Source organism: Carya illinoinensis, chromosome 11, assembly GCF_018687715.1.
Source record: "Carya illinoinensis cultivar Pawnee chromosome 11, C.illinoinensisPawnee_v1, whole genome shotgun sequence".
NCBI lineage: Eukaryota > Viridiplantae > Streptophyta > Magnoliopsida > Fagales > Juglandaceae > Carya > Carya illinoinensis.
Genome location: NC_056762.1, coordinates 32431747 through 32575925, shown reverse-complemented (window position 1 = coordinate 32575925; position 144179 = coordinate 32431747). Strand labels below are relative to the sequence as shown.

Sequence of the window (144179 nt, the reverse complement as noted above, 5' to 3'; positions counted from 1 at the left end):
TCCACCTCTCCAAGAGAGTCTTCAGGCTTTCACATTACAGAACGATTGTCCATCTTCATTATCACACTGTTCACCACTTCTCCTTTTCTTTCTTAAAACTAAATTAAATTGGATCATGAAGTGGGAATATGTCATCAAACCTCATCCTTCTCTCAAAAATATTATGTTCTTGGCCCGCCAAGTCTCTGTAAAATGGTGGGAAAAATATAATTATGATCATGTTGTAAAAATGTTCTCAAAAATTACCAAGGCTCCTGAGGTTCTTGTTCAGAGAAGCAGATTCCAAGCTCAATTAGCAACAATTACCAATAAAAAAAACTTGAAAAAATTAGCAGAAGCAATGTCACAAGTATCAGACAGTGATGAAGAAGAAGACCATCAAGTCAGATTATCTCCAGCACAGCAGACAACATCATCGCCACTACAGCAGGCCTCTCCATCCCAACAGGCCTCTCATTCTCATGACAACTCACCATATTATCCCTCACAGATGATGGATTCTCAAGATCCGTATGAATTGGAACTGGCAAATTATGACCCTCAGATTATGTAATTCTAAAAGATTATCGTCCTTTTCTTCCATTATCAGAACACTGTTTCAGATGCTCGTCACTGTTCAAGATGCCCGTCAGTCAAGAATCATCCAGCTATCTAGTTACTGTTTAGCCGCCCATGTTTAATAAATGTAGCCGCCTATTTACTGTGTATGAGTCACTGTACATGTCAGTAATATTATTGTAAGGTACTGTTTTGGAGTCTATAAATAGGCAGTTTGTAAGTGAGGAAAGGCATTCAGAAATTCTCATCTGAAGCCAATCCTAGTCCCTTTCTTTCGTCACTCTCAAAACTTCTCTCTTGTAAACTCCTTTCCATGTCTCCTGCCTTTGAAACTTTTGAGAATTAATCTCCTTGTAAGTATTATGTTTTCAATAAAGTTGAGTTTATCTTATTTTGATCTTTACTTTTATTCATGACATTTTGTATATAGTATACTATATATATAAAGTATATAGTATAGTATACTATATATAAAGTATATAATATAGTCTAATATTAACAATAGTATAGTTAATACTATAGTATTAACTATAAAATATATATAATATATAAATATTAATTTTCTAAATAATATATACGTCTTAATATAATTATATATATAATAGGTTAGTATTATATATATATTATAGTTACATATAGACTATAGTAGTATATGACTTTAATATACTACTATAGTCCATATATATATTGTTGGATATATATATACACTAATTGTAAACACAAATATAGTATATATTTGTAGGAACGTTACTATATTATTATACAAGTTGTATATATACTATATAATGTACTTTTTTTTTTTTTTGAAATAGACCTCAATTCATTACTGAATGAAGAAAAATACAGCTGTGACCAATAATGACGGATACCAAGTTCCGATTACAAGCCAACTACCCATCAGTTGTACGCTCCCCCGTACACAATTTTCATTGCGCCGGACTGTGTCTAAACCTTCTAAGCTCTCCAATGACGACGCCATGCTGAGATGAGAGACTCTGTCAAAACAGAAGTGTTCATCTCGACTCGTCTACGAGAAAAACAACACTAAATATCCTCACCCTCCCAAGGAGAAGAGGCACTACCCAACCTTCACCCTCAATAAGTAGGGGTGTTCAACCGGGTTTCGGACCGGGTATCCGGGTATACCCGGACCGGAATCCGGATTCAAAATCCGGACCGGGTTCCGGCCCAATCATATCCGGGTTATTACCCAGTCCGAAACCCGGATTAATCCGGATTTTTACAACCCGGAAATCCGGGTTCCGGATCAAAACCGGGTTTTTTTTTTAAATAAATACTGTAGCCTTTCTGTTACTATTTTTTTTTTTGTTGAAAATATGTTAAACAAAAATCCAATATTTATTGCAATTTTTTCAAGAAATATTGTTGAAATGCAAAATTGTTTTGTTATATAAAAGCTTATAATTTTTATATCGTTGTCCATGATGATAAAAATATAAACTAATTATATAATTAACACATACATATAAGCTATCACTAGAAACAACATTAACCTAAAAAGAAAAAAAAATCTTGATCATCTCTAGCACTACTCTCTCCAGTAAGACCAGATAACAGAAGGCTTGAATGCGCTTGCATTGTCGTTAAACGAAGTATTGGTTCAGCTTTAGAACTAATCATAGAATCAGCAGATGTTGCATTGCTGCATGCTGGTTGCATTGCATTAGCTAGTCCAACTGAGAAACCCTGGAGAAGAACATTTAGATTTGAAATGTATATCAAGTCAAATAGTCATGCCCATCATATAAAATTCATGCACCTTACAGTAAAATATCCAAAAATCATGCCTTTAAGCAAATAAATATAAGAATCCCTTCTTGAAGGAAAAAATATCGTCAATAAAAACTACCTTGTCAAGTTAAAAACTAAAACTGCATTGATCAAATAAAATTTTAATCAACAAGCAATACTTACTGGACATGGACAGACTTTGAGACACAACAGGCAAAGCACCAATAAGTATTACGCAGGAAGCCTACATTTCAACACCTTCAACACCTTCAAGATCTAAAGCCCAAAATAGGGTCTCGAGTCATCACAACCATGAAAAATGGGAAGGCATGGGCACCGCACAATTGATCTTGTAATAAAAAAGCGACTAGAAAAGACAATTTTATGAAACAAAAAGGAGAATTGGAACCTGCAGTTCATGATCTTAGTATTTACTACCACAGAATGAAAAACCACAAAATGAAAAATGCAAAGAGAGATCATTTACAAAATGAAAAATGTCAAGATAATTAAAAGTCAGTCCAATGTGTATTTTCTTTTAAAACACATTCATTTTGATGTTCATTTGTTAGTCAACATCGAGAATAATAAGGTCTGATCTCTGGGGATCTAAACTACTTAGCAGTACCCCATTTTCTATCTCTTTGTGGGTATGCCAGAGAAAGGGTGCTGAGAGAGATGAGATCAAAGACCCACAACTGATTGTAGACGCAAAGTTAAAACTCATTATTCTTAGCATCTCAGCTAGCAAAGCTTATGATTCTGTCTCCTATAGCCAACACACGCTTCATCATAGCCGTTGAGGGCGAAGTCAGACAAATAAAATGAGCAAACTTTTGCAAACTGCCTCAAAGCAACCATCATCATCCATTTAAAGGCCGAAAAATCCCATTTGACAAATCACTAGATCTACCAGATCTATCCAAGCACAAAGAGACCCAGTTCACCCATTTGAGTCTATATTCTATATTATTTACATGCGTACCATGATGCAGATAATAGGAGAAAAAGCCGAGTTCGTTAAAAAATTTGTATACAATTTTACTTCTCAAACATTCTAACATCCTCTTAAAAAAAAAAAACTCAAAATCACCAAAGACAGAACAAAAAAATAGAGAAAAAAAAAATACCCACGGATGAAAAAAAAAATTGTTAGATCTCACCGATAGCCACCGGCATCCACTGATTTGGGACCCTCTGCAAATCTGGAAAAAGAAAAAAAAACAAAACAAAAAGAAGAACATGGTCATAGATGTTTCTAGAAACAAAAAGAAGTAGAAGATGATGGAGCAAAAATCTAACCTTGGGTTGTAGAAGTCGACGACAGAGCAAACGAGTAGAAGATGATGGCCGCGAGTAACAGATCTTCGATCAGCAGAGGACGAGTGTCAGTTCTGTCGTCTATAAAATAAACTTTGCAAACAGAGAGAAAGAGAGGGAGAGGAGGGACGTCTTGGGGAGAAATCTCGAGAGGGGGGGTGGGGAGCGGCTACTCGAGAAGCAGAAACTAGAAAGCAGTAGAAACCCTACCGACGCACCGGTAACTTTTCATTTTATAAACCCGGGTACCGGGTTTTAAATCCGGGTTCCGGGTTTATAATCCGGTACCCGATCCGGATTCATCCGGTTTTCTAATATACGGGTTCCGGACCGGATTTGACCCGGTCCGATAACCGGAACCGCAAATCCGGTTATCCGGATTCCGGACCGGGCCGGATAAAATCCGGCCCGTATGAACAGCCCTATCAATAAGAGGAGAAGACTCACAACCCTCCTCCTCAAAGAGGAGAGGTAATTACCTATTTCAAAATATTATTAAAAATCAAATTAAAACTCCCATAACAGATTAATAAAAAAACAAAATAAAAACACTCTCTCAGCGCCGTACGCTCACTGCCTTTTGCCTGCACCACTTCCTGCAGATTTCTCAGTCTGCACTACGCACAGGTAGCCTGCACCACACCCGGGTAGCCTGCACCATGCATGTCCTGCACAAGAGTTTCTCACAGCAAAATAGCCAAACCAACCACTTTCTGCATCCCGTCCCCATCGCCAGCCCATCAAGATATACCGATCAAGGTCACAAGGGCTTCTCACCGTCGCCGGCTTCATCCCCGTAACCATAACCAGCCCACCAGCCCGTACACCACCTCGGCTAGGTGAAAACAGAATCAGAAACAAAAATGGAAACCAGCACAGAATTTATTCCAGAAATAAACCAAAACCGACTACAACGAAAAACAAATTCCGGCCATCATCCTAAGGACTGCCCACCGTGAGTTACACCCGGACACCACCCCAAAATCCCCTTTAAACCTCCATGCAGCTCGGTCATGCAACCCGAAAAAACAATCTCTGATTTCCATGGTTAAACCAGAGATCCTATACCCCGCGGGAAACACCCCAACCAACATGCAAAAATTCATCCCCAGGAGCAAAACACCCGAATCTACTCACACAGACATCCAAAGAGAGATCTCCAAGAAACAGAAAGAAAACAAACCGAAAGCAGAAAAGAAGAAAAAACAAACAAACAACCGATTGACTGCGTGAAACCATCCGCCGTGAGCTGCGCCATAGATCCACCACGGAGAAGCGTTGTCCCCTTCATGCATAAACGACATGCGTCCTCAAAAAATCCTCTGTTTTCCATGGAAAACAGAGTTCTATACCCCGTGGACAAGCACCCCATCCCGCGTATAAATCCATCTCCATGAGTGAGCTCTGTGACCAGCCCACACCTTACACCTCAGAATTGTCCCCTCAGAAGACCAAAAACAAACCGGTCAAGAACACCTGCCTTTCGGAGCCGAAGACCTTCACCTCCACCATGGAATGTATCTCCACCCAGCCGGATGATTTGTTGAGGAAAGAGGACTCGGCAGCAAACGGCTTCCCTGAAACGGCTTTTATTCTCCACACAGCCATACAGCTTTTATTCTCAAAGGAAAAACAAAAATCGATGGAGGAGGGAGGGAGGAGCCGAAGCTCCACCTCCCTCAAACGGCTTCCCTGAACTTTTTTTTTTTAGAGAGAATGGAGAGTTTCTCTCACTAGGGTTCCTAAAAAAACAGGTCCCTAATTTCATCTATCTTTAATTTCATACTATATAATGTACTAGTAGCATATTATATCTATAATATATACTATATATTATAGATACTATATTATATAGTTATTATATATAGATTTATATACTATATAATACTTATACTATACTATCTAATAACTTTGTTACTTTAATATAGTTTTTAGATATAGTATAATATCTACTATAATACTAGTATAATATACAATTAGTACTATATAGTATATTACATATATACTTATTATAACTATAATATAAAATATAGTTATTATATTATATAGCTGTAATATAATAATATATTTTATATTATTAGTTAATATAATATTAACTAATATTATAATTTAATATTTAAATTATTTATATATTATACTAACTTCAGTTATGTAAAAATAAAATAATCAAATTTACGTTCGAACCTTCTTTAATAACGTTCGGATGTAATAATAAATTCGGAGGGAATTTTCCCGTTTAAACCAAAAATTAACAGTAAGTTCGAACGTTAAATATAACGTTCGAACGTTAACAAGTTAAGTTCGAACGTATTGTATAAATGGTAGGCGGGATAATTATAAGTTCGAACGTTACAAAGTGAACGTTCAGTGGGTAAATTAACGTTCGGACGTTCATTAATGAACGTCCGAACGTTAATTCTATAAGAAGCAGAATATAAAAGTTTCACGCATGGGAAAGCAGATTCATTTCTGCTTTCTGCCATGCGTGAATTTGGAGAGAGAGAGAGAGAGTTTTAGAGAGAGGGAGAGAACGAGAGAGTGTATGTTTGTTAGTGTGAGAGAGATTAAACGTGTGAGAGAGAGTTTGCAAATGAATTATAAGCATTAAGGTAATTTATTTTTTTTCTTTATTTTGTTTGTAATTTACATAATATTTGTCAATGTTTTTTTTTTATATATATTTAACTAACTAATATTGTGTATTTTTTGAAGGATCATTTGTTGTAAATTGTTGAGAATTTTTAATTTTTGAAGAGGAATTTATTTTGAGTACAAGGTATATACTAAACTCTATTTAGTTATATTTTTATTGTGGATTTAATTTGTGATATGGATTGTATTGTTTGGATGAATTAAAAAGAAAAATTGAAGACTTTTTATATGTTTATTCTTAATGTGATAATGTTTTAGTATATTGTATGGTGTTGAATAATAATTATTTGTGACTATAGTGTATGTTTTAGTTGTAGTTTTAGTAATATGTTGTAATTAAAGAATATATATAACAATTTCGAAATAAATAAATAGTGTGATTATTTGTTGTGCATGGTAGATATTAATGTTTTAGGTGTATTGTATGGTGTTGAATAATAATTATTTTTGAATTTTTGTGTATGTTTTAGTGTATGTTTTAGTAATATGTTGTAATTAAAGAATATATAACAATTTCGAAATAAATAAATAGTGTGATTATTTGTTGTGCATAGTAGATATTATTTACTAATTAGAGGACTATATGCAATATATATAGTATATTTGAATAGTTACCATAATTATAAGTTATAATATTATTTACAACTACTATCTATATAATTAGTTAAATAACTAATATAATAAATATTTTATATTACTAAGTGTCAATTATAAGGCATAATTATATAGTAAGAATTAAAATTCGTATTAGTAAAATTATCAATAACATATAAGTATCTATGTTATATATATAACAATTATTAAAAATTATAATTATAAAATAATAATTCCTAAAAATCTAATAGCTCAATAATAACAAATATTTTATCTAATAATATATTGTATAGAGTTATTAGTATCAATCCCTAATAATAATTTCTAAGTAATTATAAATAGTATTAAAGAAGGAATAATAAGAAATAGATAAGTAATTAATATAATAATTACTTATTATTATAATAATAATTATAACATTTTTGGCAATAATAGTAATAATTATATAATAACTGATAACAATTAAGTGTTATCAATATATAGTATAACTAATAATTATAATGTAATTTACTATATATTATATTAAATAGGAAATAAATAAGTCTCTTATATGTTATTTTATGCTATATAATAACATATAAAATTTCTAAGTATTATCAAGAATTTATAATAGTAATTATAAACTAATATATAGTAGTGTTATATATTATATAGCTGATAATAAGTATAATCTGTTATTAGGAATTATATAAGTCTAATAATAATTTCTAAGTCTTATCAATCATTAATAATATAAATGTTATTAGTACGTAATGTTAATTCAAACAATGTGTACTAATTTATTTGTAGACTTTTTTGTTAGATATTGTATAACATTGCATAAATAACGTTAGACCCGTTTGGGAATTAGTGTACATTTAGGTGTACATTAATTCCTGAATTGTCCAGTGTGGACAGTTTGAGATTATATTATCTGTATTGCACATAAACGTTATTCCTACTTTGAACGTTTAGTATGAAGTTTCGATGTCTTCCTCATTTGTTCTTCGGGTATACTGTTCTTAGGGTCATAATCCCTATATGTGAATATGTATACTTGGAGAACTATGGGGGAGTGCTGCCGAAATTTCTACTAACGTTCAAAATAGTGACGGGACTTGTGCAATATGGAGAATATAATCTCGAATGGGATAGGACCAACTACCTTGAGAAAGAGTACTTTGAACATGATGTATCATGACATGCATGTGTATTTAACTCTTATACGTGTTACTAAAAAATTAGATGTTTTTAGAAATGGATAAAAGTTGGATGTGTCTATGCGATAGACTTGGAAAAGATTACATACCCTATGCGCGTGGAGTAAGGGCCTTCATTGATTTTGTAAAGGCCTCTGTTGATAGTCGTGGTTACATTAAGTGTCCATGTCGACGTTGTAAAAATTTGTGTGCGATAGGATTGGATGAAGCTGAAAGTCATATATTTGTGAACGGTATGAATTTGGGGTATACTCGATGGGTACTGCATGGTGAGCCGTATGCAGAATCAGTGGATGACTTATTCAGTCAGCGGGAAAATTTGCGGCACGTGGATGATGATTATGAGCGAGATGAGATGGAGGAGATGTTGAGTGACATTAGAGTTGGGATGTTTATGGATGAGGTTGACGACAATGGCTCAAGTGAGTGACAAAATGATTCAGATAATTTTCTAGAAATGTGCGAAGATGCAAAGCGCGAGCTTTATCCAGGCTGTACAAAACATTTTAAAATGTCATTTATTGTGCGGTTGCTTCACATAAAGTCATTGTGTAGAATGTCAACCAAAGCAATTAACATGGTATTAGACTTATTTAACGAAGTGCTTCCCGAAGGATCTGCATTGCCGAAGAACTTTTATGAAACGAAACAGTTGAGAAAGGGATTAGGGTTTGAGTATAAGTCCATACATGCGTGCAAGAATGATTGTGTTTTATTTTGGAATGAGAACGAGGAGAAACAAGCATGTCCTGTATGCGGAGAGTCGAGGTGGAAGGATAAGAAAAGCGTGCCGGTTAAAGTATTGCGATATTTCCCATTGAAACCTCGGTTGCAAAGATTATACATGTGTAAGAAAATGCTCACGATATGAAGTGGCATAAAGAGAAAAGAGTTCAAAATGATGGATTTATGAGGCACCCTGCTGACTCACTTGCGTGGCAATCTTTCGATAATCAGTATCCAGAGTTTGGGATAGAAGTAAGGAACGTGCGCCTTGGACTCACAACTGATGGATTCAACCCTTTTGGAAATATGAGTACAAGTTATAGCACTTGGCCTGTAGTGTTGATTCCGTACAATCTTCCACCATGGAGGTGCATGAAGGCGCTCAACTTTTTGTTAACTTTGCTTATCCCCAGCCCGAGATCACCTGGGAATAACATTGACGTATATTTGCAGCCGTTGATTGAAGAGTTGAAAGAGTTATAGGAAGCAGGCGTCAGAACTTATGATGCATCCACATCAACAACTTTTCAGATGCATGCTGCGGTAATGTGGACGATAAATGACTTTCCAGTATATGGGAATCTTTCCGGCTGGAGTACTAAAGGAAAGTTAGCGTGTCCGATGTGTAATAAAGAAACTACTAGTGAGTGGTTAAAATATTCTCAAAAGTTTTGTTTCATGGGTCATCGACGTTATCTACCAACAAATCATGCATGGAAAACAGAATCCGCTAAGTTTGATGGACGAGTAGAAGATAGAATTGAGCCAAATGAATTGTCTGGGGAAGAGATCCTGGAACAATTGGTACATGTGGCAGCGAACAATTTTGGCAAAGGTCGGGGAAAGAACAAGAGAAAACGAGGCGTAGCAAAATTGAATTGGACAAAGCGTAGTATTTTTTTTTGAGTTGCCGTATTGGTCGTCTTGCATGTTGCGACAGAGTTTGGATGTAATGCATATTGAGAAGAATATTTGTGATAATATACTCGGTACATTGATGAGCATCAATAAAAAGACGAAAGATACGATTAAGACAAGGAAAGATCTTGAGAGAATGGGAATTAAACATAATTTGCATTTACGAGTGGAAGGTGAGAGGGTGGTCATGCCGCATGCATGTTTTACAATGACAAGGGAGGAGAGGATGGACTTCTGCAAATGGTTACAAGGTGTGAAGTTGCCAGATGGTTATGCTTCAAATATCAGTAGATGCGTAAGCCATGATGACTGGAAAATTGGTGGATTGAAAAGTCATGACTGTCACGTATTTTTGCAGAAGTTATTACCGGTGGGAATTCGTGGGAAGCTAACATCTGCTGTACGTGTTGCCATAATTGAACTGTGTATGTTTTTTAAGGATTTGTGTGCTCGGGTAGTGAATCGAGATATGCTACAGAAACTAGAAGAAGACATTGCTACTATACTATGTAAATTTGAGCAAATCTTTCCACCGTCATTTTTTGATGTCATGGTCCATTTAGCAATACATTTACCCCGGGAGATCATGTTGGGTGGACTGGTACAGTTCCGTTAGATGTATCCAGTTGAAAGATATTTAGGTCGACTGAAGCGCACTGTTGGGAATAAAGCCAGAGCTGAGGGTTCAATAGCAGAGGCCTATATACACGATGAATGGTTAACATTTTGCTCTTTATATCTTCGTGGTGTAATGCTGATCTTGCTGCTCTGCCTCCTTGTGAGCTATCAGTGTTTTCTCAGAATGTACGACCTTTGAGTGCACAAAAGGGTTACGATTTACTTGATACAGAGTTGGGTAAAGTTCGGTGGTACGTGCTAAATAATTGTCAGGAGATTGATCACTATCTCAGGTATGTCGTTGTACAAGGTTTAAATAATTCTAAAGATAATGAGGAATTTCTTTAACTATTGTTATGTAAAATAATATGATAAATTATACTATACAATGAGCACATGGACAAACTTAAGATGGAAGGCGTCGAGGATATAGTGGCAAGACACGAGTCAGAATTTTCTGGATGGTTTGAACAACGTGTATGAACTAAACTCTATAATATATGTTACATGATGAAAGTTTTAACTCTTACTAATATTTAATAAATGACATTATTTAAATTGTTAGATATTGGAACAACGTGCTCGTGATCCCAGATCAGTCTCTTTTGAATTGTATGCATTGGCCCGTGATCCATCAAACAGAGCACTTCGATACACTGCATGCACAGTTCAAGGTTATAGATTTCATACTCTGGACCGTGAACGTAATAGAAAAACTCAAAACTGTGGTGTCTTGGTCGAGGGGAGTCATGGAACAGATGATATTGATTATTATGGTGTCATTCATGATATTATCAGATTGAAATATCTGGGTGGGTCTATAACATATATCTTTAAATGTGATTGGTGGGATCTAGGCGGTGGTCGGGATTCGATATATAGGGATAATCATTTTACGAGTGTCAATATTGCATCTAAATAGTACGAAGATGATCCATTCGTACTGGCTTGTTAAGCTACTCAAATCTATTACTTGATTGATCCAATGAAAAGTGCTGATGAAGATAGTGGAGAGAAAACTTGGTAAGTTGTACAAAAATTTGTCCCTCTAAATATATATGAAGTAGGAACGAGTGCAGATTACGATAATAGTAGAGATAAAGATGACACTCCAAATGTAGAGGCCTACCAGGAAGATGGAGGAGGGGGTATTAACTTATTTGTTGACCTCGGTGCACTCGAGTTGCTCCCCTTATGTAGAGATGACGTCCCACTCATCCATCTCGACCCGTCTTCATTAAATTATCATTCAATTGAAGAAAGTGAGAAAAGTACAGAAGAAGAGTCAAAAGAAGAAGACGAACAAGAATCCAAGGGGGAAGTGGATAAGGATGACGAAGAAGAGCTTGATGATGATGACGAAGATGTTATACAGAGAGATTCTGAAACAAACATGGAAAATACATCCGAAGATGAAGACTAAAAGTACTAAAAAGTTTATTCATATACAGCCATTATAGAATTTTATAATAAATATAAATTTATTCTAATAATATTTTTTTGTTATATATAATCATTTCCAAGTATGCCGCCAAAAAGACAAAGGAGAAATGTGCCTCCTCCACGGAGTCCAAGTCCTGAACCCATTGAGGATTCCCCACCTGAGGAGTCCGTTCCTGAAGATGAAGTTAACATTACAGAGAAAGATGCAGAATCGACACCTACCGGTAAGGAATGTTTACGTTAATACTATATATAATCAAGAGGTTTGTTTCAATAAATAATATATATAACCTTCAAAATTATACTATCATCTATTAGTTGATGCATCTGCTCGTCGCGGTCGTGGCTATACACGCGGCATCTCACTTGAGAAAAATCGAAGGCATGGTAAACTGAAAATCACAATTCCTGATAATTCCACTGGAGGAGTGAATGATAGTGCAGCAGCGCTTTCCTCCTATATTGGCACAGTAGTTCAAGCTTACGCTCCATTTTATGTGCGCTCCTAGAGAGATGTGCCAAATGAGATTAAGGAACACATTCGGAGTCATGTGCTGGTGAGTTTACTTATTATATCATTTTTTTCACCTACATTAGTCTATCATATTTTTAACGTAATTAATTTATAATTAGGATGAATTTGACCTCAACTTTGGTCGTAGCGAGGATTTGAGAACTGTGAATGAGTTAATGGCTACACTATTCCGACATCACAAGGAACGATGTCACGACTATTTCAAGAAATTTGAGACGTTTGAAGAGACTGCACAGTGCCCTTTCCAGCAGATGAAATTAGATGACTGGATAAAGTGTTGTGATCTTTTTGCCTCTCCAAAATATCAGGTATTCTAAATTTATTTTCTATAATTATTTACATTTGTGATATGGGAGTTTGGGGAGGGGATCGAACCCCAGACCTCACTTTTGAAGGTGGGGCTTCATGCCATCAAGCTGTTGGCCTTTGGCTAATTATTTACATTTATATTTGTTGTTTATATTATATGTATGTACATATATTACAATTAACGGTGGGAATTATTTTTGTAGCACTTAAGTTCTACAAATGCAAATAATAGATCTACTCTGACTATTCACCATCGTGCTGGTTCAAGATCATTCCATCGTCTTGCTGAAAAGATGGTAATTAATAAACGCAATAATTCATATTTTTTCTTATTATTCTTTTATAGAAGTACTAACACTGTCTTTTTCAAATTGCTAATGTCGTTTTCTTATAAATGTGATGATCCTGAAAACTTTTCCCTCATTCATGTCTATGCTACTGCTCATACTAATGAGCATAGTGAGTGAATGGATCCTGCAGCTGCAATTAATTATGTAAGCGGTGTTCCTTTTGTTAAATAAATTATGTAACATGTGATTAAATTATTTTTTATTTGTATTTCTTTTAATATGTTACTTATTGTGTGTTTTGATCTTTCAAACTGCAGGGAAAAATGATGGAGATGCAGTCAGCTTCTGAGGAATCCTCTCCTAGTGACTTGGACATTTTTTCACAGGTGCTTGGGCCCAACTCTAGTATGGCAAGAGGTTTGGGACGATCTTTCAAGCATTCCGGTTCATCTTCCTCAACCTCATCGACATCACAAATTAATAATCTTACCAAAGATTTAGATGCTGCACGACGCGAGAATGAGTATATGAGGTCTAGACAGCAAGAGTTGGAGTCCTTCTTAGAGCGAACAGTCTTATTTAGAGACACGTTTGCAGGACCAACAAAGAGACCAGGAGGAAAGAATCCGTAGTGAGGTCCAAGAGCAAGTGCAGCGGGAGATGATGCTGCAAATGGAGCGTGTTATGTCATTGCAACAAAATCGTGCCGGGCGAGGAAAGAAAAAGAAATGAATTTTATTTGTGTATTACGTTTTTAACATCTAATTTGAAAACAGTTTCAAACAATGTTGGTTGTGAAATATGTACTGTAATATGAAACGATTGGTTTGTTTATTAAGTGGATGAGTTTAGCATTTCTAATATGTACATTTGAATATAAATAAATTACGTTTCAATAATATTACACATTCGAAAATACGTTCAAACGTAACCATACGAAATAGTAACAAAACGTTCGAACGTTTAAACCCAGGTTAAAAATACGTTCGAATGTCAAACAAGTATAACGTTTTAAACATCCGAACGTACACTTTACGTTCGAATTCTACTCTCTTAACATTAGAATTAACGTCCGAACGTTATGATACAAACGTTCAGACATTATTTCATTTTCGTTGGATTCGAGATTCGAACATAACGTTCACATGTACAAACGTTCGAACGTTTACATTACACGTCTGAATTATAATCAACAAACATTACCTTTTCTCGTTCGGATGTCAACTCATCTTTTTTACGTTCGAACGTAATATTTTACGTTCGAACGTAATATTTTACTTTCGAACGTAATTTTCTGTGACAGATTCTAATCGTCACAGAAAATGATACGTTCGAACGTTATTTCAAACGGCACTTCTCCAACCGTCACTAAAAATATTTTTAGTAACGCTTGTACAGTAAACTGTCGCCAAATGTAATCCGTGAAGCACATTACGTGACAGTGATGGTGACGGTCAGAACCCGTCACCAAATATATTTCATGACGTTTTTTCCATTTCTTGTGACAGTTTCATCTGTCACTAAAACCTATTTTTGTTGTAGTGACACTTATCAAGCATTTGTGTTTTTACCACTTTCTCCCATAAATCTTTAAAGAAGAAAGATCAAATTGGGACGACGGTGCGGGCCGTCTAAGATCGCATGTTGAACTAATGATGATAGATGATTTTAGGAAAAATGTTAGATACAACCTTAGAATACCAAAGTTGTTAAACCTTACGCATTCTATTTGCATTTTATAATTACGAATTATAAAGAATGTCACGCTTTTACACCGCTGTGAAAAAACTTAGACTTTTACACTTTTAATAATAAGCAATGTTAACATAAATAAAGACTAATTCATATATAAATAGCCAATAGGAGTACTATAACATGTAAATTATGATACTTTAAGATGCAATATATAATAGTCTAAAGTGCAATTATACTCAAACAAATAAATAAAGAAAAGAAAAGAAAAAAAAAAACTAATGGAATAAAGTATACTAGGATTCTTTTGAGGTGCTTTGGAAGTAGTCCGAATGCTTTACATATGATACGTAAAAGGATAGAAAAAATTAATAGAATATTTCCAAAACAGAAATAAAAAAGAGATTGATATTGGTGGAGACGCTGAGTTTATGTTGTATGGTATGTTTAATTGCACATAATTGGGTGGGTGGTGGAATTATAATTTATTGAGTGAAATGCAAGCGTCAGGAGGGCATGAGCCTCAAAGTCAGTGTGATTTGGTTTAGTCGACGCAAAATCAAAGGGCAGAGTGGTCATGGCCATCGTCATGGATTCAACAACTCTAGCTGGAGGGACCATCCCAACCGAAAGGCCCTGGAACGTATAAGAAGACCCATAATACATTAAAAACCAATAAGCCCAGACTATGAGCTCAAAAGTCATAAAGAGATAATCAAGAGGAATTCGAAAAGAGATATACAAAGTGCCACCTTTAACGGAATGATAAAAACAGCAAGAAGTGATAGGATTATTCAAAATCCTAAGTCTTGATCTGTTCCGGTAAATCTTGGACGAGATATGTACAACAAATGAGCCTATATATACAGGTAATCTTTGAGATCTCGGATACAATCACCTCTTAACTGATTTTAGCATCAGAGTGTTTGTAGGAGGAACCCCCCTCGAGTTTCATCAACGAAGATTAGCTGAGCATTCGAAGATTGGACGTGAGACATGTCCCAACATTTGGCGCCGTCTGTGGGATTTGTGTGATTCAACGTGGTTCTCACATACCAATTGTAACATGCTCTGTAGCAAGCCGAACGATGGACACCGAACCGTCGTTTATGGAAGCACGACTAGCAGTAGTAGAGGAGAAATTGAAACAAGCTCTTGAGGCCATGGGAATCTTACAAAAGGAGAACAATGACTTAAGATGGAAGAACGCCAATTCTCATAATGACGATATGCCTGCTCACAGCGAGCAAGGTGAGCAAGAAGCACATTGCAAGATTGAAAATGATGCTGAATGAGAAGAGAAAAAAAGGATGTATGGTGAGTTAAAGGAGTTAGCGGGAAAATATGAAGAGATGGCGAAGAAGATGGGTGGTTCTTCCTCAGTGGAAAGTCTACTACACCAAACAGATCTGTCATACAGCGCACATATTATGGCTATGCCGCTCCTGCCAAAATTCAAAGTTCCCCAAATAGATATGTACGATGGGTCCAAGGACCCGATAGATCATCTGGAAAACTTTAAAGCTCATATCAGCTCCACGGTTTCCAAAGAGAGATTGCGTGCCGAGCTTTTCCTCTGACCCTGAAAGGAAACGCTAGGGGTTGGTTTGGGACCCTCAAACCGAAGTCAATAGACAGCTTTAAAGAGCTGGCAAAGCAGTTCTTGACCCAGTTCATGCCTAGCAGAAGATGACGGCGCCCAGACGCCTACCTGTTAACAGTTAAGCAAAAAGAGGATGAGAATTTAAAGGCCTACTTGGCCCGTTTCAACAAAAAGCGCTTAACAACGAATGACTAAGATGAGAAGATCACTCTGGCCGCCGTATTAGATGGGATATAGCCGCTCAGTCCTTTCATGGGAGAGTTGGCCCTGAGAACTCCTTCCACCCTCAAGGAGTTCATGGACAGGGCAGATGATTTTGTCAATGCAAAAGATACTCTGCAAGCTTTGGTAGACCTTGTCAAAGAAGATACTCAGATTGAGCAGAGAAACAGGCAGGTTGATAAGAAGGGTAATCCAAGTAGGCGAGAAAGAGAGAGGGAAGGATGGTCAAATCGCAACCTCAGATTGGTGCACAATAATCTGAGCGTACAGGAAGGAGAGAGAGAAAAGGAAAGCCGCCACCCCATCAAAACAAGCAGTTGGTATTGCAAATACCATCAGATGAGCTTGCACTGGACGACCATGAGAAAGAGAGTCGCTGAGTTAGCAGGAATTGGTGAATTGGAGCAAATGGTCGCAGAGCGGTTAAAGCCTAAAAGGCATCAGGAGACTAGGCAAGAAGCAAGGCGGAGTTTCAGTCCAGAAAGAAGGCGCCATGTTAATAACCGCCAGGACAGGAGGGCGAGGTCGCCCCCAAAAGGAGAAATAAAGACCATAGCAGGAGGTTTTGTTGGGGCTGTTATTTCTACATCCAGCCGAAAGGTGTATGCATGGAAGGTAAGATATGAAGAGGTGTTCATGGCGGATCGAGCACACAAACAACCAAAGCTTAGCAGTGAGCGAATGGTGAAATCCTTTGAAGAGGCGGGCAGGAAAGGAATTATATATCTGCATGACGATGCGCTAGTGATAACCCTCGTAATAGCCAATTATATAACTAGGCGGGTACTAGTAGACAATGGGAGCTCGGCGGATATACTGTTCTAGGAAGCGTTTGTCAAAATGGGGATTGATGTTAGTAAACTGAGGCTCTCCCCTACGCCATTAAAGGGTTTCTCAAGGGATACTATCTAGCTCGTAGGGGCAATCACGCTCCCAATAACTGCAGGCACGGGGGGCACGGACAGCAACCACGATGACCAATTTTTTTGTAGTGAAAGCTCCTTCCTCTTACAATGCCATATTGGGAAGACCAACACTCAATCATTTGAGGGCGCTAACATCCACCTACCATCTCAAGATGAAGTTCCTAACAGATGGCAGTGTGGGAGAGGCGAGAGGTGAGCAGGTCCTGGCTCGAGAATGTTATGTGCAGGAATCAAAGAAAGTCAAGAAGAAAGCCTGCACGGTGGCAGGACAAGATGGGGCCTTGCCGCCCCTGCCACCACCTGTAGCGGTAACTTATGAGAGAGATATAAAAGTCAGGGATGATTGGGTTCAGCAACATGCAGAAGTCAACGAACCTCTGGAACTCGTGGCATTATACATTAATCGCCCTGGGACCACTACCCGTATCGAGACGCAAGTCCCACCAATAGATAGAGAAGCCCTAATCCAACTGTTGATCGAACACAGGGATGTCTTCGTATGGAGCCATGAAGAGATGCCCGGTATAGACAACAAAATTATTGAGCATTGTTTAGGTGTAGACCTGACGCACAAAGTAGTGCGACAGAAGAGGAGATCATTCAGCGCAGAAAAGTACGCCGCCATTAATGAAGAAGTTGAAAGGTTGCTGGTGACCGACTTCATCAGAGAGGCCCACTACCCGGAGTGGTTATCCAACGTTGTCATGGTGAAAAAGATGAATGAGAAGTGGAGAATGTGTGTAGACTTTACAAATTTAAACAAAACTTGCCCGAAAGATAGCTTCCCCTTACCGCGCATCGACGTCATCGTAGATGCTACAGCGGGGCATCATGTGTTGAGCTTTATGGATGCATACTCGGGTTACAACCAAATACGGATGAATGCAACGGATAAAGAAAAAACATCTTTCATCACTGACCGAGAGCTATATTGCTACCAGGTCATGCCCTTTGGACTGAAGAATGCAGGGGCAACCTACTAGAGGCTAGTGAATCGGATGTTCAAGAAATAGATTGGGAAATCCATGGAAGTATACGTGGATGACCTACTGGTAAAGAGCAAAGTGCCCGCCCAACACCTTGTGGATTTGCAAACGGCGTTTGGAGTCTTACACCGTTACAAAATGAGGCTGAACCCATCGAAATGTGCTTTCGAGATCCAGTCTGAGAAATTCTTGGGTTTCCTCATGTCTGAAAGAGGGATTGAAGCTTCTCCAGATAAGATAGAGGCCATTATCAATATGAAATCACCAAAGAATCTCAACAAGATTCAACGACTGGCGGGGAGGGTGGCCGCCCTGGGAAGGTTCATAGCCCGATCAACCGATAAGTGCCTCTCCTTTTTCCAAGTACTGCGGAAGGTGCATCATTGGAATGAATAGTGCGACGAAGCATTCAAAATGTTAAAGCAGTATCTGGCCAATCCGCCCCTTTTAAAGCGACCAGAGAAGGGAGACATACTCTATGCTTATCTAGCAGTCTCCCCGCACTCTGTATCCGACATCCTCATAAAGGAAGAAGGAGTCGTACAACATCCGGTATGCTATGTGAGTCGAGCACTCAGAGGAGCAAAAACAAGGTATCCTCGAATTGAGTTATTTGCATTTGCCTTGGTAGTGGCAGCTAGAAAACTCCGTCCTTATTTTCAAGCCCACACAGTAAGGGTACTGACAGAGGTTCCATTGGCGAAAGTTTTGAGGAAGCCGGATTGCACAGGGAGGCTGATAGGTTAGTCAATCGAGCTAAGTGAGTTCGATGTAGAGTATGAGCCGAGAAAAGAAATTAAAGGGCAAGAGATGGCAAATTTTATGGCAGAGTTTTTAGACTTTCCCCAGGAGGAGGCAGTAGCACCATCAGCAAAGCTGTGGATATTGTTTATAGACGGGTCATCTTGTCTGATAGGAGGAGGCCTGGGAATACATTTGCTGCACCCTGACGGCCAAGAGCAGTATTACATGGTCACGCTGGCGTTCAAAGTAACAAACAATGAAACTGAGTATGAAAAGCTGATATCAGGGTTGTCAGTGGCCACCCAAATTGGGGCAACTGAAGTAGACACCAGGTCAAATTCACAAGTGGTAGTAAATCAGGTTTTAGGCCTGTACGCTACTAAGGGCAAAAAGTTAAAGAAATATCTGGCACGAGTTTGGGAAATACGCAATCTCTTCTCATACTTCACTATAACTCAGATACCAAGAGAGGACAATGAGGTCACAGACAGATTGGCACGAGCGGCATCAAGAGGGAAGGAAGTACCCCTACCATGGCTAGTCGAGAGAAGGGTCATCGAGGTCCCAGCTGTGGGCGTCGAGGAAGGAGTTCTAGGGTCAAGCACCCCAGATTGGGCGAACAGTGTAGTGAAGTACTTGGACGAAGGAAAATTGCCGGAAGCAAGAGAAGAGGTGAGAAAGATAAAGAAAAGGGCAGCAATATTCCTACTCATCATGGAATCCTTTATAAAAGAGGCTTCTCTGTTCCTTTACTATGATGCATCTCCGCACAAAAAGCACAGTATATCCTAGTTGAGATACACGAAGGGATATGTGAAAATCACAGTGGGGGAAGAACCTTGGCTAAGAAAGCGGTCCGGGCAGGGTATTACTGGTCTAATACTCGAAGGGATGCATGGGAGTTCGCCAAGAGGTGTGCAAAATGCCAGACTTACACACCCATACCACATGCCCCTCCAGAGGGGTTAATATCAGTAACAACACCATGGCCTTTCGCCTAATGGGGGATCGATCTGGTAGGACCCTTCCCGCCAGGAAAAGGTGGTGTTAAATTCATGATAGTCACCGTCGACTATTTTACAAAATGGGCAGAAGTAGAGCTATTCGCAACGATCATAGGCAAAGCCGTGAGAAAATTCTTGTGGAAGAATGTCGTCTGTAGGTTCGAGATTCCTCAGAGTATTATAATTGACAATGGGTGCCAGTTCGACTCAGATGACTACAGAGAATGGTGTGTGTAGCTAAGGATCAAGGCAAAGTACTCCTCCCCACGCCACCCCCCAGCAAATGGTCAAGTTTAGGCAACAAACAAGAAGCTACTCTCAATCCTCAAGAAAAAGCTAACAGAGAAGAAAGGAGATTGGGCAGACAAGCTGCCAAGGGTACTCTGGACGTACAGAACTACAGCAAAAACTCCGACAGGGGAATCCTCGTATACGCTGGCGTACGGATGCAAAGCGGTTACACCAGTGGAAGCAGGGCTGCCAACCTACAGAACGAACCATTTCTCGGGTCCCTAGAATGACAAAAAGATAGAACAATACCTCGACTTACTCGAGGAAGAAAGAGAGATAGCCGAGGTCGGATGTTGCAAAAAAAAAAAAAAGGAAAGCTGTGCAGTACTTCAACAAAAGAGTAAGGCCCAGGACCTTTAAAGTGGGCGACCTAATTTTGAAGAAAACCAGGGTGAGCACCCAAGTTGAGAGAAAAATGGGGCCCCGATGGGAAGGTCCTTATCTAGTAATAGCCAACAACCGGCCTGGATTGTACCGATTGAAAGACAGCAAGGGCAAGGAACTACCGCACCCATGGAACGCAGAGCACTTGAAGAAATTTTATCAATAATTTTCGTAATATTTGTTGATTTAAGCATTCATTCTCTTTATTTTTGTTCAATGTTTGTGACATCACTATTTATGAATATAATTCGTTTTGTTCATTGATAATTCTGTATAGAGAAAAAATTTCCCAGGGGTGAATATAAATTCCATGAAAAAAATGCGAGAAAGGTCAGAGACCACTCAACCCTAAACATCAAAGACAAGCCTTAGCAGCTTGTGATGCCATAAAAAAAGGGCGCGTAGGTCCTCAGACCACGCTTGACCCTAAACACTAAACACAAATCTTAGTAGCTTGTGGTGCCATGAAAAAAGGACGCTTAGGTCTTTAGATCATGCTGACCCTAAACACCAAAAACAAGTCTTATTAGCTTGTGATGCCATGAAAAAATGGCGCATAGGTCCTCAGACCATGCCAAACCTAAACACCAAAGACAAGTCTTAGCAGCTTGTGGTGCCATAAAAAAAGGGTGCGTAGGTCCTCAGACCACGTCGACCCTAAACACCAAAGACAAGCCTCAGTAGCTTGTGGTGCCATAAAAAAAGGTGCATAGGTCCTCAGACCACACCAACCCTAAACACCAAAGAAAAGCCTTAGCAGCTTGTGGTGCCATGAAAAAATGGCGCATAGGTCCTCAGACCACTCTGACCCTAAACAGCAAAGACAAGTCTTAGTAGATTGTAGTGCCATGAAAAAAGGGTGCATAGGTCTTCAGACCAAGCCGACCCTAAACATCAAAGACAAACATTAGCAGCTTGTGGTGCCATGAAAAATGACGCGTAGGTCCTCAGACCATGCTGACCCTAAACACCAAAGACAAGTCTTAGCAGCTTGTGGTGCCATGAAAAAGACAAGAATTAAAAGAACACAGTAGCCGAAACATTCAACAGAACAAAATCAAAGTCCATTGTTGCAAATGTACAAAATATAGAAATACCAAAGAAAAAAAATCATCCACAGTCAAACACACAAAGGGAAAAATTAGTCATGGGGCATCCTCAGGCGGGAAGGCTCGGGGCACGTTTGCAAAAGCATCAGGCATCTCTTTCCACCCAAACTCATCAACCGTGCGGCGGGAAATTTCCTCGGGATAGAACAACTCCCGGTCGAGAATCCTAAGGTAGGTGGCAAGATCATTCATGAGACGGTTCCTCAGCCTAAAAATGTAGCGGCCATACCCGTAAGCGAAAGCATCGTCCCTTGTAGCAGGGACGTGGGCCAACTGGGCGCAAAGCCGTACGACCTCCTCCTGAGCAGTAGTCAGCTCCCCCACCTTCTCAGATAGACTCTGCTGGCAGACTCCACGGGTCAAGTTTGCCTCCTGAAGACTCTCCTCAGAGTACCTGTACCTGTCTTGAGAACGGGCTAGGTCTCCACGAAGAAAGGACAGTGCTTCATCACGGGCAGCAAGCTCTAAGTTCAAACGAGAGCTCTCAGCCTTGAAGTTCTCCTAAGCCTCTGAAAGTTGCAACCTGGCTAAGTCCCTCTCAGAGTAAAGAATTGACAAGGCGAAGTCATCTTTAGCCTTAGCCTCGTTTGCAAGGCAGACAGCTTCGCGCAGTGTAAGGAGTTCGACCTCACGTATCTCAAGATCACCTTGCAAAGAATGTGAGTAACCCTTGGATTGCTTTAATAGGATCTTTAACTCCTCCCTAGCCTTGGCCAAAGCTGCCAATTCAGTTATGTTGGCCCACCATCTCTCAAAGGCACGTTTGGCTATGTAGCACAACTGGCGACACTCCTTAACCTCCTTCTTAAGACGAGAGCGGTCAGCAACTATCCATGCAGCCAAGTCATTGATCCCCTGCGAGAAGATAAACAAGCAACCAACATGAAGAGAGGCGAAGATATGAAAGAAGTATATGCAAAAGGGGACAAAAGGCATAATAACTCAGAGAGCCAATTTTTCAAATGGTTAGCCATCTGGGCAGTGGCCTCAGCCTGAGAGTTGATTACTATTGAGGAATCACCACCACTAGCATCCCCCCTCACGATCTCGCTAGGGTCTGGGAGGGGTGTCTCCTCAGGTCTTACAGACGAAGCCATCATCCTCCCTGATAAATCAACCAAATGCAAAAGGGGTAGAGGAGGTGGTGGTTGAGCCAAGTCAGCGTCACGAAAGCGGGCATCTTCCTTCTAGAAATTCACCCACTCCTCCTTAAGGAAGGAATCAGTATCCCCGCCAAAAGAGAAGGTATGGAGAGAAGGAAGAGAGAGTCCAGGCCCCCTACCGATTGGCAAAGGGGTTTTTTCCCCTGAGATGGTATCTGGTAAGCTTTCTGAAGAAGTTTGGCGTGAACCAACCTCGTCGTCTGTTTCAGTCGGGCATGGTGGGAGATCCCTTGTGGCACCTTTGGCCCCATCCAAAGGTAAGGTGCCCGATGTCTCCATGTGACCACCTGTGGGCAAAACATTGGCTGCCTCAGCATGGGCAGTGGTAGAAGAAAGGGGCGAGCAAGCTCCTGCCGGAGTGACTGAGTCAAGATTAAGGGCAGCAACCACTCTTGTGCCTAGCTCGAACTAACTCGCCCGCCCCTCCAGCACAAGAAACTCAAAAGTAGGCGTAGGTGTCGTGGCAGGCTCTTGTGTCCTAGGCACAAACTGGAGGGAGGCAGCCAGGTCAGCTATACTCTCCACATCCCTCTGGCTACGAGAATATGGCGGCGACGGGGATGGCAAAGGCAAGGAAGGCTTAGTGGTATTGGGCGGAATAGAACCCTAGCTGTGGCTTTCCCCTGATGATACGAAGAGGACCTCCAGTTGGGGCAACGGAGTCTAAGTGACGACCAGCTGTGAAGACTCCTGAGAAGGAGTGTCCTCCTACGGCACCAAGCCCTGAATGCCCCCTAAGGGCGCCAGGATCTCCTGTGGAAGAGAAGAGGGCGGAGAGGGATCTCTAGAGCGAGCTTTCTTTTGGAGACCATCAGATTCATTCTTTTTCTTGCTCCTCTTCTCCCTCTTCTCTCATTTTTCTCTCCCTCGTTTTTCTTCTTGCTTCTTTTTTCCCTCTTTTCAACGGCCTCCTCCTTCTCCCCCTCTTCCGAGCATATCTTCCTCTTGGAAGGCTCATACCTCGCAGTGTTCTCAGTAGGCTTCGCCATGGGAGGAGGAATGGTGTCTGAAATCATAAAGTCACACCCTTGAAAAGAAGATCGGTTGGGAGACTTCAAGAACCGATCAATATGGGTAGAGGTCAGCAAGTTGTTAGTCCGAAGCGCATTTGGATTAGCTTTGGCCCAAGAATGAACTGTCTCGATTCGAGCCAGTTCATGACGTGACAGAGGTGCCATTTTAAGCCACATTTTCTTTTCGTCGGGAAGAGGGCGCCAAATTGATTTAACTAGGAAATCATGAAAAACTTCTTCCTTGCTAGGGTATTCCCAACCTTGACCGGAGATATAAAAGAACTTGGAGGTCCACGCCTTGGCATTGGAGTGGCGAGTCTCAAACCGAGCCAATGTTTGCCCATCGTCTTTCTTACGGAAGCTGAGAATGTTGCCTTTGGAAGCTTCCCTCAAGTTATAGAATGTCAAAAATTCCCGAGCAGTCAAATCAGGATAAGGGTCACCAAGAGGTTCCAAAACCATACGGAATACAATGTAGGCACAGAGGTACGCCCTCAGTGCGAAAGGGTGTAATTGAGCAGAAGTAAGGTTGAGAAGATCCAAAAGGTCACGGAGAGGGCGGCAGAAGGGGAGCCTCAACCCATTTTGTAGAAGAGAAATAGTAATAGCCACTTTAGTAGCAAAGCCCTCGTCATCACAAACTCCGTATTCAGGAACACTTAAGATGACAGTTTTAGAAATACGAAAGTCTTCCCAAATCTTAGAGAAATGTTTCTCTCGAATGCCTAAACGCCATCGATGTCCAGCAAAGATTGTGCCTTCAAGGACCTCAAAGGGATTTTCAGAAACCTCGCCTTCACTGTAGGGAGCCATTGAAATCGGTGGGAAGAAAATAGCAAGGAAGAGCAAGATAAGCGAAAAACAAAGATAGGAATGAAAGGGCGGAGAGCGTAACAGAGGTAGGAACGAAAGACAATGGAAAAGTGAAACTTTGAATGGTAGTGAAATGTGAAGCGTCAAATGGATAGAAAAGGTAACTCAGCACTAAAGAAGAAGGCTAACCGGTGCAAGAAAATTGTCTATCTTCTCTGCCACATAGCAGGAAATGATATCAAATCTGTGATTCTTTAAAGTAAAATCTTTCTGGGGGAAAATGAAGTAGCATGAGGTGGCAAGAAAAACCGCGGGCCTGAAGACGCCAAAAAGCCATGGGTGATTTGGGCCCACGTCCGTGTCAACTTATTTTCCAAGCACCCAAGCCCATGCAATCATACCCAGCACTTTCACAACAACAAGATTGATAAAAAATAAATTCCTTCAGCCAAAAGGTGAATAGAATTGACGGGATAACTGGAGGGACCATCCCAACTGAAGAGCCTTGAAACGTATAAGAAGGCCCATAATACATTAAAAACCAAGAAGCCCAAAGTATGGGCCCAAAAGTCATAAAGGGATAGTCAAAAGGAATTCGAAAAGAGATATACATGGTGCCACCTTTAACGACATGATAAAAACAGCTAGAAGTGATAGGATTATTCAAAATCCTAAGTTTTGATCTGTTTCGATAAATCCTAGACGAGATATGTACAGCAAACGATCCTATATATACAGTGTTAATTGGAGGGGCGCCCACATGGGGTAGACCCCTCCTTTACTACTACCTAACGCATGGCTTTAAGCCATGCATTATTTGCTTATAACCCATGGCTTAAAGCCATGCGTTTCTGCAAAATAAATGGCAGTTTAAGGCTGGGCCTTAAAGGCCAGCCGTGTAGGGGGCTATATATAGCCCCCCTCTTTTGATTCTTGGGAATCATCAGAAAAAATAAAAAAGCTCTCTCTCTTAAGATAGTATTTAGGCTGTGAATTGTTAAAGCGTTACTCTAGTAATACGCTTTACCACTAAGTGAAAACTTTTATCGATCTGGAGAAACTTGTGAAACAACTTTATAAGCTAAGCTTGAGGTATTCTCCACTGTGCATTCTTACATTGGTACCAGAGCATTTATAATTGCTTCCAGTTTCTTTTTGGCATATGCATATAAACTGTGTTTTTTTTTTCGCGCACATGTGGTGCTGCAGTGTTTTCTTAAAAAAAAAAAATTGGCTGAAGCGCTATGCAGCAGTGCTGCGCTCACCACCCACACACGGTGGTGCAGCGAGCACCACCTCTGCTCTCGGTGGTGCAGCGTGCACCACCCATACGTGGGAGGTGCAATGCGCACCAGCAGGTGCCCACGGTGCTCCATGCACCATGGAGGCACCTGTAGCACCGCCTCGGTGCTGCGTGCACCAGAGTAGTGCCGGCTCGGTGCTGCGGCAGCACCCAGCTTCCTCTGGAAGCAGTTTCCGACGATTGGCGGCCCAGGTGAGGTCCATAAACGGCAACTAAAAAATTTTTTTCTCGAGTTACTATTCACGTGAACAGTAACTTGCGGGAGGAAGAAGATGACTTGAGTCATCTACTGATGGGCCGGGTTGGGCTTGGGCCCTTTAGCCCACTATGTTTTTGGGTTTAAGAAAAAAGAAAAAAAAATGGGCTGGGCTTTTAAGCCCAGTGTTTTTTTCTGGAAGTTTTTTTTTATTAAAAATCGAAAAAAAAATACGTGAACAATAACTTGCGGGAGGAAGAAGATGACTTGAGTCATCTACTGATGGGCCGGGTTGGGCTTGGGCCCTTCGGCCCACTATGTTTTTGGGTTTAAGAAAAAAGAAAAAAAATGGGCTGGGCTTTTAAGCCCAGTGTTTTTTTCTGGAAGTTTTTTTTTATTAAAAATCGAAAAAAAAATAAAGTGGCACAAATGGGTTTTGAACCCAAGACCTACCACTAAACTAAGGAGAGGGTGCACCACTGGGCTGCGAATATTCTTTGGTTTAGGTGGGGATTTTAAATGTTTTTATAATTTTTTTTTTTGGTTAAATAATAATAAATTTTATAATAATAAAAAAAAAGTTGGCATGATTTAATATATGCTTAAATGTATTGTTATATTACATATGGTCTTTTATTTAATGTTATAGATTAAATGTGACTAGGCCTAGATGACTACTTAAGATAGTGGGAGTATGGTTGAGATTTATGATGATAAATTCTCCCATATTTGTTTTTTTTTTTTTAATTTGTGCGGGAATTGAGTTAGAAATCTAATAATTGGATATTGTGGCGCAAGAGATGATTCTGAAGTCTAGCGATTTTTCGATCTTGCGACATGTCTAAATTATTCTATTTCTAAATTGAAAGGACGCGGCAGATTTCTTAGGTATGTGAGTAATATCCCTTCTTTGCGTATTGTAGTGAAATGGCATCCAAGAATATTGTTGCCGACTTAAACAAATAAGAGAAATTAGATGGGGAAAACTATGACATATTATCTTTGCATATTGGACTTGCTCATCCAATATGTCTTAGATGAGCAAGAGGTCTTGGAGGCCTTATCTCACACCCTTACTATGCCCGAGGAAGGGAACTCGGAACAACACAAGGTAGATCAACAAGCCTATACCCAATAGGCTAAGAAAAATCGGTGTGTGCGCATAATTATGCTAAGCAGCATGCACAATGATCTAATGTGTGAGTTCGAGGTCTATGACACTGCCCAAAGCATGTGGGAGGCTTTGAAGTTGAAGTTTGGTGGAACTTCAGCCACTAGGTTGCGTGGATTAACCATGAGGTTCGACTCCTATAAGATGCGCTCTGACCACACGATGAAGCAGCATCTTAAGGCTATGTCAACTATGATCTGCGAACTTAGGTCAGCAGGAAACAACCTGACAGATGAACAGCAAGTACAGGCAGCGATAAGATCACTACTGAATTCTTGGGAGAAGATGAGCCAAAACTTAACGCATAACGAGAATATCAAAGACTTTGATGATGTCTCGCGTCATTTGGAATTGGAGGGTGGGCGCCTAGAGACTACTAAGCCCAATCATACAGCCTATGTGGCTAATGTTGGTTCGCGCAAGGCATCAAGGCCTAAGCGCTAGGGCTGAGCACCGATGCAACCGGAGTCGGTATCTGGGTCCTCCAACTCCAACTCCGACTTTGTCGGAGGCCGAGTCCGACCTCCGACTCCGGCTCCGGCTCCGAAGGCTATATGCTCCGCTCCGGCTCCGACTCCGACTTGTCGGAGCGGAGTCAGTGAGACCGTGGGAGGGCAGTGGGCACCGTGCGATGACCCAGATCTGCGACGGCGTGGGACTCGGGGCGACGGCTGGAGGAGTTGATTGGAGAGAAGAAACTGAAATAGTTTTCAGTGAAACGTGGACTGGGTCTTCTCCTTTTAGTGGTGGTCTCGCAAGTCCAAAGCTTTGGAGGGGGAAGTCGGTGCTCTACTTTAATTGGTACCACCAGCAATGGCACAATGGAGTGCAGTGACCCTATCCCTAAAGAAAGGGAAGAAACTGGAACTATAGCACAAGCACCAGATAACTGGTACATACAACCCAACCCAGAATCAAAATGCTACAGCTTTAGTCCAAAAAATCAAACCCCACATTTTCTGGAAGCATCAAAACCAAAACTTTATTCCTTTAACCAAAAAAAAAAAAAAAAGCAAACAGCATACCTTTGACTACTTAGTATGTACTGGATATAAATGAAGGAAGAGAATTGTGGGTTTGTTTGTTAAAGGAGCTGAAAATCGAGAAGTCCTCGATTGGTAACTTGAGATGGGAGGAAAGACGAGGGGGTCGCTCTTTTTATTTGCTTCAGGAAGGGTACGGGCACAAGAAGGAGGGAGGAAAGTGCGACTTTTCTTCTTCGCTCTTTCATTGCTTTCACTTTTAGTCAAAGTCCAAGCATTCAAAAGAGTGTTTAGTATTTCTTGGAAATGACACCCAAATGAAATTCAGATGCAAGTGAAATTCACAAAACCTCCTTCAAAGTGAATCTGACCGCGTAGAGGGGTTGTCGATGACGCGTGGTTGACACTCCTGACACGAATTCCTAGATGCACGCTCCAATATATATTCATATATAAATAGAATCATAGATATGATATAAAAAAAAATACAAAAAACAAAAATGTTATTGAATTCACGTCCTGTTAAACGAGTGAGGAAAACGAAACAATTTGGTTGGGACAGTGTCTGTTACTCACTCTGAGCGAGAGTAGAAGAGCAGACGTAGATAGTGAAGTGGGGTGGCCCTATAGTTATAGTATACTATTAACTATACTATTATATATAATATAACTATATATATTATAGTATATAAGTATAATATACTATATATATTATTGTATATAAGTATAACTATATATATATATTATATAAGTATAGTTAATTAGTAAGTTAATATATAACTATATACATTATAGTATATAAGTATAACTATATATATATTATATAAGTATAGTTAATTAGTAAGTTAATATGTAACTATAAATATATATTATAGTATATAAGTATAACTATATATATTATATAAGTATAGTTAATTAGTAAGTTAATATATAACTATATATATTATATTATATAAGTATAACTATATATATTATATATACTATATAAGTTACTATATATACTATATATTATATATTAACTTATAGTAAACTAGTAAAGTAAATTGTAAAATATAAAACAAGCTATAGTAACTTATATAGTAACTATATAGTCTATATTAACTTATATTAAATTAGTAATATAAAATATAAAATAAGCTATAGTAACTTATATAATAACTTATATAGTAACTTATAGTAAATTAGTAATGTAAATTAATTAAATAAGGTATAGTAACTTATATAGTAACTATATTATTATATAGTAACTTATAGTAAATTAGTAATGTCAATTAACTATATAAGGTATAGTAACTTATATAGTAACTATATTATTATATAGTAACTTATAGTAAATTAGTAATGTCAATTAACTATATAAGGTATAGTTATATAAAACATATAAATACATATGATTAATACATAAAAAATACATATTATAGTAACTATATACTATATAAGCCCTTAATATATATATAGTATATATGTAACTATATATTATATATTGACTTATAGTAAACTAGTAATGTTAAATATAAAATAAGCTATAGTAACTTATATAGTAACTTATATAGTAACTTATAGTAAATTAGTAATGTAAATTAACTATATAAGGTATAGTAATTTATAGTAACTTATAGTAAATTAGTAATGTAAATTAAGGCACTAGGTATGGTAACTTATATAGTAACTATATTAACTTATAATAACTTATAGTAAATTAGTAATGTAAACTAACTATATAAGGTATAGTAATTAGTAACTTATAGTGTAACTAATAACTATATTAACTTATAGTAACTTATAGTAAATTAGTAATGTAAATTAACTTATACTAACTATATTAACTTATATTATTCATTATAATGTTTATACATTATTATTTATTAGATGTTAATATATTGATAACACATATTTTTATAAAATATGCACAATATCGGAGTCGGAGTCGGTGTGTCGGAGTCGGATGGGAGCGGAGTCGGAGTCGGGACACCTCCACCTCCGACTCCGACTCTGACTCCGACTTCCAGGGAAAAAAAAACTCCGACTCCGACTCCGATTCGTCGGAATCGGAGTGGAGTCGGAGCGGAGCCGGAGCGGAGACGGAGCCGGAGTCGGATTTTCAGATTTCTGCTCAGCCCTACTAAGCGCAAGAAGTCCAAGAATGGAGTGGCTGCTGGACATATTAAAAAAGTGTCAGAAACTTCTCAGCGCACCAAGAGGGGCAAGCGCGGGAAAAACAAGTCAAAATTAGAGTGCTTCAACTGCGGAAAGATTGGCCACTTCGCTCGTAACTGCACTGACCCGAAGAAGGTACACTCTGACTTTTCTCGCATTGTTTTTGTAACTAGCCATGTGATGGTTGCTGACTCCTATCCTTTATGGACTGTTGATTCAGGAGCGACCGAGCACATAGCGCGAGATAGAGTCGAATTTGTGGAGTATCGCCGGATTCCAACTGGGAGCCGTGATATCAAGGTGGGGAATAGAGCTAGCGTGGACGTACTGGGACTTGGTACCTACAAGTTGGACTTGTAGGGTGGCCGCACTCTTTTCCTCCACAATGTGCTATACGCTCCCGAGATCCGATAAAACTTACTTTCAGTTGTTACTCTATTAAAACTTGATTTTCGGATTATTTTTTAAAACAATTATGTTTCCTTTCATTTGGACCATGTGTTTTATGACAATGCTTTTCTTCAAGACGGTTTTATGATATTGGATTTGGTTTATTCTAATATAAATGAATCTATTGCTTTTCTTTCTTCATCTATTGATAATTTGGATTCATACACATGGCATGCTAGGCTTGGCCATATAGGGCAAGATAGAATGACTCGATTAGCTAGAGAAGGCCTGATAGGCAATCTCGCTAAGGTCATCTTGCCCACATGTGAACATTTTCTAAAGGGAAAAGCTAAGAGAAAACCGTTTGGAAAAGCCACTAGGGCATCTTTTCCACTGCAATTAGTCCACTCAGACATCTGTGGTCCAATGAGTGTGAGGGCAAGACACGAAGGTGTCTACTTCATCACTTTTATAGATGATTTTTCATGTTATGGTCATGTCTACTTAATCTCCCATAAGTTTGAAGCATTGGAATGTTTTAGGCGATTTCTAAGAATGGTTGAGAATCAGTTAGATAAGAGTTTAAAAACTCTAAGAACTGACCGAGGACGAGAATATCTCTCTGAGCAATTTAAAAGGCTTTGTGATGAAAAAGGAATCAAAAGACAGTTAACGATGCCGAGTACGCCACAGCAAAATGGTGTGACAGAAAGGAGAAATCGAACACTGCTTGAGATGGTTAGGTCAATGATGGCGCAAGCAAACCTACCAATTTCTTTTTGGGGGGATGCACTTTTGACTGTTGCCTACATTCTTAACCGAGTGCCCTCCAAATCAGTAACTGCCACCCCATATGAACTATAGACCGGCGAGAAACCCAATTTGAGTAACTTGCGGCCATGGGGTTCAACGGGTTTTGTTCATGATCTTTCTCATAAGTATGGGAAATTAGGCCCTAGAGGGAAGAAGTGTATCTTTATAAGGTACTTAGAACACTCTAAAGGGTACGTGTTAATAGGTGAACAAACTAATGGGAGTGTAACTGAGATTGAATCACGAGATGTGGACTTCATTGAAAATGAATTTCCAAGTAGAGGTGAGGTTGATAGGAGTTTAGAACTTCATGAGATTGTGGAACAAGAGGAAAGTGCCCCAAAGAATTTAGTTGAGAATGAGGAAGAAATTCTTCAAGCTCCTACAAATGATAAAAGGGACTTAAATCCGAGTGGGAGCACACCGCTTGTCAATCAACCACAACAACCTCAGCAGCGTAGAAGTACACGTGAAAGTATTCATCGTCGTCGTTTTGAGATTGAAGGGGAAACTTTTATGATAGCTCTGCATGATGATGATGAGCCTAGGACAATTCATGAGGCTCTCTCATCTTCTACTAAAGATGAGTGGATGAAAGCTCTTAATGATGAAATTGAGTCTATGAAGACTAACCAAGTCTGGGATCTCGTTGATCTACCGACAGGGCGTAAGACTATTGGAACAAATGGGTTCTTAAAGTCAAACGCAAGTCAGATGGATCGATAGATAAGTACAAAACTCGCTTAATGGTGAAAGGATATACCCAACAGGGAGGGTATAGACTATGAGGAAACTTTTTCACCAGTGGTGAGGTTTGCTTCAATTCTCCTGATTCTAACTATAGTAGCAAATATGGATTTGGAACTCTACCAAATGGATGTTAAGACAGCATTTCTCAATGGAGAATTAGATGAGGAGATCTATATGGATCAACCAACGGGTTTTGTGGTCAAAGGTCAAGAGCGCAAAGTGTGCAAGCTCAAACGATCAATATATGGCCTCAAACAATCATCTAGGCAATGGTATCTCAGATTCCATCGAGCCATTCTTTCGAATGGGTTTACGATGATCACAGAAGACCATTGTGTCTATGTCAAAAGGTCCAAGAAGAGTTTCATTATGTTGTCATTATATGTTGACGACATACTACTAGCTGGAAATGATAAAGGGTTGATAGTAGCCACAAAAGAGTGGTTATCCTTCAATTTTGAGATGAAGGATATGGGTGAAACAAAATACATTCTGGGAGTTAAGATCTACAAAGATCGCTCAAAGAGACTTTTGTGTTTGTCCCAATAGACTTACATAAAGAAAGTCCTCGAGCGTTTCCTAATGAATGAATGTAAACCCATTGACACCCCTGTTACAAAAAGCGAGAACTTATCTAAAGAGTTGTGTCCTAAGACTCAAATAGAAAAGGAAAAGATGGCCCGTGTCCCTTATGCTAACGCTGTGGGTAGTCTGATGTACGCAATGATGTGTACTCGGCCTGACATATGCTATGCAGTTGGCTTAGTGAGTAGATTCCAATCTAACCCTGGACTGGCTCACTGGAAAGCAGTCAAGAAGATTATGCGATATCTCAAGGGAACTGCAGACTATGTGATGTGCTATTAAGGTTCAGATTTGCAGCTAAAAGGTTATAGCAATGCCAACTGGGGCAGTGACCTAGATGAGCGTAAATCAGCCATTGGGTATGCCTTTCTGCTCAACAATGGCGCCATTACATAGAGCAGCAAGAAACAACCCTGTATAGCTTTATCCACCATGGAGGCAGAATACATAGCTTGTTCTGCAGCGATTCAAGAAGCTGTTTGGTTACGGAGATTCCTCAAGCATTTAGACATTGGCACGGATTCTTCAGATCCGGTGACAATATTATGCGATAGCACTGTTGCTCTCGCATATGCTAAGGAATCTAAGTATCATGGAAGAACCAAACACATAGATATCAGATATCACTACATCAGAGACATGGTAGCGCAAAAGGAAGTGGTTTTGAAACACCTCTCTACAAGTCGCATGGTTGCTGATCCCTTAACGAAGCCCATAGCAAGAGATGTCTTTGAGGCTCATGTTAGGAATCTAGGACTGCGTAGACTGTAAATGTATTTTGTGTTTCAAATGACATTTAGATGTAACCTTTCCTTTGAGATATTAATACAATATGATTCAGTTATTGTCTTTATCGTATTGTCTTTCTAATTGATACACAAGATATATCAACAGGCTAAGATCGGCTCACTCACACCAGCGATCGCCTCTAGCGCTTGAGAAGCGAGTAGAGATGAGACATTGTGTTCTTACATACTTGTCCAAATGGATAAGTTAGTAGACACAAAGATATGTCATTTTAGTGGGAGCTAAGATCAAGTCCAATGAGAGGACTATGCATGGGTTACCCCACAACTTATGTAACCTGTGGTTAGCCAGATGTGAGATCCTCTTTGACACCTTGGAAGCGAGCAAATAGAGGAACTCGGGTTAGACGCTTAAGGAGCAGCTAGACTAAGATCTGTACGGTGTTGATATAGACATATGCTTTTTAAAAAAAGAGAAATCCACCGTAGCATGTGTTTCATACTACATGTGCTTATTCGACCAAATGAGTAAGTGAGTAAATGGTTCCCCTCTTTCTCACTGTGTGAGTCTCATTTTTTTTTTTAAGTGTCCTTTACTTTTGACTATGTCACAAGATGGAGGTTATAAAGTCTGCTACTTTGGCATGTTGTCTATGGCCATGATTAATACGGTCTAAAGAGGCATTGCTGGGAAAGCGGTTTAACCAAAATTGAATGATATGAGTGCAAAGGGAAGATTCTTCGATATCGCATCTTCGATAGTGTTTGCTGACATCAAACTATGACGCTACATACTGGTAGCAACTAAGGTTGTAAACATATTGAAATGATTTAGATATAGTCAAGCATTGTTCTGAGTTTTCTGAAACTCAATAGGGTTTCAAAAATGCTTGAACTGATGCAATCGAATGAGTCTAGGACATAACCAAACACTTTAGGGATGTTACTATGCTAGTCTTCTCTGGGAGAGATTTAGTGTATGTACTCTCACCTTTCTATAAGATATGCTTGGTGGTCGCACGGCCTGTTTACTTGCATGAATAAGATTGAGAACATTAGAGAAATGCTGACCTGGGGTCATGCCCACTGTGTGCGAGTGGGAGATGTTAATTGGAGGGGCGCCCACGTGGGGCAAACCCCTCCTTTACTACTGCCTAATGCATGGCTTTAAGCCATGCGTTATTTGCTTATAACGCATGGCTTAAAGCCATGCGTTTCTACAAAATAAATGGCAGTTTAAGGCTGGCCTTTAAGGCCAGCCGTGTAAGGGGCTATATATAGCCCCCCTCTTTTGATTCTTGGGAATCATCAGAAAAAGTAAAAAAGCTCTCTCTCTTAAGATAGTATTTAGGCTGTGGATTGTTAAAGCGTTACTCTAGTAGTATGCTTTACCACTAAGTGAAAACTTTTATCAATCTGGAGAAACTTGTGGAGTAACTTTATAAGCTGAGCTTGAGGTACTTTCCACTGTGCATTCTTATATACAGGTAATCTTTGAGATCTCAGATACAAACACCTCTTAACTGACTTTAGCATCGGAGTGTTTGTAAGAGGAACCTCCCTTGAATTTCATCAACAAAGATCGGCTGATTAGTAAAAGATTGAAAGTGAAACACGTCTCCAACACTAGCCTTATGTGTAAAGTAGCCTTTGCTTGCTTAAGTGATGGGATGTGCATTGACTTTTTCTGAATAATATGAATTGGAGTGACTCTTGGGCCTTGGCCTCCTTTTTTCTTATATATATATACGGCCATGCATTTATGCATTAGCTCTGGAATTGAACTGCCGCTTCTAATCCTCCTTTTGTGTACCTCTCTCTCTCTCTCTCTCTCTCTCTCTCTCTCTCTCTCTCTCTCTCTCTCTCCCTTGTCTGCATATATTCCTTTCCTCTTCTTCTTTTGCATGCTGAATTGATCGAGTTTCTTTCAGGTTTTCTTTTCATCTCCCCTGGCATATATATATATATATATATATATATTCAGCTATAACTTTGCGGGTGAATTTGGGTGAATTTGAGTTTGAAGCTGGATCCCTCAGTTTTCAGCATCCTTCCTTGAACATACCTCCATAAAAACCTTTCCAGCATGTAAAGTCTGCCTTCCCTACTCAATCACAGAATATAATATATATTCATCCAAAAAACCGAAAAAACAAGTGTTTTTTTTTCTGCATGTTTGAAGAATTAAAGTTATCTTTCTTTTAGTGATATATAGTTCTGTATATCCTGACTCGCTTCAGTCGGCCTATTCCTTAGCAGTAAATTTATAGAAGAAAAATCTAGTTGCAAGCACAATTATATATTAATTTAATGTGATTGATCAAAAAATAGATTTTATTAAAAATAGTACTAATTTAAATTTTAAATATGAAAGAATTAGTATTAGTACGCAGGTTATTACACGACTTTACTTGTATATAACAAAATTCATTCCCAAAAGCCTCAAAAACATATAATTTTCTTCCCACTCATCCCAAAAAACCCAGAAAAAGAAAGAAGAAAAATCAAAAGTGTTACCCAGTACTTTCATCGAGTTCATAATGCTGCCGTAGTCAAATATCTTAGCTGTCTTCTTTTGGGTTACCTATCCTGGCCAAGATTATAATTCTAGTGTAGCGACAATTTTATAAAAATCACCGAATCATGTAATTTACATCTATCTCGCTTTCCCAGTATCCAATCACCCAAAAAAAAAAAGATCTTCTTTGTTTATTATTCATTAAGGTTACAGAAATTAAGAAATGCCGGAACCAGAGGCAGGTACGCCACCGGAGTCAGCTCCGGCTACGCCAGGGACACCGGGTGGCCCGCTGTTCACATCTCTGCGAGTGGACTCACTGTCGTATGATCGGAAGTCAATGCCGCGATGCAAGTGCTTGCCCGTGAATGCTCCAACGTGGGGTCAGCCTCACTCGTGCTTCACCGACTTCCGTTTATTGCTCAGTACACATTTTTTTAAAATAAACCTCTATTTGTATTCATATCATTGATAACTCGTATGATTGCTCAGTACACGTTACAAGAAAAATAGGATTATTTTTTTGTTGCCTATTTTAGTAGTTTCTCTTGCTGATCCAATATACATATATATATATATATAAATCTATTTATAAATTTTATTTTTTATGTACTGCTGATAGGAAACCTTTCAACATAAGTTATTCTAAAAAATATTGGCATTTTGACTCTTTTTTAATCTCTATATATATTTAAATTAAAAATTATTCTCCATTTTCTTAATTCAACGACTCATAGTCTCATACAGTCATACTATAAGATATTGATGATGACATTAGTAATAATAACAGCATATATAATACTAATAAATCACCTGTTCGATCGTGTCCTTATCGTTATTGTCTAATTTTTCTTCATCTCTCGGCCTCGGGGAAACCTCCATAAATTATATATATATAAAAATGCAAAACATAAAGATCTTAGGGAAAACGCATTACTGTACCATCGGACTGATAGAGAAGATCACTTTTATTTGTTCCTATCTTCCAAAATAGAATATCAAATAATTAGTCAAATTTGAGGAAGAGTGTTAGAGATATTTCCTATCTATATTATATTAGAGATATTTTTCTCTTTTTCAAGTGAACCCTATCTCATTACAACCAAATATATATATATATGAGGAATGATTTATGATAAAAATAATTATTAAGAATTGGAATGAACTCATTTAAATAATTATTTTTATCGACATTTTAATAATGAATAATTGGTCGACTATTCCTTAGCAGTAAATTTACAAAAGCCTCAAAAGCATGTAATTTTCTTCCCACTCATCCCAAAAAACCCAGAAAAAGGGAAAAAAAAATCAATAGTGTTATCCAGTTTCATCGAGTTCATAATGCTGCTGTAGTCAAATATCTTAGCTGTAATCTTTTGGGTTACCTATCCTGGCCAAGATTATAATTCTCGTGTAGCAACAATTTTATAAAAATCACCAAATCATGTAATTTACATCTATCTCGTTTTCCCAGTATCCAATCAGCCAAAAAAATAAAGATCTTCTTTGTTTATTATTCATTAAGGTAACAGAAATTAAGAAATGCCAGAACCAGAGGCAGGTATGCCACCAGAGTCAACTCCGGCTACGCCAGTGACACCGGGTGGCCCGCTGTTCACATCTCTGCGAGTGGACTCGCTGTCGTATGATCGGAAGTCAATGCCGCGATGCAAGTGCTTGCCCGTGAATGCTCCAACGTGGGGTCAGCCTCACACGTGCTTCACCGACTTCCCTGCACCTGGTATCTCTCTCACTCGCAAGGTAACTCCGATCCTCAGATCGGAACCCTCTCTCTCTCAGTTTATCTCTCTCTCTCTCTCTCTCTCTCTCTCTCTCTCTCTCTCTCTCTCTCTCTCTCTCTCTCTCTCAGTTTATTGCTCAGTACACACTTTTTTTTTTTTTAAATAAACCTCTGTTTGTATTCATATCATTGATAACTCGTATGATTGCTCAGTACACGTTACACGTACACATCACTCGGATAAATATATCTATATGTATATATATAGGCAAGATTAATCAATCTTCTTCGAGTTTAGATAGATGGAACAATGGCTGTCCTCCATTTTTTTTTTTTTTGAAATGATGGCTGTCCTCCATTTGTTCACACAACGTTGGTGTTCTTACGGATGATTCGGCTATTTCATGGCTCTTAATTAATATATAGATAAGCATGTACGTAGTCGTGGTATGGTTGATTAAGAAAATAAGAAGTTTTTTTTTCCTTCTTATTTTCTTATTCAAGAGAAATATAAAATAAGTTGAGTTTCTTCTAATTAAATTAAGCATATATATACTTACTAATTTTGTGTAAAGAAAAATAGTATTTTTTATTTTTTGTTGCCAATTTTAGTAGTTTCTCTTGCTGATCACAAGATGGTCAATATATATATATATATATAAATCTATTTATAAATTTTATTTTTTATGTACTGCTGATAGGAAACCTTTCAACATAAGTTATTCTAAAAAATATTGGCATTTTGACTCTTTTTTAATCTATATATATATATTTAAATTAAAAATTATTCTCCATTTTCTTAATTCAACGACTCATAGTCTCATACAGTCATACTATAAGGTATTGATGATGACATTAGTAATAATAACAGCATATATAATACTAATAAATCACCTGTTCGATCGTGTCCTTATCGTTATTGTCTAATTTTTCTTCATCTCTCGGCCTCGGGGAAACCTCCATAAATTATATATATATATATATAAAAAAATGCAAAACATAAAGATCTTAGGGAAAACGTGTTATTGTACCATCGGACTGATAGAGAAGATAACTTTTATTTGTTCCTATCTTCCAAAATCTATAGAATATGAAATAATTAGTCAAATTTGAGGAAGAGTGTTAGAGATATTTCCTATCTATATTATATTAGAGATATTTTTCTCTTTTTCAAGTGAACCCTATCTCATTACAACCAAATATATATTTATATATATATATATATATATGTATATATGAGGAATGATTTATGATAAAAATAATTATTAAGAATTGGAATGAACTCATTTAAATAATTATTTTTATCGACATTTTAATAAAGAATAATTGAGCCTTGTCTACATGCAGATATATATATATATATATTATAACTTGTCGATCTATATAATAATATGAGAAGAATTTAAGGGAATTATACCGAAATAATTAAGGGCGTTTGTTTATTTTAGCAGATCCTCCCTTAGATTAATTTATGTTTAGGTCGTTTTCTTGATTGATAGATGTCTTATTAATTCCTCTTGATCGATACATCGATGTCATTAGGTCACGTCTACGCACAGACTTCTTAAGATTGGTGACCTTTTTCCTCTATTAATGGAATTATAATTATTTTTTGAGAAATTGTTAGTAAATTTGGGAGAAAAAAATCTCCTCCATCCTAGATATTTTTTTTTTTTAAAATTAGAAATTAATAATATTCAAAATATTGTTCTATTTGATTATAGTTTTCATAATAATATACTAGAAGTGGTAGACGAGTTACATAAATTAAGGATATGTTTGTTAATATTCAAAATTCTTATCTTTTTAGTATAATTTTTTTAAATTTTCATATAAAATATAATAAATAATTCATCTTTTTCAAATCTTAATTTAACTTTTTTAAATCTTAAAATAATATTAATACTAAAAAATAATATTTTAAAATTTTATTTCAAATTTAAAATTTTCATATCTATTTCTAAACTTGTCCTAAATATTTGTGTATTAAATAGAGTTATTTTTTTATTTTTTTATGTATTTTTCGTGGATTTGCAGCTTGGAGCAGAGTTCGTGGGGACTTTCATCCTGATATTTGTAGCGACGGCAGGACCCATTGTAAACCAGAAGTACAATGGAGTGGAGACACTGATCGGGAATGCAGCTTGTGCAGGGCTGGCAGTGATGGTCGTGATTCTGTCGACGGGACACATCTCCGGTGCACATCTCAACCCATCTGTCACCATTGCTTTCGCAGCACTGCGCCACTTCCCCTGGGCTCAAGTCCCAGCCTATATTGCGGCACAGGTTTCAGCTTCTATTTGTGCTTCCTTCGCTCTCAAGGGTGCTTTCCATCCCTTCCTGTCCGGCGGAGTCACGGTTCCTTCCGTAAGCACCGGCCAGGCTTTCGCCATCGAGCTCATTATCACTTTCATTCTCCTGTTCGTTGTCACCGCCGTTGCCACTGACACCCAAGCGGTACGTATCACGAAGAAGGAAAACCAATCCAATTCACATGTATTCAGATCATCATCTCTTGTTTTTCTCATTTTGATGTTGCTTACAGGTGGGAGAGTTGGCGGGCATTGCTGTTGGAGCTACTGTTATGATGAACAGTCTCGTGGCCGGGTGAGTATATTCTTTTTTTTTTTCTTTTTCTTTTCTTTCCATTAATGAAGGGTAGCAGATTTGTTTTTGTATCGTTTGAGGTCAAAAGTTTAGAGCACGAAAAGTAAGTTTGATTTATTGAGTTCAACATCAAATAATTGAAACAAGAAAATAAGGAAAATAAATCGTAGAGAAACCATTATATCGAGAAAAGACGGGGTCACAAAGTAGGGGTCACCCACTATAATTGGGAGGAATGCACTTAGGCAGGTTGACATCCACATCATAACTAAGATCATAGAAAGAGTCTGGAAGTTTTGTTCTTACCTCAAACATTGAAAGGGAAAACAAAAAGGATTCCAAAGGAGGATTTCATAATAATCTTTAGGTTTTAACGGGGCTGCAGGCCATCAACCGGAGCTTCAATGAATCCGGTACGCACTCTGGGTCCGGCAGTTGCAGCAGGAAATTACAAGGCACTGTGGTTATACCTGGTGGCGCCCACACTTGGGGCCCTTCTTGGTGCAGGTACATACACGTTAGTCAAGCTCCGAGACGAGGAGACTGATCCGCCGCGCCAGGTCAGGAGCTTCCGTCGCTAGGCATGCAGCACTCGAACCTAGCTATATATGCTTGCCTTTCACGCCGATCCTGATGCCGCTGTTGTTGCAATTTCCTACACTACTTTTTGGCAGTGTTTGGACTTTCAAGTACCATGATGTGATAGTTTGAAAGTAATATAATAATAAGAAGAAGAAGGATAGAGGTGTCGTGGGCACCTGAGGATGTGACCGAAAGTCTTCTCTCTACAGTTGAATTGAATAAAAAGGACATAATTTCCTTCGTCTGGTGCTTGTCATCTTTCGGGGGACTCTCTCCTTGGATGGACCGCTGTGTTAGGTTGGATTTGCCTGTCTTTGGTTTTTTGGTCTCCTTCGCAAGAAGACCCGACTTGTAAAAATTATGCGTGTTGCGTGCCTTTGGTTTTGTTTCCTTCGTGAAAATACTCTGCGTTTGTTGCTTATTTGGTGCCGAAATAATGTGTATTAGTAGGAGTGATTTGTTCATATAATACTATACTCCTTTGTTGTTTTGTTTGTGTATTTTATGATCAGTAATCAGTCAGTAAATAACTAGCTTTTTAAACCCAGTCTTTCGAAAGCTGCCAAACCCGAAAAGGGTAGACATCAAGACGTGATCTCTTTCCCGTAATGCCGTTTATCTTCTTATTTTCCATTCAAATGTAGAGGATCAAGTCTAATGATGCTAAATTGGTAGATCCTATATTGACAGTGCTGAACCATTTTGAGAAAATGTTAAGATTGTGTGAAATTGGGTAATTTTGCACACGCATTGGCCAAAATACTGACACTTGTGCAATATTATCTCAATTCGTGCAATCTTCACATTTTCTTGTTATATTTTTGTTAATCTGTCTTTTCAAGATAATAAGTACAATGAGAAATCTGCCAACTCAACATTATCGGACACAAATCCTCCTGCATCAATTTTTCCAAAATAGAAAAACTTACCCTAGAGTTCACATCAGCATCAACAAAGCGTGGACTAAGGTGTTTAGTCTCAATTCTTAGTTTCGTTTAATTAACTAGTCACCATAATAATTATTTTTCTGTGTTGCATCATATTTCTTCTCCGGAGTATCTTTTTCTTTATTTTTTCCTCCCTTTGCCTCCTAATCTACATGTTCCTATGTTCAGGTGGACTGTATTATTGTAATTCCTCAACAAACAAAGCATGAGACTACCACTAATTTGATTGAATATCAAAACTTATTTCAACGTGTCCATCATTATTTTCCAAAATACAATGTTCTTGCTTATCTTCAACATCAACAAGCCCTGTCTTGTATTCACGAGGAATGGTACTCCTCGTCAATTTTCATCCTTAATTAGCAAAAGACCTGTTGAGTTTGACATCTAACTACTCTAGTTTCTCTATTATTTACCCACATACATTATAGAGCAATGTTACATACAGTCACTTTTGCGTACTCCATGCGCACTCCACTGATATGATTGGCTGGATTATTTTTTTTTTAATATTCAACCAATCATATCACTGGAGTGCACAAAAGAGTGCACAAAAAGGACTGCACATAGAATTTTTGTACATTATATATCTATCTACTATAATAAGAGACTATCCAACAATAATAAACATTAATTTTCACATCCGTGTTAAACAGTACTGCTACAGTAATAAACAGTATTTTTTTTCCTTCTTCGCATCCTTGATGAAAAGCATTGATATTATTTTTTCTCTTAGGAAAATGATTATAAGCACTATTTTGTCTTCGAATTATTGGCATTAATTGTTTTGCTTTTCGTATATATATTAAATCAATAAATATTAATGAGTAACACTATAAAGGTAAGCATGTGCAAAATATCATTCAACACTACAAGTGAACGTTCCGGTGTTTCAACCCACACATCAACAAAATATGGTACATAAGAAATCATGCTCAATTTTAGTTATAATTAGTTAAATATTTTGTAATGTAAATGTAAAATTTTATTAATCCATTTAACCCATGTAATTTTATTAATCCATCTAACTCACCATCCAATTTTTTAACAAAAGTTAAATGTTTTACAATATTAAATTGCATAAAATAAAGAGTGAAATTAATGCTTAGGGGTGTAACTGGTCTAGTCCAGTTTTGGACAAAATCTAAGACCAAATTGGTAACACTGGTTTTGCATTTTCTAAAACCGATTACGCACCAGTTATCCCTTTAAATCGGTACTTCCAGTTTTACTAGTTTCGATCCAGTTTTTTTGTTTTAATATATTAAATATACTAGTTTTCTGGGGACGGGGGGATGTGATTTTTTGTTTGCTTGCATATGTACATAGGTTCCCAATGAAAATGGCTTATTCCCACCACCACTGGTGAACAGAAATGAAGGCAAGGGAAGCTCCCCATCTTCATTCACTTAGTTTCAACTTTCATCATTGAAGCTTTCTCAAAAAGGACTTCCAGTAGGTATTGTCTCTAAGTGCTCGAATAATGAAACATCCATTTCTCACTTCTTGCTAGTTACTATATATACAGTTTTTGAGCTAGACTTTCTTTGCCATAAAGAGTACTCTTGTTAGTTTACATTGGGTTAATCGAGTTCTGCAACTTACAAACTGGTGTGCAAACACGCCACTTGTTACTAATAATTCTTTTCTTGAATTATTGGAGGCACGCTTGAAAGACAAAAACAAAGAGAAAAAAAAAGGGGGGGATTAAAATCCTTTTTTTTTTTTTTTAATTCTTCTAAAACGACTGATTCGTTTTTGTCAAAGCATTCAATCAAAATAAATTTTTTTTCCTTGAAAAAAAGGGGGAGGCAGAGGTGATTAGCGTAGCAACCTTTCTTAGGCATGACTATAGGAGCCCCTCCCCGTTACGAAATATTCGGTTTGAGCTATAGCTATTGTCACAAGGGTGAACCTGTCACTAGAGCATCCTTAAAGAATCTAGTTAGTCCAAAACCTATCCATGGTCCAAAGGTTAGGCTTTATTACCATAAGTGATTTCAATTTATATCTTGACTCGAACTCATGACCTTAAAGTTATGAAATATTAACTTGTATCAATTCGGCTACACCTTGGTATTCAATCCAGGTATTCAATCCAAAAACTTAAAAGTACGTGTACATATATTATGAAACACACACAAATAGCTTAATATCATGCACGTACCGAAGCCTGTAGGAAATACAATTGGCAGTGAAGCATTCTCTGATGATGATGATGATGATGCTGCATTAGGCATTAGATAATTAATTAATTTGCATTAGATAATTAATTAATTTGCATTAGATAATTAATTAATTAAGTACAGAATGTTATATAAAGAACCATGCCATTAAGTGAGTGGCAGAGGAATCTTCAAACAACATAGAACTTAATTATGCACTTTAAAGTGGCATTAACTCCATTCAAATTATGTTAATTATACGTACGTCCCTTATTAACCACACTCATTATTTAATATTATTTTATTAACGTTTATGATTAATGCTTTTGCATCTGTCCCAAACCCATTTATGGTATTACTTTTTTAATTTACAGGACTACCCCAAAATTCCCAAGAAAATAGATTTTCAGACTCTTTTGTTTGATTATTTTTGCAATGGAAAAAACAAAATATGGGTCTATTCAACCTCCAATACTTTAAGCCTTATAAGTTCGTCCATGTTTGCAACGTTATGTGGGAGATGTTAATTTAATATACAGTGGACAGATTGTATGCTAATTAAAGTGATGGCTAGAAACTAGAGCTATTACCGCAACTGATGGGAGTCACTCATCGTCACGTCCAGCCTCCAGCTCTACGCCTTGTTTTAGTTTTTAAAAATTTGAGAGCCAACTAAGAGGTGGGGGCCTCCTGATCAAAATGCTCATCACTCTTACGATTTTTAGCTGTCCCAAAGTATTCTTAATTAGGATAAAAGTAGTATTAAAGTGCTATCTTTGAACGCACTGATCATCAACCATGTTCTTTATAAACACATACATTCACACTGTTCTTGATCTAATTCCTTTTATGTTTTATGTTTTTGGGTCTTTTTTTGCCGGCCAGGTGATCAGATGGAAAGTCAGGCTGAATAAGAACATTAATATCTAGGATTCATGATCCTTTAAAACTCAAACTAGATATATAGATGGAAGCTTGATCATGGACTAGTACTGATCAATGAATTAATGATCAAAGCAGTGATCTTGAATCTTTTCAAACACATGAATGATCGATCCAGCTTTGTTTTTCGTATGTTTTCTTATGAATATCATAATGGGTTTTACGTGTTGATGAGAGCTACATTTATTATTCATTGACTTGATTGGTATCAAACATGCAGACCAATCGCATGCGTCTCAACTTGCACCAGTTGACTTCCCCGTTTTAACACCTCGAACGCAGGAATATTAGTTCATGATCTGTACGTAATTGCCAGCAGCAAGTCTTATTTTTCTTTGGGAAGAAAGTTGGTGCATATATATCATCAACTCATTAAGCATGTGATGAACTCCACATCGCCAATATGCATGCAGTAGCCAGTACTTCGAAAATATAAGAGATTCACACCCAAAACATATACACTTATCAAGCACTTGTGTTTTTACCACTTTCTCCCTGCATAAATCTTTAAAGAAGAAAGATCAAATTGGGACGACGGTGCGGACCGTCTAAGATCGCATGTTGAACTAATGATGATAGATGATTTTAGGAAAAATGTTAGATACAACCTTAGAATACCAAAGTTGTTAAACCTTACGCATTCTATTTGCATTTTATAATTAAGAATTATAAAGAATGTCACGCTTTTACACCGCTGTAAAAAAAACTTAGACTTTTACACTTTTAATAATAAGCACTGTTAACATAAATAAAGACTAATTCATATATAAATAGCCAATAGGAGTACTATAACATGTCAATTATGATACTTTAAGATGCAATATATAATAGTCTAAAGTGCAATTATACTCAAACAAATAAAGAAAAGAAAAGAAAAGAAAAAAAAAAAGAAAGTAATGGAATAAAGTATACTAGGATTCTTTTGAGGTGCTTTGGAAGTAGTCCGAATGCTTTACATATGATACGTAAAAGGATGGAAAAAATTAATAGAATATTTCCAAAACAGAAATAAAAAAGAGATTGATATTGGAGGAGACGCTGAGTTTATGTTGTATGGTATGTTTAATTGCACATAATTGGGTGGGTGGTGGAATTATAATTTATTGAGTGAAATGCAAGCGTCAGGAAGTCATGAGCCTCAGAGTTAGTGTGATTTGGTTTGGCCGACGCAAAATCTAAGGGCAGAGTGGTCATGGCCATCGTCATTGATTCAGCGACTCTAGCCTTATGTGTAAAGTAGCCTTTGCTTGCTTAACTGATGGGACGTGCATTGACTTTTTCTGAATAATTTGAATTGGAGAGACTTGGTCCTTGGCCTCCTTTTAATTTTCTTGTATATATACAGCCATGCATTTATGCATTAGCTCTGGAACTGAACTGCCTCTTCTAATCCTCCTTTGGTGTAACCCCCCCCCCCCCCCCCCCCCCCCTCTCTCTCTCTCTCTCTCTCTCTCTCTCTCTCTCTCCATTGCCTTTGTCTGCATATATTCCTTGCTTCTGCTTCTTTTGCATGCTGAATTGATCGAGTTTCTTTTAGGTTTTCTTTTCATCTCCACTAGCATATATATATGCAGCTATAACATGTCAATTATGATACTTTAAGATGCAATATATAATAGTCTAAAGTGCAATTATACTCAAACAAATAAATAAAGAAAAGAAAAGAAAAAAAAGAAAGTAATGGAATAAAGTATAATAGGATTCTTTTGAGGTGCTTTGGAAGTAGTCCGAATGCTTTACATATGATACGTAAAAGGATAGAAACAATTAATAGAATATTTCCAAAACAGAAATAAAAAAGAGATTGATATTGGAGGAGACGCTGAGTTTATGTTGTATGGTATGTTTAATTGCACATAATTGGGTGGGTGGTGGAATTATAATTTATTGAGTGAAATGCAAGCGTCAGGAGGTCATGAGCCTCAGAGTTAGTGTGATTTGGTTTGGCCGACGCAAAATCCAAGGGCAGAGTGGCCATGGCCATCGTCATTGATTCAGATACTCTAGCCTTATGTGTAAAGTAGCCTTTGCTTGCTTAACTGATGGGACGTGCATTGACTTTTTCTGAATAATTTGAATTGGAGAGACTTGGTCCTTGGCCTCCTTTTAATTTTCTTGTATATATACAGCCATGCATTTATGCATTAGCTCTGGAACTGAACTGCATCTTCTAATCCTCCTTTTGTGTACGCCCCCCCCCCCCCCCCCCCCCCCCCCCCCCCTCTTCTCTCTCTCTCTCTCTCTCTCTCTCTCTCTCTCTCTCTCTCTCTCTCCCTCCATTGCCTTTGTCTGCATATATTCCTTGCTTCTGCTTCTTTTGCATGCTGAATTGATCGAGTTTCTTTCAGGTTTTCTTTTCATCTCCACTAGCATATATATATGCAGCTATAACATGTCAATTATGATACTTTAAGATGCAATATATAATAGTCTAAAGTGCAATTATACTCAAACAAATATATAAAGAGAAGAAAAGAAAAAAAAAAAAAAGTAATGGAATAAAGTATACTAGGATTCTTTTGAGGTGCTTTGGAAGTAGTCCGAATGCTTTACATATGATACGTAAAAGGATAGAAACAATTAATAGAATATTTCCAAAACAGAAATAAAAAAGAGATTGATATTGGAGGAGACGCTGAGTTTATGTTGTATGGTATGTTTAATTGCACATAATTGGGTGGGTGGTGGAATTATAATTTACTGAGTGAAATGCAAGCGTCAGGAGGTCATGAGCCTCAGAGTTAGTGTGATTTGGTTTGGCCGACGCAAAATCTAAGGGCAGAGTGGTCATGGCCATCGTCATTGATTCAGCGACTCTAGCCTTATGTGTAAAGTAGCCTTTGCTTGCTTAACTGATGGGACGTGCATTGACTTTTTCTGAATAATTTGAATTGGAGAGACTTGGTCCTTGGCCTCTTAATTTTCTTGTATATATACAGCCATGCATTTATGCATTAGCTCTGGAACTGAACTGCCTCTTCTAATCCTCCTTTTGTGTACACCCCCCCCCCCCCCCCCCCCCCCCCCCCCTTTCTCTCTCTCTCTCTCTCTCTCTCTCTCTCTCTCTCTCTCTCTCCATTGCCTTTGTCTGCATATATTCCTTGCTTCTGCTTCTTTTGCATGCTGAATTGATCGAGTTTCTTTCAGGTTGTCTTTTCATCTCCACTGGCATATATATATGCAGCTATGACTTTGCTGGTGAATTTGAGTTTGAAGCTGGATCCCTCAGTTTTCAGCATCCTTCCTTGAACATACCTCCATAAAAACCTTTCCAGCATGTAAAGTCTGCCTTCCCTACTCAATCCCAGAATATATTCATCCAAAAAACCGAAAAAAAAAAGTGTTTTTTTTTGTTTGAAGAATTATCATTGATACATAGTACTGTATATCCTCGCTCGCTTCAGTCGGCCTATTCCTTAGCAGTACATTTGCAAAAGCCTCAAAAGCATGTAATTCTTCTCACTCATCCCAAAAAACCTAGAAAAAGGAAAAAAAAAATCAATAGTGTTATCCAGTTTCATCGACTTCATAATGCTGCCGTAATCAAATATCTTAGCTATATTCTTTTGGGTTACCTATCCTGGCCAAGATTATAATCCAATTTTATAAAAATCACCGAATCATGTAATTTACATCTATCTCGTTTTCCCAGTATCCAATCACCAAAAAAAAAAAAAAAGATCTTCTTTGTTTATTATTCATTAAGGTTGCAGAAATTAAGAAATGTCGGAACCAGAGGCAGGTACACCACCGGAGTCAGCTCCGGCTACGCCAGGGACTCCGGGTGGCCCGCTATTCACATCTCTGCGAGTGGACTCGTTGTCGTATGATCGGAAGTCAATGCCGCGATGCAAGTGCTTGCCTGTGAATGCTCCAACGTGGGGTCAGCCTCACACATGCTTCACCGACTTCCCTGCACCTAATATCTCTCTCACTCGCAAGGTAACTCCTCAGATCGAAACCCTCTCTCTCTCTCTCTCTCTCTCTCTCTCTCTCTCTCTCTCTCTCTCTCTCTCTCTCTCTCTCTCTCTCTCTCTCTCTCTCTCTCTCTCTCAGTTTATTGCTCAGTACACGTTACACATACACATCACTCATGATAAATATATCTACAGTCCTGCTAGGGACAGTCGAGAGTTGCAGTCGCGATGGAGTCGTCCAGTAAAATATGCCACGTCAGCCAAATTTTTATAAATTAAAATTAAAAAAATTAAAAAAAAAAACACAAAGAGCTCTTCTTCTTTGTGCTCTCTTGTTTTCTCTTCTTAACAGAACACTGTAAAAGTTATGATATTTTCTCTTCTTCTATATTGCAAAAGTGGCAGTGATCGGAGTTGGCATGGCCGACTTACTCACCGCTCGCAAGCTTAAAAGAGAAGGCCACCGGGTCGTCGGTCTTCGAGAAAAGCAGTAGACTCAGTGGCACCTGGGTCTATGACCCACGTGTAGAAACCAACCCATTGGGTCTTGACCCGTCCCGATCAGGGAGTTTCCAACACTAACACCCAATGGCCCACAACCATCGGAATGATCACCGACACCAACACCAACTAAACCTGTTCCCTTTACACTCAGAAAGCCTTGTTGAAGACAAAGACATACACGACGAGAATGTTGCCTGCCTCTTCGACTCCGAGCCAGGCGCCAGCCTTAATAGCCTCCTAGCGGGAGCTTCATGCTTTGAGGAGGACTGCTTGTTTGCCCCGCCATCGCTAACTAACGCCAAAAGTGGATAAGATAATGAGCAATTAGGCGATGTTGTCGGTGGCAAATCTGACAACAGTAGTACTGGTGCGAGCTCGAAGCTGGTTCATGGATTTCTTGGATTACTCATTTATGGAAAAACAGGGTGGGGATCCAAGTGAGTTTTCGGATCATCGGGAGGTGCTACGGTACCTGGAAGAGCTCGCCCTAGATTTTTTGTTGGTTGAGTAAATACGATTCGAGTGCGAAGTGGTCCGGGTTGAACGAGTTCATGGAGTGAGTCACGAGCGCGAAGACGAGAGAGGGAAGAATGAAATAAATCGAAGTGTAAAATGCAAAGGAAGAAAGAAAGAAATTGAAGTGTAAAACGCAAATGCAAATTTGAAGTGAAACGAAACCGCTTCATTCCGGCCACGTTGGCATCAACTGCCCCCCCCCCCCCCCCCCCCCCCCCCCCCCCCCCCCCTCATCTTCAAAAAGCCGTATATCTATATGTATATATATAGGCAAGATTACTCTTCTTCGAGTTTAGATGGAGCAATGGCTGTCCTCCATTTGTTCTTACAACGTTGGTATTCTTACGGATTATTCGTTAATTATTTCATGGCTCTTAATTAATATATAGATACGATTGTACGTAGTTGGTATGGTTAGTTGTTTTTTTCTTCTTATTTTCTTAAGCAAGAGAAATATAAAATGAGTTGAGTTTTTTCTAATTAAATTAAGCATATATATACTTACTAATTTTGTGAAAATAAAAATAGTATATTTTTTTTGCCTATTTTAGTAGTTTCTCTTGCTGGTCACAAGATGGTCAATATATATATAAATCTATTTTTTAAATACTGCTGATATGAAACCTTTCTACATAAGTTATTCTAAAAAATATTGATATTTTGACTCTTTTTTTAAAATTATAATAGATCCCGCGATAAATTATATATATTTATGTATATATAGTAAAATTAATCTCTATATATATTTAAATTCAATATAGAGTCGCTCTTACAAAACAGTAGTTACATAAATAAATGAAAAAGTGGGGAGTTATTAGACAAATAAAAATAAATAAATATTAATGATGATGACATTAGTAATAATAATAACACCTGTTCTTGTCCTTATTGTTATTGTCTAATTTTTCTTCATCTCTCGGCCTCGGGGAAACCTCCATAAATTATATAAATATATATATATATATATAAATGCAGAACATAAAGATTTTAGGGAAAACGCCTCAACTTCTAATATATATCTATACTTATATATAAAGTGTAAATCCACTTGTAACAGTATTTTCGTCTAACATTTTTTTTTTCCATTTTAACCTTGCTTTGTCTATGTTTTTGCCGAGTTGCCATTTTCGTCAACTCATCATTATTTGCTTAAGAGAAATCGGGAGTGAGAGAGAGAGACAGAAGCACGGGATGAGAGGACTTGGGAGGCTAACGGTGATGGCTGACGGCGGCAGATCTGGTGGCTTCTTCCTCCAGATTATCATTCCATACGTCACGGATTTGAATCGAATCGCCTTTCGGTAAAATCGACATTTCCAATACTTGAATTCAGGCAACAGAAGGAGGAATACAATCAAACCCAGATCTGAAAACAGACTTAACTGTTCTGTGTAACTGTAACTTAAGTTCTTGCAAAAAAGACGACGTATTCTGCTTCGAGTAGATCTGGAACAGACGGAAGATGAAAAAACAGAAACAAAAACAATCGACGAATCATTTAGAACCCTCTCCAGAAACATGAACCAACTAGGTTACTGCGAATTAGAGTCCACACGACAACGAACCAGAGAGAGAGAGAAAGGAACGTGGTTCTGAGACCTTTAGTTGAGGATAAGGGGGCTTCTTAACGAGTGAGAGGACGGGCCGAAAAGAGGAAAGTGATGTTGCCAAAGAGCAGGTCCAACGATGTCGTTTTTATACCAATTAGGAGTTTCATCTTTTTGTGAAGTTATTAGAGTTTTTTAATTATATTTTAAAAGAAGTAATTAATATTTAACGTTCTTTATTATTTTTAACATTTTATCATTCACTTGTCTTCTTATTTTTTACGTGATTAGTTGAATAGTTATTATATTCTTAAATTGATACGTAGAATATAACATTTATATCATAAATTTTATGATTTAATTTGTAAAATTTAAATTTTAAAATATATTTTCTAAATCAAATTATGTTATGTAAAATATTTTACTAAATTTTCTCTACACATAGATTTAAAAATAAAAATTTCCTTAAGTGCTATTTGGATAGTGAATTGAAATAAATAAGTTGAGATAAAAATTGAAAGTTGAATAAAATATTATTTTTTAATATTATTATTATTTTAAAAATTAAATTATTTATTATATTTTATGTAATAATTTAAAATTTTTATAATAATAAAATCAAATCAAATAAAACGCTTCTCGTATTTAAACAGAACTTAATGAGATGTGAGCATATTAATTTACTAGCAATTTAAAATTTTTCTTAGTCGAAGACATGTGAGCATTTTAATTTACTGGTAATGTAAATTTTAACTTCTAAAAAAACGTGTTTAATGATAATGGTGGTTAATTAATATATATATATATATATCTCTATATCTATACTTATATATAAAGTGCGAATCCGTTTAGAACATTATTTTCGTCTAATACTTTTTCTTCCCATTTTATAAGGAAATAATTAAAAGTTTGATAAAATAAATAATAAATAAAGGTGTAATTAAAAAATAATAAATAAAATTAATAGTATTGCCATTCTATGGTGAAATACTTTTCTTAAACTCTATTGAAATTTTTAATATAAGAACCGCTCAGTAAAAAAAATTATTTATTTTTAATTAATAATTAAAAAAATGATTTTAAATAAATTAATATATTTTTTATTTTTTAAAAATATATAAATATATTTAAAAATATTTTTTCAAAAATATGAAAAAATATTTTTTACTGAACGACATAGTAGCCCCCTCTCAATATAATATAATTTCAAAGGAAGTGGTGGTGATAAACGAAGAAAAAGACAAAAAAGAAAAAAAAAAATCCAAAAATTAGCAAACTTTCACCGTTTATTAAAACAGTAGAATATATAATTAAATAAAAACTTTTGCATTTTTTGCTCCATAATTAAAGTAACTTTTTTATCCGTTTGATTGTGAATGCTGATTAACAGTAATTTAGTCTAATATTTTATTTTCCTATTTTACCCCTATTTTATAAGGAATTTGTATTCTCTTTTTTTTTTTTTTTTTTTTTTTTTTTTTTTTTTTTTTTCACATTTCTCCACCGATTTTGAGTATAGTCTTTTTACACATTTGAATTTCTTGCTTCTTCTCACCGATTGAAATCTTCGATATGGTTTTTGCTTCTTCTCCTCAATTCAACATGTTTTAATTTCTACAACATCATGAAATATATGATACGGATTCTAAATATACATGATATAGGAAAATTTTTATTACTCGACTTATATCAATCGTTCTATTATGTCTCATGTAAATTGTAATAAAGCAACTGGAAATGATTATAATGAAAAATTCATGTGTTATAATTGTAAAAATATGAGCATCACACAGTCACAGTAAACATTTTATATCATCATTTTAAATGATTATTTTTGACATAATAAATATAACATAATGATTGTTAAAATTAGGCAATAATAATATTCTCATTAATTATAATTGTCGAGTCTATCTGGAAATAGAGGACGATATTGGATGCATAGCGGTTGTTGTCTTTGGACTGATGGCAGAAGAAATAATAAATTCTACAACTGTTGATCTCTTTGAATATACAGGCGAGGTAAAATATAAGTTTATAAATTTATTTAAAAAATTTATTACATTATGTTTTTATATTTTTTTTAATTATTACATGAGCACCTACCATATTTAGCAAACATTGCAAGTTTTGTTTCAAAAAAGAAATGGATTATACACTTATGCTCATAAATGAATCAATGTGGACAATTATACCAGAATAAGAGCAATGTGCTCTCCGCCTAATCTATAAATCAAGCTACATCATAAACACTATAAATCTCTTTTTGTTAAACTTCTTATTGATGTAATTATATACTTAAATAGAACATTGACTTGTATGTAAAGTTTATATTTATTTTTTCACTTTTAAGTTCATATAAACTTCTTACTGTTATAACTGTTGCCCAGATACTAACATAAGAGGATGGGTGAATTGAGTTGTATTAAAAAAAATAACAATTATAAATCAAATATACAATATAAAATATAAACAAAATATGAAATAACAATAAATATAAAGAGGAAGGGTAAGAGAGAGGCAAACTTAGTATGTTAACGAGGTTCAGCCCACATCTACCTTTTGCATAAGTTAAAAAAAGTATCAATTACTTTTGAAAATATTCAAATAAAACATGCGCATGAATTATACTTACAACTAAATTTTTTTTAAATTAAATATTTGTGTATTAAATAGAGTTTTTTTTTCGGTGGATTTTCAGCTTGGAGCAGAGTTCGTGGGGACTTTCATCCTGATATTTGTAGCGACGGCAGGACCCATTGTAAACCAGAAGTACAATGGAGCAGAGACACTGATCGGGAATGCAGCTTGTTCAGGGCTGGCAGTGATGGTCGTGATTCTGTCGACGGGACACATCTCCGGTGCACACCTCAACCCATCTGTCACCATTGCTTTCGCAGCACTGCGCCACTTCCCCTGGGCTCAAGTCCCAGCCTATATTGCGGCACAGGTTTCAGCTTCCATTTGTGCTTCCTTCGCTCTCAAGGGTGCTTTCCATCCCTTCCTGTCCGGCGGAGTCACTGTTCCTTCCGTAAGCACCGGCCAGGCTTTCGCCATCGAGCTCATTATCACTTTCATTCTCCTGTTCGTTGTCACCGCCGTTGCCACTGACACCCGAGCGGTACGTATCATGAAGAAGGAAAACCAATCCAATTCACATGTATTCAGATCATCATCTCTTGTTTTTCTCATTTTTATGTTGCTTACAGGTGGGAGAGTTGGCGGGCATTGCTGTTGGAGCTACTGTTATGCTGAACAGTCTCGTGGCCGGGTGAGTATATTCTTTTTTTTTTCTTTTTTTTTCTTTCCATTAATGAAGGGTAGCAGGCTTGTTTTTGTATCGTTTGAGGTCAAAAGTTTAGAGCACGAAAAGTAAGTTTGATTTATTGAGTTCAACATCAAATAATTGAAACAAGAAAATAAGGAAAATAAATCGTAGAGAAACCACTATATCGAGAAAAGACGGGGTCACAAAGTAGGGGTCACCCACTATAATTGGGAGGAATGCACTTAGGCAGGTTGACATCCACATCATAATTAAGATCATAGAAAGAGTCTGGAAGTTTTGTTCTTACCTCAAACATTGAAAGGGAAAACAAAAAGGATTCCAAAGGAGGATTTCATAATAATCTTTAGGTTTTAACGGGGCTGCAGGCCATCAACCGGAGCTTCAATGAATCCGGTACGCACTCTGGGTCCGGCAGTTGCAGCAGGAAATTACAAGGCACTGTGGGTATACCTGGTGGCGCCCACACTTGGGGCCCTTCTTGGTGCAGGTACATACACGTTAGTCAAGCTCCGAGACGAGGAGACTGATCCGCCGCGCCAGGTCAGGAGCTTCCGTCGCTAGGCATGCAGCACTCGAACCTAGCTATATATGCTTGCCTTTCACGCCGATCCTGATGCCGCTGTTGTTGCAATTTCCTACACTACTTTTTGGCGGTGTTTGGACTTTCAAGTACCATGACGTGATAGTTTGAAAGTAATATAATAATAAGAAGAAGAAGGATAGAGGTGTCGTGGGCACCTGAGGATGTGACCGAAAGTCTTCTCTCTACAGTTGAATTGAATAAAAAGGACATAATTTCCTTCGTCTGGTGCTTGTCATCTTTCGGGGGACTCTCTCCTTGGATGGACGGCTGTGTTAGGTTGGATTTGCCTGTCTTTGGTTTTCTGGTCTCCTTCGCAAGAAGACCCGACTTGTAAAAATTATGCGTGTTGCGTGCCTTTGGTTTTGTTTCCTTCGTGAAAATACTCTGCGTTTGTTGCTTATTTGGTGCCGAAATAATGTGTATTAGTAGGAGTGATTTGTTCATATAATACTATACTCCTTTGTTGTTTTGTTTGTGTATTTTATGATCAGTAATCAGTCAGTAAATAACTAGCTTTTTAAACCCAGTCTTTCGAAAGCTGCCAAACCCGAAAAGGGTAGACATCAAGACGTGATCTCTTTCCCGTAATGCCGTTTATCTTCTTATTTTCCATTCAAATGTAGAGGATCAAGTCTAATGATGCTAAATTGGTAGATCCTATATTGACAGTGCTGAACCATTTTGAGAAAATGTTAAGATTGTGTGAAATTGGGTAATTTTGCACACGCATTGGCCAAAATACTGACACTTGTGCAATATTATCTCAATTCGTGCAATCTTCACATTTTCTTGTTATATTTTTGTTAATCTGTCTTTTCAAGATAATAAGTACTATTAATGAGAAATCTGCCAACTCGATCAACATTATCGGACACAAATCCTCCTGCATCAATTTTTCCAAAATAGAAAAACTTACCCTAGAGTTCACATCAGCATCAACAAAGCATGGACTAAGGTGTTTAGTCTCAATTCTTAGTTTCGTTTAATTAACTAGTCACCATAATAATTATTTTTCTGTGTTGCATCATATTTCTTCTCCGGAGTATCTTTTTCTTTATTTTTTCCTCCCTTTGCCTCCTAATCTACATGTTCCTATGTTCAGGTGGACTGTATTATTGTAATTCCTCAACAAACAAAGCATGAGACTTCCACTAATTTGATTGAATATCAAAACTTATTTCAACGTGTCCATCATTATTTTCCAAAATACAATGTTCTTGCTTATCTTCAACATCAACAAGCCCTGTCTTGTATTCACGAGGAATGGTACTCCTCGTCAATTTTCATCCTTAATTAGCAAAAGACCTGTTGAGTTTGACATCTAACCACTCTAGTTTCTCTATTATTTACTCACATACATTACATATCTATCTACTATAATAAGAGGCTATCCAGCAGTAATAAACATTAATTTTCACATCCGTGTTAAACAGTACTGCTACAGTAATAAACAGTATTTTTTTCCCTTCTTCGCATCCTTGATGAAAAGCATTGATATTATTTTTTTTCTTAGGACAATGATTATAAGCACTATTTTGTCTTCGAATTATTGGCATTAATTGTTTTGCTTTTCGTATATATATTAAATCAATAAATATTAATGAGTAACACTATAAAGGTAAGCATGTGCAAAATATCATTCAACACTACAAGTGAATGTTCCGGTGTTTCAAGCCACACATCAACAAAATTTGGTACATAAGAAATCATGCTCAATTTTAGTTATAATTAGTTAAATATTTTGTAATGTAAATGTAAAATTTTATTAATCCATTTAACCCATGTAATTTTATTAATCCATCTAACTCACCATCCAATTTTTTAACAAAAGTTAAATGTTTTACAATATTAAATTGCATAAAATAAAGAGTGAAATTAATGCTTAGGGGTATAACTGGTCTAGTCCGGTTTTAGACAAAATCTACGACCAAACTGGTAACACCGGTTTTGCATTTTCTAAAATCGATTACGCACCGGTTACCCCTTTAAACCGGTACTTCCGGTTTTACTGGTTTCGATCCAATTTTCTAGTTTTAATATATTAAATATACTAGTATTAGTAATGTATTTATCAAAAAAAATATGTTAAGAATTTATTATGCAATAAAATGTATTTAATATATATTATATTTAAAAGATATGATCAAATAAATATTCATCGTTAAGATTAAAATGTTATATTATAAATCATAATATATTATTTCATACACAATTATATATAAAGAATTATATATAATATAAAATATAGTATATATAATATTAAAAATTAATAAAATATATATAATATGTAAACTAGTCATGTCCAGTGTTGGAAAAGGTAAAACCGATTTTGGACTGGATTTGACTGGTTTTTAAAATGAAAGAACGGATTTCGGATCGAACTGGTCGAAAATTGGACCGAATGAACCAATCTAGTTTGGTCCAGTCTGGGCCAATTTTTCGATTCTTCGGTTTATTTTTACACCTCTATTAATGCTCCATTTCTCATTTAATGCACATGGGGGAATTACAAAAGGCAGCACTTTTTTTTTCTTCTCTCAAAACACATGCACGACCATCTTCTTTATGGAGTTCAGAAAATATTTATCCATGTCAACCTCTACCTTTATTATATTGATTATGGAGGGTTTATTATTAGTCTGTAAATTATTAAAGCAAATGAAAATATGATTAAATAACAAATTTTACGTTTTTTATTCTTATTTGATCTATTTTATTAAAAAACTGGTTAAATAACAAATATCACTCCAAAATTCACTCTATAATTGAAAGTGTTGCGTTGGATTCCTATATTTCATATATCATTGATCAATAAATAGCATTTCGAAATTTATACTCATAATTGAATACACTTTTTATTTGTTATAAGTGACAATTATTTAACAAAAGTTATTGTAATAAAATGATTACTAAGTACAACTTTTTTACATTTGTATTTTTTACTTTTCTATTGATCATACACAAGCATTAAATTCATATCATGTAGGAGCATTTGTCATATTTGAAAAATATTGTAACATAGACTTCACAAAGAGAATAGGTGATTCAACTTGGTGCGGACCTTGATCAACTAAAGTAACAGCGTCACAAAAATTTGAATGTGCTCTCAATTAATTCCATAGAAGAAGACACAGAATGATCAATTATCCCCCAAACAAGCCAAGCAGTATTTTAATGTGTTGAAAAAACATTAGCATTGTCTATTCTACTTTTGAAAAAAATTAGGACTTTAATTTATCTATATATGTTACTCGACTCCACAAATTGTATTAAACTATGGTCTATTTTGAACAAATCTTTTTATTTTCTAATATATCCAAACATGTAATTATTACACTTCACTAACTTATCATTATCCAAATATATTTCCTAAAAATTGCTTCTTCATTTTTTGTGCATTAAATTATGCATTAATTAATTTTTTTTGTAAAAAATCATATCATTTTTATTAAAAATCTTGTATCACCCAACTAGACAAGTATGTTTTACACATTACTTCAACCTAATATATATATATATACACACAAACACACATATACTTGAAGCGATTTGCACCAAATATTCCAAGCCATACGATCCATATTGTAACAGCCCGCTAGAAATTCAATTATGAAATTTCTATTAACTTTAGGAATCTCGTGAAAACCCCGTAAGTTTTCACGAATCCATTAATCATATAGGTTTTTGTCTACCTACATAGTTAGTGTTATTATTTACTATGGTATCAGAAGTGTGTTTTTGATTATTGGAGATAGTTAGAAGTGTCAAAATGTATTATGGTTTGTGCCATTAGACTCGGAGGGTTATTTAAAGTCTTATGGCGCAATAACATTTTTTCATATTTTCGGACAAAACGTCTGTTCAAAACTGTAGATATTATTGGATAAAAAGAAATATCTTGAGGTAATTTTCATGAATATTATTGGGTAAAAATATTTTGAGTTGATTTTTTATAGATATTATTAGATAAAAATATCTTAAGTTGATTTTTTGTAGATACTATTGGATAGAATATTATGAGATAATCTTTTATAGATATTTTGGGTAGGAGAAAACTACACTCAACTCTCAACTCCAGCCTCATCTCTTCCATATCTCATCCATAAATATCTCCAGCCACATCTCCCCACGAAATTATCTTCATTTACACTTTCCATTGAAAGAATATCAAACACTCTCTCTCGGACAGCTTTTAGGAGGTCTTTTGCACACCCATTTCAAAGTTTTTGTAAGTATTTTATCATAAAGTCTCCTTCATATAAATTGTTCCTTTTTTAGTCTAGTTTATATAGATATCTTATTTGCCCCATTTGAAGACCATTTGGTCAGTCAAATATTGTGTAAACTATAGAAAGGTCATTCTGGGAGATAAACTGGAGAATATGTTATAGTTTAGAGTTTTTGATCAAGCTAATAGATAGATATTGGTCTGAAATTTTTATGGAGTATTGTTAACATTTATATGTGACTATTGGTTGAGGATTTTTGCGTGATTAAAGGTTTTGATGAAATATTTTCTTAGATTTAGAAACTTAGAAACTGGAAGAAGAAAAACAGTTTCTGTTTTGAGAAAGTTTAACTCTTAGGTGGTCTAAACCTATTCTAATGACTTTAATAATTTTATTGGAGGATCCTAAGTATCTTATATACATGTTATATTATTATTTTGAAGATATTTGATGTTAGTTTCAAATATATGAAATTTTATGTAAAGAGATATTCAAATAAGCCAAAGTGTGGATATTCTTGGCTAAATTTATGTTTTGGTTAATTTCTAACCATGTGATCTTGAATTAGAAGCTTATATATGTTTTAGGACATCTTTTTAAACCATGTGATGGTTTGGTTTGAAAATCATATATTTATAAGTCATAGATCAAGAGATTTATCAAAACTAGTTGAGGAAAAAGTTTCTATTTTTGGACTAAGTGTAAAACCAAAAACTCCAAATGTTATTTTGTGATTTTGGTGACTTTTGTTTGATGATTTAAAGCATGGTTGATGTTAGGATGATATTATGAATATGTTAGAAGTAAGATTTGATTTTTGAAATTCTTGGAGATGTTTTGATCTAAGGTCCAAACTTGTGATTCAAGTACTTGGATCTTTTTACAAAAAAGTTTGGTGTTAATTATTAGCTTTTTCTAAATGGATGTTTTAAGTATGGTTTTGAATTTAGGATTGGAAGATGTTTATTGCAAAATTTTGGTTTAAGTATGAGTTTTGAAATTGGAAGGAATTGCAACAAAAATTAAGGGAAATGACCTATGGATGTTTCGGCCATAGTGTGTTCTTCATAGTTGTGTTTTGTTTTAAATTTTTCTGAGTTGATATTTAAGTTTAGGACAAAATTTACATGAGGAATGTAAATTTTGGAAACTTTTGGAGTTAGTATGTAAAATCCTTAAGTTATAGGTAAAACGGTCATTTTCCCACATGTAGAGAGTAAAATAAAAATTTTACTCTTTAAGTTAGTATTTTCCATATTTCAAATTATTATTGATTTAGTTCTAACTTTTAGAATTACTAATTACAGTTCCTCGTGATCGCATTTGAAGTTTTATAAGAAACGCGGAGATCGAGGTAAGTTAGTTTTTAACTTACTAGCAGTCTACTGTGTATGTGTGCTAAGTAAAGGAATTACAGTGTATGTATGTGTGTTATCATATATGTCATGCCATGCCAAGTTATCACGTAATTGTCTATTATACAGAATTTATTCTGTCGTCAATTTTTATCTGTTACATAATATATTATGTCATGTATTACTGTACCTTACAAGTACGTCATGCTAAGTATGTCATCTATTACATATATGTCAAGTCATGTAATATTCACTGTTGCAAGTATGTCATGTTAAATATATTGTCTATTTTATGTTATGCAATGTTACGAAATATTTCTATCTTAAGTTGGTCATGTATTTCAAGTTATATTCAAGTCACGTTATGTTATGTCAGGGCTTCAGTCATTTCGTATTTCAGTCACGTTTCATCTTGATTACTTATGTATGGGGTCACAGCAATTGTGACGCATACACTACGTGAGACACAGCAATTGTGACACATAGAATACATGGGGCCACAACAACTGTGGAGTATGTATTTAAGCAGTTAAAGAATAAGTTTCCGTAGAATATATGGGGCCACAACAACTGTGGAGTATGTATTTACACGTAGAATACATGGGGCCACAATAACTGTGGAGTATGTATTTTTCATGTTAAGTCAAGTTTGTATAGAATACATGGGGCCACAACAACTGTGGAGTATGTATTTACACGTAGAATACATGGGGCCACAACAACTGTGGAGTATGTATTTTTCATGTTAAATCAAGTTTCAGATCAAGTTCATGTCAAGTCAAGTTCAGTTCATGTTTCAATTTAAGTTATGTCAATTATGCTATGTTGTATGCCAAGTTATGCTTTAATTACTTATGAATTTGATTATGCATTTATGCTTTTACTGTCATCCATGCATCATTAGCTTGTGTGGAAGTTTTTTGTTAACTTACTGAGATTTGTAATCAAATCTCACTTTAGTAGTCTCAACTACCATTCCCCCCGAATGGTAGATCTTGTTACAGGACCTGAAGGAGAATCAGGAGCTGATCAACTAGACACAGTTGACTAAGCGACGGTGCGACGTCAATGTTAATATAGTAGTTAACGTAAATTACTACTTGTACAATGGAGTTGCATTTTTAGTACTTTTTGGATCATAACCATTTTGGACTAGTGTTGTGATTTATTCAATGGGTCTTTATGTATGAAGTATGTTTTAAGCATTTGGGATATTTTCAATTTGGTGTATAGTATTGCTAAAGAAAAAAATTATCCACTGCGAATATTGCATAATGTTAGATACATGTTAGGAACATTGCATCTTATATGTCATGAACGGGGGCAGGTAACCTTGTGTTGTATGTCTCGACGCTTCAAATATTCGTCCGATCCCAAACAGAATTTGAGGGCGTCACACATATATACGCGATCTGCTTGAAATTATTAGATCTAATACTAGTTGTTACCAACGTGGATTTATAATTAATCTTATAGCAAAGGTTTTTTCTTTTTTAATTATAAATTAGGTTATCAAAGAAATCAAGAAACTTCTCCAAATAATTACTTGATCGGCCTTGTTTGGTTAACCAAAATCAAAAATCTCATCTCATCTCATCTCATCATTACATATTTTTCAAATCCTCATACAAAATATAATAAACAATCTAACTTTTTCAAATCTCAATACAAAATTAATATTTAAAAATTATATTATAATAATATTTTATTCATTATTATTTAAAACATATCATCTCATTTCATCTGCGTAATCAAACGGAACCTTAGTTTTCATTTGGATATTAAAAAATATCTCAAAATATCTATGAATAATAATGAAATAACTTGTAAATAATAATAATCAAATAGTTTGAAAATATATGAGAACTATTCATATATTTCCAAACACGTCCTTAATCATGTCGATGTTCAAATAGTTCTTTCAAAAGACTTGAAAACATGTTTGCCTAGCTACAAAGTATAATTCCTTACACAAATAAACTTCAACACACACCCTAGCTAGAGTACACCTCATCGACGTCAATAATACTAACCTAGCACCACATATACTACTCATCGAAATCAATAATACCAGGACTCAACACAAAGACGATTCACTTGACTCCTTATACTCTCTATATTTTAGTACATGAGAAGTGTAAGTTGAGAAATAATTTGTACAAATTTTAAATAAATAAATTCCACACAAACTTTTATAAATAAGTAGACCTCACTTTAAAAAATTATAAAAAAACGATTTTTTATTAGTGTAGCCCAATGCCCACATTTTTATAAAAAAAAATTTACATAAAATTTACCTATTTAGAATTTATAACAAACATTACTCCTGGAAATTTGAAAATCTGTCTGGCTCATATTTTAGCAAGCCATGGACCACATTGGGCCTAGAACCAGAGTGCATCCCATGATCCAATTTATATGGACATGTCTATAGGATTTTCAAGGTACTGTCTATGACATTTCCATGGGATTTGTTTTAATTTTTTTAATTTTTTGATTGGATAACTCTCTAGTCAAAATTGAAAAGCCAACTAACTTGCAAGAAAAGGTCCTATAATAACCATTCCAATAAATTTACTTGATCTATAACTTTTTTTTTTTAATAGTTTGAAACTGTATGCATTTTATTAGTTTAAGATTATCACAATATTAATTTAGAATGTAATTTGATGATTTTGATATTTTCATATGAAAATTGAAAAGAAAAATTAGGGACTGCTATTAATATAGTAAACTGGGAATAGATATACTTATAAATATTTTCCAACATTAAAATAATATTTACAATCTTAGAATATGTAAGTCTCACATATTTCATTTGAAAAATATGGTAAATATGATAACCATGTAAAACACTTATTTATGTTTAATGGTGGACATATTTTTTTTTTTAAAAGATTATATGAAACTTACATATCTTAATATTATTATTTTAATAAAATAATATATATTTCAAAACTTGAACATATCACATCAAGAGTAAAAGTTGAAGTCAGAAAATTTTAAAAAATTAATAATTAATTAGATAGTTGTTTAAAAGTTTTATAATAGTAACATGTCTTTATAGAATAATGGTATATTTAATCGTAGAATATATAAATGTCGTATAATTAATTTGAAAAAGAATAAAAATTATTATTAAAAAATTAATTTTTTTACTTGAATTACATATTTATTTATTTTTTAAATAATTACACAACAATTACTACTGTAATTATTATTTGTTGAAAAATTCTATATACCAAATTATCATATCACTTTCATTTTACCAAGTATGATGTGGTATATTTATTATTATTAAATAATTATTTATTATATATTTTTTTATTATTTAATAATAAATAAATTATATCTTATTTAATAAAATAAAAAAAAGCATAAAAATATGATGTATACCATTATCCAAACTTCTCACACTGCACAAAAGCCACAATCTTCTGAGATGGGAAAAAGGCAACAATAGTGTGAAGGTCACGTGCCATATCAGTTGACACGTCAGAAGACAGAAGGAGAAAGAGTAGTTTTTTTTACCCTTCGAATATCTCTACCCGACAGTTTGGGTTTGCTGTCTATGCGTGACAATTTTTTCACCCCTATGCCGCAATCGTTGACGTTTTATAATGCCCCTCTCTCTCTCTCTCTCTCTCTCTCTCTCCCTTTCCGTTCCCTGTAGAAGCCAAACCAAAGAGAAAGCTCCAGCTCTCGCTCTCCCTCGCTCTTGTTCTCCGAAGAATTGAGGCTTCTCCGATCAATATATGGAGAGTATACGGAGGCAAGCGAGCAAGCTCAGGGAGCAAGTTGCCAAGCAACAGCAGGTGATCATCCTGGACTTCTTCTCTTCCTTTCAATCTTTAGAGTTAACTGCTTCCGATTGTAGACTCTGCTAATTGAGTTTCTCTTTACAGAATTCAATGTGTTTCAGCTTCTTTTGTGATACAAATCCATGGATCATGTAGTAAAAAAGAAAATATATTAAAAAAAAAATTTGTGAATCGGTGAAAATAGTCTAACTAAATCATATATATAGGGTATGTCAAGTTAAGAATCCGTAGAAAAATACTTTAGACATGGACTCAATGAGGATGGTATTGAATTCGGCGCACTGAGCAAAATATATATGCTTTCATTGGCGATGATTTTGAGCGTAATACAGGGCAGAGTTAAATTTGGTTAATTCTTCATGAAAATACCTAAGCATTCTATAATACTTAAGTATTTAACATAATTTATGTCTCTAAAGTTTACCTTCCCCGGTAAAATAAGAAAGAAGAGATATTCATAAAGTTCAGTGATGCCAAAGCTGTCGGACTGCTCACTTGTAACCTTTTTTTAGGGCAAAAGGCAATTACGCCCTTTAAAATGTTATTTCACAGGCACTCGACGATTAGAAAGAAGTGACTTTGGCGTGCAAAGATCGTTTCTTGCAAGCCGGACTCATTTCTCTCATGAAGCGTCATTAGGTTATAATTTTGAAATTGACCATTCTACATTGCTAAGTTGTTGCGGATCTTTGACCATTCAATGTTCTCTTTTTTGGGGGTTCGGTGGAAGTGCGTGAAACGGTAGTTGAGTTGTTAGTGCTGGATGACAAGTTTTCCATCAAACCACGTCCAGCGACCTGGGTTCGACTCCCGGTAGGACCTTTGCATGTTTCAAATTTATTCTGCAGGGGTGGGTCCAAAGGGCCCTGCCTTGGAGAGGTTCCCCGACATCAAAAAAAATAAAATACGGCTTTGACAAAAACATTTGTTGGGATATAATACTTGTCTTATGTCTGAAAATCTAGATAATTCAAACAGTAATTCCATATCTATATGTCCACATAATTGTTTGAAAATCTGGGTCAAACAATTATGTTGAAAATGTTAGTAACGTTTAAAATGTGTTCTGAAACTTATCCAATACTTATACCCAAGTACTGGGCAAACTATTTTCATTTCTGAAAATTATACAAAACTTTTTGAGCACGCTGAAGGATAGCTGATACACATAGGAAGCTATGATATGATCTCTTAAGTATGGAAATTGAATATGAATTGAAAATGAAAACATAGGAAGTAACTTAGATACGTTTTGATAAGATACACACTCACACAAATACATGTCATTATTTGCACAACCCAGTAGTTTTGTTCTGCTTTTTGAAAAGAATTTGCATCCATAATGGCTCACTCTCATTGTCACATTTTAAGATTCGGATGGTCATTACCTTGCAGATAGTGTTGAGACAATTAGGACATTTCAGTCATGAAGCAGTCATGGTTGACGAAGCTGAGCTTCAATGTCACCAACAACTTCAGAATTTGTACAATTCTACAAGGGCAGCTAAGGTACAATCATGAAGACTTCACCTATTGATATCAGGATTTATTTAATTGGCCTGGCGGATCTGATAAATGGATCCCATGATGCAACATCAGCTAATATTCAATGATGGTTTAATCTGAGAAATCTTAATATATATTATTTTGCACAGCATTTTCAGCGGAATATTGTTCGTGGAATTGAAGCCTTTGTTTCTTTGAGCTCAAAGCAAATGGAGATAGGTGAGTATTGTTTTCCTTCTTTCATTTGGTTCCTTTACAACATGGATACCTGAAGATATGAACTCAATATTATAGCAAGGAAGTTGGCTCAAGATTGTCGTAAATATGGAGATGAGAATCAAAGCACTAGTTCTCCTCTTGCGAGAGCTTCACTTCAGTTTGGTACATCACATATTTCAATTGAGGAGGAAAGGGAGACTTTACTTGGGATCCTTCGTGATCAGGTAATTGTTCACTTATTTTCTTTGTATTACGAATATTTTGTCTAATCTTACAAGGTATAGTTCTCAAGTAGCCATCTCATGGATTGAGATTTTTCTAGAAAATTCTTTTACAAGACGTAACTACGTAACAGAATAGCAGAATACATTCATCACATAGACCTAAGGTATCATTTAGTTAGCAATTTGGAACTGCTCCTGACTTTCAAAAGGAACATAAAATACTCCCAAATTGTTGAAAACAATTCCATGAATATGTTGGCCAGGCGTGTGATTATACATCTAAGCAATTGAGAAGTTTGGACAAACCATATGAAGTTAATACTCAACATCTGGATTTGACATAGTTTGGTTCTAAAGGCACTCCCATTTTTTTAGTTGTGTAATTAACCAGAGTTTTTTCCATCTTGAACAGTCTACCTCATATTGTAAGATGTATATTTCCAAGCAACAAAGAATATCTTAGGTTACATTCAACCATTTTCTAACAAACTGTTTTTGGAGCTTCATCCATTTTTCTTTTTATTTTATTTTTATGTATCTGATTGTGTAACAGGTAATGAATCTGTAGGTATCTGAGCCACTACGTGCACAAATAACAGGAGCTCCTCTGGAAGATGCTCGCCACTTGACACACCGTTACGATAAATCGTGGCAAGGAGTTGAAACTCAGGTAATCATTTATATCATATCTGGGTGTAAGTAGTGCTATAGGATTTATAGAGTATCATTTAAATATCTTCTCATCAGGCAGCTGAAGTATTGAGACGTCAATTGAAGTCGACGGATTCCTCTATTTCTGTCGAGGGTTCAATGCGGCTTCAGCATGCAGAAGCAAGACTGACTGAGCTAAAATCTATAATGATGGCACTTGGGAAAGAAGCAACTGCTGCCATGTTGTCAGTTGAGGGCCAGCAACAACAATTAACTTTTCAGAAGCTTCTTACTATGGTACTAAACTTGTTACCACTGCGCATGACCAAACCTAGCTGTTCAAATTTAATTTATTCTGGCATAAAATATAGAATCTGTCTAAACCAACTCCCTCTGCAGCTATGATTAAAAATTTGTAAATGTTTGAAATTTGTAACAGTAGTTATGATGGCCTTTGTACTCATGTTGTTTGTTCAATCCAATCCTGTGGTTGTTAAAATTTATTATTTTTCCTTCTAATTTTATGCACACAATCTGTTAGTGGTACTTGAATTGCTTTTGAGCTTCAAAAGATACTATTTTGCAGGTGGATGCTGAGAGAACCTATCATCAAAAGGCTCTTGCTATTTTAGAGAAGCTGAATGTTGAGGTTTGTAACTGTGCACCCTTGCAATTTTTTTTCTTTTTCCATCGACCATCATATATTTTGTTGTTTGTCAAAGGGTTGCCTTTACTGGTTTGTAATTTACTGCATGTTTATTATTGGATTTAGATGATACTGGAGAAGCCGCCAAAAGAGGTCTCATTGCCATCAGAGAGAATGCAGGGAGATGTGCATGATCAGCATGTGCATGAAAACATGAAGTCAACTGGATCTGGTAATCATGGACTGATTGTTCAAAATGAAAAGTTCTTTAATGCAAAGGTTAGACCCCTGAACTCTTAGATTTCATTCTCCCCCCCCCCCCCCCCCCCCCCCCCCTCTCCCCTTCCAAACAGCCCCATTGAAAAACGAATGAACTGTCTCTAGAGATTTATTGTTGCTTATAAGTGGTCACTTAATTAAAAAGTTGTATTTTTGTCACCTTGAAATATCTTCTCATATTTGCATGGCACGTTGATTTTTATTGGTTATAGATTGATTCATTTCATATATCATTAGTTTTCACTCCAGTCAAATTAAGTCATTGCATTAAAAGAATGCTAGCTTCTGATATGTTAAAATAAAGAAAGAGAGGAATAAAACGAAAATGAAGCTTCTCTGGTTACTTTCTAATGTCGAAATACAAGAGGTTAAGGAAATTACCTAAAGGGCATAGGCCCCTAGCTACTAGCTAGGTGTTTTCTCTTGTATACATTTCTTGTACTTGGCTACGCCTATTGATATTGATAGAATTTTACTTGTAAAAAAAATAAAGGGCTTAGGCAATTATGCAGTCAGAATCTGAATAATGGTGATGCAACCCTGCAGGGGATTTGATTGAGCTTACACCTTTTGTGTCATGGTGTCAATGGTTTGTAAGTCCAAATTATATGCCACAGGGGATTTGCTTTGCCTTTGTAAACATTGCTGCTTTTTCCAGATCTTACTGTTTTCAGCTTTTGTGGTGTAAGGGATTAAGAAATGAACAAGTTATGTGGATGAACCATTTATGACCTACAATGACCAAGCATCATTTGACATGGTAATCATTAAAACAATGGCTAATTGTCTAAAACCATTACTGGGCTTAGGTTCTGGTCAACTTTTGGGCAGTTTTTTTGGGGTGAGCAAAGCTGTTGACCAAATTGGTTCCTGTTAAATTAGCCTGACTGGCGAGTCTGGTCAAGTCTTGAAAGAAATAATAGTCATCACAACTATGATAACACAAATATATCCATGGGTAAACTGGATATTTGTTGCATGTTTTCTTGAAAATAGCAATTAATGCACTTGTAACCTTGCGTCTCTTGTTGCAAGCATGGTGTTACAATCAAGAATGAAGAAAACTCAAAATACTGGGTCATTTGGTAATACTAAAAAAGTTCAACCAGGAAGAGAAAAGAAAATGATTTGCTCCTTTCCAGTTCATAGCTCATATGCCATTGCATCTTAAGTGTCCAATCTTTGTAGAATCTCTAATCACCTAAGCATTAGGCTATGGTTCCTCTTCTTCTTGGAGCTCTTAACCTTATTGACATTTGCCTTTCTATGCTAGATGAAACATGCATATAACTGCAACTGTAGCTAACTTTGTAAGCATGTTTAGCTTCACAATCCAATTTTCCAGTTGCAAACATGAGATTGCTGGGTGAAACATGCATGTAAATTGGTACTTTAGCTTACGTGTTAATAACTTAATATGTTATAATTGAAGTTGGCGTCAGAATCACAGTCCCAGTGGCATTCCATAGACAAATCAGCATTATTTGGCCATTAATGGTGGCATTTCTACTTTTTTTTGCAGTTCTTACTATCTAAATTGACATTAAATATTTCTGCCAATATTTGAGATTTTTCTGCACTTAGTTGTCTTTACCTTTGCTGCTTTTAACATCTCAAGCCTTGTTCTTTCTTTATAACCTATCCTTCATCTTTTAGGCCATACATTCCTTTGATGCTCAAGCAGATGGGGAGTTAAGCCTGTCAGTGAATGATTATGTTGTTGTTCACCAGGTACTTCCTCCATTGCTAATTCAAATATGGGGTTATTCATTAGATAGTTAATTTTTTAATTTTTAGATCATGTATGTTCTGTGTAGAATTTTTGGCCAAAGAGGGCTGTTATCGAGCCAAGCTTGACTGAGTCATGGTTGCTCTAGTTCACTCAATTACATTGAAACTATGCTCGAGCATGAGATGAAACGCAACTCAAGTTTTTTGGGCTGTCTGAATTTGACTAAATTATACTAAAACCAAGCTCAATCTTTGGCTTGAGGCTAGATTAAAACTTGAGCCAAGTGCTCCCGACTCGACTGTATGTCATTTTTTGTTTAAATTTTTTATATTAAGAAATAAAAAACTAAAATAAAGTTTTAAGAAAATTGTTTTACAAAAATGCAAAAATAAATACGAACACTTTTTTCATTATAATCACAATTATAATTTACAAATTTAATCAAATAAACTTTATCATGTAGTCAATAGACAACAAGTAATTAGTTGAAGGCCTTGATAAATAAAAACTTATATTTCTAAAAGAGTGTATCTAACATTCGAACTAGTTAAGATATTGAAATTCATATAGTAACTATATAGTTAGTATCTTAATGCTTACACACTACAATCTTATACTTGTATTAGATATTGGTGTTTATAAATTATGTGTTCATATACCTATATCTAAAAGTTATTAACACAAGATACAGAATCAATATGCTTAACACCCCCCGGAACTCCAGAACTTGAAGAACTGGACTTGGAAGAAAATCCTTTGTTTTTTTTGTTAACTGCTTTCATCAGAGATAGAAGCATTGGGGATAACATTCTTCTGGCCCAGGAATTCTTCAGAAACTATCACAGAAACAAGGGTTCCCCTTGGTGTGTCCTCAAAGTTGACATCATGAAAATGCATTTATAATTTATATATCATATATACATATAATATGCATTGTTAATATCTTTTGCATATAATGAGTATGTATTGTTTTCTATTGTATATGTGTATATATGGCAATATATACTAACGAGCTAATGAGTTTAGTTGAGTTTTATACAAACTTGTTTACAAACAATAGTTGAGTGAAGCGAGTTGAGTCAAGTTAAGCTTAGCCGAGATAAGTTCAAGTTGTCTGTCAAGTATCCTTGTGTATTTATACCCCTATGGCTGAACATTTGTTGGGTGTGCATGGCTTTTCCCAAGGTCGAATACCCTTTAGAAGCACAACAATTCAGGATATCTACAACCAATTTTTGCATGAAATCCACCTAGTTACTTCAGTATATGAAGGACTTGTGAAATACAAAAAAAAGCATAAATTGGAACGTAATTACAACTGGCTACATGATTTACAGCCAAATCTTGAGCTTTTGTAAGAGAAGAAAAAAAAAAATAAGGGGGAGGGGGAGGAATGCTGAATCTTGAGTCTACAGGAAAATTAGAAGAAAATCCAATAATGAGGCTACTGGATAAAATCTCATTTTAGTTTTCACACGAGCTATCCACAACTCTCTCCTAATAAAGTGGGCCATGGTTAAACAGCGTGGTGTTCATGTTATACATTTTTCCTGCTCTGCCAGTGACTTCAGTTGCTTGAGATGTGACTACTTCCCGTTATTCGTCTAGGTGTTATACCTGCGTGCCGCCTACAAAAAGTACATGCTCTATGTTGGATTACACCCCGATCTTATTTATAGACTAATGGAAATGTTCATCATCGACCTAGCATTTGACACCACTCAGTTTCAATTTGTCTACCATTTTGTATTCCCATTGGCAAAAAAAAAAATTAATGACTGGAAGGGAACGCGTATATGGCATCAATTTTGGTTTCCGGCCATCAAGTGTGAGGAAATTATATTAATCAACAGCGAGCACCCACAAATAAGATGAACTCTTTTTAAAGTGAATCGTTTTATCATGTTTTTTTCATTTGTCATATCTCACACACTTGCAATACCACCAGGTGGCCCCTAATGGATGGTCCGAAGGAGAATGCAACAGCAAGTTGGGATGGTTTCCCTCTGCTTATGTAGAAAGGCAAGAGAAAGCACCAGCTAGCAAGGTAATAGAAGCAAGCTCAAAATCATCATAAGGTTACTCTTGATTTATAAATAAAAGGGTACAACAACTGTACATTCTCTTCTGTATTAAAGTTCCATTTTGATGCAAGACTTAGCCGGAATGTTTGTAATTATTTCAGATGTTTCAAGGAAGCTAAGTGGTTTTCAATATTTGGATATGCAGTAAATCTGGTTTCCACTGCTTACATAGTTATCTTTATCTCTATTTCTTCTCTAGCAGCAGGGATCAAACAAAGTTGTACTTGCTGAATTTTGGACAGTTCAATATAGTTAAGGTTTTGGATATGCAGTAAATCTGTGCTTATATAGATCACCGTTGGTCTTGAGCACCATGCAAGTTTTCCTTTCCCTAATCACCAAACAAATGTTATATTAGTACAGATTCATTTGAATTATCTATTAGTATTTGAATATACTTATTTTTTAAAAGTAAAAGCCAATCTAGTAGTTTGTAACTATGTCACAGTTATATCGTACAATGTAAGCGTTGTATATAACATAACTCAAAAATAAATGTAGTGTCAATTAAGGCCACATTTAGATGTTGAGTTGAATTGAGATTAGTTGAATATTTTTGTAAATAGTAGTGAGTTGAGATGATAGAGTGAGTTTTGTGAAGCTCACCTAAGACGAATTTATATGTGTTTAGATATTAATGAGTTTAAATATATTTATGGGAAGTTGAAAAATATTATGGATCCTGCATGTAAAGAGGTGTTGAGTTTAATAAGGTTATGAGTCTCACGTGTAAAGAGATTTTAAATTGAGATAGAGTTTAGTAATTTGAGAGTTTGGTGATTGGATTTTAGACTCAATTTAAAATTAGAGTTGATCTCAGTTGAATGGTCTAAATGAAAGCATTGTCGGTAATCGCCCAACGATTAGACAGGGATTTCTTCAAGAATGGATAGACATAACATGTGAACTTCACAATATTATAATTGTTCAAAGTAGACTCAAAGAAGTACTAAGATGTTACCTACAATGATGTATCATGGTTGTAAGGGTGGATAAGGGCACACAGGCCATTGGCTTCCAGATATTCTAAATGTTTATGGTCTTTTTATTACGTTGTTGAATCGCAGGACCAGGGATGTGGGTTGAGGGAGGCTCCAGCTCCTCTTGATTGCAAACAAGGTCTAGTTTGGGTAAAGTATTATTTTGAAGTATTCTCATGTATTTTCATATATTTCTTTTACAAATATCATTCAAATATAAAATATTTTTTAATTTCAAATAGTCAATATTTTATCTAATTATTACAATTTTTCCAAACCTCCAAACAAAATACAAAAACAATACAATTTTTTCAAATTTTAAAACAAAAATAACATTACAAAATTATATGTTTATAGTATTTTTATTTAACTTTTTTTCACCTATTTCCTAAAAGTCAAGAAAACATCTTAATTCAAATTATTGTGTTACTGTTTACAAATTATTTCATAACTATTTATGTATATTTAGATGTATTCTAAATATCCAAACAAGCAGTAATATTCTTTAATTTTTGGTTACTTGCTAAGTTGTCACAACTCACGAGAACATGGAAATTTAACCACAAGTTTAATCGCCTACAAATGAATAACCCAGTATTCTATAAGCATGACAGTGGTACCATAGATAAGATGAGCTGAAGCCCCTTCAAGAAAGGTAAATTCACAATTAGATCGTATTACCAAGTTCTAACATGCCATGGAATGGTCATGCTCGCATGAAAGAGTATATGGCGGACGAAAGCAATCTCAAAATCAGTTTTTTCATATGAACATCTTTGGACAAAATCCTCACCATAGATCATTTAAGGAAATGTTGAGTAATTGTGTTGAACTGGTATTATATGTGCAAAAAGAATAGTGACTCAATATATTCTTTGTTTTTATATTGCAAGGTGGCCAATATCACGTGTGATATTTTTTTTTTCCAAGAATTGAATTGTTATGGGTTATGCCTTTTAGACCGGTGGACTTCCTTCCAAGCTAATGAGGCCTTTGAGGCAACTACTCGCAAGTGGCAACGATCTAAATAATGGTTCCAACATGTATGTGCTAATGCATTTGGTGCAAGAGGAATGATGGAAGCTTCAAAAACCATGAGGCAACAATTGATGAGCTTAAAGTTTTTTTTCTTTCAGAACTTTGTTCTTATGGGCGGAGGCGGGCTATTGTTTGTAATGGGCTAAAAGTTCATGGTCCTTCTACTCTCTATTATAAACTCTAATTAGGTTATTTTCTTGTATATTTTTTGTGTATTTGGATTTTGCCTATTTCTATGAATAAAATTTTTTGATTACATATATATATATATATGTATATTCTATTATAATAAGTGGCTATCTAACTGTGAATAGTAATTTTTATTATTTTTCCATTAAGTCTAATAAGTCCTATTTTATCAAAAGACCCTTAAGACTTTTGACCATTTAACGTGTAGCTCTCTTGTAAAATTTAATAAAGGATCATATTTTACTAAAAGGTCCTTAAGACTCTTGATCATTTAACGTGTAGCTCTCTTGTAGAATTTAATACATGATCATATTTTACCAAAAGGCCCTTAATAACCCTGCAGTGCACATGAATTGACATATATTTTTTATATATTTTTTCTTTTTTTTTTTCAATTTTTTTAAGTAAAAAAATTAAAATGACTTTACTTTTTAGAACAAAAACGTTTTAGAGCATTCTAATTGTAAAATTCAACATTAAGTAAAATTAACTAATAAAATACTTAAAACATTCAATATATAATATTAATTATTAATTTAATTAGAATATAATTCTTATTAATATTAATATTTAATATTATTAATTTGATTAGAATATAATTATTATTAATATTTTAATTAGTAGAATTATAAAATGTGATAAAAATTAAAATTAAAAAAATTATTAAAATAATAATATTTTATTATTATATAAAGAGTAAATAGATAATCCAATATAGATGTAGACTAATGCTCAAACTTTGTCGAAGTTTAGATCTTCTTTTAGAATAATTTTACTTATCGTCTCCATACACTACACACCACACCTATTTTAATTTTTTTTTTATTTTTCTTATAACAAATGTGTTGTGTATGGATGATAAGTAAAATAACTCAATTAGTTTAACAAAAATAAAATAAAAATAATATTAAAATATGTAAAGTGTGTGGTGTGGGGTAATAAATAGCATTTCATATATATTTTTATTTTGATTTTTTGCATTTCTTTAACCTTATATTTTCTTTTTCCAGACAAATAAACTAATAACTTTTTTAGTTTTTTTTTTTATTCAAATCATTATGTCAGGTGTATCTTGGGGCCATTCTCTAGTATATGTATATATATATATATATATAGAATAACCCAGTAGCCAAGTAGAGAAGTGCTTCGGATTCGTTTTAACCATCATCTTCACATCATTTAATACAATGATGATAAGACAATAAATTTTAAAGAGAACTGTTATAAATACAAAGAGATAACACAAAATAAACTCATAAACTGATTTGGTTTCATAGAATTCGTTAGATCTACTTTATAATAAAAGTAATTTTACAATCTAACGTACCACATTAAGTCAAATCAGTTTATAGGTTTATTTTTGTATAATTTTTTTGTAGTTAAAGTATTTTCCAATTTTAAAAGAATGATAGATAATATTTTTTTAATAAAGAATCAATAATAAAATTTAAAAAATAATTTGTATGAATTTCAAATAGATAAATTTAAAATATTCTCTTTGTAAAGAATAGATTCCCCCATAAAATGTGTAAAAGAAAATATTTTCTATTTTAGTGAAAACCATTTTTTTTTTAATAAAAAAAACCTTACCTATTTGAGACTTTTAGTTACCATTCCTGATAAAACTTAGATAAAAATAATTATTTTGCTATTTGCATGCAACTTTTCAGTCATAATAATAATATTATTTTATGAACTTATTTAAAATAGGTCTAACTATTGGTTTAAATTGAAAAAATAATAATATTTATGATAAAAATGTGCAAAAATTATAAAATAATAATGACTAATCATTTTCCATATATAATTAAAATTTGAAATATATATTTCTCTGACTGCCGTTCTTCTGCGTCTCCGACTTCTCAATGGCGGTCTTGCTGCCCTCACACACGCATTCATTCACCCACCTCTCCCTGAACTCACTGCCCTTTTGGTCTCAACGTTCCCGTAACCCCTTCCCAAACCCTAACCCCACAAAACCCCACAACAACATTTCCACCGCTCTCACTCTATCTCTCAGTCGTCGTACCCGCAATCTCTGTACGACTTTTGTATCATTTGGGGAAGCAGAAGAGACTGAGGCTCCCAATCCCAAATTGTTGCTTCGATTCTCCGTCTCCGCCGTAATGGTCTTCCTTGGTTTCTTTGGCTTTGGTTGGGCTCGACGCCCCCAGCTCCCCCTGCCTGCTCTCGCCGCAAGTGCGCTGCAAGAGGAAATTCAAGGTTACCATCCACACCCGTTTCATTATTATCTTTCTTAACTAGAGTCTCTTTCTTTTCGTATACTATAAAGTACATAATAGTATGTATACAGATCAGTCTGAACTGAGAACGGCATTCGAAGCTTGGAAGTCTAAAACTTATGCTCTCACTGTCCCTCTCACAATTGTTGCTCTACGTGGCTCTCTACCTCCTTCCTGGGCTAAGGTCTTTCTTTATAGTTCTCTTGTTTATATTTTTCACTGGTGGTGAGTGAGTTTTTGTCGCTGAATATTGAACAATTTGTTAAAATTTATGTATTGATACTGACGTAGGACTTCATTCAATCACAAGGAAAGAGATTAAAGCTTCGCTTAAAGTACAATGCAAATCTTGAGGGCATATTTTCTGATCTATGTATGACCTCTCGGCAAGGTATCTCGCCATCCTCTACGTTGGCAGCTGATGTTGTGAGTGTGGGTGACTCCTGGCTCAATTTTGCCATTAATAAGGGTATAATTGAGCCCATACAAGGGGTGGAAGACCAGGAATGGTTTAAAGGCTTAAGTGACAAATGGAAGGTAAGAATAAATTAATCTCTCTTCCTTGTCTCCCCAACGTTTTTCTGCCTCAAACTTATTCTACACGGTTAGTGATTTTAGGAGCACCCTTATCGTTAGCGATCTACCCTTTGTTCTATTGGACTTTTGTTATAGATTTTAGGTATGAACTAACATGAATCTCTTGTATCACTAAATCATCAAGCATAGGTGATGCTCTTGTATATGTGTGATACCCCCCATATGATAAGATTGAGGGTAGGTGGTGTATGGGATCTCACATTGCTTGGGAAAGAGAAGTTCTTACTCTTTATAAGGTTCCAATGGGGCTTCAATTGTATCATTGACTAGTCATTTTGGAGTATAGGCTATGTGGATTGGGCCTTCCATTGGAGCCTTATAAATGGTATCAGAGCCTATCCCAACCAGAAATGTGGGACTTGAGCCGTGCCACCTACAACAAACAGGCCTGACGAGGATGTCGGAAATTTAAAGGGGGTAGATTGTGATACCCCCATATGATAAGATTGAGGGTAGGTGGTGTATGAGATCTCACATTGCTTGGGAATGAGAAGTTCTTGCTCTTTATAAGGTTCTAATGGGGCTCTAATTGTATCATTGACCAGTCCTTTTGGTGTATAAGCCATGTGGTTTGGGCCTTTCATTGGGGCGTTATAATATGTCCTTTGTACTCGAGTTACTGCCTATCCTTATTATCAATTCAATTTTGTTTACTGATCTAAAAGAAAATATTGGTGATGATCTAAACTCAGATCTTAAGATTTTTACAGCACTCCTACTGAAATTGTTCATTAGCTTGAAAATGTTAGTTAAAAGGTGTATTGATGAAAATGGGATATGATAAATTGTTCAAAGTAGTTGGGAAATTTTGACTGGAAGTAAATGGCTTCCGCGCGCCCCCCCCCCCCCCCCCCCCCGCTTTTTCTAAAAAAAAGAGAGAGAGAAAAACAAGGAAGGAGATGTGTCCAAAGAGTATGGGTATTTGAGTTATATTTATCTGGCAAAAAGTAAAAGCAAAATTCTCTTATATGTAGTGTGGTTTGAGATGTGCAGATGGTTTTTTCTTTCCATTACGGTAAATGTAACAGGAAAAGGAATCTTTCACCCATGTCCTAGGCTTGCATCCTTTCCCATTTTAAGTAATTTTTACTACTCACTAGAAGGAAACCTCTGTTTCTCTCCCTGATGTGAACAAGGATATAGCTACTGCATTTGTCTTAAGACAGCCTTTCTTGGTCCGTAAATTCGTCATGCATCCAAATGGCATCCAAATGATGCCTTCCAGTCACTGAGCTACCTCTTGAGGAAGACAGGAATTAACCTGTTTGGTCCATAACTGTAAAATGAGAGAAATGGCTCAGCCTTGCGAAACTGGACTGCAAATTTCTTCTCATCCCTTTCCCTCAAAACCTCTCAGAATGGTGATGAAACCTCTTTGAACCATCCCCCATAATCCACAATTGCTGATAACAGCTGTGAGCATCAAGCACCTCCGGTAAATATATGCTCTGTCTTTTACACAGGAGGATTTCATGAACACCCCGGCTCTCTCTGCCTGTAGCACCACTTCCACTGCTGCCTTCAGCCATCCGACATTAACTCTGCCTGTTGACTTGGACCTCACCACCCCTCTACTTCTCCCAATGATGCCCATGCCTCCAATGAAAACTTGAAGATCAAAGACACCACACAATAACAACTTAACAGACCATTCTTACGCCGGAGTTACCCCTTTTGCAGATTCTGGTTGGGTCCCGTGACTGAAATATTGGTCAAACCACTAAACCTAATAGTTTCTCTGGAAAAAAAGGCTGGAGGGTTAGAGAGCCTCCAGTCATTTGTATCTTCATCTCTTCTCTATCTTCATCTCTCTACCAGTCATTTGTATCTCTCATCTTAGTGAGTTATGGCACTGGCATAGTCAAGGAAAAAATAATAGGTACGATGCCTAATATATATTCCACCACACTGATATGCTATATATAATGATTCTCAAATGAATGACTTTCTTAAGACATTTATTAATTTGCTTGAGATCTTGATAATTGATTCATTGAACTTGAAAAATCAATAGGTACAATACCTAACATATTCTCACATGCTAATATGCTACAGACCCATTTTATGCATGCCACATATATTGCATTATGTATGTACCAAAAACATTTCATTTTGCAAGACATTGTTGTAGAATACGGTGCAACACTTATACTCAGTGTAAAATCAGCAGTAAAATTTGATAAATTAGATGTGTATATTTCAATCTAGATGTGCTAATTATTCCTTTCACTTGTATGCTCTTGTTATTTGGAGGTATTTTGGATTTGACTTGCACTGTAAGTATCTGTCTTTATAGTTATTGCTACTGTTCAGTTCTTTCTGGCCATTGTACTTTCTTTAAAAGAGTCTCAGGTATATCTACGCAGGAACTCTGCCGGGGAAATAGATTCTGAGGGTAAAATATGGGCTGCACCATACCGATGGGGTTGCATGGTGATAGCATACAAGAAAAGTAAATTTCAGAAGCATAAATTGGCTCCTATAGAGGTATCTTTTCAAGTGATTCATTTATATTTACATCTTTTGATCAAAGCCCAAAAATCTAATGGCAGTGAGAATTTCTAAGTCCAAGAGCATCCATAATTATGAGGTCATCTTAACTCTGATTGCTACCCAACTTTTAATAGTATTTATTCACTCTGAATGGCTCCCTATGTCATGTAACTGATTCTCTTTACTCTCTTTTCTACTGGGCCTCCCTTTTTCTCCATAGTGTCCTTTGATTGCATGATAATGTAGTTCAAAATGGTGGACTGGATATTGCTTGTCCTGTACTGCTCCTTGATTTGTATCTCACACACTGAAAAATTGTTTACATCTGTTATAAACTGAAATTTAGCATCCACATTCTGGTGTTTTCCTCTTCTGCTGGGAAATTAAAAAATTAATTGATTAATGAGATCAAATTTAGAGATGATATGGACACAGCTGCACATAACGCATCAAGAGTTAGTTATACCAAAAAAAAAAAAAACACATCAAGAGTTGGGTATAAAAGGAAAAACAGTCTTGCACAAATAGATATTCTGTACTTCTACTTTTCTAACTTTTAATGAGACATAGGGTACCTACATAAGTTCATCCTTTTTGTAGCACATCCCAGATAAGTTTTACTTACAAGTCTTTACGATTGTGTTATTTTTTCCTCTGACTTGTAGGGTTTATTCACTGTTTGATTTGATGATATGCTATTGGAAAAAGTGGGGACTGAGCGGGGGGAGACCAAGGTTTTGACATAGCTCTAACCTTTTAGAGAAATGGAACGAAGTTCCTATTTGTTCTAGTTCATTTTTACCATGATTAGTTTGGCAATTGGGTTTGGAATTTTGTTTAGCCAAATGGGTTGGTTTAGTTTTGGATTTACCTCAAATTCGATCCAAACTGACATTTTTTTTTTTTTAAATTTATTGGTAAACAAAGTTTTATTAATCATAAGAATAGGCGTAAGCCAAAGGATATGGGACATATACTGATATGCAAGAGCATCGTCTGAGTGTGCTAGTTCAGTGATACAATAAATTCATGAAAACTTAAATTGTGGGGCTAGACAGGATTATGTTCAAGCCTTGAGGGCTATTTTTCTTTGCTTTGAAGCTGCTTTAGGATTGAAGGTGAACTGGACCAAATCAGAAGTGGTTTCAGCGGGAGATATCTCTAATGTGGTGAACATGGCTTCCATCTTGGGATGCAAGCTATCTCATTTGCCGATGAAATATCTTGGCCTCCCCCTTGGTGCCCCATTCAAATTGAAATCAATTTGGGATGATGTGCTAGAGAAAATGGAGTGAAAACTGGCTAGTTGGAAAATGATGTACCTATCCAACTTGCCGACTTATTTTCTATCATTATTCCCCGCTTCCTACCAAGGTGGCTCAACGCATGGAGAAAATTCTGCAAGATTTCTTATTGGGGGAGAATGAATGATGGGTTTAAGTTTCACTTGGTAAAATGGGCCACAGTATGATCCCCCTATCCCAGAAGGAGGCCTTGGTACAAGGAATTTGTAGGTTTTTAACAAGGCCTTGTTGGGAAAATGGTTGTGGAGATATCATCAAGAACGGGGGACCTTGTGGAGAAATATCATAGAATCGAAGTACGGTGAAGCATGGGGAGGTTGGTGTTCAAATGAGGTAAGTGGGTCATATGGGGTTGGGCTTTGGAAGCACTAAGAAAAGGATGGGATATATAATCTAGAAACACCTGCTTTGAGGTGGGTGACTGACTGAATCAAATTTTGGCATGGCATATGGAGTGGTGATAGGACACTCAAGGAAGCTTATCCAAAAATCTATGGCATAGCAAGAATGAAAGAAGCCTCAATTGCGGACCTGCTGATTACATCAAATGGTGCTTCTCAAGGGAATGTCGTTTTCATTGGAAATGCACAAGATTGGGAAGTCGACACGATATCGGAGTTTTATAATCTCATATACTCAACTTGCATGAGAGGGGAAATTGATGCCATACCAATGGCACATATTCGAGATTTTCAACAAGAAAGGTAGCTTGCTTCTCTCTTGGACAGATGGCGGCGTATGTAGTGACTAGATTTTCTAGCGTCACTCCAAGAAAGGGAAGTTCACTGTTTGCTCCTATCAAGTCATGCAAACACATAAAATAAATCCGTTTCCCTGGAAGAGTATTTGGAAGACAAAGGCACCATTAAAGGCACTCTTTTGTATGGATAGCTTCTTTGGGGAAGATACTCACACTTGATAATTTAAGGAAACGCCGATTCATTATCATGGATTGGTGTTGCATGTGCAAAAAGAGTGGGGAGTCTGTTGATCATTTATTACTTCATTGTGAGATTGTCACAACCCTATGAAATGAGCAGATTTGAAGGATTTGGAATGAGCAGGCATTTGGCAATGTGGAAGGCCAAAAGCATACTTTGGTTGAAGAAAACAAGGGATTGGAGGGCGTGGAGGAGGTTAAGGAACTATTTGAAGAGGAGAGAACTCGTAAAGTCCAAGTGTCTGCAAAACTTGAAAGGGTTTCTTTATTGGAGGAAACATCTTGGAGACAAAAATCGAGAGCCTTATGGTTAAAGGGACAAGTGTACCAAGTTTTTTCACCAGGAGGCAAATTCGTATAGGGAGGAACAATGCCACTAAGACATTGTTAGTGGATGGGGTGGCAACTTCAAATCAACCAACAATTACGGACCACATTGTAAAGTATTATGAGCATTTAATTTCAAAAGAATTTTCTTGGAGACCAAAATTAGGACTTAACTTTGATGTTCTCGAGTTGCAAGAAGTAGAATGGCTTGAGCAACCCTTCGAATAGATGGAGATTCAGAAAGTGGTAAGAAGGATGGTGGGTGACAAAGCTCCATGTTCTCATTCCCGAAAAACCCAATGCGGTAGAGGTAAAAGATTATCGTCAACCTGTTAGCCTGTTGAGTGGGATGTACAAGATTGTGTCGAAGGTTTTGGCTAATAGATTGAGCTTGGTGGTGGAGAAGTTAATATCCAAGCCTCAACATGCCTTCGTTAAAGGTAGGCAAATTCTTGACTCGGCGCTTATTGTCAATGAATGTTTGGATAGTAGAATTAAGTCGGCAGAACTAAGACTTTTGTGCAAACTAGACATGGAAAAGGCTTATGACCGTGTCAATTGGAGCTTTTTGCTGTACATGCTTGAGCAATGTGGCTTAGGTTCGAAATGGTGTTCATGGATCAATCATTGTATCTCAACTACTTGTTTCTCTATCTTGGTGAACGGCACACCCATGGGATATTTTAAAGAAAAAATCTACACAACCTCCTACTATTCACACAACCTCCACACACCACTATTTTTTTAATTTTTTTTTCTTTTATCAAATATTTAATATATGAATAATGAATAAAATAATTGAATTAATTTAAAAAGAACAAACTCAAAAAAGATATTAAAAAATTGAATAAAAAATGGTGTGTGGAGGTTGGGAGGTTATGTAGCATTCCTCTTTTTTAAAAGCTCCTGGGGCTTAAGACAGGTGACCCTCTCTCTCAACTACTATTTTGTTTTTGTAATGGAAGCCTTTATCAAGATGATTTCAGGTGTCGTGGAGGGCGGCTTCCTTGGTGGATGTTTGATGGGGGAGGCAAGTATATCTCACCAAACTGACATATTGAACTTCCCTACGTACTCCTTGGATGAATCATTGGCAAATATTGGGGGAAAGTTTAAGGTTTTAATCTTATGAGTTTTGGAGCTAGCTAGTGGATTAAGAGCTGTCTTATGTTTGATATGAGGAGCTTCCCGTGTACATTGGTTGTGCCCTTTTTCTTTTAGTTATTATATTTGATGAATTGAAAATTTTGATCTTTAGGTCATTGTGTAAAACTTTTTTGTGAAGAGAATTTGATAATAATGGATAATGCTATTACCTATCACAAAATTAATAAAATAATGGATAATGCTATTAGGTCTTCAGATTTTTATTGTAGGCATATGAAACAAGGTTAGTCATGAGTTGAGTTTTCTAATTGCATGTAGCGGCATCCTTTAGGTTTATGTGCCAACCCCCCTCCCATTTTATTTCGTGTTACATATTAGCTCGTTGGATGTGTTGACAGGCATGGCCACCACGCCATATGTTGATCCACATGTTTATAGACTTTTTTCAATTTAACAAATTATTTCATATAGCACACTAAGTGTCAGTAAACTGCAATTGCAGGACTGGGCAGATTTATGGCGGCCCGAACTTGAAGGGAGGATTTCAATGGTTGATTCTCCTAGAGAGGTTGTTGGTGCAGTTTTGAAGTACATGGGGGCATCCTACAATACAAACAACCTTGACTTGCAAGTTGCTGGTGGGAGACTTGCTGTCCAGAAAAATCTACAATTACTTGAAAGACAGGTATTTGAGTTAAAGATTGCATCTGAATCATTATAGCATATGATTCTCTCGATTAGTATGATGTTACACTGTAGACATTTTAGCCAGAGTTACCATATTTCATTACCTTCCTAGCGACTGACCTGGGATCACGTTATTAAGAACATTGATTGTTCCAAAATGCTAATTTCAGCAGTCTCGTAATTTCCACTTTTTTCTAGTTTTTCTTGGCACACCAAGGTCCTGTTTTCATTACACGTGCCACAGCAATTAACATGATGGTGGTTCTAAAAGGTTGACACTTGGAGGGCCGTAGTAAGATTTCATTTCCATCCCAGATTTCTTTTGAAATAGCAATCAATAGTGAAAGGAGAATCTAAAGTTCTTCATCACGGCCACAAGTATTAAATGACAAGTTCAACTTTGTGATGATTAGGTCACGTAATTACGTAAACTGTGATTATTAGATTATCCATTCTGAAAACAAAAGGTCCTTGTCCCACCATCGGTGAGTTGGGCATGATTACATAACCTATTAGTTGAGGCTCACGTTGGCTTGAAGCGAAAGGATAAGGAATGGTTTTTTCCATTTGCTACCCCAAGTGTACAAAACTTGAAGTTGATCTTATGACTGTAGTACAACTAATATATTAAATGGGATCCACAAAATGGTGGGTGTGATTTCTCTTCTTTATTGCTAGCAATATTACAGTATTTTAGCTGTGTACTGATCAAAAAAAGATATTATAGTACTTCAGCTGTCTACTGATCAAAAACAGATATTAAAGTATTTTAGCTGTGTACTGATAAAAGAAGGATATTACAGTGTTTTAGTTGAAATACACTTGTGATTATGTACATAACCACAATGAAAAAATCTTCACAACCTCCCAACACCCCAACACCCCACCTTTTTTTTAATTTTTATTATTTTATCTTTTATCAAATATTTAATATATAAATAATGAATAAAATAATTAAATTAATTTAAAAAGAATAAATTCAAAAAAAAATATTAAAAAAATATTAAAAAATTGAAAAAATGTGGGGTGTTGGGGTGTTGGGAGGTTGTGTAGCAAAACCCAACCACAATACTCTCTCAAACACATGCCCAAATTAACTTTTGGGGCCTATGTGGCATACAGGTGGATTCAAGTTGAGCATGTGGGTTCAACGTGGTTGTTTCTATTTTTTGAAGTTTGGAGTCAAGCTGGCAATATATCTCAACGTTATGTTAGATCTGGATTGTGCAGTATTTTTTTTTTTCCTTTTAATTTTTTTTTTTTTTTTAAAGGGAAAAAAAAAAAAGGCGAGAGAACGAAAGAAAGAAAGAAAGAAGGAGAGAAAGAAAGAAGAAAAGAGTTTATAGACTGAGCTGTTGGTTTCTAATGGTATCCTATGTTAGCAGAATAGTTTCATGTTACAATATCTGATTTTTTTTTTCTTTTTCATTTTAAATTCAACTTCTATGGTTTTACAGGTTCGACTATTTGACAGTGTGAACTACCTTAAAGCATTTGGAGTGGGAGATGTCTGGGTGGCTGTTGGGTGGAGTACTGATGTTATTCCTTTAGCAAAACGATCATCCAATGTTGCAGTAATTGTTCCCAAGTCTGGGGCTAGCTTATGGGCAGATCTTTGGGTATGCTTTCTATAACTTCATAATCCTTTGGCATTTACTTCTCTCAGTAGTATTGGAGATCATCAGCGCACATTTGTGTTTGGTAGGAAATTGTTTAAAAAAAGAAAAATGATTTAGCCACAAAGAAATTCAATAAAAGTAAACCTACAAACTGACGTGGTTTGATGTGGTACATTAGACTATAAAGCTATTTTTATTGTAAAGTATATCTGATTTATCATAGGAAGCTATATCAGTTTGTGAGTTTACTTTTGTGTGTGTGTGTGTTTTTTTTTTTTTGTAGCTGTAACACTTCTCTTATAACAGCTTCCATAGTTGCATCTCATTTTGAATTTCAGTATCCTGTTTCAGAGTTCTGATGTCTTTTATTGTAGGCAATCCCTGCCGCATCTGGAATTGATTCGAAACGAATAGGGGGTAGAGTAAGAGGAGCATCTCCGTTGATTCATCAGTGGATAGAGTTTTGCTTGCAAGCTGCAAGAACACTGCCTTTTAAGCAGGAGGTAATCCCTGGTGCCTCTCCTGCTGCCCTGGAAAGTACACAAATCGAGATGCCAACAGAGCTCACCAAAGGTAAGCCAAGGCTGGACACAAACCTCATTGCTGGTGTACCGCCAACTGAAATCCTGGCTAGGTGCGAGTTTCTGGAGCCATTATCAGATTCTACATTGTCAGATTATCGATGTTTAATCTCCAGTATGCAGAAACCTGGCCACGGCTTCATCCACAGAATGCACGATCGCATCTCAATGATGATTCAGAACTTTTGGCTGAAGAGAAACATGCATTAACAAAACCCAAACAAGAAATATTTTGACGGTCTCGTATTCCCCTCTGAAATCCATGATGACAGCTGAATCGCGAGAATACATAATATGTTATCACGACGCTGAAAAAAAGAAGAAAAGAAAAGGTTGCTATGTTGCCATGCAGCTGCCATAGACCCAAAGTGCATAGATCAAAGACCTGAGTGTTGTATTGGAAACATATTTTTCAAAAACCGCATTAAGAAAAATAATTTGCGAAGTGAAAACAATTTCAATTTATACAAATGTGATTTACATTTAATTTAGAAGAACAAATGGTGGAGATTACACAGTAGATAATTGGGGAAGGGGTGAGGGAATGGATAAATCATAATGAAATACAGTTGAAGTGAAGACAGAAAAGTCAAAAGGAAGATTATGTAAAATGAGGACAGTGCAAGTAGCAAAATGCGCCCTGATTTCCATTGATGGCTAACAAAATGCTCTGAAAGACATCGACAGGACAAAGACGATGCAGCACACCTTGTAATCGTCAAAATCTGCAGAAAGAATGAACACATAATGGCCAACTGAAGCTTTACAGATTTTGAGCCCCTTTCAACTGCTGCATTACTTCTCCAACTCTCAATAAATACAAGGACACAAACTCCACACCTGCATCTTTGCACAAGGCTTTTTCATTCAGAGTTGGAATCGTAGAAGTCACTTGGGCATGGGGTCATGACCTCTGATTCAAGCAACTGTACCACCCTGTGCATTGTGGGTCTCTCCTCTGGACTAGAAGAAACACACTGGATTGCAACAGAGAGCAATGCATCAAGGCTTTCTGCCTGCACCCCCTCGCACTGCGTATCAACGATCTCCCTTTGCCTACTCTCTGTGACCAGAAAATTTAACTGCATAAAAGGAACCGGTGGATTAGCAGAACTAATTGACAAGAAGAGCAGTGCAAATGCCCCCAAGTTTATGGCAATCATGTAGATGGGTATGTGGTGGGAAGAGGCTGATGGGCTATCGCTTGAAAGGCTCCATTTAAAAATGAGATCCATTGCCAGAGAACCAACAAATAATGCATAAATCCAAAATTAGATCTTTCCAAATCAAAAGGTACAGATCACTCCATTTATTTCGAGAGATTTTTTGCAGAACCAAAAGGCTGGAAGTCATATCTACAGAAGATCGTTCCAAGTGGTTCCGGGAGCATTGAAAGTGATTCAGAGTGGGGTTAGTATTCCAGTCTTGAGCAAAGTTGCCCTACCTGGACTCTTCCATCATTATGGAGCTCTCGGAATTATGCACTACATGAACAAAGGAAACGTGCAAAGTGGAAAAGCAAATGTCACGAAGTACCAACTGGATTAGCTCTTACTTGTTATCTGCCGCTGGGAAAACATCTCACAAGAAAAGGAAAACAAAGGAAATGGAGAGAGAGACTTGCAGACACAGACTGACAATGATGGAGATCGAAAGCAAATAAACAAAAAAGAAAAAGAATTGTAATTCTTGTTTTTCTTTTATTTGTTCTGTACAGAGGATTCCAATTCTTATAAGATAATGGAAGCTTCAGAAACCATATTAACTACCATTCTTAAAAAGAAGTTTTGCTTTCCAATTTATTCAAAGATTTTGTTAGACAATAAGAAAGATGTAGCCCAAAAGGTAGTTTATCTTACTAATACTGACAAAAAGCAATTAATGGAGTAGGGTGTTTCAGCACCTACAGGAGAAATTTTGAACAAGGGCCCGCAGGCTTGGATTGAATTTTCTTTTATCTCAAAGAATCTTATTCTAATACTTTCTAATATAATGAGCAGGTCTTTCATCAGTTATATTTTTGTATCCGATGTGTGATGCGAAACTAATACCCAGCTTATCAATGGCAGGCACTCTCCGTTTCATGTATGGGCAATGCACGGACTCCATTCCTAAGGATTAATCAGGAAAAACTAAACAATCGCTATGTAAAATGCGGATTATTTCTGTTTTTTTTTTTTTTTGCCTCTAGTATAAAACTTGATCTCCAGGGAGAATCTCAGCAAAAGAATGTAACAACCTTTATTAAGGTTCGTTCTTGGTGGTATTTGCATGTTACATAAATACCAAGTTCCATAAAAAAGAGAAATTCAGCACAGCAACCATTCCAATTCCAAATTATGTCTATTAACTGAAGATAATCCAGATTTCAAAGAATTTCACAATGTTCATGTATATGATCAGTTTAGCTTTTCATGTTCAACCCAGTTTCTTATATGTTGAAAACTCAGCTTAATTAAGACTTTCAATGGTGGAAAGTGAACAAGGAAAGAGAGTATTCACTATTCTCAGGAGATATTTTCAAAGAATCGATAAAATTTGTAGACAATGATCCAAGTACAAGGACCATGCTTTTTAAGATGTATTTTCCCACGCAACCCAAGTAGTTCACAAGGCTTTGTTCAGCAGACAACTTTATGAGGACAATGCAGATATTTCACTTGAATGCTGTTTTTTAAGAATTTTTAACTTCAATTGGAACGGAGTGTTCATCATGCTCACAAAGACCAACACTGAAAATTAGGGCAAGTCATAACTTAAATCGCAGAAATAGTTTTATCTTACTCCTGCAATCCAGAGAAAGAGGATATGCTGGAGGCCATCAAAAGGGAATTGGGTTTTATTTCTAGACAAGTGTCGATGAAAAATGCAAGAAAGATTGCAGGCTATAGAGGAGCTAAAGTAATGGAATTCCCAAACAAAGGACATTTTAAAAAGTAATTCCCAATATGGTTTGAAAAGAAAGTATTTTGATTGCTAGTATAAGCTAGGAAAGAGACATACCCAGCCAACAATGTTCAGGCCCTTCTCAATAAACGAAGCATCTGTTGGTCGCTTGCCGCTCAACACTTCAAGCACCAGAACCCCAAAACTATAAACATCAGTCTTTTCTGTTGCTCTACCACTTTGCATATATTCTGCCAGTTGAGCAATATACAGAATTAAAGATAGATCACCATGCAGTTTGTAAGTGAAAACAACATATGGTCCATATTTGTTCTTTAGAAAAGAGAACAGGCCAGCATATGCATGCTAGGAACCTCTCCTCTCCTTCCTTAGATAATCATATAATAAATATCACCGAAGAGAACTTAGGCTATGTTTGAGTTAGGAGTTTCTTATAAAATATCTTTTTCATCTAAGTCATTTGCCTCAGTTATTGGGACAAAAAACACAAGAACCAAAACAAATTTCACAAAAGCCAATACAAAACACATCTAAAGTTTATTTATTTATTATTATTATTATTATTATTATTATTATTATTATTATTATTATTATTATTATTATTTATCCAAACAACTTTTTATTCTACATACCCACTTTTACAAAACCCAATACGAAACACATTTGAAAATTTGTATACAAACAACTTATTTTCATACCCACTTTCAATAAAGCCTAATATCATCCACATCTCAAGACTTTTTTAAAGAATTCTCAGAAACTAGAAAAACTTCACTTACCAAACATTCCCTTACTCTAGGCAACTGATTTAAGCACCCTCCATATTTACAGGACGCCTTTTTTGCAAGGAGTAGCAAATCAAATTTACCACTATTTACAGAGAACCTCTTATGCAAGGAGTAGAAAGTCAAATTTACCAATCTTTTACTAGTTCATTGTACCAGACATCAAGCCAATAATATGCTACAAAACCTTGTACTCCCATTGAGCCACGCCATCCCTTCACGTGTTAAATGACCCTAATTTTAAAATAATTTGAAAAGTCGTGGAATTTTAAAGGTTAGGAACACTTCCTCTTCTTTCATCTATATCTATAGCCTTTTTTCTTTTATATAATTTTCAAAGCAATAGCTTTGCTCCTGCTGGGCGATGGCATCCATTTTTGAATTAACTGACCATAAATTTAAAAAATTTAAAAGGCCATGGAATACTAAAGGTCAAGAATACCATGCTATCTTTCATCTGCTTTGCTCTATTTATAATTCATTAAAACTAGTAATCAAAGGAAACCATATTCAAACAACTTCATGACAAGGTTATAAACAAAACTGAAAATATAATAGAATTAAAAAACGATAATTCCAGTGCATCACGCAGGTGAGCAACTACTTACAAAATCTCTTAATGAATTCTTTAAGAAATGGTTGTATTTTATCTTCATCTCTCTCTTGAAGCAAATTATGTACTAGAGAAAAAATAAAGGAAAGGGAATGTGCAAAGTCAATATTCACAACCATTTTACAGGCTACGCTATTATATGAAGTTTTTTTGGTAGCATGTGACCTACATAGGTAAACAGCAAACCAATTATTTTCCAACTGGTTTGGCCTCTCTTCATGGGTACAAACCTACAAAGAACCATTTTCTTATCTATCTTAAAATTGAAGTTCAAGTGATAATTGCAATTGACATTGCATACCTGGGGCCAGATAACCAAATGTTCCAGCGACGATGGTCGTTATGTGTGATTCTTCATCCTCCAAAAGTTTGGCAAGTCCAAAGTCAGACACTCGAGCCTCGAGATTGCTATCAAGCAAAATATTACTTGACTTTATGTCTCGATGAATGATCCTGGGAGAACAATCATGATGCAAGTATGCCAGTCCTTTTGCAGCTCCTAGAATGATATTCAATCTTGCATCCCAGTCAAGCTGCTCGGATCTTTCTATAAAATGCATTAGGAGCCATTATTGTTTTGCAGGCAGGGACTTAGTTCCATGCAATAAATCAATATAATTAAGAAATATAACCTCAAGAATATTGAACCCAAAGAAAAGAGCGTATGGTAAATGAGAATAATGTCACAAAAATCTACATGATATTGCTCCCATGATGTTGCTTGAAGTAGATTTGATGAACAACCATAACATTATTTTTTTGGCTATTCTGAATTCTTAGGAACACATAACATCCACTTATAAGTTGCATAAAAACCCTTCACATCTATGCGCAGTTGCAATAATTTTACAAATAACTCATCCCTTTTTCTTTACATTGGGTTGAAAATTTAACTAAAAGACTACCAGCCAACATATGAATGTGGTTGTCCAGGACAAGCAACATAAAGAATGCTCCACAGAAGTAAATCAAGCAACAATGTAATTCTAATATCATGTCTGGAATGGACTAAATCTAATTTCCTCCAGATGCCTCCTAATTATGGGCATGTTGTGTCACTTCTTGGCAGGTACGTTATGTTACTCTACAAGTCACATGTCCCTCAATGTCCAGCCAGATCAACAATTTTATGACGTGGGTTCACCTATTCAATTTGTAAAGTTACAGAAACAAAGAAGATAACATAAAAGAAGAGAAAAAAAATTTCGTACCATGAAGAGCTTCATCAAGGCTACCACCAGGAAGGAAATCGTAAATTAACAATTTTGATGTAGGAGAGTTGCAATAACCTCTCAAATTCACTAGGTATCGGTGTTTAATGCTTCCAAGAATTTCCAGCTCTCTCTCAAAAAAACGATCAAAGCCCTCATTCATTTTTATAATTCTTTTCAAAGCAAATACATTGCCATCATCCATAGCAAGCTTGTACACTGTTCCAAAGCCCCCACAACCTATTACGTGCTCCTCATTCAAAGCCTCCAATTTCTTTATGATGTCTTTTGAAGAGTATGGCAAATCTCCGTGAAACATTACTATTGAAGCACCTGACAAATAAATACTCATTAAATAGAGATCTTGAGTTCTACAAACTCTAGTAGGCATGGATCCCAATGAAAAAAAGCTCAAAAAGATTTAATAGAACTGATTTTAGCCAAGAAAAGGTACCTCCACTGACATCCATTGCAAGACTTTTACCATCATTTTTACCAAACTTCTTGTACAGAAAGCAACCCCAGAAGCACATAAGTGCGACTAGAAGTAGTGCACCCACTGTTGCTGATGCACTAATAAGCAGCCGCCCAGAGTACTTCTTTCTTGCACCCTGATTTTGGGCTGCAAAAGGGAAGTCTAGATTCCGTAAGTCACCAAAACTAATCCACTATCAAATACAATGGCATAAAAAATATAAATCTTTGAACATCAAAAAGATTCAATCCCATCAGGATTTTACCATCTATGTACATCAGTACAACAACCACACAAATAGTGTTCATAAATGGAAGTGGAGTTTCTATAATCCAGTTTCCAGCAAAATAAAATACAACATGTTCCAAAGCATAATAATTTACCTGAAGTTGGAGATTGAGAATTGGTTCCAGGTCCTCCACCATCATCCTTGCATGTCACGCTGATTTGCTTACCACACAAGTCACGATTGCCAACAAAGCTGCAAGGTAATTTATTGGAAAAAAAAATTATGTTAAGTACCCCAACAGCCTTGATACAGCTGATCAGTGACTGTGGCAGGTTGCAGATCATAAGGAAAGTTGTTTTCAAGAAGAGTAAAGAAGCAATGAAATCCATTGCCCCCCCTTTTATCAACAATATTCGGTAATATATCATTCAAAATACTTGTTTCTTTCCAGCAAATAAAACAAATAGAAGAAAATAAACTTAGCATAGAGAAGACCTCCCTAGTATCTCTCCTGCATTATTAACCAAAGAACTGCTTGATGATCAAAAACACATTGTAAAGGTATGAGATCAGAAGTTGTACTTACGAGCTTTCTGGAAAGTTGATTAGCACACCATCAGATGGTATTGATCCAATCAGAAAATTCCTTGACACATTGCTTCAGAATTTCCAAAAATACAACAACAATTATTAGTTCCAATAAAACATATTCCAAATGCCATTCTAGGGGAAAGAGAAAAACATTATGAAGCTTTAATAATACTAGGTGGACAGAATAATCTTGTAAACCCCATTTATGAGGCTAATAGGACGGAAATCCTTAACATGTCTTGCCCCCCCTGTAACATACGGGTCCTAAATTAGGATTTAGAATTAAGATTATTATTCTTATTATTATTAGTATTATTATTATTATTTTTAGTAATGTTATTATTTTTTTAAGATCTGTTTTGAGATAGTGATTGTATTTGAGTGCGATTCTTCCACCCTTCATGCCCATATGCCTCTTAGTGTTTATTTCCTAGTTGGAGTAGTTTCCTAATTTGTAGCCAAATTCAAGCTTCAAAACCCTAGCCTAAATGTTCTCTTTTTATTCACATTATTCCTCCCTTACACCAGCAACCACCACGGCTAGAACCCAGTAAAGTCAAAGTTTGCTATACAGCAAACCAGCCCTCACAGCACCACCATGACCTTCCTCACAGCAATTAAACAACCACCTCGCTGGAAACCACGACAGAACACGCCGACAGACAGTAAGCCTCCTTCTTCCACTGCATGCGTTGACCCATAAACCCCTGTCGTTTTCTCTCTCTCCAGTGTGAATAATAAAACAACTGTGTTGTTGCTCAGCCCACCGTTTACGACAGAGGACGTCGGACCACCACTGGGTAAACCAAAAACCGCCGGCCAGCCAAGTTCCTTCAGATCCCCACTATTCCGGGAAGCCCACGACTGTCCGCCACTCTCCTCTCTCTCTGTTACTTGCGGTTTGACAGTTCTCTCTCTCTCTCTCTATATATGTCTCACCACCATGTTCAGAGGGAGCCTCCAGCTGCACCGCCATGACTAGCACCCAGATCCACTGCCACCCGCAGTCTCCTCTTGGTGAGTCTTGAGCCCCCATCACACAACTATATTTCCACTTCTTTGTTTCTCAGCCTTCAGCTTCTCCAGGGATGACTTACTCACTCCATACACTTCTCTAACTTTATTAGAACACCAATCCCCCCACCCACTCCCATATTTAACAGCAACATTCTTCCATAAAGCATCTCTCTCTTCATGATATCTCCAAAGCCATTTTTCAAGGAGTGCTTTATTAAAGTTCATGACAAGTGTTCAATTAGGAAGAATGATATGACACGTTTTCTAGAAAAACTAGAAACGTCTAGTACCTTGTATAGGTAACGCACTACGAAGTGGGAACAAAGAAGCAGCGCTAAGAAGTAAGTAGTATGATCATAACTTCATGTGTGGTAAATTATTTTGTCTTCTTTTATGAACATGTTACCGTAACCCATGCCTCGCTACGAGCCAGTTCAAGGTTAGTCCCTTTTCATGAACCTTTATGATATTCGATGATACATGGTGAATGAATGAAACTTTGTTTGCCATGCTGATATGGATTGTTGTTAGAATGGATGATACATTATAACAATCACATGTATGCCACGTAATATTCAAGTTTGGATCATGTTATGCTATATCATGTAAGATAAACAATAATATGCCACATTATACCATGCACAAGCGTATGTCATCTCATGTAAATTCATGAAGACAAATATGTTCACATGCATTGTGGAAGCTAGTAAAGAAACACATGAATAATAAATAAATTGTAAATTGGCCTCATGTTATGGGTCATGATGTGCGGTGCCCCGGACTCCAGCGTGGTTCACCCTATTTTTAGTGATACAGACCCAAGCGTGTATCACTACATGATATGACATTACACGGTACCACGGACTCAAGCGTGGTTCACTCTATTTTAAGTGATATCACAAATCCAAACGTGTATCACTACATGATATGACACGTTGCACGGTGCCACAGACCCAAGCATGGTACCTCATGTTACGGTATGTATGTACGGTCAACAACAATTAGACCGATGCTCACAGGTAATAATGGCCACTAAATAAGTGAAAGACAAGATGAACAAGTCATGTATGATTAATAGGAAATACATAGGGTCAATCACTCATGCATCATGCAACATGAAATTCTGATTTTGTTAATTCCTTATATGTTACGGAACATTGAGGTTTTTGCTAAAGCTAAATTAAGTTATATTATGATATATTATTATTGAGTCTTCAACTCATTTATTTCTTTTTATGTTTTAATGTCTCATATGTTGATTGCGTGGACATAGAGCTGGAAGGCTAGGAGTAGATTAGTTTCAAAAACTTCCAAGGGATTAAGTGTTATTTCCACAAGGATTTAGTTTATGATTAAAATATTTGAATAAGTGATAAGGTACCCAATCCCCACCGTCACCCTCCACCCAAAACCCAAGGCTTCTCGCCACCCCACCACCACAGACAAGATCAACTGGCTCCGGCGACACTGCTGAGAGAAGTTCAGCATCAGTCCTCCCTCCGATGACCTGGAGTGTTTCTTTGGGGCTAAATCGACGAGATTCTCAGTTGCAAGGAGATTTCTCGGAGGAGACATCGACCGTTGAACCTGTGCCTCCGCCACCACCACAAGCAAGACTAACGGGCCCCGGAGAACTCCTCTGAGGGCACTTCGGCATTGGTCCTCCCTCCAGGGATCTGGATTTTCCACTCCTTTGGTTCGTTGGCACAAATCTGGAGTAGTTACATAAACTTTTTTTTTTTTTTTTTAATATCGAAGTGGGTGTCCAAGCCAGCTTGCACACACCTTGACAAAGTAGTTCCATAGCTCTTTTCTCGTATAACATCTTAGATCTGCATTTTATTCCCGTATAACATCTTCTCTCCTTGAGATGATGAAGCAAGATGATCCTCGGAGATGATCCTGTGATTTGGGATCGGAAGATGACGACGCACGACCTAGATTCATCTTAGATGGATGGTGAGAGGTGGTTGAAGGTGGAATCAAAATCTTTCGTTTTTACAAAAGGGGGAGGAAACGAAAGAGGGAGGAAATAGTTTTCGCATCTCTAAATGGAGTAAAAGGATGGCTAAGTTCACGTATCTATATGGGACGAAAACTTCATGGGTAGCTAAGGGGATAGAGGATTGTTTAGAACTCATCTATCATGAGGGATTCTTCAGGGGGCTAAGGATGGGTAATGGAGTTCTCATCCTTCAATGTCATATTGACGCAAGGGGCAGTTTTTTGCAACTCTCATATTTCTAGAATGGAAGGAGGAAATGTTTGTTGGTGATCCCAGAAGGTGCAAAATGCAAATGGCATCGAATGGAAAGGTTTTCTACATTCCATTCTAAGCGTCATTGGGTCCAAAGCCGCTGTTGTGAAGCAAGCAAACATAGGGGAGTTTGTTGATGGAAAGACAGTGAGAAGGTCTCCCTTGGTCAAAGCTGCCTCGTATGCCTCAATGTTGAGGTCACCAGCAGGTAGTCCAGCAGAGAATAGTTCCGCAGCGAAAGGCAAGGTTAAGGCACTTGTAGGAGATAGGATGTCAGGTGACATTGGGAGAAGTGGAAGGTAAGCACCATGTCTTGAAGGGTGGAATGGTTGCCTCTGTCGGGTGTTTGAGGGTGGGAGAAGTTGAGGGGGTCATGTGGGCTGTCAGAGTTCAATTGACAAGAGTTATGGAGTATGTGAGAGATCTTATGATTAAAGTGGATAAGGGGATGAACTTGGCACGGGTTTGGGTGGTGGATCGAAAACGGACGAGGGGGGCCGGGGGGTAGATCCTATGGGTTTGAAGGCCTTAAGTGCGCCATCTTGACTCCATCACAGATAGGGTCGTCGGACACCAGTACCACCCATCACATCAGTAGCTTTGCTTTTGACTGCCCTCAGTCACCAGTTGCAAATGGGGTTGATACATTTTTCCAAGGTTCACTTTCAGTTGTAGATGGGGTCCTTCCAGAATTTTGAGTACATTGGAAGAAGCACATGAGCCTCTTTCAAAAGATGAAAATGGGGTAATAGAAGGTAGTGATTTCCCTACCTATTTTATGCCTCCTTAGGCAGCAGTAGCATCTGACAAAGTGGCACAGAAAGGATCATTGGGTGGTGGAGCACCTACAAGCAATGTCCTCGTCGATGGAAAGCCGACACTTATGCCGAAGGTGAATGAACCCTTAATGGTGACAACAATGGACAATAACAATATAGTTGTTAAGGAGGTTCGAGATTTGAATGCAGGACATGGCGGGGAGGAAATTATGAATTTGTCGTTGGAGCCTTGTGAGGAGGAATGTCAAGGGTCGGAAGTGTAGTTGGGAACTGTGTCTGGGGATAATGTTATTCCCCTGGTTTCTCTTCCTCCGATAAACAATATAGCAGGTTCACCATCAGACTGGGTTTTGCATAAGGTTAACAAGATCCAACATATTGTGAAGCTTTCATACAGAGGATATGAAGACCAATTTAAAGCACTACTCACTGCGATTGAGGTGGACCACTCGCTTGAAACCAAATCAAGTTCTAAGAAAAGCAGGGAGTTAAAACATCTTTTCTTGGGCAATCAACTACGACGCTAAGGGAGTAAGCTCAAGTCGAGGAAAGACTAAAGGGAGGATATTATGAAGACCTCCTCATATATGGAGTTCAGGGTGGAGTATTAGTCTTACGTGAAACAAGGGGTTGGGATTGGGGAGGTGTGTTCTATTCCAATTTGGGCTTGGTGTATTCCATTGTATTCGGGCTTGGGGTCATGAGGAGCTCTCTAGTATGGGATGTGTTTTATTGTATACGTCCAGTGTACTTGGTTACTCCTATTAATATATATAATACTTATAAAAAAAAGTGATCACCACATAGAACTAGTTATGCCTTTTCATTATGTTTCAGCTTTATGTTATGAGAGACCGTCATGCTATATAAGTTTTATGATTCAATAAATGAGGTATTTTCATAACTTCAAATCTCTTTACCGGGCATTATGTTATGAATGTGCATAACTCTCCTAATCTACGGGAAGGGGTGTTACAAACCCCACCCCCCCCCCCCCCCCCCCCAAAAAAGAAAAAAAAAATCTTTTCAGGGATGAGTGCACGAAAAGTCTTACTAAGACATCTCTCAAGCTTTTTATAGGCAAAGAATTCATGAAAAACATTCGGCATGACTTATGATGTGGTGATTCAGCTCTTAAGACCACATTTCCCTCTTTTTAGGATGGCCCTTAATCAGGAGGCTTCAATGTCTGAGTTTTTAGATCATTCTAGTGGGCTCCCTTTGTGGAATGTTTATTTTAGTAGAGCTGTCATGATTGGGAAATTGGAATCATTTCTGATTTTTATAACTTATTGTATTCCTTGCAATTTGGTAATTATGAGGTGGACAGAATGCTGTGGATGAAGACTGGGAATCGGAAGTTTTCTGTTCGGTCATTGTATAAGGCTTTATCAAGCCAAAATGATACTTCGTTCCCTTGGAAACCTATTTGAAAAACTAAAATTGCCTTCTTTGGGTGGACAGCAACTCCAGGGAAAGTTTTGACATTGGATAATTTGAGAAAGAGGGGTCTTGTCGTAATGGAATGGTGTTATATGTGTTAGAAGAATGGAAAATCAGTTGACCGTCTTTTACTTCATTGTGAGGTGGCTAGAATGTTATGGGTGGAAATCTTTCATAGAACGGGCATTGCTTGGGTAATGACCAAGAGGGTGGTTTATTTATTTGCTTCTTGGCAACGATGTAGGGCCAATTCACATAGTGAGGATGTATGGAGGATGATTCCTCTATGTATCATGTGGTGCTTATAGATTGAAAGGAATGGTAGAAGTTTTGAAAACAAGAACATTCTCCAGATGAGCTAAGAAGTTTCTTCTTCCATTCTTGATTTCTTTGGGCATCTTCTTGTGTTCTTAATGGAGCTTGCTTCAGTGACTTTCTTGTATCCCTTTCTAGCTCATTTTTATGTAACTAGGTGTATGCTGTTTATATCCCTCCTGCTTACTTGGACTATGCCTATTTACTTATATTAATAAAATATTATCCTACTTATAAAAAAATAATACCAGAGGAGACACTCACAAAGTATTAAGCTTATCCAACTTCCCAAGTGACCGAGGGATATATCCACTTAGAGAGTTGCTCGAAATATCCCTGTAATATCAGAAGACACAATTTTAACTGAAATTCACTTATAAAACAAGATATTCTTTTGATAAGTACTTGTAAAATACGATATTAGAACTTGGATTTGAGCTTAGTGCTCCTAAGTTTCAGTACAAGTTGCATATGGTTTTCTTTCGAGTTAGAATGACGAACATGAGACCAAAAAAAAAACTTACAAAGTTTCAAGCTCTGAAAGCTCTCCCAATTCACTGGGAATAGATCCACTCAAATAGTTACCCTGCAAGTATCTGTAGAAGACAACAGCATTTCCTCTCAATAGTGAACAAATAGGACTACCCAGTTATAAAATAAAAGATAATGATGTAACCACTGAGATGTGATTAGATCACCAAGTCGATATACCACTCTAAAATAAAATTTTACTTATGCACAAAGTTAATCAACAAGTGCCATGAGCCCCACTAGAAAGATTTAATAGAATGTGCAAGCTAACATGAATAATACTATCTAAATAGCTGAAAGCAAATGGCCTTTAGTCTAGGAAAATCTATAAAATATTAGCATGGGTCCTTATCCTATGGAGGATTGCTCAGACAAGCTTCTCAATGGAATCTTCTCAGTGGTATCCAAGGGCACTGGTATCAGTAAGCTATAGAAGCAATTGTAAGAAATATCAAGGACTTCTCTTCAGTGATAATCAATCCATGTAGAGTGACATAACTCAATACATAGAATTCCTCTCTTATTGATCATATTTTTCTTAAAGGGGCCGTTCCCAAAACCCTTAGATTGAGTATTAGTTTTCTGCCAACCATAGGAAGCACTTGAATAAAAGCAGCACTGCTAAGTCTCTTCATTATTCAATGAAGAAAATTAGAAATTAACTACAAAATTAAAAAGAAATCATAGTCAACATAATACAAAGACACGTCCATTTACTTTCTTGAGGCTTAGTTCCAGGCAGGATTCTTCATTATCATTAGCAAATAAATATACAAGACTCGGTGGGCCAATTCATTATTAAGTCACTATGATAATCAAGGCTAATAAACTACAAATTACAATACTGACCACATCCGTTTATATGCTAAAGACATGAAGGATAAACCAAGGACAGACTGAAAATATTTTAGACCTCACTCAAGCTTCTAATCATTCCCTTAAGTACTTATATTATATCTTAACACTACATTTTCATATGTGAAATAATTCCTATAATTAATAGAAGAAAGATTGCAAAGGGGATGGGCAAGAATACTTTAAAAGAAACAACTGATTATATTTAAGAAACATGTATACAAAGAAAGTCAGAAAGGTTAAATCATTTAAGATGGACAAAAATGTCCAGCAGAAGTCCTAGCTCCTCCATTGGCAAGGCAATTTGCTTACATGCATCATTTAATGACAACTATATATAAGTTAATGAGCACAAAATATTCCTAGGAAGGAGGGCACCTTTGCTATTCTTTATTCTTGGTTGGCATGGAGATGATAGACTGAGCCCTAAGCATCCAAAAGATTGCTTTTCAAAATTCATGCCATGGATGCGGCACATATATGATTTATAATGTATTTACAATGCACTAGAGAAGTAATTTCCACAGCAAGAAGCATGAAATTTGATGTATTGAGGTACTTCAATTCATGGTCTTTAACAACTAAACATTGTTTCTCAAACTGGAGGGGAGAAAAAAAAGGGAAGCAATAAAATCACATACCATTTAGTTGATAAACATGTACAAACATCAGTTGTAAGAGAAACCATGGTGGTACTTACATTCCCTGTAATTGTGAGCAATTTCCCAACTCTGAAGGAATTGTCCCATAGAAGTTGTTGTTATGAAGAGCTCTACAACATGATTTATCACAATAGCATCAGCAGAAGTATCAAACATTTTGATGCAGCACGCATATTACACAAGAAAAAACAAAAAAAGGACCGGCAAAAACATACAAAATCTTCAAGTGTTCCAGCTTCCCAAGATCAGGGGATAGAGATCCACTCAATCTGTGATAAGGAATACTCCTGAAAGATAATTAAGAAAAGTAAATTTAGTATCATAATTCAGCGACATTACATGTAATTACGGTTGCTAAACTATGTCCTAGAAGGTGTCCATTACACATTCTCTATCTCATGCATCAAATTTATCATGCATTACATAATCTCCTAAAGTTTTCGAAAAGAGGTTTATGAAGGATGTCTGCTCCATACCAAAAAAACCTCCATCTTCAGGAAAATTGCAATATCCTGTCTTACCCTCAATGAAACTTAGATCCCATTTATGAAGCATAAGCACAAGAAAACTTCAATATTATAGTTTCTTCATGAAACTGAGTTAGAAACTTTAAAGATAATGACCCATTGAAAAGACCATCTTAAAGGAATTTATTGGCATCCAATGTTTGAAAGAATTAATTATGTCATCCTTGGATGAATCAGCATGGAAAAACACAACTGAATGACATCTAAGGTTTGGCATGGAAAAGACCAAACTTGGTTGACTTTGGATGATCTAGTCACTCTCAAAATAGCGTTCAAAGAAATATGATACAAAACAAAAATAGGGACAAAATTTGTTCCTTTTTAAAAGATAACATAAGAGCAAGGTAAAGGAGTATTTTTATTGAAAAACATATTAAAACTACAAGCACCACCTCCATCCGTCATTATCTGTTTCCCAAGATTATCAAGAGCAAAATCTTAAGAAGTTTTGCTTGTATTTATTGTACATGCACTTACAAAGTAATTGCCAAATCCGGAATGGGCCATGGTATGTTTCCTAATTTCAAAAGGTCTATTGGGTATCCGGAATTTGCAGATTTTTAACAAGGCTTTATTGGGTAAATGGGTATGGAGATACCAACAAGAATGGGGGGCTTTGCGGAGGATCGTCATTAAATCAAATATGGTGGAGAATGGAGAGGATGGAGTTCAAACAAGTTGAGTGGCCCACATGAGGTGGAGCTCTGAAAGCACATAAGAAGAGGATGGGATACATGTTTTAGATATACTCACTCTAAGATGGGTGACAGGTCCATGAGGTAGAGCTTTGAAAGCACATAAGAAGAAGATGGGATACCTATTTTAGATATACTCGCTTTGAGGCGGATGACAGGTCCAAAATTAAATTTTGGCATGGCATATAGTGTAGTGATGGGGCACTCAAGTATCCAGAAATCTTTGGTATAGCGAGAATGTAGGAAGACTCCCTTGATTGAGGAACTTCTAGTCTTATCCAATGGTGTTCCCCAATGGAATATTACATTCTTAGAAACACTAAAGATTGGAAGTTGATACATTTTCGAAGTTCTACAATCTCGTGTCTTCTACTCGAATGAAGGGAGGGAGATGAAGAAAAGATTTGTTAGCACCCCTCTAAGAAAGGGGAGTTCATCTTCTGCTCATTCTACTAATTCCTTTTTTTTTTATAAGTAAACGATGTTATTAATAAGGATAGGCATAACTCAAGTACACAAGATGGTATACAAGAGATAAGAACTACCTAGGTCGATTCTACTAATTCCTTAATACACATGATGCAAGTCCATTCCCGTGGAAGAGTGTATGGAAGACAAACGATTCCCTTAAGGCAATTTTCTTTGCATGGATGGGTTCCTTGGGGAAGATCCTCACTTTAGACAACTTAAGGAGGCGTTCATTGTCACGTATTGGCGTTGCCATGACTACTTCATTGTGAGAATGCCATGACCTTATGGAATGAAATCTTTGCCAAGATGGGTTTAGCTTGGGTGATATTGAGAAGGGTGATCGATCCTCTAACTTATTGAAGAGGCCTTCAGGGAATTCATATCTAAAAGATAGTTCCGATATGCCTATGGTGGTGTCTTTGGAGGGAGACGAACGATAGAAGCTTTGAAGATCATGAACGGTCAATGGATGACCTTAGAACTTTCTTTTTTAATACTTTATTCCATTGGACAATAATTGATTTTAACAGCATGGACTTTCATGAATTTCTTGTATCACTAGATTGTCATGCATAGGTGACGCTCTTGTATATGTCCTGTGTACTTGAGGCTATTGCCTATCCTTAAAAATTTTGTTTACTGATAAAAAGAAATAAATTGTTATATCCAAAGGACAACATAGATTCATTAAACAATGCTTTAAGGCCATATACTCCAAGAATAGAAGAAACAAATAAGATGTCACTAAGTAATGGAAAGAGAAACAAAGAAAAAAAAAAAAAAGATAGAATACATATTTAGAGGTTATTCAGAAAACTCACAAGTATATTACTCTCTTTGTTTTTGAATCACATTTCACACCCTTCCAATTACATGGGTCAGGATCTTCTGGTCTCCATTGAAGGACTCCGTCTGAACTAACAACTGCTGTCCTGAAGCTTAGAAGTGCCTCACCTACAGATCACAAAGCAAAGTTGATACATACAACTGAGTGAGCGAGAGAGAGGAAGGGGGGAGGGAGGGGGGAAGAGAGAGAGAGAGAAGAATGTGAACAAAGTCCACCAAGAAATTCAACTTATGCTTAACATCCTCTGTGTGTGTGTGTGTACGCTTCCACCAAACTGAACCAGTGGCATGTACAAGAATAAGTAGCAATCTCAAAGAGAACCGTTCCCAGTACAAGAAACATGGTTTTGATTAAAATGTGCACAATAATGATGATAAATAAATCATCAGAGCGTTGCTACTTTGAGATATCAAGAATCCAGTGGGTAGTTACTTATAAAAAAGAAGTGGGTAGTTTACAAAAAAAAAAAAAAAAAATTACAAATACATAAACACCACACCATCAGGACTGATGGCTCCAATTTCGTTCCTTGCGATAAGAATAAGTAGAATGCAAAGAAGCCACAACCCTTGCCACTCCTTCAGACAGACGCCCATAGTGGCACTGATCAAGCATAATATAGCCACTATAAATCATCTGACACACCAAGCTCTAGAATGCCTGCCGTGAACATATGGTTATCTGGGTGATGACAACATCTAAGCCGCAAAAGAAAGAAAAATATTACCTGGAAGGAAAAAAAAAATGTAACTTTAGCTACAATGGCAACAAGGAAATGTATTCAAGAATATATAAAAATATCATTGGAAGCAATATAAAATGCACAATTAGCTACAATCAGAGAACAGCTAATCAGCCCACAGACACCCCGCCCCCCTTTCTGGGGGTTGGACACACCGTTAACTGCTAAAATTAAAGCATTTAAATCATACTTCTTCCAGTTGAATTACTTAACACACAGTAATTCCCAAACTTACATTATTAAATCAAAGTAATTACACAAATGACAGACAGTCAGACTTTCAAAATGTAAACTTACAGTAAAAAGAATAAAATCAAAGTACCTCATATTCTAAATTAACAGCCCATACGAAATTAAATATTAAAAAGAAACTAATAACTGATCAACTTAGCCTAAGGGAAATTCCACAAATCGATCAGGCTTAGATACTCTACTAGAAGTTTGGAAATATAAACTCTTAACAGAAGTTTAAAGCTTAAGCCGTAATACGCACAGATTAAATATTTTTTAGAGCATGATGCTCTAGCCCAAATAAAAAAAAAAAAAAAAAAAAGGAAATTCATAATTCAAAAGGCAATTTTACAAATAAAGAAAAATCAATGCCTCAGTCAAAACACTGATACCAGTTTCAGAAAATCCCAATTTAAAAGAAAAAGAAAAAGAAGAAAAGAATTTGCGAGTAGAACGGCTTTAGTGAAATCTTGAGCCGGAATTGAGCTAATGTTAGTGAAAATTGAAGGATCAAAACGCACCGGCGGGTTCGATCTGAGATGCAGAGAGAGATGCAGGTTGAGCTGTAAAAAGAAGATAAAAACAAAATCCACCCCTCACTTCTGTTAAGTGTCTAGGATTTGAGTGACTCCGGAGAGAGAGAGAGAGAGAGTGACAAGAGTGAGTGTGGGGAATAGGTGCTTGGTAATAGCAAGACTAGGAGGCATCAGCAGTCGGCACCACCAATGACAACAGTGGCTTCCCACGTGCCAACGCAGACCTTTCGTACGTGCGACCGACGCCCCAATTCCCCTCTTCTTTCAAGAACAGAACCCTGCCAGCTGTCACTGGTTCTTATCGTACCCAATCCACGACACGTCGGACACATCCTTCTTTTTTTTGTCAACCGATCGTAGACATATTGAAAAATTTTAAATATTAGAAGTTATAAAGATATTATTGATAATTTAAAAAAATATTTAAAATGAATAAAAAATATTAAAAGATATAATATTTAAATAATAATAAAAAAATAGATAAATTAATATATGATTTATTATAAAAGTTAGTATGTAAAATAGTTGATGATGTATTTTAAAAAATAGAATGAATGACCTATTTTTTTATTTTACATACTGATTTTTATAATATATCATATATCAGTTTATCTATTTTTTCTTTATATCATTTAAATATTATATTTTTTATTCATTTTAAATATTTTCTTTAACTACTAATAATATTCTCATATCTTTTGATATTTGTAATATCTTCTCATATAAAATATTATATAATTATGTTCAATTTTAAATTAATCTAAATTTATAAGCTAAACTAAAATATAAATTAATTCAAAAAATAAAAATAAAAGATTGTATAATAAAAATATTCTATAATATTTAGTTTTTACAACTTGGATTTCACATTCTCTATAAGTTCAGATTTATTAAATCAAAACTAGAAGCAAACCCCTGATACTTTGATATACAAGAGAATGGATCAATACCAATTAATAGTAGCAATGGTCAGATTCTTTCAATAAAGTAGCACAAAAGATAGGAGAGGAAGCGTGGGAAATGGGAAGGGGAGAGAGAAATGAAATAAAAACTTTTATATTGAATTGCAGGATCATTTACATGTAGAGGGATCATTTTAGCAAAATATAAAGTGTTTTTATTTTACAAAATTCAATGGAGTAGTATTTTAAGAACATTTTTTTATATTTTAAAGAAAAATGTATTTCACGATAGTCATTAGGAGTGCTCTAAATCCACACATTATAATTTTTTTCAAATATTTAGTATATGGATAATGATAGAATAATTCAATTAATTTAAAAAGAATAAACTCAAAAATAAAAAATAAAAAATAGAAAAAAAATATATGGTGTGTGGACTTATGTGGAATAAAGCTCAAATGTATTCCAACACATTATTTGTTTTTGCCTATTATAATTATAAAATGATTAAAATATAAATATATTTTTAAAACGAATTTATAAATAGATTTTTTTTCTATTTATAAATATAAATAAACAAAGATTTTATTTTTCATTTAGTTCTCCAAAACTCAGTTAATTGTTTAAAGCTAATCTTACTATTTTTGTTTCTAATTTTTCCTAAAATTTCAGCTAGCAAATAGATTTTCAAACATTCTTTTTGACTTTTTAGGGCAGGTTTGGGTCATGACACAAAATTCTTATATGATCTTATGTTATCTAATTTCATCGTATTACTAAATATAATTCAAATATAAAATTTTTAAATTAATTATTATAATTTTTTTAAATCTCTAAATAAAAATAATATTATAAAAATATATTCTTATAATATTTTAACTTTATAATATTTTTTATTCAATTTTTTTTCTCATTTTTCAAAACTTAAAAAATAATCAATTCAAATTATCTTACTACTATTCACAAACTATCTTATTATTATTCATAAAATTTTCATCTCATTTCACTTCTCAGACCTGGCCTTAGTAAAATAATTTTTCACTAATATCATAATTTATATATATATATATATAAATACTTTCAATTTAGTGTTTTCTTTAATTGAAAGAGCTACAAAACAAATAACACCATGGATTACTATCTACCTTAATAATTATACAATATTTAAAACGTATATTTTAATCTTTGAATTTAATTGAACATATTACTCTTATAGAAATTATATTTTCAAATCCGCATGTAAAAAATATCTAATAAAATATTTATAGAGTATAATTTGATTTAAAAGATAAATTTTAAAATTTAAATTTTATAAATTAAATTTTATTATTTAAATAATATAAATGATATACTCTACGCAACTTGAAAATACAAAAACTAATCTTGATGTCTTATGTCCCAAATCTCTATCCATTCTGATTTCAATGCCTCCGACAAAAGATCTCCTAATCAGCAATAGCCTATCACTCGCAGGAAAAATTGTCAAAGATACATCTATGAATTATTCCACGTGCCCAATCGGGGAATCCAACGGTTGGTGCTGACTATGCAAGTCAAACTCCAATCAAAGCGATCGCTTTTGTGCCCATGGATCACCATTTATAGTCAGTTCAACCTGAATGCACTCCGATAATCATTAATATTTAATGCGATTGAAATTAATGAAGAACTGGACCTAATCCATATGCAAACTAGCCCAAAACACGTTTATTCTGTTAAATTCTCCACTCGACCCAGTCAATACTTAATTGGGCCTGGAAAGCCTCTGTCAGGCCTCCCTCATGGTTACTAGCCCATCCTCAATATCTTAGCTACAAAATTTCTACTGGCCCAACATAAAGCCCACCCAACACTGGCACTTTGCAGCACTCCTCTTCCTTGAAAGCCATTCCACTCCTCTATGTTCTCTTATGTTTTCTTCCCCCATCTATGAGCGCACTCCTTGGCTTCTAAACTTGGTGTATGGCCCCTCTCGTTGGTCGAAGAGAAAATCATTTTGGCAACACTTGGATAAGAGCTACTATTGGTTCTATGGCACTTTGTTCTGTATATGGGACTTTAAACTTACTCAAGATCGATCACTAGTAGGATAGAGTAAATTTGGGGGAAAGCCCGTGCTTTCATTGTGTATTGGTGGCCTAAGAATTTTTGGGACCAGCATTGGTTAATCGAACTTGGGTACAATGGGGGAGTACTCACACTTCGACTGAAGACAGACATGGTTCTGCTCATATTCGGTAACGGTTATAGGAAGTATAATATTATCCACTCATCTTCCATTTTATCGCAGAAGCTCGGCATTGTAATCTCGAAGTTTAAGAAAATGGGTCAAAAATGCTTTAAGAAAATGGAATCGAGAGCTAATTGGGTACTCTCTCCTATCCATGGTCTACTTCATCTGCCTAACTCACTCTCTAGGAAGACCAAATTTGAATAGCTCTCCAATAACTTTGGACCTTTGGTATGAAAATCTCTCTAGAGCCAAAAATCCCGCATTACGTGGTTGACTATTCCTTTAAATACCAAAGTTTTCCAAATGTCTAACACGGTGAGACCTCATCAAGTCAGTGGCATACGGTATACCATTGGAAATATCTTGGTACCTTAAAAATGTGAAAATTGAATATTAAAGCAGTATCGGTAGAATCGGGTCTGACCACAATGATCATTGGAAGACATACTTTACTAAAAGAGAAACCGACATCAGAAGGCTCTTGCCTGATTTGATTAAATGCAATCGTTTTGTACATCGTGGTCATCAGGGACCATTGCTAGATGTAATTGGCTTGTACAATTTTCTTTGCTATGTATTTCCCTAAATAATCATATCCATGGAAGTACAGAGCTTCGATTTCGACTCTCTGACCATGCTGAACCATTATTTCCAGCTCTCGTCTATAGTTCTCCTGCCAAAACAAGTTTGTACTCGGTTTTATACTACCAAAACTTTTCCAGAAGATACACTCAACCTTCTTCCCCTTAGGACTTGGGAGGAACTATGAAAGGGCCAGAGCTCTGTGTTGCTAGGGGGTTTACCTGCAAGACTTCCGAGGACATCAAACTTTTAGCAATTTGCAGGTCCCGTGGCTTCAATGGAACCAGGGATTGTTCAGGTATCATCTCCAGATCATCTACTCGAAGTCCCAACCATTTCACGTTGCAAGCTTAATCATGTATTTGGCATTGACATGTTACATTCTAAGGAAGAAGAAAGTGGGGGCAGTTTTAGCATGATAAAACAAGAAAACTACCATATCTATATGCCTCCAGGCCCATTCCTATACTCCCGAACTTGAAGGTGCAGAGAATAGCTAATCCGGCTGGATTCCTTGAAATTTATTTCTGGAAATTACAAGTGAGTGCTTACAAATAACTTTTGCTAGGGGAAAGAAAAAGGGTTGCCCATACCAGTCAACCAAAGCTAAAATGGGCAAGCCCGGAAAAGCACGGGCCAGTCGGTGAAGAAGAAACCTATGTCCAACCTCATAATTTAGTTTGAAATCAGCATTTAATTATGAAAGCATAAATAGATCCACCAAAAGTAACTCAATGGTGTGTTGAAAGTTTTGATGATGGCATTTGTCTAAATGTTGGAGCTTAAGCTTCAGTGGACCGAGCTATTCAAAACTTACCTTGTGGCAATATCGGGATACCCTTTGGCTGTGATAAGAATGCTTGGAATTTGATTGAACACACGGTCCTCGGCCAGCCGTTGAAATATTGCATGCTAAACAAATGCAAGTACCAAAAATGTTGTTGCATTGAAACTAGGGAGCCATCATAGGTGGTTGTTTGAAAGCTTGAGCAAAGAAGATACCTTTTCCACTACAATGATGTACCGTGCATCCGTTTTCAAAATCAAAGTCTCTAACCTATTCAGGTCACCAGATATAGCATGCCCAGACAATCCACACTCAGAACAATCCACGACCTCTTGGTTTGGCTCCTATGCATGTTTTAAAGAAAGCAGTGTGAAATTGCAACCAATCTCTAAACATCTGCTAATATGATCTACTACATAACCTTTCTTCTCAGAAACAGAAATCTAGATTTGAAACGTTGGCTTGTGAACTTCAATTCTTATTGCAATTAAGAATCCATTTTTTATTTTGAAACTGATTTTGTAATTCGCTAAGGCTTAAAGCTGGCAATTCAATCCTGAGTACAAGTAATTGGCTGTTTATTGCATTGATTTTGTACAAAAGGGCGTTGCTTGCAATACAATTCATCGAACAAAAAGCAGTTGGATAACGTACCTGCAGCAACAGGCGCCCAGCAACAAGTCCTCGACTCGATGCCATGATTCCAAGACTGTATCGACTACACTGAAGCAATGCTACAACATCTGTTACAAGATTCCCAAAATAACTAAGAAACACTAATCTGTGCGAAAAAAATTCTAAGACAATCAGATAATCATAGCAATAATGGAGACGAGGCAATTAACCTTGGATCGTCCTGTTAACCTGCAATTGAGAAGTAAAGTAATCCGGAGAATCACAAAGCAACTTGTAGAAGAGCTCCCTCTGCGTGACGCGTTTTTCTTGCACCAGAACCCCAAAGCACATCTCCATCACCTTCCACACTATCAAGCAGAGAAACAGTTGGCATGCTCGTCAACGTTGATACTCTAAGAGGCGAAACAAATTTCTTGATTAAATCAGTACCACGAATAAAGGCTTTAGCGGTATTAGCTCTCATTAAAGACCTCGTGCAGAAGGAGTGAGAGAGAAAAATGCATGACACTTGAGTCAACAGTCCTTTGCAGGCTCGACTATTGCTCGACCTTCTATTGATCTATTTCAACCAACCGAGTTCAGATTCTCAAATAATGGACAGAAAATTCTAACATAATATCCGTAACGAAGAGTACTTTTTGAATTCGGTTTTCCGCTCTTTTCCTGAGGTTTCTCAGCAGACAAGCAAATCGATACGCTAATGAATGAGTACAATGTAATCAAAGACTGAATAATTGTAAAATACTGCACAGCATAAAAATACCAGAGGGAGATCAGAAATCGCAGGAGTAGGAGAGGCCAAAATCCTGAGGAAATTGAGCACCGCCACTTCGATTCTAGCTCGAATCTTAATAAAAAAAAAAAAAAAAAAAAAAAAGAAAAAAAAAAAAGAAAAAAAGACAATTGAACCAAAAGAAAAGGAATGATGAATGATGATAATATCAATGATGACGGTGTTACCTCAGAAGGAGGGAGGATATCGGCATGGCAAAGATTTTGGTCAGAGAAGAACCTCATTGAGGATTTACGTGGATCTTCCATTTTGTGGAGTGAACGGTGTTTTGGAGGAATTAGAAACTCCGCTTGCCAGCCATTGGCGCGCAAGACACGTTATATTTTCAAAGATGCCAGGGGCAAAAAATAATTTTAAATAAAGGCAACTAAGTGAAATTTATAGTATTTCTATCTATTTTGCTAACTTTTTGGGAAAATATCTTATTATAAGACGTATTTCACTTGCCGATCTATTATTTTTTAAAAGAGAAATGAGATTTTTAATTTTATTAATAACTCTCACTTATAATTTTATTAATAATTCTCACTTCTAACGGAAAAAAATTTAATATAAAACAAAAACCATAGCTGTTACAAGTTCAAAAGCTAAGAAATGTAAAGACTATTGTCCAATTTAGCTAAAAGCAGAGCAAGATGGCTAGTTTAGTTATATAAAATCAAACTATTTCATTTCATCTTATCTTATTTCATATAATCATTATAATGTTTTCAAATTTTCACTTAAAATATAATAAACAATTCAACCTTTTCAAATTTTAAAATAAAACTAACATCAAAAAATTATTTTATAATAACATTTTATTTAATATTCAACAAAATTTTTCATCTCATTTCATCTAAAATGTGTAAGTAAACGAGGCACATTAATTTTCCAAGTGTATATAAACATATCAATTTTATGGGAAGACTTTGAATAAACTCAAAAGAAAAACTAACACCATCAGCTCCAATTTTAGAGAGGCCCTGATCAGCTATCCCTTCGGCTTCTCTATTGAGTAGGCAAAACTCAAAGAGCGGATTAGCATATTTTGGAGTTTTTAATTTTTGGTTCTTTTTCTTTTCATATTTTTAAAAAATATAAAATATATCAATACATTAAAAATTACTTCCTTAATTATTAAAAAAAAAAAATTAGATGAATGATCAACTAGAGCGGTAATAATGGGGCGGCATAGTAGAGTTTCTCAAACTCAAAAGGCATATATAAGAATAAATTGACAAATTATCTTCCCCTAGTTGAAGCTACTTCCAAGGTGGATATCTACGTGTGCATCAAACTAATGCACAAGTAACATAGAATCAGTTTCTACAATAAGATTAGGTTTGCAGTTGATGGTAAAACCAATCCTCAGGGCAGAAATTTCAGTTAAGGCTCTGTTTGATTAGAGTGATTAGATGAGATAAAAATTAAAAGTTGAATAAAATAATATTAAAAATATTTTTTTAATTTAAAAAAATTAAATTATTTATTATATTTTATGAGATAACTTAAAAAAATTATAATAATTATATAAAATAAGATGAAATAGTTTGAACTATATGACCAAACCAGACCTAATTACTTATTCCAATGTCCTAGGCCACTTGAGAAATCATGAATAAAAAGTACACTCATGATTTCTAACAGTACCTCTTGCCACAATATTCAATTTAAATCCTCTTAGAAGGAGAAATTTTCATTTTAAATTGCGGTGAATGTGACAGTACTAAACAAAAGAGTGGCTTCTCTGTTGTTGCAATTAAACCATTTCCCCTAAATTTGAGCATGATTTACGCCAGTAATTTAGCTACTCCTTTAAGGACTTGGTCCTTACAGCTAAAGATGAGTCAAGACAGCCGCCTAAGGTTGTGCTCATGGTACGCGTGCCTAATACAATATGGGCTGGAGTCTCTCATGTATTGAGCCCAAGGGTTTTCCAACCAACCATGGGCGCCACACAAAATTGCCTTCTCATGATCACGATGTGTTCCCATTGGATGATTAAGAAAAGGCCTAAAGTTGAGTGCTCGAAGCAGCTTTCGTCAGGACGCGCGTACGTTCCCCCACTGTCGCCTTGCCAAGATGGCAAACATCAGGATCGATCGATGGTTATACTTATGAATGCCCCCGGCCAACTCCATCGATAGCCAGACGCATTAATGAATGGTAGAGCTGAGGCCATGATTACAAGTTACCCACTTGTTTTGGCATTTTCCGGCCCCACACACGCACACATATATGCCAGCCACGCTAATTTAGGAAAATGACATGTCTCTGCCCAGCTTCTCATCAGTTGTTTGAGCTTTTGTTGGTGGCATAAGACAATTAAGCTGCATTGTCTTGTTCCCAACCTCAGTTGTCGAATACCATTTTCAAAGCTTAATTAAGCTGTTGTTGCCATAGCGATAGACTTCATTTTGTCTTGTTTGTTTGAGAGTAATTTATTTGTTTCTGTGAGTTTCTATGTAAGTTAAAGAAAGACCTTGCCCTGATGCAACTCATGCATGGCCGGATGCCGGTTTCATCGATCTGGGTTAAAATTAGATGGATGCATGGTATCCTTGCTCCTCCCTTTTATATTATTTTTTTGCTGTGCATTTTTTACAAATTACTATTTATTTCTGGGAAATACTTTAGCATCATATAATTACACAAAATTTAACCTACAAACTAACATAGTTTAACGTGATACATCATATTGTAAAGTTATTTTTATTATAAAATAGATCTAATAGATTCCAAAAGACCTTATCAATTTGTGAATTTATATTTGTATAATTTCTCGATCTCTGTAGTAGTTCTCTTTGTTTTTATATAATATAATTTAGATTTTTTTAATTGTTTAACTCTGATGACACTGTGATACGTGAATTATCAATATTGATCTATTAATTAATTAAGTGGTATATACATACCACGTAGCATATATACCACAACATCATGATCAGTTTGTAAGAATCTAAGAGTATTCACAATCATTTATATATCTAAAATTTTATTTAAAATAATTAACCAAACATCACTTTATCTATTTTATGTACAATAATTTATTTATTTTTGCACTATATTATTTAAATATTATTATTTTCTTACTTTATACATTCTTTATTCTCTAATGTGATTATACTGTATCAATTCACTCTCAAAATAATAAAAATAACCGAAATAGAAGACTTACAAAAAATTAGAGATGAAGATAAATGAGGATTTATTTTTCTTCATTGAACCAATTCATGAGTCTAATATAATCAAATTATAAACACAAAGAGATCTCACAAAAATAACCCTATAAGCATGTATGATTTCATATAATATATTAGATTTACTTTATAATAAAAATTAATTTACAGTTTAATGTATTGCATCAAGTCACGTGATCAGTTTGTAAGTTTATTTTATAGAATTTTTTTGTGACAAACATTTCTCTAGTTAGAATTCATGCAATGTTTATGTAATAAGCGTGCAACCACCGTAAAGAGTAGCAATGGCGATACCCATCATTAGGGGTGTACAAATAACCCGTACAACCGACCCGGTCGATTTAACCGATCCGACCCGTCCAAAAAAACCCGAACCGTTTCATTTTTATTCGGAAGTGGAAATAGCCGTACCCGTTTTTGATGTAAACGGAATTACCCGATACCCGTTCGAGCCGTTTCTCTTTATTTCTCTCGCTTTCTGCCTTTTCCCTCTTGTGAGGTTTTGTTCCTCTACCTTGCTTCGACGAGGGTCCATGGAGACCGAAGAAGAAATTGCCATAGCCTACGAAGAAGTCTACGGCCCCGCTTACAGTTCTGATCCATCATCATCAGAATGAACTCGGAGCCCAAACATCAACTTTCCCAGCTCCTCAGCCCCGTCTGATATTAAATCCTCCATCTTAAGCAATACCCAGATCTAGATTCGGGCTCATTTTCGTGGGTCGGTGCCTATTTGTTGAATCTACTTTGGTTGAGTTCGGTTTTTATATTATGTTTTCAGTTTATGTTTGTTTACTTGCGTTTGGATAGCGGGAAAATAAACACCTATGTCAGGAAATATGTGTTTGGTTGCTGAGAAATTACGGCATGCGTGAAAGTTTTTATGTATAATCCGATTACTTCAATGGCTGAATTAAATGACTTCGATTTGGGATTCCGATCTGAAAATATTATTCCATATTTTCGAAACAGAACAAGGAGAAATTTGAAAGTGGGTTTTTGGGTGCTTTTGGGTCTTCTTTACTGCTTGCGATTTGGGTGTTTTCAACCATTTTTTTGTCAGGTCAAAATCGGTTTTGGATTAGAATGGAGTTGATTTGGAGGTGGCGGTTAAAACAGAGCAAGTAAAAATGAGGGGTTTTGAGTTTTCTTGAAGGTACGAAGCTATATCCGGAACTTCCCTATTATATGTGTTTGGTTGCTGAGAAACTACAGCATGCGTGAAAGTTTTTCTGTATAATCTGATTTTACTTTAATGGCCGGATTATATATGTGTTTGGTTGCTAAGAAATTACAGCATCGGAAGTCATCTTTTCTTCATTTTTTTTTTTTCCTTTCTGAAAAAAAGATTAAATCGGAAAACCCGGAAAAAAAAAAAAAAAAAAAAAAAAAAAAAAAAAAAAAAAAAAAAAACGGGTCGGTTAATCGGGTAATGGAATACGGTTCGAGAATACCAAATTCGGCAGTGGAAGATGTCGGGTCGGGTCGGAACCGTTACGTTTCGGGCCGGGGCGGGGCGGGGCGGGTGAACAGCCCTACCCATCATGTAAAATATAGAAAGAGACTGAAAAAGATAGTTGAAATGATAAAAGAATGAGAGAATTAGCACATAGAAAAATAAAAATAAAATATGGATAAACAATTTTCTTTAAATATTGGAAATTATTATTATGTAAGAATGCTAAATAGATTCTTTTATTTTATTTTGATATAAGCTAAATTAATAGACAATATATTTTGACGAAGTGAGATGATATACATGAAAATGATTAATTGAGGGTAAAGCCATAACAAATAGAGAAATGTTTTAGAAAAAAAAATTATGTAAAAATAAATTCACAAATTAATATATTATGAACTATGATGTCATAAAATAAAATTATTAAATTTAAAATATATTATAAAGTTTTTGTAAGATATTTAAATTGTGATGGTAACAATTCTATGACAAATATTATTAATTGTAGCATCCTTTAATATGGATGGCGTAGGGGACTGCAGACCAAAAAGGCAACGTTTAAGAACCATAAAAGGCTATCTATGTACCGTCAACTGCCACCGCCCAACTCAACGACAACATGTCAACAACGCTAGCTCCAGCTGTTCTTACTTTTCTCATAATTTATTATCATCCTTTCTTAACGCTATCTCTCGAGTCTCATTGATTGCTAAAGTCCAAGCAAAGCTTTCTCTTGTGAATCTGTGATCGTGTCCCCACCCACCCACAATATTATCTTTGTGATCCGCAAGCACGCAAATTGCAACGTGCAGCTGCTCGAAAGGTAGAGGCTGTACTTGCTATCCGAATTAATATGAAATACGTCAGTGGAGTCCTTTAATGTTACTGCTTAATATTATCCATGTATTTAATTTTTTTAATTTTTATTTAGTAGTTAAGAATGTAATTATTAAGAAAATTATATTTTTTAATAATTAAAGATATTAAAAAATATATTTTAAAATTAAAAAAAAAAAAACAAATCACTATAATTGTGCTAGAGCTGCTGGACGGCCGCTAGCACCTTCCAATTAATATATAGAGGACTTTTGACAGCCTTTTATTTTTTTATTTTTTTAATCATAACGAAACAATGGTCAGCAGCGAGCACCATGCATGAAGACATTTAACGAATTAAGGATTTGGTCGGTTGCAATTTGTTCTAATATCGCACGAGTTGTCCATGCAACAACTTTTAATTAAACATCATGTTAATCATTAAAGATTCAACTTAATTAATTTGTATGTATATAAATATATATATATATATATATATCTTTTGGTGATAGAGAAGTTTTCTGTGGTCCTATATATTTTCATTTAATTTCGTAACTAAATATGCTAATGACCATGAAGGCTTAAAGGTACGTATCTGTAATTTATTCTTAGAAGCAATTGTATTAATGGTACAATATTTTTTAATTATTTTCAAACATTATGAGATTAGTTACATTTTCACTAATATACAATAAACACACACACACATGTTATCATCGTACTTCGTATGACTGGACAAGGTTCTAATAATTCAAATTGGGGTCTTCACCTATGAACACAAAGAATAAGGTAAAGAATAAGGTTGGCTTAGGGTGTTCCAAGAAGTCTCTAATGCCTAAATTAGTCTCACGCGTTCTTAGTTTTGGTTTAGAATAATTCAATCCAGAGAAAACTCTTTGTACATGAGAAGTAGCTTTTATATGAAGTTTAGAAGGAAAATTATGTTCCCCGTGTCAACGTTGAGCCATCGTGCATGTGTCTATCTTAGTATAGTATTTAATACAGTGTGGTTCCTAAGACAACGCACTTAATGTAGTGTGGCTCCAAAAACGTGTCCCAGCAGTGGGTGAATGGTGCGATCACTTCTAGTCTCCTTCGTCAGAGAATGGAGGGTCGTTTGGGTCCTCCGTTCACTTGTCGGCAGAGGCCTTTTAATGCCTAGTGTTGCAAGAGATGTCAAAGTCAATATGTCTCATCTATCCCCCCCCCCCCCCCCTCGCAAGGTGGCTTTTGTCAATTGATGCAACTAGAGACCTATGTCCTTTTAACGATTTTGGAGTCGTTGGAAGGTAAGGCTCGGGCTATCCTGGGCCTCATTGTTTTGCCACAGCCCAACTATCATGGGCTGGGTGGGAAATATCCCTCCCAATATATACAATTTCTTCGAAATTTAAATGCCAAGCGATTATCGAGTTTTAGATTCATTTTTTTCCCTCTCAACCAAACACCACTTAGGCTTTGTTTGGATTAAGAAAATATCGATCTCAATTTATCTCATCTTATATCATCTAATTATTATAATTTTTTAAATAAAATAGAATAAATAATTTAATTTTTTGAATTTTAAAATAAAAATAATATTTTATTTAATTTTTTATTTTAAATCTCATCTTAACTCAATATTTAAAGATGCCCTTAATGGTTAATTAGTAAGGATGGGGTAGCATCGCTAGGCGTGAACATCCAGTGTAATTTTTTTTTAATATTTTTTTAATATTTTTAATCACTTTCTTAATCACTAAATAAAAAATTATATCGATATACTTAAAATTAATTTTTTAATTGATAAATAAAAAAATTAATATTTTTTACCTAATTGGTAAAAAATATTTTTTACCTAATTGGGAGCTTTTCCCAATTGGTAATCCTCGTAATTATTTGCATTGGTAGTGATAGGCTTACCATTACTACCCATTTACTACTTATAAGGTATTAGAAATTTTTTATTTTTTTATCATTTTCTTTTGAGTATTTTTTTAACATCTTTAACCATTAAGAAAAAATTAAAAAATATATAATTTTATTAATAATCACTTCCTTAACCATTAAATAAAATTAAAAATTAAAAAAAAATCAAATACAAAAAAAAATAGTAAATAAATAATAAAATAATAATAACCCTATCATTTTTCATTTGCATTAGAGCATTCTCATTGGATTATCTATATGTAAAGGACATTTTTTATGAATGTAAGATAAATTTAGATATTGACTATTTCATTTACATAAATCTCTACATTAGAATAGTCATTTTTTTATTATATAACAATAAAATAATATAAAATGAATTTGATTTTAACGATTTATATCAAATTTTTACATTAGATTATCTATTTATTCATTATATAGTAATAAATAATTAAAAAATTAAAAAATGTTTAATTTTTTAATTATTATTTTATTTTATTTTATCATATTTTACTATTTTATCTATTATATGTTAATTAGTAATCATATTCTAATTAAATTATGGATTAAAAAATAATAAAAATTTAAAAAACAGTAACTATCAAAGGAGAGAGACTTAAAAAATAATAAAATAAAAATTTACTTGTAAAATAATAATTATCAAATTTGATTTTATCTTTACATATAATGTAGCTAAAAATTAAGAAATTTGATTATAGATAATCTATTACAAGTGATTTTTATGTCTAATAAGTAAAAATAAATTTTAATTTTAAATATAGATAATTCAAGGAGAGTACTCAATAAATTTTAATTTTAAATATAGATAATTCAAGGAGAGTACTTTTTTTTTTTTTTTTTAAATATGAGAATTTGGGGAGGAGATCGAACCCCAGACCTCACTTTTGGAGGTGGGGCTTCATGTCATCCGGCCGTTGGCTCAACGAGAGTACTCTTATATATATATATATATATATATCAGAAACGCTGCTAAGCAGTCCATCCGCTTTTCTTTAAAAAGTAGCCCTCCACTTAGAAGCTGCCACTTCAGCATTTTCACTAAACCATTCCTACACTCGTGCGCATGGGATTACATTCCTTCAGAAAGCTTTTCAATTTCAGACGGATTTTGCCTCGCGCTCAAGCAATTCATTTCGCCCCCAGACCACTTCGCGTCCAGACCACTCCCCGTACTACCAAAACCACCGCCGACCAGTTCACCGCCACCAGCATCCACCGCCGACCAGTTGACCACCACCGCCGACCAGTTCCTCCTTCACCGATTTCTCCCAATTTCATATTTCTTCCAAGAAAATACGTTTCGCACAAATCACGGCCTTGCAGATTTGCATGAAGTTTTAATTCAGATAATAATTTTTAAATAAATATCTCATCCGATTGTTATGAATTCTGTTGTGAAGTGTAAAGAATTTAATTTTGAATGAAAAACAAAAATCATGCTTTATTTATTTTCGAACACAAATCGAGCATTTGCAGGTTGAAAAATTACAGATTCAGAATTAAAGCTAAGAAACAAGAAAAAATATGGCTGACAATAAGTGGCAGGAGGCAGTTTGCGTGACCGGAGCCAACGGGTTCATTGGATCATGGCTGGTCAAAACCCTCCTCAACACATAATCAATTTCTCCATTTCATGACGGTGAAACAAATGGCTGGTAGCCCTATTTGTATTCGGTCTAGAAAGAAATTTAAAAAAGGGAAAAGAGAGAAAGTAAGGTCATAGAAGCCATGGCGGCTTCCTTATCGACCACGAATTCGAAACCCTCGGCGTTGATCAGCTTCACCATGTCCTTTTTCTTCATCTTCGTGCGTGCTCTCTCCCTTGCTCTAAGTTGTATGCATCCGATAATTTTGTTTTCATCCAATCTGGCCAATACCTCACTCTCTCTCACAGAAACCAGATTGGTTGTAACCTTGTTGTTGGAGACGGTGTTCCTTTGAGCGAGCAGTTCGAGGGGTGCGACGGCTACAACGATTACGAGCAATGCGAGGGATGGCTGTGTCGGCGAGGCATGCAATGGTTTGGGCGTGGCAATGTCGACGAGGGTTCGTGCGAGGAGTCCGATGAGAGAGATGCCAAGCTAGTGAATGGGAATTTCCAATTCTCTCAAATGCGGCCACATGAAACATATGGTGTGATGTCTATGTGTCATCACAGAATTAGGGGGCTGTTATTTAGGGGTTAATAGCCCAACAGGTTATAAGATATTCTCTGCTATATGTTTTACGACTACTTGTTGAACAAGTTCACGCAGTTCTAGTAGCTAGTACTACTCGATTAACTCCTAATTATTGAATGTATACGCCGAAAACTATGTACAAAATCTAGGGTTACTCCAGATGAAAGGTCTACTGACATATTGAAGAGTTTACGGAGAACAGCTCAAAACGTTATTGGAGATGAGAAATGATATTTGCAATCATGGAATTACAAGTAACGTGCAGTCATTTTGAAAAAAAAAATTAATATGAGACCTACATAAAAAAAAATTAAAAAAGAATTAATATGAGACCCACATGGAAAAAAAACTAACTTTTTAATCGTGAGTTCTATTTTTTTTAAAGCGATTGTATGGCGTTTGTAATTCTACGACTATATGTAGTATTACTCATTGAAGATTGAGAGAGGAAAAAGGGGTCAGAACGTATGGGTTTTCCATGGGAGGTGTACGGTCAAGTTGGGTTGCCTTGCATGGACCACCGACTCTTAGCTGTATAGATAATTGAATTGAAGGGCATTAAATGCATGTATTTTTTAGCTAGGTCACGTCTTGGATTAATATTCGTTAATTGTCCTGTATTCGCTCGTATCTGCTCTGGATCATAATTTTGGACAAGTCTAGTTACGGTCATAACATTATATAAAAATAAATTTAATATTATTTAAAAATAAATTTATAAATTAAGATGAGTTAATATAATATTTTAATTTTATTTTATAATAAAAATAATTTATAATATTTTAATATATCACGTTAAATCACTTCAACTTATCAATATATATTTTTTAAAAAAATTATTATTATGATGGAATACCTCTCAAAAGAGACGTGCTCGGCCAGGTTATTACTCTTACGAGAAAAACCCTTGATGATCCCCAATAGGAAATTGCCGCCAAAAATAATGTTAGATTAACAGAGGCTCGTATGGTACGTCAAGCCAATGTGCAGGACCGCGTCTATATAATATTGTTTGATTTATAAGAAAATTTAATTATATATTAAATTGCATTATACTATAATTATGAAAGTATATCTTCTAAACTGACTAACAAATAAAAGTACTTTAAAGAATTTAGTGGAATCCAGTTCTAAGCAAAACTATATCATTTAATAATAATGTCGCGGCAAAAAACTACCCAGAAATAAAACCTCGAAACAGTACGAACTTACTTTTTGCGTTTAAATTGTAATGGTCGGAATTCTTTTAGCCGCAAAAACGGTTATTTCTTGTAGTTAATTAGTGGAGTTTTTACTACTATACATCCCGATCGACCCCTTTTTGTCATTTAAACCTAATGGCTAAAGCACCATTAAGTACGCGTTGTGCATTATTGCATTTGCACATCTATCATGACTTCTTCCATCCCATGACGAGAGTGAGACAAGAAAACAATATATTTTTGACTGTTTAGATCCTCGTTCCTTTTAAGTACACTTGAATACTCAAGATCAACCATTGAGGGTGGTGGGTTAGTGGTATGTAAGTTTGATTATATAGATGAGATAAGATAATTTAAATAGTAATAAATAAAATATTATTATAATATAATTTTTTAATATTAATTCTATGTTAAGATTTAAAAAAGTTAAATTATTTATTATATTTTATATGAAATTTTAAAAAAATTGTAACGATAAGATGAGATGAGATTTTTAATTTTGTGTAACCAATCTGAGCCTAAGTCTTGAGGTTGAATCCCGCAATGAGAGGTACTCAGAATTATTGGTGACTCATTAGTTCATAAATCATTGATGTCCGCATAGGGCTAGGGTCAGGCTAGGGTTCAAGAATGACTTATAGGGAGCATCTGTGTGAACCAGACCATCCAAGTCCCTTTTGTTTGACTCTCCAACACGTTGGGTGCTACTATAATCACGTCCTTATAAGAAAGCATCTATGGTTGCCCTCTCCAATCATTTTTTGTTTTAAAAAATGAAATACTCAAGATCGTGGAGACTTGCTTTTTTGTTCCTTTCTTATTTTTTGTAAGGAAGAAAGATTGATCATAGGGAGTGGCAACTGAAATAAATTACATCTCTTAATTAAGCTATAGATATATATTTAATTATTTAAAAATATTAAAATTATGAAACTTAGAATATATATATATATACACTATGTCTACACAAGCTTTTATAAAAGATATGTTATACATTGACTTGGTAAAATCACGATTTAGCAAAAAGTTAATTTAAAATTCAACTTAGGAGGAAATTAACTGACATATAAACGATAAAAATCACTTTTACATGACTTCTGTGTAACCAAATTAAATCTTATAAATATGTAACCAAATTAAATCTTATAAATATGTATTTAGGATTTGTATAAATCATTTTTTTATATACTTAGAGAGAGAAATAATATTTATAATAATAATTTATATAAGTATGGTACACTCTTTTAAAAAAATAATAAATATGAGACTCACATGAAAAAATTAAATTTTTGAAAGTTTTTTCCACTCTTAAAAAAAAAAAAAGTGGGCTATGCTTGTATAATATATGATTGTATCTAATATTATTCATGTGTGTATATATATATATATATTGGATGCTGCTGACGGGCGCCTAGCCTTTATTGCAGGTTGAAAATTTATTATATATATATTTTTTGTAATTTTTTTTTAAACACTTTTTCTTGATCATTAAATTTTTTTTTAAAAAAATCAACTTTATTAATAATCACTTCTTTAAATATTAAATAAAAAAATTAAAATGCATAAGAGATGAGATTGAGGGAAAAACTTATGGGCGATTTACCATTTACTATATATATATATTATATTCAAAGTTGAATATGATACAAAATTTGTAGATGCTGTTACTCCATTTATAGCTATCGCTGAGTTGTTGGAGTTTTATACAATCTACAATATTCCGGAATCCACTTTTGCCTCAAGATCAGAAGGGAGAGGTGATTTCAAAAAAAAAAAAAAGGGGGAGAGGTAAAGCCAAAAAAAAAAACTGAACCCCAATGCATTAATTCAGCTTTTTGGCAATGGCTGGCTGGGCTCCATTAATAATATATATTCCATATATGTAGTCGAAGCCCTCCGAGAGCTACAAGCCCCACCGCTAACCCCCTAGCCTAGGCTTAGCCCCCTCCAATGGCCAACTCCATAACCAGCAGTCCAACCACTACTACTACGCCCACGGATCACGCCTCCTCATTCCCGACTACCAAACTCCCGAAGCTCTCCATTCTCCATCACCTTGATCATCAGCCTCTTTTACCGGGACTTCCCGACCATATTGCCCAGCTCTGCCTCTCCCTCGTCCACCCTTCTTCTCTCTACTCTGTCTGCCGTTCATGGCGTCGCCTTATCTATTCACCTTCCTTCCCTCCTTACCTCTCTTTGTACGCTCTTTTATCGTCTTCTTCCTCTTCCTTGCAATCTGCTCAAAGTCAATCGGATGCCGTCGACTTCTTCACCTTCGATCCGATTTCATCGAGTTGGCATCTCCTTCCACCTCCACCGCCTGACCCACCGCTCCGCGTTCTCCTTCACCACCCATCTTTCATATCCCGCAACCTTCCTATCCAATCAGTGTCCGTCTCTGGCAACCTTATCCTTCTCGCTGCCACAACGCACAATTTTTTACCGGCCCTCTCTCACCCTCTCATCTTCAACCCACTCTCTACAACATGGGCCCTTGGCCCTCCGCTCGCCACAGCACGCCGCTGGTGCGCAGCAGGAGCAGTGCGGGGCGCGGTTTATGTGGCCAGTGGGATGGGATCCCACTTCTTCAGCGATACAGCTCGGTCGGTGGAGAAGTGGGACCTGTACTTACAGGATAAAAACGACGGGAAAACCCGCAATTTCGGGTGGATGTGGGAAAGAAAGAGCGGGCTTAAAGATGGGAGATTCAGCAGAGAAGCAATCGATGCGGTCGGGTGGAGAGGAAAGCTTTGTATGGTGAACGTGAGAGGCGATGCTGCAAAAGAAGGGGCAGTTTACGATGTGGAAAAGGACGCTTGGGAGGAGATGCCAGAAGGCATGCTAGCAGGATGGAGAGGGCCAGTGGCAGCCATGGATGAGGAGGTGATGTACGCTCTGGATGAGGCCAAAGGTGCTCTGAGGGAGTACGTCCCAGAGAGGGATGCGTGGGACAACATATTTGAGTCCGAGAGGCTGAGAGGTGCACAGCAGATGGCCGCTGGAGGTGGGCGAGTGTGCGTCGTTTGCCCTGGCGGTGCTGGTATTGTGGTGGTGGATGTGGTGGCATCGTTTCGAAGATCTTGGGTGGTGGATGTGCCGGCTGGATTCGAAGCTGTGGCAGTTCATATCTTGCCGAGGATGAACCGGCTCGGCTTTGGTTTTCCGGTGCTAGATTCTATGTCCTCAGAATGATATTTTCCTTTTTTTTTTTTTGGAGGGTGAATTTTGGACTAACCAGGTCCACAAGATGTTTTATATATAAATATATATATATATAGTAAATTTTTACGCTGAATTTTTCGGACCATGGAACGCTGAAAGTGAAAATTTGTCCATTTCTTCGACAACATATACACCATAAATCATTAAATATCCTTTAAGGAAGCTAGAACTGATAAAACGATAAAATGTTTGAATTTTTTTTTATTTTTTTGTACTTTATAATTAATGAAGTTATTATCAGTAAATTGATATATTTTTTATTTTTTAAAAATATTTAGAACTGTATAAAAGATGATTAAAATAAAAAAATAAAAATGTGCTTAATTTGTATTTATTGGTAAACTTTCATTGATTATGTATCGATTCGTAGCACTCCATAACATTTTCAAATCTTTTTTTTAATAAAAGCTTTTGCAACTTGGAAACGTTCACATAATTTATAGGATATTATACTAGTACAATTTTTTGAAAAAAATACATCACAACTAATTATTTAGAAAAAACATAGAAAAACTCCTAAAATTTTAACCCTAATTAAATTTTATGATGCTCAGACATATGTGCATGAAGCGAAATAGTGGAGTGTGGATATATATGTGAACAGTAGCCCTCAATTTTCTTGTTATGTGAACAGTTTTTTTTAAAAAACAAAAAAAAAAGAAAGAAAGAAAGAATTTTTAATATCATTTTCAACCACTTCCCGCTTCCGAATCTCGCCCAAGGTGGTGGCAGGTGGTAGCTGCCAACCCTCGAGTCTCGAGATAGAGTTATAGATGGAGTAATTAAAAAAAGAGAAATGATATTTACAGTCGTGGTTATGCAAGCGGCGTGCAATCGCTTTGAAAAAAATGAATTAATATAAGACTCACATGAAAAAAAATTAACTTTTTAATTGTGGACCCTACTATTTTTCAAAGCGATTGCACGGCGTTTGCAATTCCACAACTGTATATAGCATTACTTTTAAAAAAAACCCTCAGTTCCTAAGAAATACTTCGATGCTAAATTTATACATATTTAACTATGGTAAGACCAGATCAATTAAGATTAAGGGTGGACTCTAACTCCGCTATGCTTGATTGGTATCTGAATGAAGTTGGAGTTTACATTCGAAGCTGGATTTATTTTCCCATTTTCTTGCATACCAGCACTTTCTTAACACCCGAATAAATATCAAGAAATTTTTATACTATTAAAAAACATAATTTCATCAATTTCAAGTACAACAATAGATTCACAAAAATAAGTAAGACGAGGAAATAAAAATCAAGGCATTGTTGTTTCAGCACTCTGTGTCTGTTGTTTCGATCCATTGAATCTTTGAAGATGGTGTTCACTTTTTCAATCCGTCGAGTCTTTTATAAAAAGTTGAGATAGTTCACGTATGCACCCCATGCCTATAGGGTGGTGGCTCTTTAGTCCTCGAAAATTTATTTATTTGTTATTAAAACTTTTTTTTTAATATATTTGTTATTGTAACTTTTTAATATTTTTTAATAATATTATAAAAAATATATTCTAATAACATTTTAACTTTATAATATATTTTTTATTTTTTAAAACTTTATAAAATATCTTAATTCAAATATTTTACTGTTATTCACATGTTACTTTATTACGATTTTAGATTTCTCATTTCAAAATTAGAAAATGATTTAGTTTGGATTAGTTATTAAAAATTAAATAATTTTATCTTATTTAATTATTATAATTTTTTTAAATTTTCATATAAATTATAATAAATAATTTAATTTTTTTAAATTTTAACATAAAATTAATATAAAAAATATATTATAAAAATATTTTATTTATTATTATTTAAAATATTTCATCTTTATATGAACTATTAACTAATTTGCTTGAGCATTGAATGGGAATTGGTTGGGACGTTACATTCAAACTATGTCAGTCTTCAGAGGCATCACGTCGGCTAAAAAAGGTGCAGGCATCTTCGGCTTTGTTTGACTTTTTGATAAGATGTTTCAGGTCCTGCTTTATTTCGTGCATTTTCCTTTCTTTCTTTTTGTCCCCAGTTCGTGCTTTTTCCTCTAACCTAGGAAGGGAGCGTTGTTTTCAGATGTTTAAATGTAAAATGTGTTTTTTCTTTGCATGTGCAGTGCGTGGAAGCTGGAATTTTCCGGTAAAATTATTAATATGATAGTATTTTTTTTTTTTTTTTTTTTGGGTTTTCCGCATTCCATCTCTAGAAATGTCAATGAATTTGATTAGGACCGTTGGTGTTTCGGATGGTATTTTTTGGGTAACTATTCTTAACTTTCCATCTTTCAATCTTTGATGTCTTGCTGTGCCCGACCACGTTAGATTTGTAATTAAAGCTAGGATCTTGACTAGGAAATAATCCCTAACCTGTCGAGTCTTAGGAGATGTTCGAGAAATTAGAAGGGATAAAAATTTTATAAATAATAATAAAATAATTTATAAATAGTATTCAGATAGTTTAAATTAAAATATTTATTTAGTTTTATAAAAATGAGAAATAAATAGTTGAATAAAAATATTATAAAGTTAAAATATTATTAGAATATAATTTCTTAATATCATTTTTGTTTTGAAATTTAAAAAAGTTAAATTATTTTTTTATTTCAAATTTTGAAAAATTTATAATAATTAATTTGAAAAAATTGTAATTATTAGTTTAAAAATGATTATACTTAAATGATATTTGAGAAGAAAATAAAATGGGATAAGAGCAGGCCTAGCTAAAGTAAAATTTTGGTCAAACTATAACTAAGTTATTTAAAAATTTCCTACACCAGTCCAAACAGCTAACCAAATAATTTTTCTTGCATAAAAAATTGCTGATTTTGCTTATAATAATGAATTATGTCATAACAATTGGCTACTAATTTTACTTCTAATAAATAAATCACTACATTTAAAAAATGGTCTTACATGGAAGGTTGCTAGTTATCTCGAAAATAATATTATGTGTTTTTCCATAATGGTGTCCATTAATTAGCCTTTTCAAAAAAATTAAAAAAAATCATAACAAAAACAAAAATAAAAAATAAACAATTCTTGGAACTCTTTTAAGTGGATCATTCTATATCAATATTTCCTCTATATTGCATTCCTGATTAATTTATCTAATAATTAATAATTAGAAGATAACCGTTAAAAATATAGCTGTTGAAAAAAATGAGACTAAAAAATAAATAATCCATTGGAAAGATATGACCATTGGAAAATATATCAGTTGGAAAAATATAACCGCTGTGAAAAAAAAGACTGTTAAAAAATTATATCCTTTTGAATAATATGATCGTAAGAAAATTATAATTTACTTTTTTTAATAATGAATAAATATTCAAATTACAATTAGCTTCAAAATAAATAAAAAAGCCAAAATCAATATTTTAATAAAAGAGTCATAAATTCGGAGAGTTTGTTATTTGTTGTTTTTGAAAAGTGATTAGCTAAATTTATAAAAGTGAATTTTCTATTCAAATTTTGACAAAATTTTAACTAGGCCAGTACTGATGCTTTGATGTGAGATAAGATGAGATTTGATTAAATGCGATGAAAATTATTTCCAAACATCTTTAACTATAAAATGTAGATAATGTTAGTTTGGTTGTGCTAGAAATGGGAAGATTCTAATTAGGGGTGTAACCAATTCGGTTTGGTTTAGTTTTGGACAAAATTTAGGACCGAACCGGTATACACCAGTTTTACATTTTTCAAAACCGATTATGCACTGGTTATCCTCTTAAACTGATATTCCGATTTTATCGATTTTCGATTCGGTTCGTTTCGATTTTTCGGTTTTAATGTACTATATTATATATTATATAATATAGTATATTATAGTACATAATACTATAGTGATAATATATTATAGTAGATTATAATATATATTATAATTGTATTATAGACTATAATGATATATTATAGTATATTATAATATATAATGATATAGTATTAATATAACTATTAATACAATAAATAAAATGATATAAGATTTTAAAATTTAATATTATATCAATTAGTAATTTATCATATAATACAAAACTATTTTGTATATAATTATATATTATATATAAAAAATTATATACAATATAACAAATTAAAAAATATATATGAACAGGTCCGGTCTAGTTTTAGAAAAAAAAAAATAGAACCGAATTGATTTTTACTGATTTTAAAAAAAATAAAATCAGCACCGCACTAAACTAAACTCAAGACCGGAGCGATTTCATTGGTTTGATCCGGTCTGGTCCAATTTACCTATTTACTAATTTTTTTTATACCCCTAATTCTAATACCTTTGTGGAAGTTTTGAAGGACGATTGAAGTGGGACTTCTCTGTAATGTACCGTTGAAAAGTGTAGATTAATTAAGCAAAATAAAACTCAATTTTGAACAATAGACCGGGCCTTTTTCGTCTTAAATGAGCTATAATTAAATATATATATCTTCTATATATAAAAAGTGTGTATGAAACGGAAAATCTTATTTTAACGGTTTTTCTTGTTTTTCCGTTAAAGTTAACACCGTTTGTTTTAACGGTTTGGCACATAAAATGAAGACATAAATGTTGAGAGATATAGCATTCAATGTTGTTATATGATTTATTAATCTCAATAATTATAATACTTAATAGTTTATATTATAATAAGTAATTAAAGATTAGTTATTATATTTTTCTCTTTCTCCTTAACATATACACGTGTATTAGGTGCATAAGATGTGAATCCCTAAGTATAATATACATATATTATACGTTTCATTAACTCAGATTATTGAGTATTCCAAATTTAAAAATCTCATATAATATATAATATATGTGTGTTTAATCAAATGTTTTTTTTTCCATGGTAGTAGGACGTAGCTTCCGCTAAGTCATATTCCATACGTAAGCTTGCTATGATAGGCACGTGACAAAGGCCATGATTCTTGAGCTAATCAAGAAAGAGTAAATTCGGCCAACAATTTCAAAATATATTTTATGATTTATATATATGCTATATATAGAAAATATTATACCACAAATTTTATAAAAAGATTATGTTTTAACTTTGTGTTGTCCCTGATCGACTCAACCAACAGCAAAATAAGAATTTCAATATTGTCTCTATTGATTGTCTATAAGATGACATAAATTGATGAATTATAATACAAACATCAAACGACACATATTTTGAACTACCGTTTGTGTTAGACTTTTATTAAATTTTTCGCATACATCTTTACTAAAATTATAGATGTTATAAACATGTATTGGATTATATGATATTTTGAACTAATTTTTTTTATTTTCTCCAATATGCCTTAAATTATTAAGTGACATCAATAATTTTTATAAAATATATATTATTTTTTACAAATAATCATTTCATAAAATTAGATAAACGTGCTTTGCACGTTACTCCCACCTAGTATATATATATATTTCTATTTTATTATAATAAATAAATATTTTACAGTAATAAACAGTAATTTTTCTTATTTTTCTTTTTAAGTCCGTTTGTTTACCCGTTACTTACCACATGAAGAAGAAGCTTGAAACTCCCCAAATTAATTAAGTCCGTTTGACTCAGCCACCATGTTTGCTCGACACGCACGGCAACCTTCTACTTGTAGAAACACACCCCGAAGCCAAACCAACCACCACCGCATATCCTCCTGCTACACGCAGCAACGCCACACGCAAGCCTCTGTTTTCATCTCACCGAAACAGAGTAGTGTAAGTTTGAGCAGGATTACCCATCGGGTACTGCAGAACGTGCGGCCCTTGAAGGGAGGGTTGAGAGGGAATATTTTACCATACTGTCGCAGAATTGTCGGCTTGAGATGCAGCGTCTCCAGTGGGAATTTATTCGTGAGACACCTCATTTCGACATGCTGCAGCAGTTTGAGTCCGTGGCTTGATTAATTGTAGCAAGGTCATTAATTGTTCTTCCTTTGTTTTGATTTGTATTTACTGTATTATACAAGTTTTGGATCACTCTTAAAGGAAGATTATTTTAGCAAATGCCAAATAAGTTGTTCCTCGTCTTGCTAGCTAGACTATTCATTAAGTACGAAAATCTGGAATAGATATTTCGCTTTTGATGTGCTATTATATGACTGAAATATTAAATTTGATACATACAAAGATTATTGTTTCTAATATATATTTTTTTATTACAGTTATTTCTAATATTCTGCCATGGATGTTGCCCGCATGTTGAGTTATTTGATTTTATTATTGAAGGGTATGCACTACGTAGTACGTGTCCTTGATCTTTCCTCTGTTGATAATCATGACCTTACTTAGTTAGATAGTTTTCAGTTGCTAGTCTTGTGGGTCTATGAAGGAAGATTTTGAATTGGAGAGTTCCACCATGAGGTTGGTAAAAAGGTTCTGGTGATTTCAAGGGTTGATGAAATTTGCGAGTAGCTTAGTATTACTTTTTATCATGTATTATTCCCATATGACCGTTCTTTGGTAAGTTCGCCGGCTGCAGGATTTGATGAGTTGGGCCATCCAGTCGAACTTTGAAAGTTACAGAGGTTTATTAATGGGCATGATGGTTATAATAATGACAAATGCATTTCCTAAACCTGCTATAGTTGGTAGTTACTTTTTGATGAAGTTGCGAACATTGTGCAGCCCAAAAGGGGGGCCTCAAATTGAGGCCCTCAATGATTGTAATGGTATGAATATTTACTCAAGTTCTACTTATAAAAAAAAAAAAAAAAAAAAAAAAACTATTTACTCAAGTCCTAGATGATCTCTTAAAATATATTGTGGGTGTGCAAGCAGGCAGATTATCCTATAAAAATTGGGGATCCGGGAGGTTTTGGTGGGGATGAAGCAATGCATGCATCTACAAAGCTTTATAAGTTCAGGATTGATTCTTCATGCTCAACTATCATGCCAAAACTGTAAGCTCTGCCTTTAGACGAGACATATTTTATTAATAGTTTCAAGATATCTACATCTTTATTGAATTGATTAATATATTGTTACTTAGTAGAACTTAATAATACTATTAAGATAATGTTAATATAATCTTTTTACACGTCTACATAAAGTTGTAGACAATTAGAATAGAAAAAACTGAAATAATAAAGATGAATGCAAAAAAATCTAGGAAATAATTGAAACAAAAATACTTATACTTGAAAAATGGGTAAGAATTGATTTTTATAATGGTATTTTTAATAATTAACAATATTATATTTTCTTTTATGTTGTATATACTTGCATTAATCATGATCTCTATTTCTAATGAAGGATTATCTATTTCATCACGTCCAAAAATTATATCTACGATCAATCTTGTTAGTCCTGAGGCAACTTTATTGCAAGAGTGATAATTGTTACAAATAAGTCATTATTTCTTAATACATTTATATTATATACTTAAAATATAAGTTTCATGTCACGTGAATATTGAAATCTTCATATTTTTCTTTTTTATGTTGCATTTATTTTTATAAATTTTAAGGGCGATGATTAATGATTCATTACTTGAGAGTATTATTGCAAAATCCTTACAATAGGATTGATATTCTATTGGTATTCAAGAAATAATCAAGTATTGTGATGTTGTTGAGTTGATCAGAAGTTTGCAACCCATGACGGTAAAATCCTATTTTTTTAACAAATTCAAATATTTATATAATTACTTTATCTAAAAAATTGTTTCTAATATAATGAAAGAAAGTAAAATTTTGGATAAAAGCAAAGATAATTGTGGTTAACTTGTGCCAACTACTTTTTTATATGTCATGTATTAGCTTGTAATAAAGGAACCGAACATGATTATAATGATAGTATCCTTTGTTATAAGTGCAAAACATTTTCCAACCACGGTATGTATCTTTCAAATCTTTGGTTTTATAATTTATGTGATAGATTTAATGTATAGTTTTTATTAATTCTAACTTAAAATGATATTTTCATCAAATTTATAGTTATCGAGCATATGTTGAACTCGACATATGGTACATGAAGACTATCTACTATTATATTTGGTGAAGTTGTAGAACAAGCATTCGATTGTTCGACAGTTAAGCTTATGAATCATACTGTCGATGTATGTTTTCTTATTTTCTATTACTTTATTGTTGCGAGTAAAAAAGTCTATTTTGAAATTTTTGACATATTTACTAGATTATCTATAAGTACATTGAGTTTTATATTAAAAATAAAACTATTAAAAGCAAATTAGAACAAAAATCATTTTAACTGATATTTATATAATTGTCTGTTATGCCAATTTTATTTTTATTTATAACATGCATAGTAATTTAATTAAAAACATTACATTCTAAGATTTGTGTTAATTTACAAGATATCTATTTCCAGCATACAAGTTCTTTAAGTTTTTATTAACAATGCAAGGCTATTAAAAATTTACTTTGCATGAACATTTGCCATATATAGAAAATATTATAGCACAAAGTTTCACATAAAAAAGTGGATGATTCAACTTTTTATAGACCCTGACCTATTCAACCAAGAGCAGTACATAATTTCAATGTCATCTCTGTTGATCCTGTACAGGATGACACAAAATGATAGATGATAGTAGAAACATCAAATGATTCATATTTTCTAAGCATATAATTATTGTACTCTACTTAACTGTCATTACGCCCAAAATATTTACTAGAATTCACATTTTTTCCCCCATATCATAAATTATTAATTGAAATCAACTTTATTTATTTATTTATGAAATATATATTATTTTTAAAAAAATAATCATTTCACCCAACTAGACAAACGTGATTTGCATGTTGATCCTATCCTACTATATATATAAGCTAATATAGAAAGGAAAATTGAGTATAAATAGATTGGGAACTATTGGATATTCTTGTACTAATCAAACAAGGGTGGTGGAAACTAGGAGCATAATTGATTAATCCATTTAAATGCTTTCTTAGCATCGCTGACTTGATTATTAGCCCCTGAACGATGATGATGATGAGGACATTCTTTATTAACTTGGTACACAAGGATTGAAATTACTTTTAAGCTGAACCTGAATTTCTCCGGCAGAAGAAAGATCTTATAAATACCCCAGGACTCCAAACTATGTTCATAAATATGCAAGTCATACCCGTTTGAATTAGAAAGAAATTACTTTCCAGTTCCCAATTAGGTGCATTTTTTTGTGTACTTATTATTTTTGTATTAATAAAATTTCTTTTACTTATCGAACAAAAAATTAAATTAAAAATTAAATTCATATAAACTGGAATTATTTAAGAAACTAAGCCTAAATCTTTGTTTAAGCTCAGTTCATTTGATGACTAGTTGAAGAGGAATCAGGTTTCTATAAATCAAACTAAAACTGTTTACAAAAGTTCAGATTCATTTATAACACTACTTTCAAAGACAGACAACATGAGAAAGTAACAATAAAGTTTCCAAATGTAAATCGATTCATTTGGATCTCTACTTTCAAAGACACACACAATGAAATGTAACAATACAGTTTCCAAATATAGGAAATGCTTGAAGGAAATCTGCATAGTCATCATAATTCATAACACCCAAAACTTCAAACAACCGTGGCACACATATAACATGTTAATGCAAAGTGAACGAGAAGCAGGAAGCAGCAGGCTGAATAAAAGCAGCAGTGCAAGGCTACGGTAATGGCAACGGGGAGATTTTAGCTTTCTGAGCTGTAGGATGTCTCGCCAGCTGATGAGTTCTCTTGCCGAAAACGCTTCATCTCATCATAAGCCCACTCAAGACCAGTGCAGTAATGGAGTGGTGGATTAAATCTGCTGTCATTGATATCAGCCGCCAAGAACGCACCATTTTCTATCAGGAATTTCACTGCTTCCTTCCTTCTTTCTTTAGCTGCACTGTGAAGCGGTGTCCCTAGGTTTAACAAAAAAGGAAAAAAAATCACTATCTCTATCTGTGGTCAAAATCATACTGTTCATTTGAAAAACAATATATATGACAATGAATCCTGAAGATCCTTGTTCATTTAGAAAAAAATAAGAAAAAATAGGAGGGAAGTACTCAGGACCGCTTCATCTATGAGGTGAAATAACTTACAACCACAAGCCCCGATGGTTCGAGCATCAATGTTAGCACCACGCTCTAGCAATTCATCCATAACCTCAACATGACCACCCTCAGCAGCAAGGTGGAGAGGGGTCACCCCTTTAGATTTGGGGCCCCAGGCAGCCACATTCACATCCATCCCTTCATCAAGAAGTCGTTTCACCTGTTTTGAATAAAATGAAATCAACTTCTCTTTAGCCAGAGAAGAAGTGTGAACTGTGAAGTCATTAGCATAGCACCGAAGTTATACCCATAATTAGCAGATGGTGTACAAAAAGCATTCCAACAATATACAAAAAAACAGTTTCTCCTTGAAAAATCAAATAATTTTATCACATTATCAAGGGGATGCTGTCCCACTTTCATAATTATCGGCAGTATCAACGTCCTTCGTTTGTTTTCATAGATTTGATTGGCTTTGCAGGGATCAATGATGAAAATTGGTTTGGATTAGGGTTTTGGAAAAAGAAAAAGAAAAAGAAAAAGAAAAAAAAAACTAAGATTCTAAAGAAAGATTAGAAACTTGATTGCTATGGAAAAATAAGCCAGAAAATCCAGCTTTTATTTCTTTATTTATAGCAGAATTGTGAACGAATTTCAAGAATTTGTCTTCTTTTGTATTGATATAAGTATAGTTCATCAATTATTGTAAAATTGTAATGGAACTAGTTCAGAATCTTCTGAAGAGCTATGTATGCACAAACATGCGTACACAGCTCTATTGCATGCATATCGCCCTTGCTCAAGAGAACAAAGAAACAGTTTGTATATATTCTTGCTTGATGTTAATCTAATCATACATCTTTCTCTCTATAACCCAGGAATTTAGTGGGTCCAACTCAGGTCTAAAGCTCATTGGCCCAGAATATTGCTTCATACTTTTGATAAAACCTCTGTCTATCACTACAATCATCACGTTCTCGAAAGGCTTTAGAATAGATTTCCTAATATTTAGCAGGTCTTCCGTATATATCCCATGGTACGAAATACATCATTAAAACATATCTAAAAAATGATTTTTTTTTTTTTTCCTTACAGCTGTTGATGAGTGGAAACACGAATGATCCAAAAAAGAGGAAAGAAAAGATAAAAGGACATGAGGGATTGTGAAATTATCCTAGAGTCTCCGAAAGTGAAGCAAAGGAAAAAAGCTTACCTCCTTAAGATCACCTTTGCGGGCACCAATGTGCAGCAGAGTCCATCCTCTATCATCCCTATCCACCTCAGACCTCAACGACCGCCTTCTCGACAAGCTTCGACGAATCGAACCTGCCTGCTCCTGGGGCATACTTCGCAGCAATAATCACCAATAAACCCTTCTCAGAGAAAATATGTATGTATAGACGGGAACAATCGCAAGATTCCCAAATAGAACACGACCAAAGAACAAGAAACCCTAAGATCGAGTGCTTGCAATTCTCAAGACCGAGAAGACAGCGAATTTACATGTTTTTGGAAAAAAACTCAATTGCGCAAACAAGGAAAAGGAAGCAAGAAAAGAATTAGCGAGAGGAGGAGAGAGAGTGATTGGCAATGCAGTAGGGTGCGAACGGATTCAAACCAGGACCGAACACTCGAAGATTCTGACGGACAACGACGGAGGTCACGCACGGCGAATAAATTTTAATCATTATATAGTCGATTCGAAGCTCACAATAAAACTTGAAAGAGAGCAAGAGAGTGAGAGAGATACAGAAGAAGAAGAAGACTTGGAAGATGAATCCTGGTATAACAGACACGGACGGACAACCAGAACAAACTCTAGGAGAGAAAAAGGAGTGGGTCGATGATCGGCGTGAGGGTTGCGAGGTTTGTCCTAATAAATACTGGACTTTGCGGGCCTCTTAATGGGTTGTGTTGATCAGATTTGAGCCCAAGATTTGGCCTTCCTATTATATTTTTCCAAGATTGGACGTTACTCTAATTAGGGAATGTTTGGAAAGGATTTTCATTTCATTCTATATCAATTTATCTTATCTTATTTTATTTTTAAATATTATTTAAACATAAATATTTTTAAACTAATCATTATAATTTTTTCAAATTAATCATTACAACTTTTCCAAACTTTCAAATAAGAAATTAAAATCAAAATTTTTTTAAATCTCAAAACAAAAATAATATTAAAAAATTACATTATAATAATATTTTAATTTTATAATATTTTTTATTCAGTATTTTCTCTTTTATTTTTCAAAACTCAATAAATACTTAACTTAAATTATTTATATATATATATGTGGCAAATCATTGTTTTTCTACTTTTTCCAAAATTGAATTTCTATTATGAATATGTCGTATTTTAAGTAATTTTTTATTTAAATAATTGATTTATGAAGCTACCTAAAAGAGTCACCTTAATCAATAAAAGTGAGAATAATAAAATTAAATACAAAGAATAACATCGTATGTTAAATATCTCAATTATGCACTTTTATCTCTTTTCCTTAAATTAACTCACTTTTGTCGATGATTTATATAATTGAAATTAACTCTTACGCCTTGATCCTGGATGGGTCAAGAGTTAAGACCACACAGAAAACATCTTTATTTCCGAAGTGGGTACGCTCCTAGACAAAGAAGTTGGTACCAAATCAAACAAAGGTCATAGTTTTACACTTGTGGTAAGGTCAAAGTAGAGTAAAGTAGAAACAGAGTCAGATATAAGATCAGAATGTCATGCCAAAGATTTTTTGATACCACATCATATCAAACAGAGTACTTAATAAAATTATATCATTTTCACATGATTAAAACATATCCAGATCATGTTCATATAATCAAAATAGATTCAGAGCATCTTTTCGTAATCAAAACAGATTCATAACATCTATTCGTAATCATGCCAAAAAAAATTTAGATTTCATATTCGCTCTTTTTATACAATTTAGAAACAAAATGTCAAAATCTTGCTCATGTCTACACCAGTCATAACAGAAAATATTTTTTCTTTCATATAGATTTCATGCATAATGCATAACAAATAACTGAAGTTGTTTCAAATTTCTTTTCATAATAAAACATGCATATTTCTTCTAAAATCAATCTCAGTTAATTTCTTTTATGCAAAGTCTAGAATATAAACTCCACTTACCTAGATTCTGTAGTATACTATCTAAGTTTTGAACTTGAACAGAATCCGTGTCCAAACCTAATCCAAAAACCATTAATATATAAGTATCTCAATTTAACGTGGAGCTATACTGCTAATAAAATCCTAAAATGTTAAAATAATCTGTCTTTCCGTAAAACCTAAAATTCCGGAAACTTTAAAATATCATCACTCTATAAATAATTGATTCTTGCATGATTTCTCCAATCAACTATAGGGTTAAACCTTAAAAAAATCTCAATAATCAAATATTGATTTCTGCTTAGTTCTATTATAGAAAATCATTATAAATAATAAACCCTATCATCAACATAAACATGCAGGGTTATTATTTTTTTCCTTTTTTCTTTTTTTGTAATTCTGCTATGACTTTTCAAACATGGAGAGAGGGAGGGTGAGTGAGCTTACGTACAAGGAAAAGTCTGAATGCAGGCACAACGCACACCCATTTGCGCACTGCAGCTGACGTGGATGAAACGCCTCGTTTTGATTTTGTACAGAACGGGAATGAGTCTCTTCGTTTTGGACAAGTCTGAATGCAGGCACAACGCACAACGCACAATGCCAGGGTCGAGTGTGCCAATCGGCGCGTCAGCCTAGTGACATTGTCCTCCTCGTCGCTCTCAGTCTCACTCGAACTGACAACGGACTCAACTGGAGAACCGAGATCCGACGAAGTGCCGAAAGAGCCAAACCCGTAGGGAAACTCGAAGGGGAACAAATACCTCGTCGCCTCAGTATCGGAGCGGAACCCATTACCTTCGCTCTTGCAGTTATTATTCTTGCCAGTGGCCAAGTCGTCGTCGGTGAGAAACTCAGGTGGTAGCCAAAACTCGGCGTCGTCCAAACTCGCAAACATCCGAAAAATCCTTTCAGGAAAAAAAAAAAGAAAAAAAGAAAGAAAGAAAGAACCTTTTTTGGTGGCCTTAGTGATGGGAAGGAAGGGGGTTCGTTTCTGAGTTAAGATTTTATAATCAAAAACCTAGGTGGGAGGTTTGCTGGATTTGCAGGCTCGGGGAAGAAGCTCTGCAACATGGGACGAAACGCTGAAGCTTCTTTCGCGTTTCCCTCTTTTTCCTGTTTTCCGATCTTCTTTCTTTTTTTTTTCTTTTTTTTTTTTTCACTTGCCACATCATCTTTCGTCCGCATTTTCGTCCGCCGTGTGCCTGCATAAGCAGGACTCTACGTACAATGGAGTGCATGGGCTGCGAAGGTGGCGCACGATATACGTCTACAGGGCGACGTCCGACGGTGGAGGCTTATTTTCTGGCAAGAGCAACAGCTCAAGGCAGGTGGCAAGGGCTGAATGGTGTAGCTTGTTTTCGACTTCACGACGTCGTTTTCGAGATCCATGGTGCAGCAACAATGGCTTGTGGAGTAGTGATCGGCACTTTTTGTGCAGGGGGTGCAGCGTTTTCTAAGGTGCACGTAGGTGGCTCTTTTCTAGTAGTTGCAGAACAGTCGTTGGTGATGGGTGCTACGTGTGCTGCAACGCCGCATTGCATGGTGGCTAGGTAGCTTGTGGTGGCGGCTAGGAACCACTGTTTACTATGGACTGATGGTTGGGGGGTTTGCTCTGTTTTCATGTAGTGGAACAGGGGCCTACGATGGTTTACAGAGGGTGGGCAATGGCTGGGTGGTTCCTAGTGGCTGGCCGAGGTCCTCATTTTGTGCAGTGGTGGTTTGGTGCATCAACACTATTGAACGTGACACAGGGCCACGTCTCAAGTTGGGCTTCACTGTTCATGGCAGTTGCTTGATCTCGGGTGGCTAGCTCCAGTGTGGTGGTGATGTTGCAACATCAGGCTCTTTTTTTTTATGGTTACGAATATTGTTCTGCATGTCGAGTCTTGATAACATATTTTTAAATACATAAAGTATTTTTAAAATAAGCTCCAGTATTTTAAAGTTTTTGAAGATTTTTAAATAGCATGAAAATATTTATATAGAATATTTTTAGTGTTATTAAACCAAGCCTGATTTAAATAAAACAATTATAATATTTTTGAAGAGCTCCAAAAATATTATAATTGTGAAAAATCATTTTATTTAAATGATTTTAGTTATTTAAAAATATTACGAGATTTAAATTATGTTGAAAACTCTAAATTAAATTAAATGGTTTTATTTTCTTAAAAATAATCAACAACATTTCATCATTTATTAAATGATGAAAATTTATATTTTTTAAACTAAAATTTAGTTTAAAATATTCTATCTTAATTCCTCTCAGTGTTTTAAGTTAAATAAATGTGTACACATTTGCAAATCAGTATTTAAATCTCACCGTTATATTGTTTTGAAGATCTCAAGACGAAGGGCCTAGATTAAATACCCAAGCTCTCTCCCTTTTCCCATCACTTTTTCGTTCCCCTCTCTCTCCTCCCCCTCTAGCTGACAACCCTCTCTCTCGTGGGTTCTCTTCTTCCCACCATAACCCAGTCGCAGCTCAGCCACTCACGCCGCCGGCATCGTCACTGTTCACCTCCACTATTGTCGGCCAACCCAGTTGAGCTGCTCACGGTTTCTCCCTCTCCCTTTTGCTAATTTTCCTTCCCTCTCCTCAATCTCCCTTACGTGTCCATTGTAAGCTGCGCCATCATGAGATCCCACCATCCACCATCGTCTAGCCACCGGCGTCTAGCCCCCATCATGTGAAGCTTTCCCTCACTCATCGTCGAAGCCCCAACGCACAGCTCCCCTTGTCTTCCCGAAATGGGTTTCCTCCATAGCCCCATCGTACATCGCCTCCTATGCCATTAAGCACCACCACTAGCCGCCTCCCTCCTCCTCTCCCTAGCTCCCCACAAAATCCCAAGGCCTCCCTCAACCGCACGCCCTCTCACTCTCCCATGGGTTTCTTCACCCATTTGGCCAAATCCACCGCACCACCTTACCAACGCCACCACCACCTCACCAGGGTCCTTCCAGGCCCCTCCATGCTTAGCCCCTTCCAGATCTGAATCTCTAGCCACCTCCAGTGGCTAAAACAGCCACTGTAAATGGAGTTAACTGCCACCATGTCGGCCACCCTCGTACAACCTAGATCTAGTAGCCGAAACCCTAGATCTATCCACCCGAAGTAGCCCCGTTCCCAGGTCATTGCAGTGATCATGATGGTGACCGCTACCGCCCAAGCTAGTGGCTTCCGATGCCATTGGCTGTATCGGATAGCGAACAATGCATGAGTTAATCTTGACGATAGTATAATCTTTTTTCCCTTATTATTTAAGTTAAGATGTTAGTTGGTTGATTGTGAAGTTCGCTGTATAGTGAAGTGTTAGGCATAACTATGTAGTATGTTGTGAAATGTTGTGGACTGTGTTGTGAAGTGAGGGAGTGAAGTGTGTGCTGTAGTAGTAATGTGGCGTAGCGTAATGTGAAAGGAGTACACGTGGTGCGTACTCTATGTAGTGTAATGATGCACCGTGTGACATGCATCGTAATGGTGTATGGCGTAGTGTGGATGGAAGAAAGTTCATGTAGATGTACTCTATATGGTGTCGTGATGTACTGGATGGCATGTCACGTAATTTTGGATGGTATAGTTGAATGGGGTCTCGTCGTGTAATTGTTGGGATGGACTGGTAAAGGTCTAGGAAGTAAGAAGGTCCTACTGGCCAGGTTTGAATAGAAATTGGTATCGGAGTATGAAACTTGTTTATACAAGCGAGTGTTCAATAGATTATAAGTTGATCTTAGGTGATAAAAAGTAAGGTACATGTGTATATGGTGAAACACATGTACCAGACGAATTTACTATATATAATGGGTAATCTGTCCTAAGCATTGTTACACGATATTTAAACCTCAGAGTTGACTTAAAGTCATGTGGCATGTATGGATGGGGATGAAGATTTAGTATGGGCTAGGATGCAGTAATGAATATGTTGTCTAGGATTGGGATGCATGACCTAGTCGGTTTGAGTCATACATTGGAATGTGGTTAATAGGAGAATAAAACGAAGATTTTACCATTTTAGTGTCTTAGCACTAAGGTGAATCATGGAAGTTTACTTTAAAGGATAAGACCTCTAAATAGAACGCTGAATTTGGAAAATGTGACCCAAGTAGGTTCTAAAAAGAGGAAACGTGATAAGGAAGACATAGAATACAGAGGTAGTGACTGCAAATGGATCCCGAAAGTTTTAGCATAGTGCATGGCATGTAAGTATGGGATAAAATGAGAGTGTTCTAAGTGAAGTGTAGTTCTATTTCTAATTTAGTTGCTCATGCACTAGATTGAGAAATGATATTAAGGTTATGTGTATGTATGTAGGTTGTCATCTAATACACACATGAATGGAGTACATGAAATAAGTATGACATGGAATTCAGGTAAGTATTATGTTCATACTCTTCTAGAGTTTTTTAAAGATATGAAAATAAAAACGAAATGCTTTTCCCTTTACAAAATGACACGAACTATATTTTAAGAAAGAATGCTAAGTATAAGTTTTCAAGTATACGTATATAACGGCCCTTATTGGTAGCCCATTTTTATGTACCCCAAAGTATTAAGTGTATGCATGTGAATGGATTTTATACGTAGTAAGTATTGGATATATTTTTACGAAATGAAAATGCGAGGCTAACGCCTCATGCTTTAAGCGACGATTTAAAGGATGTGAAAAAAAGTCTTTTAAAATGTCCCTACGAAAGATGATGTTTAAATGATACCTTGAAGGATGATGTTTAAGGATGCCACAGACTGATATTTTAAACGATGCTTATATTATGATTTCAAAAACTGCTTTAAATGTCGAGGTTTAAGCCTATACTTTTAAATGATGCTTATGAATTGAATGGACTGAAAAAAATGAATGAAAATGACTGAACGAAAGGATTAAAATTTTTAATGTATGAAAATACGTAATGACCATATGAATGAATGAATGGATACCAAATGAATGAATTGGCATATTGCAATACCGGGTAAGTAATATTGGTAGTGTATCAAGTGCTGCACCTTGACGGAAAGGAATTCCTAACCCATGGCCACGGGCAGAATCAAGGTCTAAAAGATAGCTAACCTTCACACACAGGGCGTAACGGTATGTAATGGCCAATGAAAGTGATAAGAAAAAATGTATGCATGTTAAGAAATAATGCATGTATGCTCAGACTTTTTAAGAAATGAAGGCACGAGGCATAAGGAAATGTTTTACGAAAAAAAATCATTTTCAAGAAAAAACCCGTCTCGAAATGTTTTAATTGAACGAATGTCTTATGTACAATATGTATGTAGTGATGACTGTATGACTGAAAACTTATATTATAATATTTTAACTGTATAAAGTAATGCTTATGATTTTTCGACTAATTTTAGTTTTTATGTGTGCCTTCCCAGGGACAAGAAGAACGGTACACATGAGGATGGACACAGCCCAAGGAGAAGAGCACGAAAGCCTAGGTACAATATTTTGTGCAAAAGACTTTTAATTATAAAATTTAATATTTACCGCTATAACTCTCTTTAAATTAAGAATCACTTTTTATTTTATAAACATGGAATCTTTTGTATCCTGACATGGAAGGAAAATATTTCAAACAAATGATAATTCCCGTCGTTTTTTTTTAAAATCATTTTCTAAATAATCCACTAAAAGGACGGGCATTACAGATAGGGCTGAGCAACCGGGTACTGGATCGGGTATCCGGGTATATCCGGCTCGGAACCAGGATTCCAAATCCGGGCCGAAATCCGGCC

General features: G+C 35.5%; 9 protein-coding genes and 1 long non-coding RNA gene across 18 annotated transcripts; 6 read left to right on the top strand and 4 right to left on the bottom strand.

The window, feature by feature from the left end:
• Positions 1-1944: 1944 nt before the first annotated feature.
• Positions 1945-3434, bottom strand: LOC122280839. Its single transcript, XR_006230048.1, has 2 exons — positions 2494-3434; positions 1945-2265 (listed from the first exon to the last, which is right to left on the bottom strand). It is a non-coding gene; the product is annotated as an uncharacterized LOC122280839 (long non-coding RNA).
• Positions 3435-16506: 13072 nt separating this feature from the next.
• Positions 16507-17256, top strand: LOC122282398. Its single transcript, XM_043094351.1, has one exon. The coding sequence runs from the start codon at positions 16507-16509 to the stop codon at positions 17254-17256; it is 750 nt and encodes a 249-aa protein (XP_042950285.1).
• Positions 17257-36554: 19298 nt separating this feature from the next.
• LOC122282080 (probable aquaporin NIP5-1) lies at positions 36555-41906 on the top strand. Of its 2 annotated transcripts, XM_043094011.1 has the most exons (5): positions 36555-36760; positions 38071-38237; positions 40255-40674; positions 40763-40824; positions 41210-41906. In XM_043094011.1, the coding sequence occupies exons 1-5, from the start codon at positions 36700-36702 to the stop codon at positions 41403-41405; spliced, it is 906 nt and encodes a 301-aa protein (XP_042949945.1). In that variant the 5' UTR covers positions 36555-36699; the 3' UTR covers positions 41406-41906. The 2 variants fall into 2 exon arrangements, with proteins under 2 accessions (XP_042949945.1, XP_042949944.1); XM_043094010.1 differs by lacking the exon at positions 36555-36760 and having other exon boundaries at positions 38019-38237.
• Positions 41907-47741: 5835 nt separating this feature from the next.
• Positions 47742-56295, top strand: LOC122280718 (probable aquaporin NIP5-1). 2 transcript variants are annotated; one of them, XM_043091721.1, is made up of 5 exons: positions 47742-47808; positions 48608-49402; positions 54646-55065; positions 55154-55215; positions 55599-56295. In XM_043091721.1, the coding sequence occupies exons 2-5, from the start codon at positions 49184-49186 to the stop codon at positions 55792-55794; spliced, it is 897 nt and encodes a 298-aa protein (XP_042947655.1). In that variant the 5' UTR covers positions 47742-47808; positions 48608-49183; the 3' UTR covers positions 55795-56295. The 2 variants fall into 2 exon arrangements, with proteins under 2 accessions (XP_042947655.1, XP_042947654.1); XM_043091720.1 differs by lacking the exon at positions 47742-47808 and having other exon boundaries at positions 48482-49402.
• Positions 56296-64988: 8693 nt separating this feature from the next.
• On the top strand, positions 64989-74817 carry LOC122282103 (SH3 domain-containing protein 1). Of its 6 annotated transcripts, none has more exons than XM_043094053.1 (12): positions 64990-65215; positions 66617-66730; positions 66877-66946; positions 67022-67170; positions 67739-67840; positions 67918-68118; positions 68408-68470; positions 68594-68746; positions 70403-70477; positions 72427-72525; positions 73630-73692; positions 74436-74814. In XM_043094053.1, the coding sequence occupies exons 1-12, from the start codon at positions 65156-65158 to the stop codon at positions 74571-74573; spliced, it is 1287 nt and encodes a 428-aa protein (XP_042949987.1). In that variant the 5' UTR covers positions 64990-65155; the 3' UTR covers positions 74574-74814. The 6 variants fall into 6 exon arrangements, with proteins under 6 accessions (XP_042949989.1, XP_042949987.1, XP_042949988.1 ...); XM_043094054.1 differs by having other exon boundaries at positions 64991-65215; positions 74503-74809; XM_043094056.1 differs by having other exon boundaries at positions 64992-65215; positions 73630-73681; positions 74503-74809.
• A 1779-nt stretch (positions 74818-76596) lies between these two features.
• LOC122281145 lies at positions 76597-87122 on the top strand. Its single transcript, XM_043092443.1, has 7 exons — positions 76597-76992; positions 77084-77196; positions 77304-77549; positions 79962-80096; positions 84283-84465; positions 85925-86086; positions 86461-87122. The coding sequence occupies exons 1-7, from the start codon at positions 76635-76637 to the stop codon at positions 86875-86877; spliced, it is 1614 nt and encodes a 537-aa protein (XP_042948377.1). The 5' UTR covers positions 76597-76634; the 3' UTR covers positions 86878-87122.
• LOC122281144 (LRR receptor-like serine/threonine-protein kinase FEI 1) lies at positions 87105-105547 on the bottom strand. Its single transcript, XM_043092441.1, has 15 exons — positions 105372-105547; positions 104377-104604; positions 103852-103984; positions 101553-101624; positions 101376-101447; positions 99814-99885; positions 99554-99625; positions 93474-93545; positions 93042-93139; positions 92638-92805; positions 92184-92516; positions 91274-91519; positions 89671-89804; positions 87508-87749; positions 87105-87392 (listed from the first exon to the last, which is right to left on the bottom strand). Exons 2-14 carry the CDS (start codon positions 104471-104473, stop codon positions 87531-87533), a joined length of 1788 nt encoding a protein of 595 aa, XP_042948375.1. The 5' UTR covers positions 104474-104604; positions 105372-105547; the 3' UTR covers positions 87105-87392; positions 87508-87530.
• A 3444-nt stretch (positions 105548-108991) lies between these two features.
• Positions 108992-111661, bottom strand: LOC122281148 (meiotic recombination protein SPO11-2). 2 transcript variants are annotated; one of them, XM_043092447.1, is made up of 11 exons: positions 111487-111661; positions 111290-111373; positions 110956-111085; positions 110736-110873; positions 110545-110633; positions 110106-110234; positions 109921-110015; positions 109697-109759; positions 109540-109616; positions 109286-109452; positions 108992-109194 (listed from the first exon to the last, which is right to left on the bottom strand). In XM_043092447.1, exons 1-11 carry the CDS (start codon positions 111565-111567, stop codon positions 109060-109062), a joined length of 1188 nt encoding a protein of 395 aa, XP_042948381.1. In that variant the 5' UTR covers positions 111568-111661; the 3' UTR covers positions 108992-109059. The 2 variants fall into 2 exon arrangements, with proteins under 2 accessions (XP_042948381.1, XP_042948380.1); XM_043092446.1 differs by having other exon boundaries at positions 109325-109452.
• A 12178-nt stretch (positions 111662-123839) lies between these two features.
• Positions 123840-125385, top strand: LOC122281146 (F-box/kelch-repeat protein SKIP25). Its single transcript, XM_043092444.1, has one exon. It carries the CDS (start codon positions 124038-124040, stop codon positions 125280-125282), a length of 1245 nt encoding a protein of 414 aa, XP_042948378.1. The 5' UTR covers positions 123840-124037; the 3' UTR covers positions 125283-125385.
• Positions 125386-134629: 9244 nt separating this feature from the next.
• Positions 134630-137161, bottom strand: LOC122281150 (phytochrome-interacting ankyrin-repeat protein 2). Its single transcript, XM_043092450.1, has 3 exons — positions 136514-137161; positions 135349-135520; positions 134630-135165 (listed from the first exon to the last, which is right to left on the bottom strand). Exons 1-3 carry the CDS (start codon positions 136643-136645, stop codon positions 134951-134953), a joined length of 519 nt encoding a protein of 172 aa, XP_042948384.1. The 5' UTR covers positions 136646-137161; the 3' UTR covers positions 134630-134950.
• Positions 137162-144179: the final 7018 nt, after the last annotated feature.

Excerpts from the sequence above, each read along its gene's own strand:
- LOC122281146 (XM_043092444.1), top strand. The coding sequence starts at position 124,038 with ATGGCCAACTCCATAACCAGCAGTCCAACCACTACTACTACGCCCACG.
- LOC122282080 (XM_043094011.1), top strand. The coding sequence starts at position 36,700 with ATGCCGGAACCAGAGGCAGGTACGCCACCGGAGTCAGCTCCGGCTACG. Across the intron at positions 38,238-40,254 it reads GTATCTCTCTCACTCGCAAG|CTTGGAGCAGAGTTCGTGGG; the intron begins GTAACTCCGATC and ends GTGGATTTGCAG. Across the intron at positions 40,825-41,209 it reads ATGAACAGTCTCGTGGCCGG|GCCATCAACCGGAGCTTCAA; the intron begins GTGAGTATATTC and ends ACGGGGCTGCAG.
- LOC122281148 (XM_043092447.1), bottom strand. The coding sequence starts at position 111,567 with ATGGAAGATCCACGTAAATCCTCAATGAGGTTCTTCTCTGACCAAAAT. Across the intron at positions 109,760-109,920 it reads TATCCCGATATTGCCACAAG|GTTTCTTCTTCACCGACTGG; the intron begins GTAAGTTTTGAA and ends GGTTGGACATAG. Across the intron at positions 109,617-109,696 it reads ATTTTAGCTTTGGTTGACTG|GAATCCAGCCGGATTAGCTA; the intron begins GTATGGGCAACC and ends ATAAATTTCAAG.
- LOC122281145 (XM_043092443.1), top strand. The coding sequence starts at position 76,635 with ATGGCGGTCTTGCTGCCCTCACACACGCATTCATTCACCCACCTCTCC. Across the intron at positions 77,550-79,961 it reads GCTTAAGTGACAAATGGAAG|GTATATCTACGCAGGAACTC; the intron begins GTAAGAATAAAT and ends AAAGAGTCTCAG. Across the intron at positions 86,087-86,460 it reads GCTTATGGGCAGATCTTTGG|GCAATCCCTGCCGCATCTGG; the intron begins GTATGCTTTCTA and ends CTTTTATTGTAG.
- LOC122282103 (XM_043094053.1), top strand. The coding sequence starts at position 65,156 with ATGGAGAGTATACGGAGGCAAGCGAGCAAGCTCAGGGAGCAAGTTGCC. Across the intron at positions 68,747-70,402 it reads AAAAGTTCTTTAATGCAAAG|GCCATACATTCCTTTGATGC; the intron begins GTTAGACCCCTG and ends TTCATCTTTTAG. Across the intron at positions 73,693-74,435 it reads GCAAACAAGGTCTAGTTTGG|GTGGCCAATATCACGTGTGA; the intron begins GTAAAGTATTAT and ends TTATATTGCAAG.
- LOC122280718 (XM_043091721.1), top strand. The coding sequence starts at position 49,184 with ATGTCGGAACCAGAGGCAGGTACACCACCGGAGTCAGCTCCGGCTACG. Across the intron at positions 49,403-54,645 it reads ATATCTCTCTCACTCGCAAG|CTTGGAGCAGAGTTCGTGGG; the intron begins GTAACTCCTCAG and ends GTGGATTTTCAG. Across the intron at positions 55,216-55,598 it reads CTGAACAGTCTCGTGGCCGG|GCCATCAACCGGAGCTTCAA; the intron begins GTGAGTATATTC and ends ACGGGGCTGCAG.
- LOC122281150 (XM_043092450.1), bottom strand. The coding sequence starts at position 136,645 with ATGCCCCAGGAGCAGGCAGGTTCGATTCGTCGAAGCTTGTCGAGAAGG. Across the intron at positions 135,521-136,513 it reads GCAAAGGTGATCTTAAGGAG|GTGAAACGACTTCTTGATGA; the intron begins GTAAGCTTTTTT and ends TATTCAAAACAG. Across the intron at positions 135,166-135,348 it reads AACCATCGGGGCTTGTGGTT|GGACACCGCTTCACAGTGCA; the intron begins GTAAGTTATTTC and ends TGTTAAACCTAG.
- LOC122281144 (XM_043092441.1), bottom strand. The coding sequence starts at position 104,473 with ATGGGCGTCTGTCTGAAGGAGTGGCAAGGGTTGTGGCTTCTTTGCATT. Across the intron at positions 99,886-101,375 it reads TGCTCACAATTACAGGGAAT|ATACTTGCAGGGTAACTATT; the intron begins GTAAGTACCACC and ends TGTCTTCTACAG. Across the intron at positions 87,750-89,670 it reads GCCTGAACATTGTTGGCTGG|TTAAATTTTCTGGTCACAGA; the intron begins GTATGTCTCTTT and ends CCTTTTATGCAG.
- LOC122282398 (XM_043094351.1), top strand. The coding sequence starts at position 16,507 with ATGGACAGGGCAGATGATTTTGTCAATGCAAAAGATACTCTGCAAGCT.